Here is a 121896-nt window from a genome sequence, read left to right on the forward strand (position 1 = left end):
ATGAAGGGATCTCTAGTCTTCCCCATTCTGTTGTTTTCCTCTAATTCTTTGCCTTGATCACTGAGGAAGGCTTTCTTATCTCTCCTTGCTATTCTTTGGAACTCTGCATTCAGATGCTTATATCTTTCCTTTTCTCCTTTGCTTTTCACTTCCCTTCTTTTCACAGCTATTTGTAATGCCTCCTCAGACAGCCATTTTACTTTTTTGCATTTCTTTTCGATGAGGATGATCTTGATCCCTGTCTCCTGTACAATGTCACGAACCTCATTCCATAGTTCATCAGGCACTCTATCTATCAGAGCTAGTCCCTTAAATCTATTTCTCACTTCCACTGTGTAATCATAAGGGATTTGATTTAGGTCATACCTGAATGGTCTAGTGGTTTTCCCTACTTTCTTCAATTTAAGTCTGAATTTGGTAATAAGGAGTTCATGATCTGAGCCACAGTCAGCTCCCGGTCTTGTTTTTGCTATCTGCATAGAGCTTCTCCATCTTTGGCTGCAGAGAATATAATCAATCTGATTTCAGTGTTGACCATCTGGTGATGTCCATGTGTAGAGTCTTCTCTTGTGTTGTTGGAAGATGGTGTTTGCTATGACCAGTGCATTCTCTTGGCAAAACTCTATTAGCCTTTGCCCTGCTTCATTCCGTACTCCAAAGCCAAATTTGCCTGTTACTCCAGGTGTTTCTTGACTTCCTACTTTTGCATTCCAGTCCCTTATAATGAAAAGGACATCTTTTTTGGGTGTTAGTTCTAAAAGGTCTTGTAGGTCTTCATAGAACCATTCAACATCAGCTTCTTCAGTTTTACCAGTTGGGGCATGGTCTTGGATTACTGTGATATTGAATGGTTTTCCTTGGAAACGAAGAGATCATTCTGTCGTTTTTGAGATTACATCCAAGTACTGCATTTCAGACTCTTTTGTTGACCATGATGGCTACTCCATTTCTTCTAAGGGATTCCTGACCACAGTAGTAGATATAACGGTCATCTGAGTTAAATTCACCCATTCCAGTCCATTTTAGTTCACTAATTCCTAGAATGTCGACGTTCACTCTCGCCATCTCCTGTTTGACCACTTTCAATTTGCCTTGATTCATGGACCTAACATCTCAGGTTTCTATGCAATATTGCTCTTTACAGCATCGGACCTTGCTTCTATCACCAGTCACATCCACAACTGGGTATGGTTTTTGCTTTGGCTCCATCCCTTCATTCTTTCTGGAGTTATTTCTCCACTGATCTCCAGTAGCATATTGGGCACTTACCGACCTGGGGAGTTCCTCTTTCAGTATCCTATCATTTTGCCTTTTCATACTGTTCATGGGGTTCTCAAGGCAAGAATATTGAAGTGGCTTGCCATTCCCTTCTCCAGTGGACCACATTCTGTCAGACCTCTCAACCATGACCTGTCTGTCTTGGGTGGCCCCACAAGGCATGGCTTAGTTTCATTGAGTTAGACAAGGCTGTGGTCTCTGTGATCAGATTGGCTACTTTTCTGTGATTATGGTTTCAGTGTGTCTGCCCTCTGATGCCCTCTCGCAGCACCTACCATCTGACTTGCGTTTCCCTTACCTTGGACGTGGGGTATCTCTTCACAGCTGCTCCATCAAAGTGCAGCCGCTGCTTCTTACCTTGGACGAGGGCTATCTCTTCACTGCCACCCCTCCTGACCTTGAACGTGGATTAGATCCTCTCAGCCCTCCTGCGCCCGTGCAGCCGCCGCTCCTTGCACGTGGGGTTGCTCCTCTTAGCCGCCGCCCCTGACCTCTGGCGTGGGGTAGCTCCTCTCCGCCATGTTTCTGCGCCGTCCGTTGCAGCCGGCGCGCTTCTGTGCGGTTTTTATAGCTCAACTCAAATGACGGTTCTCTAATGAAGCCTTTCTTGATAACCCTGAGGGTGGGCTTTCTCCCTTATGGTGTTCCCTTGGACTTTTTACTTCTCTCAAAGCACTTAGACATCTTGCTTTGTGTCACGATTGCATGTCGGTAGACTGCAAATTCCTTAGATCTACCCCAGTAACCAGGGTAAATTCTTCCACGAATAGTTTCAGTCTTAGGAAAACAGTGCAACAATCAAGATAGACTAGGCCCTGCCAGAATTTAGAAAACAACATTGCAGTGTTTCGCTCAACACAAGTTTATCAGAACATCACACTAGGGTTTCCTTGGTAGCTCAGTTAAAAAAATCTTCCTGCCAATGCAGGGAACATGGGTTTGATCCCTTGCTATGGAAGATTCCACATGCTGTGGAGCAACTAAGACTATGAGCCACAACTATTGAGACTATGCTCTAGAGCCTGGGAACTACAACTACCATACTGAAGCCCACATGCCCTAGGGCCCATGCTCCTTAACAAGAGAAGCCACTACAATGAGAAGCCCTCACACAGCAACTAGAGAGTAGCCCCCAGCTTGGCCACAGCTAGAGAAAATTCTGCCCAGCACCAAAGACCAAGCACAGTCAAAAATACAAAATAAATAAAATTATTTTTTAAAAGAAGAATCTCACGCAAAATGCTCAGTGCAAATTGTAAGTAGGCTTTCATGGTAATTTCTCAGGAATTAAGGAACATGCAGGATCAGTCTCAGATAGATTTACCAGAGCTTCTGTGATGCCTGCAAGGGACGTGAATGTGGAGAGCCAGTCCAGCACTGGCCCTTCAGTTTTTTGCCCAGGGGTAACATGCCCTTTCTTCTCGGATTTCACTGACCATGGCAAGTCACATGGCTATGTTTACTGTTAGGGCAGAATGGAGAAGTGTGACCCTTCCATGTGTCTGGAAGGAAGAGGAAAATTATAATATGGATGAATGTCTTAATAATATCACCACGCATACCACAGTCTCTCACCCTTGACTTTGACCCATCTTGTCTCTTGTAACTGGCACACTGCACCCACCTTGGTTGCCCTTCATCTGAATAGCTTCTTCTCATTCAGATGTTCTCATTTAGAGTTCCTCTAAAGACTTTGTTGGCCCTAACCTTAACTTACAACCATTACCACCTCCAAATCCGGACAGAATGTCCCTGCAATGTGTCCCAGTAACACCCAATAACTCCAAGGGAACACAGTCAGACCGCTGAGTTATATTGCAGGTACTGTAGTTTGGCTTTTATTTGACTCCGTCCCACTAAACCAGAAACTGGCAAACCAGAGTCCAGGAGTAATTCCAGCCTGCTGCTGGTTTTTGTAAATAGAACACCATCGTGCTCATTTATTTACATATTGGCTATGCCTGCTTCTACCCTACAGCAGAGTTGGATATTGATACAGAGCCCATCAGGCCCCAAAGCCTAAAATAGGTGCTTTCTGGCCCTATAAGAAAACGTTGGTCAGTCCCTGCACTAGACCAAAGCCCTATGAGAATGAGGGTTACATTCGAGGACCTCCTATAACCCAGCACCTAACAGAATAATTGACTCATATTCAGCATTTGATAACCATTGTTTGGATAACTGAAGAGTGGGCACACAAATGTTCACTGAATTAAAATCACCTTCAAGAACAAAGGACAGAAAAACCAGGGAACAGAGAGCATCCTAACTTCAATTTTTGGCAAAACAAATTCTTATAGATTCTCTGTTACAGTACATATCCTATCACTTTTCAAAAAGTGAATAAGTACTGGGAACCAACATTAATCCTCTAAGTGTCAAGGCAACTAGAATTTGCCACAGTCTAGTTAAAACAAATTAAGCAACTGTGACACTTACCAAATGCTTTAAAATTACAAAATTACTAAATCCACATTCATTTGCTCTGTAGAATATTTCATTCTCTTTGATTAACACATCTGACTTAAATGAGGTACAGACCTTTCACATAGTATTGTACCGTTTTCAAAAGTACCACAACCGGTATGAATTGCCTCCAAGCTGAGTGTCTGTGAGGTAATGTCAGTAGACTGGCTCAGAGCTTCTAGAAGTAAACACACAGTATCTGGGCCCTGGTGATTTTGCAGTATATGGGGGGAAAAGTCTTAAAATACAGACAAATCTGGAAAGTACAGCATCCCAGCTTGTTTATAACAGCAATTTCAGCTAGTACAGATCCACAATTTATTTGCAAACAGATTAATTAATGTTTCAGCAGCTGTTTGCAGCCAGTCTGTGATCTCACTGAGCACAGATGACACTTTTTTCCTCTTCTATTCCATAGGGGCAATTTCAGCAACACTTAGATTAGGTTTTTACTGTATCAACCCACATGATAAAATGAGTTGAATCCTGAAGCAGCCAAACTGGCTTTACAAGATCCCCAGGCCTCCTGGTCTCCGGTGACTCCCCCATGCCACCTTTCCTGGGCTTCCTTTTTATTATCCCCCTGAATGCCAGTTTGCAAACAGATCTGCCAGATCAAAACCTGACATTTTAAAAAACTGGGTTTTTTTCTTCCTACTTTTGGGTCCCTTAAGGTTGGTGTTCAGCAATGTGTACCACTGGGTGTAATAAAAGCAAATGCTTGAATATTTTTTCAGTAACCTGACAGAGAATAAACAAAGAGAGGAACAAATGCCAAAGAACTTACAAGAAACCCCGTGTAAGCTGGGTAGATGGTTCCCGACAAAGCAGTGCAGCTCTTCTGATGGTATTTCTCTTCTTGGAGGAAAAAGAAACAGGGAAGACGAGACAAAATCCCCAAAGCCTCACTAGGCTAAATTTCCTTCCTCTCCTTTGAACAGACTACACAGATTTTGTTGACTAATTGAGATCAATCCCAGTTGTAAATCGCCTTACTATCCTACAGCTTTAATTAAGCTACCAGAGGGAGCTGTTTATCAATTAACACTTGTTACAAATTATTAGTAATTATATGGACTTTGTGTGTATATACCATAGCCTGCAAGACCAAAACCGCTCCTGGTTGTTAGGGAAACAAATCGAATAGTTAATGGGCTGTTTGGATGAAGGCACCAGTTATCACCATAATTACAGAACTCCTTTTCTGGCAGAAAAATGTAAGGTAATTTCCAGCACTATCAGCACTAGTTAAATAAACACCATTTTAAGTGTTTCTTTCATCAGGGCTTTGCCAGATTGTATTAACTGGTGGGCTTTCTGATATGGATTTTAGGTCTGTATTTACTTTTTTGAGGAACAAAATAATGAAGATGGGAATGTTAGGTAAAAGTTGATAATGTATTCAAGCATTAAAGCTACCTATTGCGGTCTGCACTGCATTCTGTGATAATTTTAATTGGCTTAATTGAGATGCGCAAGCCTGATTAATGTTTAATTCCTTTATATTAAAAAAAAAGAGTCAAGTAGTTCGACATTTCTTCAATTATGTTAGATCTTTCTAGACTTCAAAGGAATGTTACATTAGACAGCTAGATACGGGCGAACTGATTAAAGAATAAAGACTGCTCATTATAATCTAAGAGTACAAAATTGGTTTGTGTAGCCTTTGAAAGTCAAAATTATGAGCTAAAACTTGAGCTACAGTAATTAACCCAATTTATAGTCATTCTTGCTTATCTATTTGCTTATGATTAGTAATTTAAAATGATCCATGAGATTGATTTACAGATCTAACACCCATTCAGGGACCCAAAATGTTTTGTTCATTAATCTTAAAAATGTTGGAGGAATGTATTTAGTAGCATTGGTAAACACCTATCAGTCAGTAAAAAAAAAAGTATAAAAACATTTTATAGTCAACATCATTATTCTAGATGATAAAATACTAAAATATCTGTATGATATAATCTACTTGCAAAATTTTTAAATTTAACTTTCATTTTCTGTGGCTCACTGGAAAAAAAGAAATCAGTATAAAAAGTGTGGATTTCTTAAGGTTCAGTTCAGTTCAGTTCAATTCAGTCGTTCAGTCGTGTCTCACTCATGAATCGCAGCACGCCAGGCCTCCCTGTCCATCACCAACTCCCAGAGTTCACTCAGACTCATGTCCATCGAGTCAGCGATGCCATCCAGCCATCCCATCCTCTGTCGTCCCCTTCTCCGCCTGCCCACAATCCCTCCCAGCATCAGAGTCTTTTCCAATGAGTCAACTCTTCGCATGAGGTGGCCAAAGTACTGGAGTTTCAGCTTTAGCATCATTCCTTCCAAAGCAATCCCAGGGCTGATCTCCTTCAGAATGGACTGGTTGGATCTCCTTACCAACTCTTAATTTCTCTGACAAACATGTTTTTTAAAGGAATATAGATTAAAATGTTCTATGCAGTGGCTTTAGTTTACATGTATCACTAATACTTCTACTAGAGTCACCTCTCTGACACTCATGTATTTTCCAAAATGTTCTAAATTCATTTCAGGAGTTGGGATTACAACAGCTTTTGGTAGAAGTTGGGGCAGGAACCCTTGGGGAATCAGGAGATAGTATGGATGTATCCATGAGAAATAAATATTCAGAGTGATTAGCACATTTGTTCTGGTAGTCCTGGGCTTCCCTGGTGGCTCAGACAGTAAAGCATCTGCCTGCAATGTGGGAGACCTGGGTTCGATCCCTGGGTTGGGAAGATGCCCTGGAGGAAGACATGGCCACCCACTCCAGTTTTCTTGCCTGGAGAATCCCCATGGACAGTGGCGCCTGGCGGGCTACAGTCCGTGAGATCGCGAAGAGTCGGGTATGACTGAGCAAGTAAGCACAGCACAGCAGCACATTTGTGAAAGTCTAAGCATCTCCACTACCTCATCGTTACAGAGACAGGAAAGCCCCAAGCTTTCCATTTGATCAGGGACACATAGAAACCTGGGTCAGAGAGAAGAATGTAACTCACACTTTTTGGGCTTCTTTCCTCTACAGAAAACACACACCACTTCATCAGGACTTCATTCAGGAGAGTTCAGGGGCTCAGAGCAAGTTATGTTTTCTGGGACATTTTTGTATTATGACTCTATGGGAGTGAATGAGTTATGTAACAGCATTTTCCAGAGTGGTTTTCATGGAACACAAATTCATCTAGATGATCCATAAAAAGGGGATTCCACAGAGAAGTAAGTCTGGGAAATTTTGCTCTATATCCTTTTCTTGAAAAGTCATAATACCATATTTGGCAGAAAACAACAAAGTTCTGTAAAGCAATTATCCTTCAATTAAAAAACAAAATTTTTTTTGAAGTTGCAATACCCACCAGCATATTCAATACTCCTGAAATATTTCACCTGAAGCTGAATCTCCAAAAATTTGACTATCTAATGTGAAGGGCCAACTCATTGGAAAAGACCTTGATGCTGGGAAAGATTGCAGGTGAAAGGAGAAGGGAGCAGCGGAGGATGAGATGGTTAGATAACACTGCCAAACCCATGGACATGAATCTGAGCAATCTCTGGGAGACAGTAGAGGACAGAGGAGACTGGGGTGCTACCGTCCATGAGGCCACAAAAAGTCAAAAGTTGGAAATGACTTAGCGACTGAACAACAATAACATATATTTCGCCACAGAGCATTTTTTTCATTGAATACAATTACTATTAACCGACATGTATATTGTAATATGTATCTAAACAAAATACTGTTCCTTGTTTTCTTCAGATCAATATTGATCACGTATGTTGAAATAATCAAACTTTTCCCATCTCACCTGCCTCATCAAGGGAACAAGATCATATATCATGGCATATTCTGATGCCCATAACCTTCTGCAATCAAACCCTGGAGACCAGTGAGACTTGCACTCTCCCATTGTTCCTGGTTACTTACGTTGATCTATATTTGTAACTCTATGTCACACATGTTCTAGAGTTTGCAAATTTAAAATAGATATGTGAAATGTGTCCAGGAACTGAGGAGGAAAAGATGAATATTTGTTAACCCTGATGAAAATATGAATCCTAGAAATTTTTTAAAGTGCTAACCAAACAAAATAGTAATTCCTTTTTCATTGCCCTGTGAGCTAAATAAGCAAAAGGTAAGGTTCTCGAGAAATAGAAATAAGATATATGTCTATGAGAATATGTGTGTGTGTATATATGAGTTCTCTGGTTGTATTTACTGAGAGACTAGAAGAAATGATATTTCAGTATTGATGAATCCATCAGCACCCAGATCTTGGTTTCTAAATGCCATTCTTCACCAAAAGGAGTTAGAGCTAGCTGAAGAAAGAACTAGTTTCAGCGCTGAGAAAGGATATGTACAAGATAAGTCTACAACATTTTGCTGTACTAGAGGGTAACAAAATATTCAAAGACTGATGGAGATATATCAGAAGGATACAGAACCAGCTTTAAAGGGCTCCCTGCAAGCTAAACCTAGGTCAGTTTGAGCATCCAAATAGGTACTTACGATAACGAATGACAACATAGAAGAGAACAGTCTGTGAGACCATAAATATAAATCAATCAATCAGAAGGGAAAACTTTCCTTGAAGTAAAATTCCAATCAATAAATATAGAAGAAATAATGCAATTCAAAATCACTATTGACAACTACCATGGTAATAATAGTCTCAGGCAAGAATCATTAAGGAATGCTAAAAGTACTGGGTTATACCTTCATGAGAAATAAGATGTTTGCATAGTCTCAAAGTATCTCTCCACAAGATACCTACTGATTACCAAAGGAGAAATTGTAACTTTATGGTGGAGAAATCTAACCAAGTGATACCATGCTGACCAAGCGATCGTTAATGAGACATGCTATAGCTGACAGCACATGCAAGCCAACGTGAAGGTGAGACTCACATCACTTCTGTGCTTTTCCCGCCAAAAATTTACAGTCAGAATCTAATCATGAGGAAATACCAAAGTCAAACTGAGGGACTTTCGAAAAAATAAATATCTTGTACTCTTCAAAAATGTCAAAGTCATGACAAAGAAAAACGATTCCAGATTAAAGAAAACTTTTAAAACATGGCAACCAAATGCAAAGAATAATCTGGATTGAATTTTGAATCAGAGTTGTTTTTTTCATAAAGGACGTTAAGAAGATAATTGACAAGATTTGACTTGGGTTCATAGGTTAGACTATAATTAATACTGTATCCATGTTAAGTTCCTGATTTTGATAATTATACTGTAGTTCAGTAAGATACTGTCATTGTTTTTAGAAAATACACACCTAAACACATAGGAGTAAAGTGGCATATTTGTGATGTACTTTCAAATGATTCAAAAAAAGATCATGTGTGTGTGTTCAGTTTGTGTGCCTAGAAAGAGAGAATGGTAAAGCATATATGGTAAAAATAATCATGTTTGGAGAACTGTGAATATAAAAATGTGCTATTTTTACAATTTTTTCCATAAATCTAAAATTATTTTAAAATTAAAATGAAATAAAACATTTAAAAAGCAGTGCTATAGTCTTTTAGGAAGGAAAGAATGTGCTGGGGAAGAAGGCCTGAGAGTTGTATCCTTCACCAGCTGTATGCAAGGGTTTTAGGTAGATTCTCCATGGATGTGTCACCTGCTACTTGAAGGTGGTCCCAGTTGCTCGGCCTCTAAAAACACGTCTCTCTGCTTTCCACCCTCACCCTTTCCAAAGCCCAGGTCCTAATGACTGCCTGCAAGACCTCAACCCTAAAATTCATTCTGCACCTTCTTCAAATGGTTCTTACTTATAGGCATGTGTACCCAGGGCACATGGCGAACCCCAGTGTCAGCTCTCTCCCTTTCAAAACCCCATTATGTTTTATAATGTGCCCTATCACAGCAACAACAAGCTAGGGAAGGGAAAAAAATAACCAAACAAACACAAAAGCAAAAAAAAAAAAAGCCTTGCAATGAATGAAACAAGATGGTAATTGCATGCTGTGTGAGTTGCTCAGTCTTGTCTGACTCACTGCAACCCTACGGACTGTAGCCCTCCAGGCTCCTCTGTCCATGAAATTCTCCAGGCAAGAACTGGAGTAGGTTGCCATTCCCTCCTCCAGGGGATAGCTAAAAAGTAGACAACAAGAAACGGAAAACTTTTTCCACTGGGTCCCTGAGTGTTCAGCAAAACAAACTACCAATATCAGGAAATTAATGACAAAGATACCTACCAAGAAGAAATTAAGAGAGAGCACAGACTTCTGGACTAGAACAAACTTTAGCTCCTGCCCTCTCCCTCTTGTGTCTTCATAGACTGAATCCATAAAAAATATATACTCACTGAGGGTGAAAAATTTGAATACAGATTTTTTTGAGGCATCAAGCTTTTATAAGTATTCTGCAGATTTAAGGATTATTCTATAACTTCCTTTAGTGAAATCTCTCTAAATAAGGGATGTTACTTAGGATGGAAAGCAGATGTCTCCAGAATTGCAAAGAGGGAGTAAGCGTATGATTTCTAGGACTTGTGCAAAGAACTTAAGGAAAAGCACAGCTGGAATTAGAATAACATATCTATGTTAGGAGACTAAAGTATGAATCAGAATCAAATTGTATTTAATCAGGGGATATTTGGGACTGTAGAGAAGCTAGAAAAAAATTTCCTTAAAAATGGGTTCTCATTATGATTTTGCTACTAAACCACTGAAAGCTTTGAATAAGTTATTCAAACATTCTGGGCTTCCACCTCTCTGGCCACTGAATAGAAAACTGTGTGACAAGAAGGTATGGGGGAGATCAATTAGGAGTCTGTTTCTCTAATCCAAGTGAGGACTGATGGTAGCTAGGGCCAGAATGGTAACCACGTAGGTGTCAAGTGAGGGAGCTGAACCAGAGTCAGTAACTCTGCAAGCCTGTGAAAGTATCTTTAGGACCTTCTTCCGACTAAAGGCCAGGGTGAAAACCAAGGCTATGCCTTTAGGTTCCCTAGGCTATTTATATCAACTGATTCATTCACTCAACAGCAGGCAATAGTTTATTGTACTAGGGACCAAGACCTGTGTTAGCTAACAGGACCTGTAGAATGTTAAGTAAGATAGATATCATCTCTGCACCCCAGGAGTTAACACCTACCTGCATTCATGACAAGAAAATCAGCAATTACAGAGCAGTGGAACAAAGATGTGGTGGGAAAGTTCAGGAGCTGGAATCACACGTGAGGTCCAAGCAACTCAATTTTGGGAGAATCAGAGAAGACTTGCTAAAAGAGTTGACATCTAGGCTGAGACCAAAAGAATGAAAAGGTATTACCTGTTAAAGAAAAGTAGGTAGAATGAAGGGAAGATATCTGGGCAGACAGAAGAGCAGGTGTTAAGGCGCAGAGAAGAGAAAGATGGCAGACTGGAGGAGCCACAGGCAGTTCAGGATGGAGCAGAGTGTGTAAGGAAAGGGATGAGCCTTGAAGCGTGTGTAAGAAAGCTGATCTGTATCCTGAAGGCAGTGGGGAGGGTCTGAAGGGTTTAAGCAGGAGAGTAACAGTTATTTGTTCATTTAACAAATGGTTAGTGGCCATCTACCATGTGTCAAAAACTGTTCCAGGGACTTCCCTGTAGAAGTGTGGCTAAGACTCCACACTCCCAATCAGGGGGCCTGGGTTTGATCCCTGGTCAGGGAACTAGATTCCACATGCCACAGATAAAGATCCAGCATGCTACAATAAAGACCCAGCACAGCCAAATAAATATTTTTTAAAAGCCGGTTCTAAATGCTGGGGAAACAGCAACTAAATACAATCAGATTTGTGTCGAGAGCAATTATTCTGGCTACCAAATGGAGAACTGTGTATGGAATGGCAAGTAGAGAGAGAGGGAGACCAGTTAGGAGTTTGTTGCTGTTGTTTAAACATGGATTAGGCTTGGGCCAGGGAGGTGATGGTGTAGGTGGAAAAAACTTATAGGCTTCAAGATGCATTGGCTCCTCAGACAAGAGTTTTTACTGCTGTGCCTAATAATAAGATAAGAAAATTCTGTGATGAATAGTATTTAGTATGCTACACACTTCATCATTGAGGAGAACAGACTCTTCAAGCCTCCTAGTGAAGCATTAAATTATTGCTTTGACACCCAGCATTTCATCAAGAACTTTACTCAATTCTTCTGTACTCACCCAGACAAACCATTATTAAAGTACCTGAAATCAGAAAGAACATCAGCCTGCCAGCATACCCGGCCTCCCTCCATGAACAAAAGTAAATACAACTCAGAAATTGTCTGCTAAACATAACCTCTTTCCAAGTCACCAGAAATATTGTTGGCAGCTGTTGGTGACAACTTATTTCATTACATTCTAATGATGTAAACTGCTCCCTCAGGATGATTCAGCTCACTGCAGACAAAATGCTTATTGCTTCTTTACTCGGGTAGAACACAAATGATTGCTGAGAAACTCAAACCCAATATTGAGGATTTTAAGCTCACCTAACAAGCCAGCAGCATTCTGTGGAGAATAAAGACAATTTCACAGGAATACCTTTCCCAGCCCACATTGCATTCTACGCCTGCAGGATATTAATCCAGGTTTCATTTTGAAGCCCAAGATTTGAGAAACCAAGGGAATTCTTCAGCACAGTTCCAATTCTTTCCTAGTCAGATCTAGGTAATCAATAGATTCTTTACCAACAGCTGTGGGAAGAAATGCCTGCATGAAAACCCCACAATGCCTCCAGTGGGTGGGTGACTTCAAGTTGGTTGCTCAGTCATGTCTGACTCTTTCTGACCCCTTGGACTGTAGCCCGCCATGCTCCTCTGACCATGGGATTCTCCAGGCAAGTATACTGGAGTGGGTAGCCATTCCCTTCTCCAGGGGATCTTCCCGACCCAGGAATCAAACCTGGGTCTCCTGCACTGCAGGCAGATTCTTTACTATCTGAGCCACCAGGGAAGCAGGCTTCAAGGTGGAGGTTTCTAAATACCTTCCAGAAGACCAGGTGCTTCAGAATTTTCTGAGTTGATGGTTAAAAACATTTGGACATACCTGAGACCGCCTAAGATCCTCTGGGATTAGGACCTGGAAATTTGTACCATTAACCAGCCCCCAGGGAATGTGATGTGCAGCCAGCTTGGTCAGCTGCTCTCAGGGACCACCTGAGTAGGGCTGGGTACTTAATGCTCATCAGCATAACCCACAGAAACCAAAGCATCCGGTTCAGAGGTGTTCCTCAGAACAGCACGTTCTAGCACGCCTCCTTACTCTGGTTCTGACTTGCCCTGCATGATAAAGGCGCTCTCCTGCTGGTACCATATGTGAGACTATGGGCAAGTTACTTAGCCTTTCTGGGCCTCTGGTTCCTAAATACAAAAGCAGGGATAATGTCATAATCAGCAGGGTTGTTCTAAGAATTAAATACTACACATTAAGTACCTGATACATACTAAGCAATCAGTATTTATTAGCTACTTTCATGTTTTTCTGGCTTTATGCAGGTCACATCTCTCCTTTATTACTGGTCAACTCTATATTTGGTTTCTCCTTGAAACCCAGTACACCTTTATCCACCCCTTCTCCAAATCTGCACATCTTCAGATTCTGAACTAAGACATGCCTACAGTCTCCAGTCCTACTAAGTCTGGCCCCCTTAAAGCCACAAAAATACTATCCAGTGCCCTGAAGGCAGGATTCTCCCTGAGTATTCCAGGTACAAGGGAGCCTGTGTGGCCTGGAACTCAAGACCAGTTTGTATATTAACTGACAATAGGAACTGCCAAGATGATATTCTTTATTCACTATAGAAAACAAGGGCCTCTGAGCCTGCTGTATAGACTGCACAGCAGAGTACTGATAACACAAGGGTGATAGTCATGGTAATAATAATAACTACCACTGCTTAATTATCACATCTGGGCCAGGCTCTAAGTTAAGGACTACATTCAAAAGCACCCATGAGATTGATAGTACTGTTCTCAATTTACCTTTGAGAAAACTGAGGCTTACAGAGGTTTTGAAACTCACCCAAGCTCACAAGATGTAATGGCCAGGATTCTAATGTATGTAGCCTGAATCCAGCATTTTTTTTTCTAAACTTACACTAAGAATCTCCTCCAGAGAGCTTGGAATAATAGTTCTGGCCCATACAGAACCAGTATGACTAAAATCAGGAAGCATCTGGCATTCTATACAGAAACCTTGCTGTCTCACACCATTATTAGCCCAAGTCAAATCTCCTTACCCATGACAGAAAATGTGCTGTGAAATAAATACCAGAAAAGTGACAGTCCCACTCTGCTACTTATAGGTGGGTGCTCTTTGGTAAAGGCATGTAAACTCATGGAGCCCCATTTTCCTTCATCAATGAAACAGAGAAAGTAATACTTACCTCTCATGATTGTATGAAAGTGAAAGTGAAAGTCACATAGTCGTGTCCGGCTCTTTGTGACCCCATGGACTATACAGTCCATGGAATTCTCCAGGCCAGAATACTGGAGTGGGTAGCCGTTCTCTTCTCCAGGGGATCTTTCCAACCCAGGGACTGAACCCAGGTCTCCCACATAGCAGGTGGAGTCTTCACCAGCTGAGCCACCAGGGAAGCCTCATGATTGTGTATACTTCTCATGATTGTATATGAAGATTAATTTAGAAAGTAAATGTAGAAATGTCTTAACGTGGTATACAAATACTAGCTGTTATTCACTCATTCCACTAATATTTATTCAACACTCACCATCTTCCAAGCTCTGGGGATGTAACTGTGAAATAGACACAGCCCCTGCCTATCAACATAGAGCTTAGAGTTTCTTAAAAAGGCAAATACAATTTAAAGTAATAACTGCTAAAATAGAGGTTGTAAATGATACAGTGAGGTCATATAGGAAGAAAATATACTCTTGACTTGCAGGGGCTAGGAGGGCTTCTTGAAGAAGGCAAAATCTAAATCAAGATTCACCAGAGTAAGAATCACTAGGAGAGGAAAGAAATGCCATTGTTTATCCATAAAAAGAAGTGTGCATTTTAATTTTTGTCTCTATGGAGATTTCTTTCAATGATAAAGCATCTTCTTTTTTTCTAAAAAAAAAAATATTTTCAACAGCTTTATATACTGAATCATAAACAATATTTTTCTCCTCAAATAATATTTCTTCATCACTTTTTCTCACAACAGCAACATGCCAAGGGTTTGATTACCGTGGAAATCAGATCTTCAGATAGCTCCTTCCTTGATATAGAATCATTATTTCAGTCCATGAATGATGTATTAGTTGCCTACCATATGCCAGGCAGTCCTGTAACAGGGCTCCAGGGACAGGATGATGAACAAGACAATTATTTCTCTTAAAGATCTATATAGACAGGTGAGGAAGCACTATGATGGCCCATCAATGACCGTATCAGCCAAGATATATTGCAGTAACCAGCAACCCCCAAAACTCAGTGGCTAGAAAGCCACAAAGGTATATATCTGACACAGTGTCTATTGTGTGTCTGTTGTGTCTTGACAACTCTCCATGGCAGCCGCCCTCCATGTGATGACTCACCACTGCATCTCCATTATCAGCATAGGTCTGTGGAATTGCCATGGCAGAAAAGAGAGAAGGATGTGGGCACAGAGCATTTGGCTCACAAATTATCAGCCAAGTCAAACCATATGGCTTCACTGAACTTCCAGAAGTTGAGAAGGTGCAAACCTCTCATATGCTTGGAAATAAAGAAACAGATACTATTAGAGAGCAAGAATGCCTCCTGCAATGACAGTGCGCGAGACAGGGTGTGGCAGGGGACTGGAGCTCTGTAAGGGCACATGGCGGGAGGGGGCTGTCAAGATTTGAGTCAAAGAAAGCTTGCTGGGAGACATAGCGTTGAAGCTGAGACCCAAAAGATGAACAGAATTTATTAAGTTAAATAAATGGGGAAAGGTGAGAGTCCTAGGCAGGAACCATTCATACAAAGAAACCCTGCTAGTGCCACAGAAGTTGCATATACAACACAGATGTCAACAGTGAGATAAAAGAGCTAGAGCTGGAGAAAACAATAAAAAGCCAGCACACACACAACACACACACTTTTATTAATCACAGTCAGTTACGAAAAATAGAGAGGTGAAGATGGGTTTCTCTGACATTTCAATGGTAGTGCCTGCCCCCATCACCCTCTAGAGAAAGATAAGAACACGGACATGCTAAAGAATTCCACAGTTTCAGGACCAACATGCCTGGAGTGCACTGACAGGGACAAAGCTACTTCCCTAGCAACTGGGTCCAAAATAGAGAATTAAGTTCATTCTGTATCCCAACCTATTTCCCCTAAGAAACCCTCACCCTCAAAGCACCCTCTCTACTATTATACCCAACCTCATATGGTTACTAAGAGTATCAAGCAGCTAAAAATTAATAGTTGCTTGTCACATAGCTTCAGCTATTACTGTGTGATCCACACTGAATGAGGCAGTCTTCTTCAGCTGCTTCTTCTGCTAATGCTTCTGCTAAGTCGCTTCAGTCGTGTCCGACTCTGTACAACTCCATAGACGGCAGCCCACCAGGCTCCTCTGTCCCTGGGATTCTCCAGGCAAGAATACTGGAGTGGGTTGCCATTTTCTTCAGCTACATACCTTCAAACCTCCCCAGCAATAAGAACTATGAATTCCATTTTGCAGATGAGAAAACTATGAATGATGGCATAATACTCCCAAGGATGCACAGCCAATAGTGATAAAAGTAGATTAAAACTAGGATAGTCTTAATTAACCTTGGCTAAATTTGTGTTTAACTAAAGTACTATCAACAGAAGGAGAACTGGCAAGTTCATTTGGAATAAGTATGATACTATATTTGACTGAAATTTTCTTCATACAGGTACATACATATTAAGTACAAACCATGAACCAATCATAAAGCTTAATCAACACTGTTAATGATGGTGACCCTCTGGCATAGACATCAAAGAGACATGGCTTAAGTCTTCTGGTTTAATTTTAAAGTGTTCTCAGACTTTTAAGACCCCTTCAAATTTTCTTAGCTGGCTGGAAGCAACTTAACTCTCAGAATCACATATCTCTTTCACTCATCTGAACACACTTGTTAGTGCAGATTAGAACTTGTTAAAGATTCATTCTTAAAGCATCCTCAAGCTTCCTTTTCCAACAAAGGAAACATCAATTATAGGCTCACACATAAACTTTGCCCCTTTCTTGAATACTTGCTGCCCTTTATAAATCTTAGATTTCTTCCCCTTGAGTATTCGTTCAAAGGAGAGATTTTATTGCCTCCAGGGGTTGTTAAACTGATTGCAATACTGCCTATTTAGAGCAGTTCAGTGGGAATTACGCTGGTTCAATGCTGTCAGACCTAGAATATAGCTGTCAAATAGCATTACAAGTAAAACACCCTTGATAAGAAATAATGACCAAATGTCAATCTGTTTTTCACTACCCTTACTACAGGCTTCTCCTGACACACAAAAAAGCAATGTTTTACACATTATAGTAATAGCACATTTGTGATATTTCAGTTAAAATTCTAGTAGTGTTTTCAAGGACAAAAAAAAAAATGTTCTGGATGTAATCTGGGCTCGAAAATTGATGGAAGCACATTCTTTCCTTTTTAATGAAGTATTTGGCAATCTGTTTCAAAATGAACAAATTTGTTAGTGTGTAAATGGAAGATTGTCTTAAAACCATTTTTAAGATTAATATTCATTCTTTCCACTAATATCATTGACCTCTGTGAGTTTGGCATTATGCTAGACATTAAGGTACAAACATATGGTCCCTTGTGAGCCACTCAAAGTAGTCTGTGTTTAATCCTGCAGACAACTGAAGGAAAGATTTTAGATATGATCAGATTTGATCTTTAGAAAGAATAATTTGGCTCCAGCACCTTTTCTCTCTAACCTTGCTGTTCTTTTTCTTTATAGCACTGATTACAATTTATAACCATAGATAGGTTTATACCCAACTTCCCATTAAATTACACATCCATGAAATCAGATATAGTGTCTACTTTGTTTGTTATAATAGACTCAGAGCCTAATACACTGCCTGGTTATTATTTGCAGGATTAAATGAATGAACAGATAAATTTATTGAAGGGAGTGACACTGTATTTTAAAAGATAAAGAAGATCACTGAGGTTTATAGACAGCTCATGGGAACCTAAATCAAGGCAGTGATGTTGGCAAAATAGGACTTGGTTGTCTATTTAATGTAAATGTCATAGGAAAGTGTCTAGAATAACTCAGAAGTTTCTAAGTAGGCTAAGTGAATGTTGATACCCTCAAATAGAAAAGGAGGTTTGTGTGTGTGTTCAGTCATGTCTGACTCTTTGCTACTCCATGGACTGTAGCCTTCTAGGTACCTATGGAGTCTTCCAGGGAAGAATACTTGAGTAGATTGCCATTCCTTTCTCCAGGGAATCTTCCTGACATGGGGATCAAACCCGTATCTCTTGCATCTCCTGCAGAGGCAGGTGGATTCTTTACTACTGCACCACCTGAGATTTAAGAGTAAATGACCACTCATCAGCTATCCCTTGATGAAATATATTTCTAAATTTTTAGCATTATAGAAGGTGCAGAGGAGACAAATAGGATATATTATGTGACCCCATAAGAGGTGCTTATTATATCATCATTTTAAAAGAATTTTTTAAAAAATAAATGATAATGATTTCAGTGATTTGACTCATTTAATTAATTAATGATCTAGTATCACAGTGATTATCAACAACTAATCTTTGCCCTCTCCCACTACCATGCTTTCCATCAAGGAAAATTATTTTTTAGAGGATAGAAGAATAGAGTATCAGTCCACCAATAATGTCAAATCATTTCTTTTTTCTGAAAAGGTTATTATATCAGTACAACTGAAGAAAATCACAAAGTCCTAGATCTCATCCTACTGCTCAAAAACCTTTAATGGATCCCCTATTGAATTTAAAATTACATTCAAGCAGCTTTGCAATGCCAGCCTCTGTAATTTAAATCCTACCTGCCTTTCTAATTTAGCTCACATGCATGACTGATGTCACCCTCAGAAGCATTTCTGGAGGTGTTTTTTTTTTTTTCTTTCCATCATGAGAAAATTCATCTCATTACACTGTGGCCATGCTTTCTGTCTTTGACCACAATAGTCTGTTTGCTATTTCACCAGACCCGTTTCTTAAGGAACTTTGCTATTTCTCAATTAAACTTACCTCCCCCAAAAGGAAGATTTTTCCCTTACTGAAAACTTCATTTTGATGATTAATTTTATGTGTCAACTTGACTAATATAATTACCAACAACAATGAAATGTGCAACAGCATTCAGAGGAAATTCTGAAAGACATGTTCTGTAAATAATGTAAGGATAACATCATTAGAAAATGTGTCTGCATTTCCAAGGTGACCATTTTGAAGGGACTCATATGCAGTGAAGGTTTCCAATTGGGTTTTTAAAGTCTTCATTTTCTTTTTTACAAAGCTTACATTAATTAACAGGTTTCCCCGGTGGCACTAGTGGTAAAGAATTCACGCCAGTGTAGGAGACATGAGATGTGAGCTTGATCCCTGGGTCAGGAAGATTCCCCTGGAGAAGGACATGGCAACCCACTCTAGCATTCTTGCCTGGAGAATCCCATGGATGGAAGAGCCTGGCAGGCTACAGTCCATATGGTCACAAAGAGTTGGACACAACTTAAGTGACTTACATGCATGCACGTTAATTAATACAGATGGTTGGCTCCAGTTTGATGAATTCTTCCTTTCCCCATTTGAATCAGTTTTTACATTTTTAAGGTGCTTTTCAAATAGTTATACTACAAATAACAAAATTAATATATTAAGTAAAAGATTTTAATGTGTTCAATATTCTCTGTAAGCAAGCATATAGAACAGAACAAAAAAGCTTTATTATGATTCTTACAGATTTTTTTTCATCAGAATGTTAACCAAGAAATTTGTTTTAACTCTTTGATGTTATTGCTAAATTTATTTTCCAAAATCAAAACTAAAATTGCTAAATATTACTAAGTTTTTATATTTTATTACATTTAGTCCAAAGATAAGAGCATTTCCAAATAACAATAGTAATTTTAACTGTAAAATAAGGTATAAAATATAGACTACTTTGCTGTGTGTTAAGGTTAATGCTGTTGCCTTAAAGAAAAAACAATGTCAGGTTTCAGTCATGTTTCCTAGTCCATGTCCACGTTTCCTAGTCCAGACAGTCGAAATTTCCTGCTCATTTCAATCAGAAGGGCAACAGATATAAAGTCCTGACGATTTTTAAAAATAAAAGCTTTTAAACATGATTTTGGACTGCCAGGGTCCTCAGTCCAGGGAATTTTCTAGGCAAGAATACTAAAGTGGGTTGCCATGCCCTCCTCCAGGGGATCTTCCCAACTTAGGGATCCAGCCTGTGTCTCTTGCATCTCCTGCATTGGTGGTCGGATTCTTACTGCTGTGCCACCTGGGAAGCCCCAGATAAAATAATGTTATGAATGATTAAAGCCTAATATTTCCATTTTCACAGGAAAAAAGTTTCCAGATCAGTGTGTTTTTAATGGCCCTCCTGAGTTCCCCCTCAGGTTTCCCTGATAGCTCAGTTGGTAAAGAATCTGCCTGTAATCCAGGAGACCCCAGTTTGATTCCTGGGTCAGGAATATCCAATGGAGAAGGAATAGGCTACCCACTTCAGTACTTGGGGGCTTCCCTTGTGGCTCAGCTGGTAAAGAATCTCTCTGCAATGTGGGAGACCTGGGTTCAATCCCTGGGTTGGGAAGATCCTCTGGAGAAGGGACAGGCTGCCCACTCCAGTATAATCCATGGGGTTGCAAAGAGTCCAACACAACTGAGGGACTTTCACTTGAGTTCCCCTCACAACTGCTTTAAGTTGTAGGTCTGTCTTCTCAGTTTGGTTGTGTTGACTCCACTACATCTCAACGGGTGCAGACCACTAGAGCCCCAGGATCTGCTCTGCAATATTTTTCTGACCTCTAGTCAACAACCTCCCCTTCTCCATACCTTTGTACTCTTAAGCACAAAGCTTGTAAATGATCCCTTCCCCTAAAGTTTTTGGATGTCAGATATTGGAAGTCCTTGTTTCTTCTCTCTCCTAATGTATATACGTGTGAGCCTGTCCTTTCCATCCACTCTGCGGCTAACTCACCCCACCATGCTCCCCCTTTCATTCCATCCTACTCTGTCTGAGACCTCACAACCTCAGTCACGCTCCCTCTTGTCTCCTCTCAGTCTTGACCTTTCCAACAGATCCTTCATGGCAACTTACGGGCACTCATGCTTTTCTTCATGGTTTTCTTCTTGATCCTGTTAATCCCTTTATCTATCACTTCTTTCCCTTGACTGCCCAAAATCAGTCTTCTTAGCTATTTTCATGTCCTCAGTTGGAGTCACTTCACAATTCATTGCAATCTGGCTTCTGCCTCCACCCATAGATTATTCTTCCTTTCTCAGAATTTCTGAATCTTATTATTGGATGATAGAGCCTTTTGGCAGTCTGATGAAGTTTATGGACTTCTCAGAATATTTTTCTTAAAACATAAAATAAAATATTTGGAATTGCAAAGGAAATCAATTTATTGAAATACAGTTATAAAAATATTTTTCCATTTGTGACATAGTAATATGTGTACTGCTTTATTAAGGCACTAAATGAAAAGTTGTCAAAGGATCTAATAACTACTATAATTTCAAAGTAATGATGAGAAATATGCAACAACTTTATGTGGCAGAAAAAATATCTATAATTTCCATTAATGAAGTTCACAGGCTTTAAGTACTCTTGTGGTTTGTTATCAATAATCATAATAAGTTCTATTTGATTTCTAGTCCTACATTTCACATTTAGGTCTTTAATCCATGTTGAGTTCAATTTTGTCCATGATGTGAAATGGAGCTCCTACTGTATTACAGACACAGTTGGTAGTGTTGAAATGTTGCAAACACACTGTAGTAAACAATCTATCATCTCCTATCCAATTTATGATGCTACTATATATCCATGGATCTGTCTACACTGGGCTTTTGGTTGTTGTTGTTCCCGTTTTTTCCCTTTGTCTCTTCTTATGTTTATACCACATGCTTTACTTTAAAAGCTTACACTGCACATAAAATACTATCTTACATCACACACAAATACTAACTCAAAGTCAATTAAAAACTTGAACATAAGATCTGGAACCATAAAATTCCTAGACGAAAATGCAAGTGGCAAGTTCCTTGACATCAGTCTTAGTGATGATATTTTTGGATTTGACACCAAAAGCAAAAGTGACAAAAGCAAAATCAAACAAGTGGAGCTAAATCAAAGCAAACAGCTCTGTAAAGCAGAGAAAACCATGAACAAAAAGGCAATCTACTGAACAGAGGAAAATATTTTTAAATCATATATCTGATAAGGGGCTAGTATTGAAAATATGTTAACATAAAGAATCCACACAACTGGACAGCAAGAAAGAGAACTCTGATTAAAAACGGAGAAAGAATTTGAACAGATCTTTTTCTAAAGAATACACGCAGATGAACAACGGGTACATGGAAAAAATGCTCAACATCATTAACCACCATGAACTGCAAATCAAAATCACAATGCAATCTCACTTCACACCAATTAGAATGTCTATTATCAAAAAGACAAGAAATAACAAGTACTGGTGAGGATATGGAGAAAAGAGAACCTCTGTGTGTGTGGTAATGGAGGAAATAGTCACCATGGAAAATAATGTGGAGATTCCTCAAAAATTTAAAAATAGAAATGCCATATGATCTAGGACCCAACAATTCTATTTGTGGGTATTTATCCAAAGGAAACAAAAACACTAACTCAAAAAGATATCTGCACTCCTATGTTCATTGCAGCATTATTTACAATAGCCAAGAAATGGAAACAATTTTTGTGTCCATCCATTGATGCAACCCACTCCAGTATTCTTGCCTGGAAAATCTCAAGGACAGAGGGGCCTGGAGGGCTGCAATCCATGGGGTTTCAGAGTCGGGCATGACTGAGCGACTAACACTAACTATTGATGAATGGAAGAAGAAAATGTGGTGTGTATATATACATACACACAGTGGAATATTAAAAGTCATAAAAATAATGAAATCTTGCCATTTGTGACAACATGGATGGTTTTCAAGAACATTATACTGAGTGAGATGAGTCAGAGAAAGATAAGTACCATATAATCTGTCTTAAATGTGGAATCTAAGAGATGGGTGTATATATGTGTGGGTGTGTGTGTTTAAAAAATAACAGATTAGTGGATCCAAGGTAGGGGACAAGAAATGGGTGAACTGCTTTTGTTTGTTCTTTTTAGCAAATACAGTGAATTTTTTTATCTTAAAAAAAAAAAAAAGAATGACCTCAGAGAGACAGACGTGGAACAAATCCCTCAGAAGCCTTAGACCCTCCCAGGCAGCTATGGCTCTGTGTTTGTTTCCTATTGCCCTTGAGAGGGACATATGTTTGTGCATTCCTCCAGGTTCACCCTTCCTGGAAGAATAATTCCATCATATCCATTAGGAAGATGATTTATTGAGGATAGTTCCTTTATAGGACTGGACAGGAAAATTAGCCTTGCAACCTGATGGTGTTTATTTCCTCCATAAAGCCTTCAAAGATGAGCCTGTGGCAATTACACTGGATTTAAACTGAACGACAGGTCCTCCTCTAATTCCTTCTGCACCCTTATCTCGTAACACACAAAGGTAATCACAGTGTCCTGGTTTGGGGTGGATGAGAGGCAGGGGCCGGAGCTCCCAGATTTCTCACAGAAAAGCTTCTAGCCAGGTCACAGATATGCCCTGAGGGCAGGTGGGAGAAGCCAAATTATGAGCAAGGTCACAATTGCACATGCCCCTCTAACGGTAAATATGACTGCAGCTGGAAAATAATTTTCTAGGAAGGCATTTGGCAAAACATTTTGCTTCCAACTATTGCTATCTCTGGGCTTCCCCAATAGTTCACCTGGTAAATAATCCTCCTGCAATGCAGGAGATGCAGGAGACGCAGGTTGGATCCATCAGTAGGAAGATCCCCTGGAGGAGGAAATGGCAACCCACTCCAGTATTCTTGCCCAAAAAATCTCACGGACAGAGGAGCCTGGTGGGCTACAGTCCAAAGGGTCACAAAGAGTCACTGAGCACACACACATCGTTTTATTGCACCCTTTATTTCTTGTGAACCTCAGGGAACACTTAGTGGTTTGGTTCCCCATGAATGACAGTCAGAGGACAGCGCCTCCACACTCAAGCAGAGGGCAGTTTCCTCAAGCCCCCGGAGGTCGGTACAGAGACCGGAGATATGGTTGTTCACACCTCGTCCTGGAGAGAAGAAAACCTGTGGTCAGGGGTCTGGTTACACAGCAGCTTGGGTGGTGTTAAACTGGTCATTCATGCAGACGCCTCCTTTAAAGAACAAGTGGGTGCAGTAGTGGTTGAGAGGAATGAGCAGCACAGAGAGGATGAGGAGGCTGAGGTTCTGGTCTTGAACCTGTCACTAAATAGCCATGTGATGTTAAGTAAGCCATTTTTGCTCAACTAAATCCCACGGATGGAGGAGCCTTGTAGGCTGCAGTCCATGGGGTTGCCAAGAGTCGGGCACGACTGAGCGACTTCACTTTCACTTCTCACTTTCATGCATTGGAGAAGGAAATGGCAACCCACTCCAGTGTCCTTGGCCTGGAGAATCCCAGGGACGGGGGAGCCTGGTGGGCTGCCGTCTATGGGGTTGCACAGAGTCAGACACGACTGAAGTGACTTAGCAGCAGCAGCAGCATACATCTGCAGTGAGGGGTTTTGGACAGTATGACCTCAAGTAGTCATACTGAGGTTCTAGTAGTAGGTTCTTCAGATTATATCTCCTTAGCCCTAATAAAAATATATTTCAAGGCTGAAGGTTTGAAGTTAAAGAAATAATGATCTCTTCATAGGTCTGTTCTTTATGTTTGTGTTTCCACTGCTGCTTTGCAAATAGTTTCATCAGTACCATCTTTCTAGGTTCCACATACGTGCATTAATATATGATATTTGTCTTTCTCTTTCTGACTTACTTCGCTCTGCATAATAGGCTCTAGGTTCGTCCACCTCATTAGAATTGACTCAAATGTGTTTTTATAGCTGAGTAATATTCCATTGTGTATATGTACCACAACATCTTTATCCATTCATCTGTTGATGGACATCTAGGTTGCTTCCATGTCCTAGGTACAGTAAGTAGTGCTGTGATGAACACTGCAGAGGTGAGAGGGAGGTTCAAGCAGGAGGGGACATATGTATACCTATGACTGATTCATGTTGATATATGGCAGAAAACAGCATAATATTGTAAAGCAACTATCCTCCATTTGAAAATAAATAAATTTTAAAAAAGAAATAGTGATCTCTCTTTAAGTAACAAAATCAAATTGTTTGATTCACAGTGGGAACTCTGTAGGTTGTAACCACTCTATTGTAGTTAAACAAAAAGTTGTACCTATTTGGCAGGGTTGTCAAGAGAAAAGTATGAGTTAATAAATGTAAAGTGCTATTGGAAGAAAAGTTATGACCAACCTAGACAGCATATTCAAAAGCAGAGACATTACTTTGCCGACTAAGGTCCGTCTAGTCAAGGCTATGGTTTTTCCAGTAGTCATGTATGGATGTGAGAGTTGGACTGTGAAGAAGGCTGAGCACCGAAGAATTGATGCTTTTGAACTACGGTGTTGGAGAAGACTCTTGAGAGTCTCTTGGACTGCAAGGAGATCCAACCAGTCCATTCTGAAGGAGATCAACCCTGGGATTTCTTTGGAAGGAATGATATTAAAGCTGAAACTCCAGTACTTTAGCCACCTCATGCGAAGAGTTGACTCATTGGAAAAGACTTTGATGCTGGGAGGGATTGGGGGCAGGAGGAAAAGGGGACAACTGAGGATGAGATGGCTGGATGGCATCACTGACTCGATGGACGCGAGTCTGAGTGAACTCCGGGAGTTGGTGATGGACAGGGAGGCCTGGCGTGCTGCGATTCATGGGGTCGCAAAGAGTCGGACACGACTGAGGGACTGAACTGAACTGAACTGAACTGAGACTATAGTAAGTAAATGCTGGATATTATTAACACATTTTCAAATGTAATCTTTTAGAGCAGCAAAACAGCCTCAGGACAGATCTCTGAAGACCTGGGTTCTAGATCCAGGTCTGAAATTAACTCACTATATGACCTTCCACAAATCGCTTCATCTCTCTTTGGGTTAATTTCCTCACGCATAAAATGAGACGGTTGGACTATAGTTTCTCTAGGTCCTTTCTAATTGTATGATTCTAATTGTATCATGTTCTTAATTCTATATGAAACAAAAGTTAAAACTGATATGTATTAAATGGAAATCAAGTCTCTTGTTCCATAAGCATTTACCACGGCAGTGTTCAAAGATAAATAAAGGACACACACACACAAAATAAAGGACATATTTCACTCTGGGGGAATTCACAAGACACTGAAAGACTAAGTGTTGTGAGTTGGTCTGGACATAGGTTTTGCCACAAAAGAGTAAAAGTTGGAAGCATAGTTTGTGGCCTAGAAAAGCTATACCATAGATTCTGCTTCTAAAAATACATTAATTACAATATACACTGTACAATTCTCTGTGAAAGAGGCAAATCCAGCCTTGGGCATCAGCCACAATGTACACTGGTCAATAGCTTCAAGTCTCTTTCACAATTTTACCTACAGTTGAGTCTTAACTGTCTTGTTGTTCAGTTGCTCAGTCATGTCCAACTCTTTGCAACCCCATGGACTGTAGCACACCAGGCTTCCCTGTCCTTCACCATCTCCCAGAGCTTGCTCAAACTCATGTCCATTGAATCAGTGATGCCACCCTCCATCACGTCCTCTGTCATCCCCTTCTCCTACTACCTTCAATCTTTCCCAGCAGCAGGGTCTTTTCTAATCATTCAGCTCTTCGCATCAGGTGGCCAAAGTATTGGAGCTTCAGTTCAGCATCAGTCCTTCTAATGAATATTCAGGATTGATTTCCTTTGTGATTGACAGGTTTGATCTCCATGCAGTCCAAGAGATTCTCAAGAGTCTTCTCCAACACCACAGTTCAAAAGCATTAATTCTTTCATGCTCAGCTTTCTTTATGGTCCAACTTTCACATCCATACTTGACTACTGGAAAAACCACAGCTTGGACTATATGGACCTTTGTTGGCAAAGTAATGTCTCTGTTTTTTAATATGCTGTCCAGGTTTGTCATAGCTTTTCTTCCAAGGAGCAAGCGTCTTCTAATTCCATTGCTGCAGTCACCATCTGCAGTGATTTTGAAGACCAAAAAAATAAAGTCAAGCACTGTTTCCCCATCTATTTACCATGAAGTGATGGGACCAGATACCATGATCTTCATTTTCTGAATGTTGAGCTTTAAGCCAACTTTTTCACTCTCCTCTTTCACTTTCATCAAGAGGCTCTTTAGTTCTTCACTTTCTGCCTAAAGGGTGGTGTCATCTGCATATCTGGGGTTATTGATATTTCTCCCAGCAATCTTGATTCCAGCTTGTGCTTCATCCAGCCCAGTGTTTCTCATGATGTACTCTGCATAGAAGTTAAATAAGCCAGATGACAATATACAGCCTTGACATACTCATTTTCCTATTTGGAACCAGTCTGTTGTTCCATGTTCAGTTCTAACTGTTGCTTCCTGACCTGCATACAGGTTTTTCAAGACACAGGTAAGGTGGTCTGGTATTCCCATCTCCTTCAGAATTTTCCACAGTTTATTGTGATCCACACAATAAAAGGCTTTGGCATAGTCAAGAGAGCAGAAATAGATGTTTTCCTGAAACTCTCTTGCTTTTTTGATGATCCAGCGGATGTTGGCAATTTGATCTCTGGTTCCTCTGCCTTTTCTAAAACCAGCTTGAACATCAGGAAGTTCATGGATCACATGCTGTTGAAGCCTGGCTTGGAGAATTTTGAGCATTGCTTTACTAGCATGTGAGATGAGTGTAGTTGTGTGGTAGTTGAGCATTCTTTGACATTGTCTTTCTTTGGGATTGGAATGAAAACTGACCTTTTCCAGTCCTGTGGCCACTGCTGAGTTTTCCAAATTTGCTGACATATTGAGTGCAGCACTTTCACAGCATCCTCCTTCAGAATTTGAAACAGCTCAACTGGAATTCCATCACCTCCACTAACTTTGTTCGTAGTGATGCTTTCTAAAGCCCATTTGACTTCACATTCCAGGATGTCCAGCTCTAGGTGAGTGTGAGTGATCACACCATCATGATTATCTTGGTCATGAAGATCTTTTTTGGTGCAGTTCTTCTGTGTATTCTTGCCACCTCTTCTTAATATCTTCTGCTTCTGTTAGGTCCATCTCATTCCTGTCCTTTATCAAGCCCATCTTTGCATGAAATGTTCCCTTGGTATCTCTAATTTTCTTGAAGAGATCTCTAGTCTTTCCCATTCTGTTCTTTGCCTCTATTTGTTTGCATTGATCACTGAGGAAGGCTTTCTTATCTCTCCTTGCTATTCTTTGGAACTCTGCATTCAGATGCTTATATCTTTCCTTTTCTCCTTTGCTTTTTGCTTCCCTTCTTTTCACAGCTATTTGTAAGGCCTCCTCAGACAGCCATTTACTTTTTTGCATTTCTTTTTCTTGGGGATGTCTTGATCTCTGTCTCCTGTACAGTGTCATGAACCTCCATCCATAGTTCATCAGGCACTCTGTCTATCAGGGCTAGTCCCTTAAATCTATTTCTCACTTCCACTTCCACTGTATAGTCATAAGGGATTTGATTTAGGTCATACCTGAATGGTCTAGTGGTTTTCCCTACTTTCTTCAATTTAAGTCTGAATTTAGCAATAAGGAGTTCATGATCTGAGCCACAGTCCCCTCCCAGTCTTATTTTTGCTGACTGTATAGAGCTTCTCCATCTTTGGCTGCAAAGAATATAATCAATCTGATTTTGGTGTTGACCATCTGGTGATGTCCATGTCTAGAGTCTTCTCTTGTGTTGTTGGAAGACAGTGTTTGCTATGACCAGTGCATTCTCTTGGCAAAACTCTATTAGCCTTTGCCCTGCTTCATTCCGTACTCCAAGGCCAAATTTGCCTGTTACTTCAGGTGATTCTTGACTTCCTACTTTTGCATTCCAGTCCCAGCCTTGGATTACTGTAATATTAAATGGTTTGCCACAGAAACAAACAGAGATCATTCTGTCGTTTTTGCGATTGCACCCAAGTACTGCATTTTGGACTCTTTTGTTGACTATGAGGGCTACTCCATTTCTTTTAAGGGATTCTTGCCCAGAGTAATAGATTCAATGGTCATCTGAATTGAATTTGCCTATTCCAGTCCATTTTAGTTCACTGATTCCTAAAATGTCAGTGTTCACACTTGCCATCTCCTGTTTGACCACTTCCAATTTGCCTTGATTCATAGACCTAACATTCCCTGTTCCTGTGCAATATTGTTCTTTATAGCATCAGACTTTACTTTCACCACCAGATACATCCACAGCTGGGTGTTGGTTCTGCTTTAGTTCAGCCTCTTCATTAGCATAGTGGGCACCTACCAACCTGGGACTTCCCTTGTAGCTCAGTCAGTAAAGAATCTGCCTGCAATGTAGGAGACCCAGGTTTGATCCCTGGGTTGGGAAGATCCCCTGGAGAAGGAAATGGCAACCAACTCCAGTATCCTTGCCTGGAAAATCTCATGGACAGAGGAGCCTGGTGGACTGCAGTCCATTGGGTCACAAAGAGTTAGGTACGACTGAGTGACTAACTAACTAACCAATCTGGGGAGTTCATCTTTCAGTGTTATATCTTTTTGCCTTTTCATACTGTTCATGGGGTCTCAAGGCACTAATGCTAGAGTGGTTTGCCACTCCCTTCTTCAGTGGACCACATTTTGTCAGAACTCTCCACCATGACCTGTCCATCTTGGGTGGCCCTACACGGCATGGCTCCTGGTTTCATTGAGTTAGACAAGGTTGTGATCCATGTGATCAGTTTGGTTAGTTTTCTGTAGCTGTAGTTTTCATTCTATCTGCCCTCTGATGGATGAGGATCAGAGGCTCACGGAAGCTTCCTAGTGGGAGGGACTGTGGTGGTGGTTTAGTCACTCAGTTGTGTCTGACTCTTTGCCATCCCACGAACTGTAGGCCACCAGGCTCCTCTGTCCATGGGATTCTCCGGGCAAGAATACTGGAGTGGGTTGCCATTTCCTTCTCCAGGGGGATCTTCCCAACCCAGGGACTGAACCTGGGTCTCCTGCATTGCAGGCAGATTCTTTACCAACTGAGGTACATGGAAGGGACCTGCTGTGGGCAAAACTGGGTCTTGCTCCGGTGGACAGGGCCATGTTCAGTAAATCTTCAATCCAATTTTCTGCTGATGGGTGGGGCTGTATTCGCTCCCTGTAGTTTGGCCTAAGGCCAAATTATGTAGAGGTAATGAGTGGTAATGTCAACCTCCTTCAAAAGGACTTAACTGTCTACTGTTACCAAACTTCCTCTGCTAATTCAGAAATCCAATACAATACAAAACTCAAATAAGTCAATGTCATTAGAGTATTGAGCCACAGGCTATGGCAAGTACAGTTATTATGTGCTAAATGCTAGGGACTGTTAAGTGCTTTATAGTTATTATCTTCTTTGGTCCTCAGCACAAAATATGATTTGGGTATTTTTATTCCATTCTACACATGGGAAAACTGTGACATGGATAGGTTAAGTAACAGAACAGCTGTAAAGAGGTATAGTCACAATTCAAACAGGAATTTGAATTGATTCTAATATCTAAGTTCCTCCATACTATGTTTTGCTTAATTTTGTATACATGTTACTATGAAATATTACCAACAACATATATGTGCCTATTGTTCACACTTGAGACTTTGTGGGACACTGAAAGTCAGGCCCTGTGCTCTGCATGGGGAAAGTGGACATGAATGAAGCCTTGTTCCTGGGTAAATGTGAAGCTAGTAAAGAATGAAGCCTAATCAGATCACCTGGGTTCAAATCCTAACTCTACTTCTAAATGGTGTGCAAACCTTGGGAAAGTCAGCTAATGTCATGCAACCTCAATTTTCCTGCATTTTAAATACAATAAGAGTTCCTACCACAGAGGGTTGTCAGGTGGAATCATGGGACAGATATATAGTGCCCAGAGACAGTTAGCAGAGTGCCCAGAAAATGATGAACACACAATAACATTAGCTAATCTGATTATTATCACTGACACTATGAGCAAGCAGGGCTCCTGGGAGGTAATCACAAAGCCTGACTTCACTATTCCTTTAAAATTCTTGCAGAGGTGAAAGGACTGCCAATGGTCCTGGGTAAAGTCTCAGACATTATCACATTTCTGAAGATCCCGAAGTAATAAAAAGAGTATTCAGATTGTTCTAACTCATTAATGTGGCTGTGGCTCCAATGCTCTGCTGCTGCTGCTGCTGCTAAGTCACTTCAGTCGTGTCCGACTCTGTGCGACCCCAGAGACGGCAGCCTACCAGGCTCCCCTGTCCCTGGGATTCTCCAGGCAAAAACACTGGATTGGGTTGCCATTTCCTTCTCCAATGGGTGAAAGTGAAAAGTGAAAGTGAAGTCACTCAGTCGTGTCCGACTCTTCGCAACCCCATGGACTGCAGGCTACCAGGCTCCTCCATCCATGGGGTTCTCCAGGCAAGAGCACTGGAGTGGGGTGCCATCGCCTTCTCCAGGCTCCAATGCTCGGTTGTCTCACAATCCTTGTGAGCCCATGGACTATAGCCTGCCAGGCTTCCCTGTCCATGAGATTCTCCAGGCAAGAATACTTGAGTGGGTTGCCATGCCCTCCTCCAGGGAATCTTCTGAACCCAGGGATTGAACCAGCATCTCCTGCATCTCCTGCATTGGCAGGCAGAGTCTTACCACTAGTGCCATGCGGGAGTCCCAAATGAAATCATTAATAACTATCTTAATTCAGAAATCAGAATGTCCAGTCCCATGTAAGAAGTACAGCCTCTCAAAAACCACCACAATATTGTAAAGTAATTAGCCTCCAATTAAAATAATTAAATAAATTATTTTTTAAAGTACAGCCTCTAACCTGGTTTAATGTGAGAATGTTTCTGGGAGCGCTCTGCTGAAGGCTGACTGCATTTAGGGAGAAAGACAGGCCTCACCCTTGCCCTCTTCTCCACGGTGCCCTCTCCCATTTTCAGCATTTCTACTTCTCCCCAGGTTGTCACTAGGTTTTCCACCCTGTCAGAGGCAAAAAAAAAAAAAAAAATGTGAGAAGGAGGAGAGGCAGAGGGCAGAAAGTTTTTATTTTTGACTGATTCTCTTTAGGGACAGTTTCTCACCTTTGGGGACAAACTTGCTTTTGGGTGTTTAAAGATGACCTTTTCTCTCTTAACAATTTCACAGATTCTTCAATATTCTTAGGAATATTAGACTGCTCTTCCTCTGACAAGGGTAAGGTAAATTTTGGCCTCTGACTGGCCACTTCCTTTCTTCATGGCTCTCTTGCAGGGGAGCCTTCAGGCAGCAATCTTGGGAAGGATTTAAAGTAATGACTTCAGGGACATCCATGGCTGTCCAGTGGTTAAGACTCTGCTTCCAATGCAGGAGATGTGGGTTCAATCACTGCTGAGAGAACTAATATTGCACATGCTGTGTGGCTAAGGCAAAAAAATGAAAAATTTTAAACAAAATAAAATGATGACTCCAGACACAGCTCACATTTGCTCCAAGGGAACTCTTGACTCTCCCCAGCAATCTCTAGGAGTGGCTCCTTGCTCCTGACACCAGAGCATCTGGCCAGCCAGCTTTTTGTTGTTGTTGTTGTTCAGTCACTCAGTCATGTCCAACTCTTTGCAACCCCATGGACAGCAGTACACCAGGCTTCCATGTCCTTCTCTATCTCCCAGAGTTTGCTCAAACTCATGTCCATTGAGTCAATGACACCATCCAACCATCTCATCTTCTGTCACCCTCTTCTCCTCCTGCCCTCAATCTTTCCCAGCATCAGGGTCTTTTCCAGTGTGTCAGTTCTTCACATCAGGTGGCCAAACTATTAGAGTTTTAGCTTTAGCATCAGTCCTGATGCTGATTTCCTTTAGGAAGGTTGATTTCCTTTAGGACTGACTGATATGATCTCCTTGCTGTTCAAGGGACACTCAAGAGTCTTCTTCAGTGCAACAGTTCGAAAGCATCAAATTCTTTGTTCTTTTATAATTTCCAGGCAAGACTCAACGAGCCACTCTGTCTCCCTAACAGCCAGGGACACATCTCCATTAGTCCTTTTGAAACCCTTCTTCTGAAGGAAGCATTCTCCATGCTCCTCCTGGTAGGGAGGGAAGACTCAGAGCACAGCTCTTGCAAAAGAAATCCCCTTCAAAAACCTCTTCACAATGTTACTCTCTTGATCCTTCAATATCATAGTGTGGGTGGGGTTTTGTTTTTTTTTTTTTTTAGTCAACTCATGGAAACTTGCATGAGAAACTCATGGAAATTTGCCTCTTTTGATGTTATCTCACTTTGAAATTTCATGCTTATTGCATTCTTGTGCCTCAAACAAAACTCTCGATTTCATATTGTTACATTTTAATTTATCATTTTTAGTGAAATATAAAGCAACTATCATATACTGCGGTAAGTGGTATAATACAAGTATAATCTTTATGGTAATATAGAAGACAGATAAATTTTATCCAGAGTTGGGAGTAGATGTCAGACATGGAAGTCTTCACGAGGGAATGACTTTTGAATTGAGCCTTTAAGGATCTATTTACTCATCTAGCAAATATTTATTGAGTTTGTATATGTTCCAAGCAGTATTCTAGTTGCTTGGGATTTATCAGTGAACAAAACAAAGATCCCCACACTCATGGAGCTTACATTCTAGTAAAAGAATGGGAGAATGGACAACAGACATAATAGATAAACTATATAACTTGATTTAAAAAGTGATAAATGCTATGAGGGAAAAAGAAAAAGTAGGACTAGAAAAGCCCATGAAACAGAAAAGAAAAAGGACCTTCTAAGGGGAAAAACAGTATGAACAAAAGACCTGGACGTATAAGAGGAATGGCATAAGGAAATAATTGAAGACAGTGTGGAGTCTAGAACAACATCAGAGATACTCAGGGCAGATCCTTCCGCCAGCTCATCTCAATGTGACCATTAACACTGAGCACCAGTTATCTGCACACTGCCCCCTCCTTCCTCCTGGAACCCAGGAGAGTTTTTCCTTTGTACTTATCCCCATGGACCCATATCTAATGCCTAAAAAGAGAGGAAGTACAAGTAGAAGAACTGGGGGGAAACTGTTTTAATTTATTTAAGATTCTATAAGATAGTGGGCTGAAGAGGCTTTGGTGCCTCTCCAGCAACAAGAAAAAAAAAGATCAAGCACATGTTCCATAGCAAGCATAGTGGGGGTGTTATAGATACGGTAACATGCAAGGCAGAGATGCTCCTTGTCTGTGTAACAAAGCAAAATGCAGAGGGAGAAGCAAGCCCCACCACTCTGCATGGGGTCAGCATGACTGGCACACAGAAGGGCGGCTAAGACCCACTGCTCAGGCGCCCAGTGGTGACACCACCTGGTGACAGACAGCGCAGCTCAGCACTAGAAACAAATGAGAGATCTCTGTGCCACCTGCTTCTCAGGCAAGCTAGACAGTAGACAGAGACTGAAAGGTAAAAAAAAAAAAAAGTTTTTAATGGAGAGGACTACAAGAACTGCAGTAGTGAGTCAGGTTACAAACCAAAGAAATATAAGTTCTATACAAGTTCTATTTCCCACACTTACCCCAGATCAATCGGACTAAAGAAAACCAGCCAACAGTAGCAACAAGGACTGTGGACTCTGCTTTTATAGACTGAAGCCATTACAGCAACTGCATCTTGAAAATGCTGCTGTTGTAGACCTTTCTTTTTTTTTTTTTTTTCTTTAGATACAAATCATTGTCTTCAGAATAGAGTTAGCTCTCAGGCTAAAACTCCCCCTTAAATATCTAACCCGAAGCCTTCTACTGACATAGCACAGGACCTTCACCAGTAAATGGTTTCCCTGTTGGCTCACACGGTAATCTGCCTGCAATGCAGCGACCCAGGTTCGATCCCTGGGTTGGGAAGATCCCCTGGAGAAGGGGATGACAACCCACTCCAGTATTCTTACCTAGAGAATCCCACAGACTGAGGAGCCTGGTGGGCTACAGTCCATAGGGTCAGAAGGAGTCAGACACGACTGAGCGACTAACACTTCACCAGTATATAAGTTCTTGACTCCCTTCCTTAAAAAAGTTGACAATCACCTTGGAGACAGGCTCCCCCAATGTAAAGGTTCAGATTCATTTGCTACTCAAAGACAGCAACTTAAGAAACAAGCTATGTTCTCCGACTTGAAAGGAGGATGTGGTTTCATTAACAAAAAAGATTCAAGGAAAAATCAAACAAAAAACCTTTCTTCTCAAGTTAGAGCCTGAGTTGCTTTTGAAAAGTGGGGCTCTGCTGCCCCCTGCCTTCCACTAAAAAAACTGCTGAGGATAGAACTGGAAATCACTAAAGGCCACTAAATCACTAAAGGAGCCTGATGGGCTGCCGTCTATGGGGTCGCACAGAGTCGCGATGGCACCCCACTCCAGTACTCTTGCCTGGAAAATCCTATGGACGGAGGAGCCTGGTAGGCTGCAGTCCATGGGGTCATTGAGAGTCGGACACGACTGAGCGACTTCCCTTTCACTTTTCACTTTCATGCATTGGAGAAGGAAATGGCAACCCACTCAGTGTTCTTGTCTGGGGAATCCCAGGGACGGGGAAGCCTGGTGGGCTGCCATCTATGGGGTTGCACAAAGTCAGACACGACTGAAGCGACTTAGCAGTAGCAGCAGCAAAGGACACTTTTTTCTCTTTTTTTAATTAATTTTTTTATTGGCGTATAATTGCTTTACAATGTCGTGTTAGTTTCTGTTGTTCAGTTGTTCAGTTGTGTCCAACTCTTTGTGACCACATGGACTGCAGCACGCCAGGCCCCCCTGTCCATCACCATCACCCAGAGCTTGCTCAAACTCATGTCCATTGAGTCAGGGATGCTATCCGACCGACTTGTCCTCCACCGTCCCCTTCTCCTCCTGCCTTTAATCTTTCCCAGCTTCAGGGTCTCTTCTAATGAGTTGGCTTTTCACATCAGTTGGCCAAAGTGTAGGAGTTACTGTACAGCAAAATGAATCAGCTAAATCCCCTCTTTTTTTGGATTTCCTTCCCATTTAGGTCATCAGAGAGCACTGAGTAGGGTTCCCTGTGATACTTTCTCTCACATGTATATGCATGCATGTACATGTATATGCATGCTAAGTCGCTTCAGTTGTGTTTGACTCTTTGCAACCCCATGGACTGTAGTCCACCAGGCTCCACTGTCCATGAAATCCTCCAGGCAAGAATACTGGAGTGGGTAGCCATTCCCTTCTCCAGGGGATCTTCTCCACCCAGGGATCGAACCCGAATCTCTTTCATTTGCTGTGTTGGCAGGTGTCCCAGGACCACTAGTGCCCCCAGGAAGCCCAACATGTGCACATACCCCAGAACTTAGGGGTTCTGAAAACATCCTCCATCCTCTTAGCACCACTGTTACCTGAACAGAGGCTACCTGCTTGCGGTGATAAGCAGTATGAGGCCCCAGGTAGTGGCAGCTGGCTGAATAGACCTGACTCCCAGCACCTTCCCCTCTGTGCTCTTCCTGCCACAATCCTCTGACTTGAGCTCTTGCTTCAGGATGACTCAGAATCTCCTACCTTCACCAGCCATGCTTCACTCATACCTGGATATCCAACACCTTCAAACCCCAAATGACTAAAACTAGCTACATTTTCTCCTCACAAGTCAACCAACAGGAAGTTGTTTTATTTTTTTTTTTCAATGAGCTCAATTGTTTTAACAGCACTACTGCTATTGTCACTGAAGTAAAAAAATCGCGCACAGTCTTTGACTTTCTTCCTCTCCCTAGGCCCCAGCATCACATGATCTGCAAGCTTGTTCATACCTACTGCTTCTCCATTGTTAGCCTGGTGAGGCTTCACTGGGCCCTTTACTCTGCATCTGGAATGTCCCACTAGCCCTCCATCTAGTCTTCACCTCCTGCCAGCTTTTCTTTACTCCAGTGCACCTTAAAACTGCAGAAGGGTTTATCTTTCTGAAGCGCAGCTTTGCCCATGTCACCCCACTCTTTCCCTCTGGCCTGAGAATAAACTGCAAACACTTCATTCTGCATCGAGGCCTTCCAGGATCTGCCACCATCCGATGCCACTGCCGTGGGCAAGTCCTGCACTGCAGCCACGTGGAGGATAATGCTGGTCCCCAGGCAGTCCAAAATTTCCTCTGGGCCTCACTCTGGATGATACCTCTTCCTTCACTGGTTTTCTTCCACCACTTCCATTTCCCCAGTTCTTCACATCCAAGTCATTTGCATCTTTCAAGTTCTAGTTCAGATGCCACTTCTTCCACACAGCCTTCTCTAATTTCTTCAGCTAGAACAAAAGCTTTGTCTGAAGTCCAATCACATTCTATCTATTCCTTTCTTCTGTTCAAGTGAGCAAATATTTATTGAGCTCTTACAGTGTAAGGGAATATACAGGCTCTGGGAATATTGAGAGAAACACAAACAGACATGCTCACCATCTTTGTGTATCTTACAGTCTAATATTTATACTTTCCAACTTATATTCTCTTCCTGTCTATATATTTCCCTTCTAGCCTGAAAAATTCATAAATGAGTATCAATGCTTCAATCTCCCAGACACTTTTTAAGCCTTTCTCACACATAGCACCAAGCAGAGTGTATTACATGTGTTTATTATTCAGTAAGTATTTGAATAAACCAATAAATGTATTAAGGGTACCTAGACAGCTGAATGTTAGGGTCATTATTCCCAAATTTAAGGAACTGAGTAACTCTAAGCTCAGTTCAGCTCAGTCGCTTTCTCATGTCTGACTCTTTTCCATCCCATGGACTGCAGCACACCAGGCTTCCCTGTCCATTACCAACTCCTGCAGCTTGCTCAAACTCATGTCCATCGAGTTGGTGATGCCATCCAACCATCTCATCCTCTGTCGTCCCCTTCTCCTCCTGCCTTCAATCTTTCCCAGCATCAGGGTGTTTTCCAATGAGTCAGTTCTTTGCATCAGGTGGCCAAAGTATTGGAGTTTCAGCTTCAGCATCAGTCCTTCCAGTGAACATTCACAACTGATTTCCTTTGGGATTGTCTGGTTTGATCTCCTTGCAGTCCAAGTGACTCTCAAGAGTCTTCTCCGACACCACGTTCAAAATCATCAGTTCCTCGGTGCTTATCTTTCTTTATAGTCCAACTCTAACATCCGTACATGACTACTGGAAAAACCATAGCTTTGACTACATGGACCTTTGTTGGCAGACTAATGTCTCGGCTTTTTAACATGCTGTCTAGGTTGGTCATAGCTTTTCTTCCAAGGAGTAAGCGTCTTTTAATTTCATGGCTACAGTCACCACCTGCAGTGATTTTGGAGCCAAAAAAAATAGTCTCTGACTGTTTCCATTGTTTCCCCATCTATTTGACATGAAGCAATGAGACCGGATGCCATGATCTTAGTTTTCTGAATGTTGAGTTTAAAGCCAACCTTTTCACTCTCCTCTTTCACTTTCATCAAGATGCTCTTTAGTTCCTCTTTGCTTTCTGCAATAAGGGTGATGTCATCTGTGTATCTGAGGTTATTGATATTTCTCCCAGCAATCTTGATTTCAGCTTGTGCATTATCCAGTCCAGCGTTTCTCGTGATGTACTCTGCACATAAGTTAAATAAGCAGGGTGACAATGTACAGCCTTGACATACTCCTTTCCCGATTTGGAACCAGTCTGTTGTTCCATGTCCAGTTGTAACTGTTGCTTCCTGACCTGCATACGGATTTCTCAGGAGGCTGGTATGGTGGTCTGGTCTTCCTATCTCTTGAAGAATTTTCCGCAGTCTGTTGTGATTCACACAGTCAGAGGCTTTGGCATAGTCAATAAAGCAGAAGTAGATGTTTTTCAAGAATCCTCTTGCTTTTTCTATGATCGAACAGATGTTGTTAATTTGATCTCTGGTTTCTCTGCCTTTTCTAAATCCAGCTTGACTATCTTGGAGGTTCACAGTTCACATACTGTTGAAGCCTGGCTTGGAAATTTTTGAGCATTACTTTGCTAGCGTGTGAGATGAGAACAATTGTGTGGTAGTCTGAGCATTCTTTGGCATTGCCCTTCTTTGGGATTGGAACGAAAATGGACATTTTATTTTTTTTTAGTTTAAATTTATTTAATTGGAGGCTAATTACTTTACAATATTGTATTGGTTTTGCCACACGTCAACATGAATCTGCCACGGGTGCACACGTGTTCCCAATCCTGAACCCCCTCCCACCTCCCTCCCCATACCATCTCTCTGGGTTATCCCAGTGCACCAGCCCCAAGCATCCTGTATCCTGCATCAAACCTAGACTGGTGATTCATTTCTTATATGATATTATACATGTTTCAATGTCATTCTCCCAAATCATCCCACCCTCTTCCTCTCCCACAGAGTCCAAAAGACTGTTCTATACATCTGTGTCTCTTTTGCTGTCTCGCATACAGGGTTATCATTACCATTTTTCTAAATTCCATATATATGCATTAGTATACTGTATTGGTGTTTTTCTTTCTGGCTTATTTCACTCTGTATAATCAGCTCCAGCTTCATCCACCTCATCAAAACCGATTCAAATGTATTCTTCTTAATGGCTGAGTAATACTCCATTGTGTATATGTACCACAGCTTTCTTATCCATTCATCTGCTGATGGACATCTGAAAATGGACCTTTTCCAGTCTTATCCACATTTACTGGCATATTGAGTGCAGCACTTTCACAGCATCAACTTTTAGGATTTGAAATAGCTCAACTGGAATTGCATCAACTCCACTAAGTGGAACAGTGCAAAAAATCTATGAATTCTTGATATTAAAATTATTCACCTATTAAACTGTACTCATAACAAAGCTGTGGGCACAAACTTCAGAATCAGATAGAATTGGCATGAATTACAGCTTTTCTATTTACCAGCTGTGTGTACTACACTATGATGGATCTGGGGGAATTACTTAACCACTCTGAGCCTCAGTTTTCCTAAGCCAAGTTTGGATGAGGATTAAATAACAATAAATGCAAGGGAACTAACACAGTCCCTAACATGTCCATGTTTGACCAAGTGAGGCTATTACTATAGCTATTTGTTTATTGCTATTGCTTTCCTCTGAATCATAGCATATCAAAACCATTCCCCAAGGCTTGTTGGGAAACTGACTCAATTGTCTTTGCCAGTCATCTTCTTTCTTGCCATCTTCCACTCAGCAGAGCTAGAGATGGCCAGTGATCAGTTCTGGCCAAAGAGACATAAGCAGATGTCTGCCAGAGAATTTCCAGAAAGATATTTGCCTTCCCACTAACAGAGATGGATATGACTGGGAACTGCCTTCCTGCCGTCTCTCCTTCCTGCCTTAAATGTAGGTAACACATTGCTTGGAGCTGCAGAAGTGTCTTGAGTTGATGAGGGAAAGGCCAGAAGAATCGACAGGCTGACTCAGACAACACTGAGCAGCTGAGGCAACATCAGTAGTTGTCTGACTCCAGATTCCTCATGTGAGAAAAGTAAACCTTTTTTGTTTAAGCCAATGTAAGTCAGCTTTTATCATCTGCAATAAAACACAATCACAATGGATTCAACCTCCCAAAGTACTTTATGATATGTGTAAGAGAACATTATTAAAAGGCAAATTAGAGCTTCCCCAGTGGTCCAGTGGTTGAAAGTCTGCCTTGCAATGCAGAGCACATGAATTCGATCCCTAGTCCCAGAAGACCCCACATCCTGTGGAGCAAATAAGCCCGTGTGCCACAACTATTGAGCCTGTGCTTTAGAGACCAGAAACGGTAACTGCAGACGCCCTCACACCTTAGCGCCTGTGCAACAAAAGAAGCCAGCGCAATGAGAAGTCAAGCAGTGCAACTACAGAGTAGCTCCCGCTCACCACAACTAGAGGAAGCCCACGCAGCAATGAAGACCCAGCACAGCCAAGAATGATTAAGTAAATAAATCTCTCTCTTTTTAAAGCAAATTAATAATAGCTCTGTTCTTAGTCTACTGTTCTATGTCTAAATAGAGAACTGTGAGTGAAACTGAAAGGTCTGTGTGAACCTTTCGGTTTCCATTCAGCAAATACTCAATCCCCTTCCCCTTCCCACTGCAGGTGTATTTGCCTGCCCTTTGACTTTGGTCTTAGCCATGTGCCTTGTTTTTTCAATTATATTTTTGAGAATGTGACAAAAGCAGAAGCTTGAAATATAGTAGCATGATTGGATTTCCCTTTTTGCACATCTTTTCATCATGAATGGACTCAGCTGGCCACTGATCCAAAGAGAAGGAGAGATAATCATCAGCTTGAAGTCAAACCTTGTCCAGCCCAGCCAATATTATATCAAACCAAGGAAAACTGCAGACGTGAGAAAAACAAAATGGAAAACAAAACATGTATATTGCTGTACACCATTGAGTTTAGGGTACATTACTGAACGTTATCATAAAAATAACTGTAAAAAACTATGTCTCCAACAACTCTGTAAGATACAGATGTTCAAGGTTCCTGGCTTTGGATCGCTTTAATAAAGTGGTTTTCAACCAGGAGCAATTTTGCCCCCAGACAGAGAAGCCTGGCGGGCTGCAGTCCATGGGATCACAATGTAAGAGTCAGACATTACAGAGCCACTAAGCGCAGCACAGAGACATTTTTTGGGCTTCCCTGATGGCTCAGATAGTAAAGAATCCATCTGCAATTCAGGAAACCTGGGTCGGGAAGATCCTCTGGAGGAGAAACTGGCAACCCACTCCAATATTCTTGCCTAGAGAATCCCATGTAGAGAGGAGCCTGGCCGACTATAGTCCATGGAGTTGCAAAGAGTCGGACATGACTGAAGTGACTTAGCAAGTAGCCAGAGACATTTTAGCTTGTAGTAAATTGGGATGGGTAGCATCCAGGGTGGATCCCAGGGACACTGCTAAACATCCTACAATGCAAAGGACAGGCTCCCCAACAAGGAATTATCCTGCCAGACTGTCAGTAGTTTTGAACTTGAGAAACCTTGTCCTAATAAAGTAAAATGCTAATAAGGATGACATATTCTTTCCCATTTTGCCACACACCTCTACTCAGCCAAAAGAACACCTAGGGGTGTGTATGTGTGTGGCAACATTGACTGATTAACTAGTTACATGAATAAATACTTAGTGAATGCCTGTCACCATTCCAGATGCCAAGGAACCAGGGTTGAATTAAAAGAAGCAATTTTTATTTCCATGGACCTTACGTTCTCCTGAAGCAGACAGGTGATAAATAAGTGAAACAATTTTAGATCTCGTGCTGACATGCACGCATGCTCAGTTGTGTCTGACTCTTTTGTGACCCCATGAACTGTAGCTGGCCAGGCTCCACTCTCCATGGGATTTCCCAGTTAAGAATACTGGAAAGTGGTTGCCATTTCCTTCTCCAGAGGATCTTCCTGATTCAGGATCAAACCTGCGTCTCCTGTGTCTCCTGATCAGAAGGCAGATTCTTGACCACTGAGCCACCTGGGAAGCCGTGGTTTTAGATCTAATGAGTAGTAAAAGGGTAATGGGATAGAGGATGATTACATGGGAAGACCTCTCTGAGTTTAACGTCATGATGAGGAAAGAGACCCAGTCATGCCATGGTTTGGGCAAAGAGCATTCTGGGCAGAGAAAACACTAAACACAATGGCCATGAGACAGAAGCAAGTGTGATATCAGTGGAGCAGAAAGAAGGCCAGTGTACCTGCGGCATACTGGGTAAGGTAGAAGATGAGCTCAGAAAGACCTCTGCAGGATCCCATATTGCTGGCAAGATACCAAACGCAGATTCAAATGAAGCTCTCAGAGATGTCATGCCATGGAGAGCTTGGTGTCTGGCAGTGACCACAATCAGTGTGAGCAAATATTCATGAACACATGGGTAGAATGTTTCCCTGGTATATGTGGAAAGCTGGAGTCGGGGTGAAGACTTTACACTGAACTAAAGAGAATAAGTTAATAAGCAGGTAAGCGTGAGAGCAGGAGAATTTGAATTATTTTTGTTACCGTATCCCACAGACAGCCAATTGATCCTAATGAAACTTAGGGAGGCATCCGAAACTAGAGGAGAAAGAAAACTATTCTGCACTTTCTTCTCTCACACAACATCTCGTGCTACCTTGGACTGTGCCTCTACATTCCTGGCAGGCACTGTGTTCCGAAGACCAGAGCACTGCCTCCTGACTACTTCCCAAAGATAACCCCACGGCTGTTGGCTCCAGATTTCCTCCTCTGGTGATCTGGAGCATGGGAAAAGCTAAAAGAAATCATTTAGGATCTCTTAAGCAGAAGGGAAACCCTGAAAGTCTAGAGGCCAAGTTTATAACGTGCCATGTATCCAGAGGTGGTTTCTAGGCACACACAATTTTTTTTTTATGGAAACCAATACTGTCAAATAGACCTAAGTGAGCAGATCACTTCTGAATTGAAATTGCCACACTTTCAGCCTCGGTAAGACTTCCAAGGACAAGGATTATGTCCGTTTATTTTTAACTGTATCCTCAGCTCCTAGTACTAGTGTCTGATATCTAATAAGCACTCAGGGTATGTGAGGTGAACAAATAATGCTTCATGGACTTCCCTAGTGGTGCAGTGGATAGGAATCTGTCTGCTGGTACAGGGGACATGGGTTTGATCCCTGGTCCAGAAGATTCCACATGCTGAGGAGCAAAACAAGCCTGTGTACCACAACTGCTGAGCCCACGATTTAAAGCCCCCCAGCTGCAACTACCGAGTCTGTGTGCTGCAACTAAACCCACATGCCTAGAGCCTGTGCTCCACAAGAGAAGTCACAGCAATGAGAAGGTCATGCACCACCATGAAGAATAGCCCCACCTCCCCACAACTAGAGAAGGCCCATGCAAAGCAAACAAGATTCAGCGGAGCCAAAAATTAATAAAATTATTTTTTTTAATGCTTCATGAAAATAGTCTCCAACTTATAAAAGTTAGATAACGCAAAACACAATAAAATAGCCGGATACATCTATTCTCAAAAGGTCTGTATATTTACAGATATATACTTCCAAGAGAAAATCATACAACCAGTTCATTGTTTTGAGCACCTACCATGTACAATGCATTGTACTAGAAGCTGGAGACAGGAAAAAAAATTAAAAAAAGAGTAAGGCACAGATGCTTCTGGGATGCAGAGGCCTACAACACAGAGTGGAGAAAGAAATACCTGCACTATGGTTTATTAGTGAGTAGAGCGGGAGAATGTCAAAAAAGCCTACACGTGCTCCTTAGAACCGAATCTAGGGCTGCCTTTTTTTTTAATCCTAATATATTTAAGCAAAACATTTAGAGTTCAAATTCCATACCCAGCTGTTTTTAATATATCTAGATCAGTGGTTCTCAACTAGGGAAGATTTTGCCTCCAAAAGGACATTTGCCAATGTCTAGAAACATCTTCAATTGTCACGACTGGCAGTATCCTACTGGAATATATGAAACAGAGGTCAAGCATGTTGCTAAATATTTTATAATGCACAGGACATTATGTTGTGGACAGCCTTCCACAACAAAGAATTATTCTGTCCAAAATGTCAACAGTGCCAAGATTAAGAATCCATGATCTCGAATGAGAGAAGAATTAGGAAGTACCATGGAGATGATGGAATTCCAGCTGAGCTATTTCAAATCCTAAAAGATGATGCTGTGAAAGTTTTGCACTCAATATGCCAGCAAATTTGGATAACTCAACAGTGGCCTCAGGACTGGAAAAGGTGTTTTCATTCCAATCCCCCCAAAAACGGCAATGCCAAAGAATGCTCAAACTACCACAGTTGCACGCATTTCACACACTAGCAAAGTAATGTTCCAAGTAATTCTCCAAGCTAGGCTTCAACAGTACATGAACTGAGAACTCCCAAATGTCAAGATGGATTTAGAAAAGGCAAAGAAACCAGAGATCAAATTGCCAACATCTGTTGGATCATAGAAAAAGCTAGAGAATTCCAGAAAAAATATCTACTTCTGCTTCATTGACTACACCAAAGCCTTTGACTGTGTGGATCACAACAAACTGTGGTAAATTCCTCAAGAGACAGGAATACCAGATCACCTTACCTGCCTTCTGATAAACCTGTATGCAGGTCAAGAAGCAACAGTTAGAACTTAACATGGGACGACCGGTTCCAAATTGGGAAAGGAAACGTCTAGGCTGTTTATTGTCACCCTTCTTATTTAACTTACATGCAGAGTACATCATGTGAAATGCCAGGCTGGATAAAGCACAAGCTGGAATCAAGATTGCCAGGAGAAATATCAATAACCTCAGATATGTAGATAATACCACTCTTATCACAGAAAGTGAAGAGGAACTAAAAAGTCTCTTGATGAAAGAGCAGAGTGAAAAAACTGGCAAAAGCTCAACATTCAGAAAACTAAGATCATGGCATCCAGTCCCATCACTCCTTGGTAAATAGACAGGGAAATAATGGAGACAGTGACAGACTTTATTTTCTTGGGCTCTAAAATCACTGCAGATGGTGAGTGCAGTCATGAAATTAAAAGATGCTTGCTCCTTGGAAGAAAAGCTATGACAAAACTAGACAGCATATTAAAAAGCAAAGACATTACTTTGCCAACCTAGGCCCATGTAGTCAAAGCTATGGTTTTTCCAGTAGTCATGTACGGATGTGAAAGTTAGACCATAAAGCAAGCTGAGAGCTGAAGCATTGACGCTTTTGAACCGTCGTGTTGGAGAAGACTCTTGAGAGTCCCTTGGACTGCAGGGAGATCAAATCAGTCAATCCTAAAGGAAATCAGTCCGAAATATTCGTTGGAAGAACTGATGCTGAAGCTAAAGCTCCAATACTTTGGCCACTTGATGCAAATAACTGACTCATTGGAAAAGACCCTGATGCTGGGGAAGACTGAAGGCAGGAGGAGGAGATGACAGAGGATTAGATGGTTGGATGGCATCACCAACTCAATGGACATGAGTTTGAGCAAGCTCTGGGAGATGGTGAAGGACAGGGAAGTTTGGTGTGCGGCAGTCCACAGGTGGCAAAAAGTCAGACATAACTGAGGGACTGAACAACAATGACAACAACAATGGAAATAAATATACAAGTAAATCATTTAATCAAAATTTCTCTAATATAATTAATGTGATAATAGGATCATTTAATAGCCAACTCAAATGTAAGTCAATAAAACACAAGTAATGAAACAATCTATTTTTTTGTAATAACTATGAATAAAGTCTCAAGATATGTACAGTTCAAATATTTATATTAATCAGCCATGTTCCTAGCACTGCATATCAAACACAAGGTCTTAGGAAAACACTGCTTGATTAGAATTTCAAAGTGAAGAATGTCACACAAACAGAAATCGTGGGTTCTTTTATAGCTTTCAGCTTATAGGATGTAAAAGGCTTAGCACATTCCTTTTGAGTTTAAAATTACATTACATAGTCGTATGTTCAGCATCCTTTAGCTGGATACGTTTGTTCCCTGTAGGAAGTTTATAACTTGTAAAAGGAGTTTTATGCAGAATACAAATTGGGAGTATTACATGACTACCTCTTGAGGACACTGAGTTGTGCAAACAACATCGTTTTATGTGACGTAGTGGCTCTGGATTGGTCTGTCTGTTCACCCCAGGGCTGTCTGGAATTATAGATCAGGGACATCACTGTCATACCCCAGCTGCTGCAGAAAGCTACTGAAAGAGAAGGAGATTTATGAGTATTTTGGTTATACTGAACCAAGGATACAGGAGCTATACAACAGGGAGCCTGGTGGCTCTAAATTGTAGGCATTATGCAAAAAGAAACTGCAGAGTTGGGTGTCAAGGGAGCCCTCCAGGAGCAATAGGACATCTTTGTAAAATCTCTAAAGAATAAATTTAACAGTTATTAAAGAATACCACCCTGTTGTTCCAGGCACTGAACTTTATATCCCGTGAAGAGATACAAGGGATTTACAGGCAAACATCTGTCATTTAACAGTGAGATTGACCTCGGCTCTGACAAGCAATTCAAACCCCAGGTGAAGAGAGCTGTTTAACTCTTTGCGGTGGCTGAGTTTGGAGCTCCAATATTAGCAGGTTAATAATATCCTTGACAGCGGAGGACCTCTGATACTGAAGGAAAAAAATTATGAGGAACAACTATGATTGGTCCTATGAGCCATTTATCATTTCTCTTTATATCAAATTATCAGGTCATAATTAATTTTGCCCAAAGGCCTATGCAAATATTATGGAGAAACAAGTGGATGTGATATAATCTCCAAAACATATGATGAAAAATCAGGACTTGTTTAAAATAAATGTGAAAAAAACCCCAAATTTTTGTATTAATTTTACATAAAGATTTACCAAGCCTATACTTCCTTTTCTCTCTTTTTTTAAATTAGCAATTTTTTTATTATTTATTTTTTTAATCTTTTGGTCATACCACAGGGCATGTGGGAACTTAGTTCCCTGACCAGGGATCAAACCCAGGTCCCCTGCATTAGTAGCATGAAGTCTTAACCACTGGACCGCCAGGGAAATCCCTTCTTTTTCTCTTTTATCTCTAAGTAAAAATAAATAAATAAACTCTGACATTTAGGTAACAGTAAGAAAAGTAAAATGTAAATGCTGAAAGCCAGATAAGTACCCCAGACAATACTAGGTGTTAACTTATACTCATTTAATCTTTGCTCCAGTCATACAAGGAAGATAGTAGTGTCTTTATCTTATGTATGAGAAAACTGAAGCTTTTTTTAATTTAAATGTTTTTCTCAAGATAGGCAAAACTAGAACATGGTACCACTGCCATAGGGGTGGGGAACAAAGACGAAAAAAGATCTGCTTCATTCCAAGGCTAAGAAGCTGTGTTTCACTATGCTGCCACAAGAAATTATATTTTTATTTTTGTCAGACACATGAATATTAAACTCATCACTTGAAAGAGAAAACATTAACACTATAAGTTGATTATAAGCTCCCCATAGCTCCACGCTCATGTATCCAGCTGCTTACTTGATATCACCATTTCAGTATCCCACAGGGAATACCAACCTATCATGCCCCCAAATTCATTTATCATCCACCTCACCTAAACTTGTTCTTTTTGCATCTCCTACCTCAAGGAACAGTATTAACATGGTTATATCCTTGTTTAGAAAACAAACAAACAAAAAACCAAATAGGTAGAGTTAAAAACAAAAACTTACTGCTTTCCCAATGGAACTTCCCACTTTACAGTTAACACTATTCTTTCAGACTTTTTTCTGTGTAAACACATTTATGCATTTCTATACAAATATGTGCTTCCCTGGTGGCTCAGTGGTAAAGAATCCACTAGCCAATGCAGGAGACATGGGTTCGATTGTTTGATTGAGAAGATCCCCTGGAGAAGGAAATGGCAACCCACTCCGGTATTCTTGCCTGGAAAATCTCACGGACAGAGGAGCCTGGCAGGTTACCGTTCGTGGGGTTGCAGAGTCAGACATGACTTAACAACTAAACACCAACAACATACAAATATATAGTTTGGAGTTTATACACACACACACACACACACACACACACATGCAGTTTTCCCAAGTACAATTCTAATATATCATTATGCTGTAACTTGCTTGTCTTTGGATAGCATTCCATGTCAGAATGTACAGGTCTCTCCCATTCTTTCTAAGGACCATCTAGTATTCAACTGTCATGATTGTACTATAATTTAATTACTCCCCTTATTAAATTATTTAGGTTGTTTCCAATTTCTCATTATTACAAATAATATTGCAAAGACCATTTCTTTAGATATATTTTGCTTCAGTAATTTCTAGACACATTTCCCCCCTCCCCTATAGTTTATCATCTCTGGAACTGGAATGCATTTTACAATTGATGACTTTCAGATGATTGCTGTCAACCAAGTGGCATGTTTTTGACACCTTCTCATAAAAAAGCATCAACCTCAATACATTTTAGATTAGATGTAACAAGTTATCTTTGCATTCATGTGCATTTCAGATTTCAGGAAAATGAATAGCTATTTATGAAGAGGGCTGGATCAAATAATCTGTGCTTTTTAAATTTTGCAAGTTACTTTCAAACTGCCCTCCTAGATAACGTGAAACAATTTATTCAGTCATCCACCATCTGAAAGAGGGCCCACTTTCCTCATCCAAAGTGGCTATGATATTTGAATATTTATCAACGTAATGGTTGGTAAATTGGCGCTCTTTGACTTAGTCTTTGATCGCTTATACATATTGCAAATATTTTCTCCGCTTCTGTCGCTCCTTTCAATGTCGTTCAGGGTGTCTTTCACTCTGCAATAGTTTCTTTCATGTCCCAAATTTCATGTCAGCATTTTTCTTAATGTCTTCTGGGGTTTATATCTTGCTTAGATAGACCTCCATCCCCAAATTATGATTTTCCTACATTTTAGCTATGTCTGTTTTATCCATCTGAAATTTATGTATAAAGTGACATAGGTATTTACCTTCCTCCAGTGTGACTGTTCTGTACTGTCTGTCTCCAAGTCATTCAGTGTACTTTATCGTTTATCCTTGGTTCAAATTGGTATCTTCACTGTATACTATGTATCTACATATTATGTCTATTTCTTTAATCCATTTCATTGATCTACTGATCTATTTATCTTTAATGTATTACTGTAGTTTGGTTGTTCATCTCTAGTAAGAAACATAAGCCAAATTCTCCTCATTGTTGTATTTTCAAGTTTGTTTTTCTTGGTTATTTACTTTGTATATGAATTTTAAAATCAGTTTAAATGGCACATACTGCTAATAGTACGCCAACCTCCATTTTCACCTTCCCTATAAAATCTGAATAAAAGGTCCCTGCTTTTTACCAGAAACATAACAATATAAAATATATACAATTCCCCACCTTTTTAACAGGTGTGTTCATGTGGGTGTTTCAAGCAATGGGATTAATGGAAGTAATATTCACATACTGAGGTGTGGGGAAGTCACTCTAGCTGATACATAATTTAACTTGAACTTTAGGGTAATCAAAACAGCCAGTTTGTAGTCTATTAAACATGCATTGTACGCCTGTTTCAACCATTTAAGAAAAGAATGCATTTAAAAATCAAAATGGAGTAACTATGGTTCAAGCATTCAAAATGGAGCTGGGTGGCCATTGTGGAAAACCCACTGGGGTGGTAAATTCATTAATTCACTTGAAAATAACTGACATCTGGACAATACTGAGCTTTTACCAATAAAAACATTAAATGCTTATATTTTAGCTGTTTTACATCCTTCATTAAAGTGCAGTTTTCCTCATATGGATCTTATACTTTCCAATTGTTTATTTGTAAATAGTATATATAGTACAGATTTTTACTGCAAATAGGATTTTTAAAATTACATTTCAAATTGGCCCTTACCAACCCATAGAAAGCTACAGGCTTTTGTATGTTCAACTATTAAACAAAGCTACCTTTCATAATTTCTAGTAGCTTTTCACTTGAATCTCTTGGAGGTACTGTCTCCACAATCACATTACCTGAAATGACATTGTTGTCTCTCCCTGATATTTCTATCTCTTGTGGTTAAATGATTGTTGTGTAACCAACAGGCTTGATCCTGACTTGAATGTGGACATTTGCTGAAGGTTTTTGGTAGATGTCCTTAGCCAATTAAAAATTTTTTTTTAATCTATCCCTAGCCTGACAAGACTTAAATCTGCAGGGAGTGTTAAACTTCAGAAAATATTTTTCCAGCATCTGTTGAGATTATCATATGATTTTTTTCCCATTTAATCTGCCTTTTAAAAAAGTCATAGTATTGCATTACATTAACAGATTATTTAGTATTCTTTGGATAAATCCTACTTTCCCATGACCAAGTCTTTCAGACTTAAGTTGTTAATGTTTTTTTCAATGATTACATTTGTTCCTGAGATTGCTTTATAGTTATCTTTGACAGACAACATTCTGGAATAAAAGTAATGCTAGTCTCAGAGACCAAACTCAGAAAGTGTTTCAGATTTCTGTATAATCTGGAATAGCTTAAATAAAATGGAAATTCTTGACATTTTATTTTTATTTTAAAGCAAGCATCACAAGGAAAGTTTTCTGATTTGATTTTTATTGATTGTTATCCACCTGTTAATTTCTACTTTATTATATTGTGGTAATAGAATGGAACCTATATGACTTCTTTGTGGCCTGCTTTATGATTAGTTTTCATAGTATTTGAAAATAAATATAACTATTAAAGTTTTAGAATTTTATGATACAAAACCTGTGTCCTCAACTTTGAACTCTTCATCTAATAATTTTTGAAAGAGCTATGTTCAAATACTTAGCTATGGTAACAAATTTATTTCTGTCAATGGTTTTTTATCACATAATTAACTTGATTTCATGTTATTGAGACATCACTTTGTCTACAAAGGTCCATATAGTCAAAGCTATGATTTTTCCAGTAGTCATGTATGGATGGAAGAGTTGGACCATGAAGGATGAGTGTTGAAGAACTGATGCTTTCTAATTGTGGTGCTGTGGAAAACTCTTGAGAGTCCCTTGGACTTCAAGGAGATCAAACCAATCAATCCTAAAGGGAACCAACCCTGAATATTCACTGAAAAGACTGATGCTGAAGCCGAAGCTCCAATACTTTGGCCACCTGAATTGATGAGCTGACTCACTGGAAAAGACCCTGAAGCTGGGAAAGATAGAAGACAGGAGGAGGAGGGGGCAAAGAGGATGAGATGGTTGGATGGCATCACTGGTTCAGTGGACATGAGTTTGAGCAAACTCTGGGAGATAGTGAAGGACAGGGAAGCCTGGCATGCTGCAGTCCATGGGGTTGCAAAGAGTTGGATACGACTGCACAACTCAACAACATGTTATTGAGTACATAGTATGACAGTTAATTTCCAAATCTTTCCATGTTCTAGAATTTCTAAAATGCATTCATTGTGTACTCTCTCAAAGTAAAAGTTTAACTTGATAGAATTCTAAATTCAAAACAATGTCTTCATACCTTTAAAAGTAACAGTATCTTTTAGTATCTCGATGTACAGATAACAAGTCTGAGACTAGTGTTATTCTTTTCCCCTTATAAGTTTTCTTCAGATACTTTGAGATTGTCTTTTTATCCTGGAATTACATAAACTTTGTCAGGATTTATTTTTCAAATGTCTCCTTTTCCATTATTTTTCCTCAGTACTTTTTAATAGGCTTTTTAATATGAGATCAATCTCTCATTAGAACTTTTTTTTACCTGAAAGAAAATTGTTTTACAATGCTGTTAGTTTTGGTCATACACCAATGCAGATCAGTCATAATTATGCATATATATCCCTTTCATCTTAAGCAATTAAAATTTTTTTCCAATTTTTTTTTTCTGTTCACACCTTCTGGAACTCATACCCATATACATGCATGAATCATTCATTCAAAAATATTTATCACTTACCAAACACCTGGCACTATGATGTATGCATAGGGAATTCTCTCTATATATGGCTCCTAAGCTTCCCAGGCGGCCCAATGATAAAGAATTCAACTGTCAATGCAGGAGACTCAGATGTGGGTTCAACCCCTGGGTCAGCCCATGGACAGAGGAGCCTGGCAGGGTACTGTCCATGGGGTCTCAAAGAGTCAGACAAGACAGCAACTGAGCACACACGGCCTCTAAAGTCATTAAGCTTTATTTTAAATGGATGGTATTTACCTGGATCTTCTATGTCTCTTTACTTTTCTATTTTTCACCTATTTGATTTTATCAGATTCTGTAATTATTTCTTAGGTCAAAATTCTAGGTCAGTAGTTTGATTTTCAGTCATGTTTATTCAACTACTTGGCCTAGAAGAGAAATTTTTATTTTAGCAACTATTTTTTATTTTCAAGTTATTTCCTTTTCATAGCAGTTTGCATTTTTAAAATTAGATCTCGCAAATCTCTTTGAAGATTAAAATACATAACACTGTCCAAGGATTATATATAAAGTTCATTATTATAATTACTAATTATTATTTCATATAATACTAATTATACTTACTCTGAAGTTCTTTTTCCCTCCTGTTTTATTTTCCTAGAAATTATTTTTGCTTGTTAACATCAGTTCAGTTCAGTCGCTCAGTCGTGTCCGACTCTTTGCGACCCTGTGAACTGAAGCCCACCAGGCTCCTCTGTCCTTGGGATTCTCCAGGCAAGAATACTGGAGTGGGTTGCCATTTCCTTCTCCAGGGGATCTTCCCGACCCAGGGATCAAACCCAGGTCTGCCACACTGCAGGCAGACGCTTTAACCTCTGAGCCACCTACTGCCTATCTTTCACATTGCTCTTTCCCTTCAATTTTTATTGCTTCTAGGTTGTTGTTTAATATGAAAACCTAGGAATCAGCAAAATTTTTGTAAAGGGCCAGTTAGCAAAGTATTTTAGGCTTTGAGGGGTACCTGTCATGTAGTCCGTTTTTGCTTCCTAAAGCCCTTTAAAAATGCAAAATTCATATGAAAACAGGCAGTGGGAGTCTTACAGATGGTAGTCTGCCAACTACTAGATTTTTCACTATTGTTACCTGGTTTATTTTTATTTCGAGGAAGCTAGCATTCTATATTTGTTGAGAAAGGAGGGAGGAAGTCAGAAGGAAAAATGGGAAAAGGACAGCCCCAGGTTTTTGTTTGCTGGTTTTCTAAGTATGAGGAATCAAAGCTCCTTGTGGTATCCACAGAACACATAAGGTGTTTCCACACTTCGATGGCCCTTAGATACAACCTCTAGGAGTCTCCTACATCAGAAGTTTCACTCCATTTAGCAAAAGCAAGCTGTAGCAATGGCTTTCACTTGAAGGATTCTATGAACCAAAGAGCTCTGAGCTTCCCTGTTCTTCACCATCTCCCAGAGCTTGCTCAAACTCATGTCCATTGAGTCAGTGATGCCATCCAACTATCTCATCCTCTGTCAAACCCTTCTCCTCCTGTCTTCAATCTTTCCAAGCATCAGGGTCTTTTCTATTGAGCCAGCTCTTCTCATCAGGTGGCCAATGTATTGGAGTTCAGGTCAACGTATTGGACTGAGCTTCAGCATCAGTCCTTCCAATGAATATTCAGGACTGATTTCCTTTAGGATTGACTGGTTTCATCTCCTTGCAGTCCAACAGACTCTCAAGAGTCTTCTCCAACACCACAGTTCAAAAGCATTAATTCTTCAGCGCTCAGCTTTCTTTATGGTCCAACTCACACACCCATACACGACTACTGGAAAAATCATAGCTTTGACTAGATGGACCTTTATCAACAAAGTAATGGCTCTGCTTTTTAATATGCTGTCCAGGTTGGTCATAGCTTTTCTTCCAAGGAGCAAGTGTCCTCTAATTTCATGGCTGCACTAACCATCTGCAGTGATTCTGAAGTCCAAGAAAATAAACTTTCTCACTGTTTCCATTGTTTCTCAATCTATTTGCCATGAAGTGATGGGACCTAATGCCATGATCTTCACTTTGTGAATGTTGAGTTTTAAGCCAGCTTTTTCACAATCCTCTTTCACTTTCATTGACAGGCTCTTTAGTTCCTCTTCACTTTCTGCGATAAGGGTGGTGTCATCTGTGTATCTGAAGTTATTGGTATTTCTCCCAGCTGTCTTTGTTCCAGCTTGTGCTTCATCCAGCCTGGCATTTCTCATGATATACTCTGCATATAAGCTAAATAAGCAGGGTGACAACATAGAGACTTGACATCTCCTTTCCCAATTTGGAACCAGTCCGTTGTTCCACGTCCAGTTCTAACTGTTGCCTCTTGATCTGTATAGATTTCTTAGAAGGCAGGTAAGGTGATCTGGTATTCCCATCTCTTGAAGAATTTTCCACAGTTTGTTGTGATCCACACAGTCAAAGTCTTTGCCATAGTCAATGAAACAGATGTTTTTCAGGAATTCTCTTGTTCTATGACCCAACAAATGTTGGCAATTTGATCTCTGGTTCCTCTGCCTTTTCTAAATTCAGTTTGAATATCTGGGAGTTCTCAGTTCACATACTGTTGAAGCCTAGCTTGGAGAATTTTTAGCATTACATTGCTAGTGTGCAAAATGAGTGCAATTATGTGGTAGTATGAACATTCTTTGGCACTGCCTTTCTTTGGGATTGGAATGAAAACTGACCTTTTTCAGTCCTATGGCCACTTTTGAGCTTTCAGAATTTGCTGGCATATTGAGTGCAGCACTTTCACAGCATCCTTTTTCAGGATTGGAAATAGCTCAGCTGGAATTCCATCACCTCCACTAGCTTTGTTCATAGTGATGATTCCGAAGGCCCACTTGACTTTGCACTCCAGGATGTCTGGCTCTAGGTGAGTGATCACACCATCATGATTATCTGGGACATGACTATCTTTTTTGTATGGTTCTTTTGTGTATTCTTGCCACCTCTTAATATCTTCTGCTTCTGTTAGGGCCATACGATTTCTGTCCTTTATTGTGCCCATCTTTGCATGAAATGTTGCTTTGGTATCTCTAATTTTCTTGACGAGATCTCTAGACTTTCCCATTCAATTGTCTTCCTCTATTTCTTTGCATTGATCACTTAGGAAGGCTTTCTTATCTCTCCTTGCTATTCTTTGGAACTCTGCTTCAGATGGGCAAATCTTTCCTTTTCTCATTTTTACCTCAACCTCATTCTTGAGAGAGGACTATGTTACATGATTATATACTACTATAAAATATGACATAAATATGTTCTACAATAGTGTGATATTGTAAAACACACATAGAATATCCAGATGTTATGATATAGCCAGGTTATAGTCAAATCTTGGCTACTCTAAAATCCACTCCTGTCTTCTGAAGTAGGATCATAAATTCAAATGTTTACGGGGAGAAGCAGTTAATAAAAATGTTAAGATTGATATATAAGGCTGAAGAAACAGAAGAGGAACAAAACACAGAGCCACAGGTGCCACCCTAGAAAGATTTGGATATTAATTACACTGGCTGGTATTGAAAGCCAATGAAGGATTTTTAAGTAGGGGAATAACATAAGAGAAACCTCGTTATATGGAGAAACTACTCCTCCTATTATTATGACTTTATAAAATGCTTCTAAGAAATAATCCAGTAAGAGGAGAAAGAACAAAAACATTTGTAACAGGTCATTCCAATGCTTTCATAAAATATCATGGAGACTCTCTTAAACTTGTAACAGCTTATTAAAGGACAAATGCCCCTGCTTTGATATGAGAGTTTCAGTAAATTCACTAAAATTTCTGTAAAAGCACTACAAATATTCTCAAATGCAATCAATGATGACTACCCACAGAATCACCTGGGATACCTCTTAAAAACACACCAATGCCCAAGAATATGACCTAGGACATCTGGGGCACAGGTGCCCCTAAATTCTCACTTTAACAAAAATTAAGAACTACTATCCTTATCTTTCCTCAGAGCAACCTCTTCTAAAATTTAAGGTACCCTAAGGATGAAGCATCTACTAATGAAAGCTGACAGGTACAGGTTCCAGAAAATGCCAAGTTCTGAAGATAGACAAGTTTCATTAAAAAACTAAAAAAAGGCCATCAGAACCGGTGGCAAGAATGATATAAAGTCGGAGATCTAAACAAGGCCTGACTGCCATGATAAGGAGTTTGGATTGTACAGGTACCAGAAAAGCCCCCAGACAACTAACATTATCTGAATTACATTTTTAAAAGATTATACTTTTGTGTGGAAAACTGAATCCTAACAAGGTAAGAGTGGAAGCAAGATTAGTTAATAAGCTATTTCAATAGTTCAGGAAGGAGATGATGGTGACTTGAACTGGAGTTGGTAGCAGCTGAGGTGAAGAATGAGCAGATAAATTCAGAAGTAGAAAACATAGACCTCCTGATAGACTGGAGGCGGTGGTTATTGTTTAGTCACTAAGTCATGCTTGACTCTTTTGCAACCCCATGGACTGTAGCCCACCAGGCTCCTCTGTCCATGGGATTTCCCAGGTAAGGATACTGGACTGGGTTGTCATTTCCTTCAATTCCCTGGATCAGGAAGATCTTCCTGATTCTGATCTGAACCTGCATCTCCTGCTTTGGCAGGCAGATTCTTTACCACTGAGCCACCAGGGAAGCCCAAATGCAGAGTGCATCACACAAAATGCTGGGCTAGGTGAATCGCAAGTTGAAATCAAGACTGCCAGGAAAAGTATCAACTTCAGATATGCATATGACACCACTCTAACGGCAGAAAGTGAAGAGGAACTAAAGAGCCTCTTAATGAGGGTGAAAGAGGAAAGTGAAAAAGCTGGTTTGAAACTCAACATTCAAAAAAGTAAGATCATGGCATCCAGTCCCATCACTTCATGGCAAATAGAAGAGGGAAAACTGGAAGTAGTAACTGACTTTTTTATTTTCTTGGGCTCCAAAACCACTGCAGACGGTGACTGCAGCCACGAAATTAAAAGATCCTCTTTGGAAGGAAAGCTATGACAAACCTAGACAGCATATTAAAAAACAAAGACAGCACTTTGCCAGCAAAGGTCCATATAGTGAAAGCTATAGTTTTTCCAGTAGTCACGTACTGATGCGAGAGTGGCCCATGAAGAATGCTAGGAGATGAAGAACTGATGCTTTCAAATTACAGTACTGGAGAAGACACTTGAGAGTCCCTTGGACTGCAAGGATTCAAACCAGTCAGTCCTAAAGGAAAACAACACTGAATATTCATTGGAAGGACACTGGAAGTAGACAGTGGTAAAAAGAGACTACTACAGGATAGTCCCTAGGCATCTCGTTTAAACAACTGTGTATGTTGTATATAAATTTCTTTGGTTACAGAACTGTATGTTTAGCCTTTTGATAAAGAAAAAAAATAATACTTGGATAACAGAAGTTAAAAGTGTATTAAAGTGTTACATTTATGTAATATCACAAAAATATTGAAAATATAAACACTAAGGATCACAAAAATTAATCTGCCTGCAAACTAAACTGCCTCTCTACAAATCATCTGAAAAGATATACAAAATTTAAATCTCTGAATTGAACACACACAATATATTTTATTAATACTTTGCAAATAATCTGAATAAATGTTTTTACATGTTTCTGAACAAAATTACTACTTAGATGTTCTTTATCTCTCTTCTAAAATGTTTAGAAGTTGTTACAGAAACTCTTGTTAAACAGAAATCTTTTCAAAAGTTTCACATATCAAATTACCTGGGACCCTTTTTTTTAAAAAAAGTACTCTACTGGTACACCAAAAGAATCCAATACAGTCATCCCTCAGTATCTGCAGGGGTTGGTTCTAGGACCCCCAGAGATACCAAAATCCACAGATGCTCAAGTCCCTTATACAGAATGGACATTTTGTTGTTGTTTAGTTGCTAAGTCAAGTCCTGCTCCTTTGAGACACCATGGACTGCAGCCCACCACACTCCTTTGTCCATGGGATTATCCAGGCAAGAATATTAGAGTGGGTGGCCATTTCCTTCTCCAGTGGATCTTCCTGACCCAAGGATGGAACCCACATCTCCTGCACTGGCAGGTGGGTTCTTTGCTACTGAACCACTTGAGAAGCCATAAAATGGACACAGTATTTGCATATAACTTATGTACATTTTTCCCTACACTTTAAATCATCTTTGGGTTACTTATAATACCTAATAAATGTGTTATATAAAATGTAAATGCCACATAATTGTTGCCAGTGCTTGGCAAATTCAAGTTTTACTTTTTGGAAATTTCTCAATTTTTTTTTCCCGAATATTTTTGATCTGCAGTGGGTTGAATCTGGAGATACAGAACCTGTGGATACAGAGGACCAGCTGCAATTCTAATCTAAAGAGATCTGGTCTCCTTTTCTCTTAATCTTTCCCCAAAATTTTAAAATAAATGAGAAATAGGAAGATCTATCAAATCCTATAACTTTTGAGCACAAAGGCTCTCTGATGTCTCTTTAAGTAAATACAGACTCCTAGATAGGATCTAAATTTCTCTAATCTTCAACTAACCTTCTCTTATTTGACAGCCAATCCCAGCTTAAAGGAGATCAGTCCTGGGTGTTCATTGGAAGGACTGATGCTGAAGCTGAAACTCCAATACTTTGGCCACCTCATGTGAAGAGCTGACTCATTGGAAAAGACCCTGATGCTGGGAGGGACTGGGGGCAGGAGGAGAAAGGGACGACAGAGGATGAGATGGCTAGATGGCATCACTGACTCAATGGACATGAGTTTGGGTGAACTCCGGGAGTTGGTGATAGACAGGGAGCCTGGCGTGCTGCGATTCATGGGGTGGCAAAGAGTTGGACACAACTGAGCGACTGAACTGAACTGAATCTAGTCCACTACAATAAACCCAAATTGACCTTTAAAAAATCTATTTTTAGAAGTCTGTTGTACACAAAAAGAGAGATTATCTGCGAAATTCTACAAATACCCATACATTCACCCACTTATTGCCTTAAAATTACATACCCATATATTCATCTAACCAATGCCTCAAATTTTTCAGAAGCTAATTTCACTGGAAGAATCCCCCTCCCAATAGATTCCTTACCAGAGTTAAGATTCAAATAAGAGCAATACTTTTTTCAGTGATACAGTCATCTGAAGATAAGACAATCTATCACTCTATCTTCCCCAATGGCTCAGCGGTAAAGAATATGCCTGCAATGCAGCAGACCCGGGTTTGATCCCCCGGTCTGGAAGACACCCTGGAGGAGGGCAAGGCAAACACTCCAGTATTCTTGCCCAGAGACTCCCATGCACTAAGGAGGTTGGTGGGCTACAGTCCATGGGGTCACAAAAAGTCAGACATGACTGAAGCGACTGAAGTGACTGAGTACGCAGTCTATCAGTCTCATCTTCTCTTTTGAGTATGAAGCATATGAGCTATAGAAAGGAGAGAAATATTCAAGAGAGAAATAATTCTTTTTTAAAAAAGTGATTGTTTGCTTCTTGGTTCTTCAGCCAAAAGCAGCCATGACAAAAGAATTAACATCACTATGAAAAATTATTTGTATTCAAATGTATTTCCAAGAAGATTTCAAGATCTGACACAGGCACAGAGAAAATGAGTGAATTAAAACAAGTATAAACAGGTCAGTTACAGGTTGATCTCTAGTTGAATTAGGTTTAAAAATATTTTAATCATACTTTTAAAAAAGTGAAAATTTTTTTTCTTTAATTCAGGTCAATTTAATTATCTTAAAACACTCATATACCAAGATGAACTCATATATTAAGGCAAATTCCAATTTTATATACTCATTTGATTAATTCTGTTTCATTTTAAATTGCTAGTCCAGGGAGAGAAATTTTGTAAAAAACATTTTATTGCTACAAAGGGAAACATGGTCACAAAAAGCCTTTAAGCGTATCTTAACGCAAATTACTATATTCAATGTCCAATGCAGTAAAAAAATACACAGAGCACAAAATACTTGCCCAACTTATCTCTTCTAGGGTAAGTATTCAAAACATTAATGCACACTTGAATATATACTCCCAAGAGCAGCATTTAAGTTCAAATGATTAGAACAGACATACTAACAATACACATCTGTTATCCTTAATACCAATAAAGTAATAAAAATTAAGCTTAAAAATTATACAAACAATTTCTTGAAACTAAGTTAGGTAGCTATAAAAACTAAACTAAAATAGTCTTACCTTCATTTTATTAAACAAATGCCAAACATTTAGAAATTATATAAAACAAATTGTAATGTGTGGAATGCATGCAACATGGGTGTTAACTCTCATATTTTAAACTACTGAAATTCTTACCCTTTTCCACATTGGGACAAAAATTTAAAGCTTCTTTTAAAACTGACTAATACCTTATATTTAATTTTCTTCTGCTTGGTCAACAGAAAAGCCGACAGGCTCTTCCTTTGCTTCTTCTTCCTCTACTTCCTCTACCCCCTCCCCCTCCCCCTCTCGTTCCCCTACTGCCCCCACTTCCCCCTCTCCTCCTAGGTCCCCTCCTTCCTCTGTGTCCCCCACTCCTTCCACTCCTCCGCCTTCCCCTCCTTCCTCTACTTCCTCCACTTCCCCCACTTCCTCCTCTTCTTCCTCCTCTTCCTCCTCTTCTTCCACAGGTTCGTCAATCTTTTCCTCTTCTTCCTCATCTCCTTCTATTTGTTGATCTTGAGAATGATCTTGAATTTCAAAGGGATTCTCACCCTAAAAACAGGAAAAAAAAAACCTTTTAAAACAGCACATTTATTTTTTAATCAGTGAAATTTTTATTTGCTATATCATTAAAAATAAATACTATTTGAAACTTAATTTCAACTTATATTAAATCTACTTAATATTTTTTGAGTATTTTAAATCTACTTAATATTTTTTGAGTATCTATTTCATACCAACGTGGGTATATATATTCCTGAAGTCAGTACTTTATACTCCATAAAACAAAGCAGATGAAGATTTATGTTCTACTTCATTGTATCAGTATCACTGCACTACTGTTGCAAGTTCTCTTTAAAAAATTCAAATGAAAATCGGTACGTTTGAAAACTCAAATGAAAATCAGAAACAAATTAGGTATCATACTTTACTTTTACTTTAAAAAAGATAAATCTGCAATTCACTAAACATTCACAGCTTTAGTATTTTAATTTACTTAAATAATTATGTATCTGGATTATGTCTCATAGAGCATATCAGAAGGCCATATTAATAATATAAGAAATGAAGAGGCAATGAAGGTTATTAAAACAGGGAAGTATAAGACTAGTGCTACACTTTAAGATACAGTAGGTAGGAAGATACAGGTTGAGTGGCTGTAGCAAAAAAAAAACTATTAGCATTGGGCTACTCTAATAGCCCAGGAAATGAAAGGGTAAAAGTGACACCATTGACAGAATGGGTAAATTAAGATGGGGAAAAGAAGCAGGTATATACTATATATAATTTGAATTTAAGATGTCTAAATGTTTAAAGGGCAACTATAAATTTGCAGCTCAGAAGAGGAAAGACTTCAAAGTCAGATATTTAGATTTGTGAATTGCTTGCACAGTAAATAGTGAAGCCAGGTCTTAAAAAGGATAGCCTAGGGCAGAGCTGAGGGAATAATGAAAAAAAAAAAAATGGCTGAGAATAAAGCCTACTGAAAAAGCTTGTACATGGGGACAGAAGTTAGAAAAGGAATATTTAATGCAGAAACCTAGGATTATAAAATATCATCTAGCAAAACAAAGTTTCAAGAATGAATTAATAGATCAACAGTTATATGATGCAAATAGGTAACAGTAGAAAACAACTGAAAAAGTTCACCAAAGCTGGTAATAACTAAAGCTAAGGAAAAGTACCTGAGGGATTTATTGTACTATCCCCTTAACTTCTGTATGTTTAAACTAACAAACAATAAAATGTTACAAATTTTTATTCGAAAATTAAATTAAGTCACTGGTAACCTTAGAAAGAACAGTTTCAAAAGTATAATGTAAATGGAAGTTGGATAGCAATGACTGCCCATGAATGAATCTTCATAATTCCCTTTTAAGATGAAACTGCAGTACTTTGGCCGCCTCATGAGAAGAGTTGACTCACTGGAAAAGACTCTGATGCTGGGAGGGACTGGGGGCAGGAGGAGAAGGGGACGACCGAGGATGAGATGGCTGGATGGCATCACTGACTCGATGGATGTGAGTCTGAGTGAACTCCGGGAGATGGGGATGAACAGGGAGGCCTGGGGTGCTGCGATTCATGGGGTCGCAAAGAGTCGGACACGACTGAGCGACTGAACTGAACTGAACTGAAGCTCTCAAAACACACTGGCCCAGAGTCCATTACTCTGAGATACTGATTTAATCAAGTACTGAAGCGCTTGCTAAAAGCACAAAATGAAATAATTTCAGACCTAAACCTCTTGAATCAAGTGTCCAGGAAAGAAGTTTGGTAATCTGCATATTTAAGAAGCATTTCAGTTCAGTTCAGTTGCTCAGTCGTGTCTGACTCTTTGCAATCCCATGAATCGCAGCACGCCAGGCCTCCCTGTCCATCACCAACTTCTGGAGTTCACTCAGATTCACGTCCATCGAGTCAGTGATGCCATCCAGCCATCTCATCCTCAGTCGTCCCCTTCTCCTCCTGCCCCCAATCCCTTCCAGCATCAGAGCCTTTTCCAATGAGTCAACTCTTCGCATGAGGTGGCCAAAGTACTGGAGTTTCAGCTTTAGCATCATTCCTTCTAAAGAAATCCCAGGGTTGATCTCCTTCAGAATGGACTGGTTGGATCTCCTTGCAGTCCAAGGGACTCTCAAGAGTCTTCTCAAACACCACAGTTCAAAAGCATCAATTCTTCGGCGCTCAGCCTTCCTCACAGTCCAACTCTCACATCCATACATGACCACAGGAAAAACCATAGCCTTGACTAGACGGACCTTAGTCAGCAAAGTAATATGTCTGCTTTTGAATATACTATCTAGGTTGGTCATAACTTTTCTTCCAAGGAGTAAGCGTCTTTTAATTTCATGGCTGCAGTCACCATCTGCAATGATTTTGGAGCCCCCCAAAATAAAGTCTGACACTGTTTCTACTGTTTCCCCATCAATTTCCCATGAAGTGATGGGACCAGATGCCATGATCTTCATTATCTGAATGTTGAGCTTTAAGCCAACTTTTTCGCTCTTCTCTTTCACTTTCATCAAGAGGCTTTTTAGTTCCTCTTCACCTTCTGTCACAAGGGTGGTATCATCTGCATATCTGAGGTTATTGATATTTCTCCCTGCAATCTTGATTCCAGCTTGTGTTTCTTCCAGTCCAGCGTTTCTCATGATGTACTCTGTATATAATAAGCAGGGTGACAATATACAGCCTTGACGTACACCTTTTCCTATTTGGAACCAGTCTGTTGTTCCATGTCCAGTTGTAACTATTGCTTCCTGGCCTGCATACAGATTTCTCAAGAGGCAGGTTAAGTGGTCTGGTATTCCCATCTCTTTCAGAATTTTCCAGTTTATTGTGATCCACACAGTCAAAGGCTTTGGCATAGTCAATATTTAGAGATATCTTTATCAGAAAAGTTTAAGAAGCCCTAATTCAGAAGGTCTTATAAGGGGCCTGGGTAGCTTTTAATTGATTTTAACTTCACAGGGGATTCTAATCATACACCTCCTACTGGGAAATACTAGATTAAAGAGTGAATAATATATAGGAAGTAAAGAGCACAAGGCAGGGTAAACCACCTCTTCAAGTATGATGATAAGAGAAGAGATAAGAAGGGCTGAAGTCTAGGAAAAGTTCAGTCATTTTTAGTTGAAGAAACTCATAAACATGTCTCTTTGGGATAAAGTAGTAAGATAATAAATGGGGGGGAATCAGATGAAAATAAGGAGATAACTGATGAAACAAGAACACAGATAAAGCACAAAGAAGAATATTTTCCTTCACATATAACAATGAGAAAAAAAATAAACAATTCTAAAGTAGAAAGCGGAAAAGTTAGAGTTCACATCCAGTGGTCTTCAATCTCCCTAGAGCGAGAGAAGAGATAATAATATGGTAAGTGGAGGAAGTATATAAAATATGGATATGTGAAGAGTGAAAAGTTTGAAACAGTCACTGCAGGAAGCACATTACATTGATTGATAGCAAGTAAAATTATTGTGAACTGCAGTGAAATCTGGCAAACATAGTACTAGCACAATTCCATGATATTTTTAGCAGGAAAGAGAGTTAGTAAAGCTAACCATAAATGGCAGAGTTGAGAACTAGTAAGCAGTAGAAAAATTAAGAAAAGTGTTTTAGAATGGCAGCACTGCACTGTTATAAGGGCTGACCATGAGTGTCCAGGCCAGAGTGAAGGCAGAACATATATAAGTGGAGAACTGGGAGAAACTGATGAACTGATTATTTCACAGGACAAAGATTTTAAAAGGTATTTTGTCATTCTAAGCACTTAAAGGTCGAAGTGTTTTCAAGCCATGACCAGAGCTGATTATGAGCAGAAGTTTTCTGTGGCCTCTAGAACAGCAAGAAACGGAGAAGACAGGACTGCTGGACAAAAAATGCCAGACAAAGAGCATCTCCGAGTAATGAGACACCAGTGCTTCTTGAATTTTAACATGCATATAAATCAACTACGATCTTTTTTAAAATGAAGATTCTTATTCAATAGGCCTGGATATGAATTGATACTCTACATGTCTAAAGAGCCTCCAGGGTGATGTCCAATGCTGCTGATCCTTGGATCGCACAGAGTAACAAGGTTCTAGAAGATTCTCAGTTAAGTTACTTTCTCCACAGTATGCGTGAGAGGCAAGATATTCCAACATCTCCCATTCCATGAAGTGACTCTAAAGTGTAGCTTGAAAACTTTACACAGAAATTCTACTTTGTATTCTTTTCTCATTACAAATTACCTTCATACATCATTAGAAACAATTAACCTCTCAAGTTTGTGATATAGCAAGGATAATAAAAATCTAATCTTTCCTAATTTAGCTATGATGCTTTAATCTTTTTGACACCATATCTCCAACAAAATATGATTTCAAACTAGGGCAGTATTTACCTTTTAAAAATGGTGTCAAGAGTGCAGTCAACAGTGCCAAATAGAATAATCAGAAAATAGGGCCTTCTGGAACAAGCGTAAAGAACTGAGATTTATTCAGCTTGGAAATCATCTGGTTGAAGAATAATATGTAAAGAAGGATCACTGGAATAATATATGGCAAAAATCCTGAGAAGCAGTAGGCCAGGTATACCCACCTAATTGTTCACCTCTGAGTTTCCTAACTGAAGCAAACCTCCTTCCTTCTGGTCTTGTGATGCTATGAGCAGGAGCTTTGTTTCTGAAGCAAAGTATCTGAACTTCCTGCTTCCCATCCAAGTGTTATCTAGGAATGACTTATCCAACTGGCATGCTTAGAAGAAGAAATACCAATTGGATAGCTCATTCCTCTTAGGAATTTCCCTTCACTAGGAACACCCAAAAGAGGGGACAGAAGGGATTCACTTGGGCATCAAGACCCTCTTTTGTGTCTTCTAAGCAACGGAAAGGGTGCATTCTAGTCTGCTCTGTAATGTGGTTGACTAAGCGAATCCTACTGCTGTTCAGCTGAAGCAGTCACAGAAGTTGGGGGGAGGTAAGTCTATCTAGGAGTGAAACATGAGAAAGTCCACAATAACTATCTAAGACATATCATCCAAGTCACCCTTTAAAAAAAAAAAAATCAAGGATAAAGCTGACATTTGAGTCTTCTATCAAGATTCTTATGTATCTCTCAAATGAACCAGAGCTAGAAAGGGAATAAGAAAGGAATGGTGTCTTGCTCCCACCCCCAACAAATCCCAACAATTAGGAAAAAAGACATTTTACCTGTATGTATGACATCAAGTAAAATTCTCCTAATTGTGTGCTATATTAAATATCACAGTTATCATGCTATATTTAACTGTTACAACGTTACAATATAACCCAGTTTTTGCTCTCAAGCCTTACCTTAATAAAACGTTCATATCGTGCCTTCACTATTGGATTATTTAAAATGCTTGTAGCAGTCAAGACACTCTCTCTTTTTATTTGTTCCTTATAAGCCTATGAAAAACAGAACACACTGAGACACTTGAAAATGATGCCATGAAAAATATTTCCTTAATTAAAATGACTGCATGCTCAAACTCTTAGAATTAAATGACTTTAATTTCTGGCAAATAAAGCTATAGAACAACAAAAGCTATTATAACTACACTCTAAATGATCTGTAAATTAAAACAATGAAGATTCAAAAAGCCAGTGAACTTTAACAAAAAACACCTAGTCACTAAATACTCTTTAAGTCCAGGTCTACTAAACTCTTGCTTTCTCTCCTATCTATTCTGGAGCTACCTTCTCCAGCCCCAGCTACTCCAACTATTAATTTTCATGCTATCAAACGTAAGCCTTTAATACTTGAATTTTTAATTTGCTTTTCAAAAAAATTTCTCACAAAATAAATGTTTTTATTTGAAATAAATTTGACTAAATAAAACTAACCAACATAGGAACAAAATAATACTAACTAACATAGGAACAAAATAATACTAATCAAGAAGAAAATAGTAAAAGTTTCCTAGAATTTCTGAATAAATTCTACTAAAAATGTAAGAATAGAAAGTAACTGGCTTTTTATTTTTCCTAATCATCAAAAAACAAGTCTTTCTTTTTTGTTCTAAAATACACAAACACACACTCATAAAACAATTTTGCACCACCTTTAAAAAATGTTAACAATAAAAAAAGCAGTTCAGTAACAGCTATGATTTCGTGAATACATACTATGTGCCAGGTACTACTTTAGATGCCTTTTACATTTTAATTAAACTAATCCTTAATCAATCACAGAAGATTTATCCATCCTCATTTTATAGATAAGGAAACTTAGACAAAGAAAAGTTTATTACTTGCTTAACATATGTATGTACTGAACCAGGATTCACAGAGTCTTGCTCTGGAGCCCACAATACTACACTTAACCACTATACTACACTGCCTCTCTAAGTATCTTTACAGTAAGTCACTCATGAGATTAATTGGATTGTACACAAGTAGGCAGGTGTGAAACAATAGCCTTTAAAGGGCAATAAGAGATCAAATAAATAATTCATTGACTTTATTAAGGTAGATTAAAACTGACCTGCTTTCCTTTGATATGATCAGGAGATTTTAAGTGCTGCTGAACTGAGCTGTGTAAAGCAGGGATATACACACTGCAAGCACTGCAGTGAACAGTCTCTACTTTCATCATGTGATCATCTGCAGTAACACCTACAAAAGAAATGCAGCTATTAATAAGAACAGCAATGATTCACATGCTTCTGACATATCAAGCTTTCACTGTTTCATTTCCATTATGATTTATACTCCTTCTTCCAAAAAAAATGATCAGAGTATAGAGTTATTCTACCGTATCTCATAAATCTGCATAGATTAAAAATGAAAGGATAATTATGTTTGCATACTTTATTCAAGATTCCACATGGTATTCAGTTGCACTGAGCAGCTTCAGAATGCATGTAACAAAACCTGATAAATTCTCTCTTCATTTTTGTTACAAATAGTTTCCTTGTTATGGCTGCTTAGATACACATATCAATTAAAAGTGGACATTTAATTTCTAAATACATGAGGTTTTTAAAGTATCTTTGATATTAATCTCTCATTACGATATTAATTTCTCATTTAAATTCTTTCTTCTCTGCCGGGGTCCAGCCTCAGCAGGGTCCAGGGATACCCTCAGGATGGATGGCATTGGCGAAAAGAGAGAGAGAGGCACAGGAATACCAAGCTTCAGTGAGTGAGGCCTATAACTTTATTTTCAAAAGGGGCTTTTATACCCTGACTTACACACAGAGGAAAATGAAAGATGCAAGGTCATGCAGAGTCAGCTCAAACACTGCAGCAGTTTTGCCCTTATCAAAACCAGGATTTTTTTCTGTATGCCTTTCCATAAACAAGGGTCTTATGTTATGTACATTATCTTCGGGCCTGGAGGCCTGTTGACATTTTATGACCCTTTTTTGATAAAGGTTGATCAACCAGAAAACTTGTTTTCCCTTGAAGTGTTTTTTTTTCTTTATATTTCTAATCTGTGTCAGCCTCAGAAAGTACGAAACAGAGTTACATTCTCATGGAGTAAAGGTGCAGTGGGTCACAACAAAGAAACAACTTATTAGCTCAAAGGTCTGATGTGGTTAATACCAAGGCTACTACTTGTTTTTCTTACATTCCAACTACATTAATGCACTCCCGGGCACACAATGGATAAGGGATATGGGAACTTGGCAGCAAGCATTGGCTCAACAATGAAACCCTTCACCAGTATTATTTTAATAAAACTTTTTCACCCCTCGAAGGGCTCTATATTTTTAGAATGCTTAGGCTTCCCGTGTCATGGTTGGGATGTTGTGAACAAGCATATGTGTAGTTGCAAGAGTCTGGATAAACCTGCCAAGCAAGCTAGAATGCTAACAGCGGGGTTTGAATTGAAATGCTCCTTTCATGCCCAGGAGACTTATCAACTAGAGCCCTAAGTTGATTTTCTCCAGAGAAAGGTGGTCAGGGATAGCCCCCTGTTAATGTCAGAAGAGTTGGTGAAAGGCATAATATAGTAAACAGTAGACAGATTTTGGTTTGGGGTAGATGCTCGAGCAGGTCCAGGGAGTCCCTCGAGTCCTGATCCGCCTTGCTTGTCAGGTCTCCTCCGCAAACCTTGTCACGGGTGGGATCTCCCATGCTGGCTCCCAGCACTTCTCTACAATCATCACCTGTATTTTTTCAGCTTGTGAACTTCATCAAGGCTTTCAATAGCTAAGTTAAAGATCTCTCTTGGTAAATGTCACATTGCACTTTAAAATATGTGGGTTATTTTAAAGTATCTTTTGATACTGATTTCTAACATAACATACTGATTTCTAACAGTGACAGAACAGACTAGGATTTCAATACACGACATTTTTACACCTTGTTTTATGTTCTTGGCTTCGTTTCAGTGTCTCCCGGTTTACAGTCTACGGGCCGTTAAAAAACTATATGGATAAAAGATTAAAATTATAAACTATAATTACATTGTATTTCCTACTCATCTTTTACAATGATTTTCTGAGGCCTGTAAGTTCAACCCCCAAAAATATAATATAAAAATGTTGCTTCTGTAGTAAAAAAAGAATTTTCATGCTTATGAATGTGGGTGGGTAGAGACGGGAAAAAGTCAAAATTGGATTCATAAAAGACAAAAATGTATGTTAGATCTTAAAAACGGTGATTGAGAGTTATTACAAGTGAAGGCTACTTTATATGTTTTTAAAACCTATTTTATTTGTTGATTTCTACACATCTCAATAGAAAGAAAATAACAGCTTTGGCTCCCAGGCTTATCACTGTATCTCTGGTTCCTTGGAACAGTGCCAGCCACATAATAGGACTTTAGTAAATATGTTAAATTAGTAAGTTATATGGCGAAGGCAATGACAACCCACTCCAGTACCCTTGCCTGGAAAATCCCATGGATGGAGGAGCCTGGTAGGCTGCAGTCCACGGGGTCGTGAAGAGTCAGACAAGACTGAGCGACTTCACTTTCACTTTTCACTTTCCTGCATTGGAGGAAATGCCAACCCACTCCAGTGTTCTTGCCTGGAGAATTCCAGGGACGGAGGAGCCTGGTAGGCTGCCGTCTATGGGGTCACAAAGAGTCGGACACGACTGAAGCAACTTAGCACCAGCAGCAGTAAGTTGTACGTACGTTCACAGGAATTTTCTTTAAATGCTGCATATGAAAAACTGTTAGGAACACACCAGTTTCCTTAGAATTATATCATTTTTAAAGAATCATGTATTTTTCTATGTTGAGAAAAACTGATTTGGCTCTTCCTTGGGCAACTGAATTTATCATGACATTTGATTAAGAAAACAATAGATAACATGCAGCTTCAACTAAATAAAAAGATCTGCATGATCTTTCACATTTCATTCTTGAAGTAATACTGTAAGGTATTATATGGTGACCATTTGTATCTGCTGGTTCCAACTCTGCAGATTCAACCAACCATGGACAGAAAATATTAAAAAAAAAAAAAAAAAAAACTTCTAAAAAGTTCCAAAAAATCAAAACTCCACACCGACAATTATTTACATTAAGTATCGTAGGTAATCTAGAGAGGATATAAGAAATATGGAAGAAACAACACAATATTGTAATTATTCTCCAATCAAAAATAGATAAATTTAAAATAAAATTGAAGAAAATGTCCAAAAAATAAAAGTATATAAGAAGACATACATGGTTTATATGCAAATACTACACCCATTTTGTATAAGGGATTTGAGCATGACAGATTTTGGTATCTGCAGGAAGGTCCTAGAACCAACCTCCGTCAGACCCAGAGAGGCAGCTGTCTATGCAAAAGAAAGATCTAAGAGAAAATGGAACTTTCTGGGAACTGCAAGTAATTCATTATTGCTGGGGCACAGACTAAAGAAGGAACAAAAGGGAAAAAGAGCAGGGCCAAGATCATGAAGAACTTTGTATGCCATGCCTAGGAATTTGAACTTTATTCTGTGGAGGATGCAGAAGCCACTTTATTACTTAAATTCTTCAAGTAATAAAATCATGTAGTAGAATAAGAGATAAGACTGAAAGGAAGGAAACTAATTAGAAAAATAGAACACATAAAGATTTTAACAAATTCAGTATTTTAAAAAGACATAAAGAAAACAGACTTGGTACGTATTCAAAAGACAGAATCGAGACTCGACTGAACAAAAATACTACAGACACAGTAAAGCAAGTGTAAGTACTAAGATTAACTGCACAGTTCTGGCATTGATGGGGCCACTTCCCAAGATAAATGAAGGAGATACCTGTTAAGTTTTGTCTTGTTTCCTTCATGGGGTGGGGGATACTCAAGGGAAGGATAAATTTTTTTAGTATGTTCAATTTGTGAGACTGCTAAAGAGAGATGTCAGTAGGCAGCTAGATGTAGGAGACTGGAGTTCAGAAGAGGTATCTGTGCTGGAGATATAGATCTGTAAGTAATCAACACATAGAAGTTGATTTAAATTCTGTATATAAATTAATTCATCAGGAAGAAATATAAAGAGAAATGTTAACAGGACTGACAGAATACTGAAAAATATCAACTTCTAAAACCTTAGTAGAGAAAGAAAACCACAAAGAGTAAAAATGACAAGGGAGTAAAGAGAGGCAGTGAGTACCACAGAAACCAAGAGAGGAAACAGATTTATAAATAAGTTATCAGTGGAAAATGTTGCCGAATAAAACTGAAGTTGGTGTTGGTGTCCTCCGTCATAGCAGTTTCAGTACACTAATGATAGCAGAAACTTGTCCACTGTGGGTAAAGTAGTAAGTGAGAATGAAGAAACAGAGACAGTGAGGACTATGCTTAAAGAAGGGTGGTTGTTTATAGAGAAAGACAAGTTTTACAGGAATTAGTGTCTATGTTTTTCTATTTTCTTTAGGTCTTTTTTAATTTGTTTGTTTAAGTAAGTGTATAGGCTTCAGAGACAGAATCAAAAGACAAGGAAAGACTGAAACACAGAAGAAAAGAATTCAGGATTTGAGCAGAAGTCTTTAAGGAGATGAGAAGGAATAAGAGAGATAGATGACATATACAAGTACAGGCAGCCCTCTGTATCCATGGCTTCTGCATCTACAAATACTGGAAAACCAACTATGGGCCTTGGGTATCTGCATATTCTGATACCTCAAGCAGGTCCTGAAACCCCTCTCTCTCAAATACCTAGGGATGACTGTATCTTCCAGTAGAGGCAAAGCTGATACTTTCTCTATGAAGGAAAGGAAGTGAAAGACCTAAGAGAAGGTAGTGATAAACTTGTAAGCCTGAGAACAGGAATCAAAGGAGTTCATTTCTGATAACACACTCAGACCTACCATATATGACTATGTACTATATCACTCTAATGGGCATCATTTACAATGAAATAGGTTATGGTATATAAAATATATATGTAAATTTCTAAATCAGTTTGTTAACTTACCTTCCATAACATCCTTTTCTATTATTTTGACTGCCTCTGTTTGATTATTTGTCTGTTGCTTACGAATAGATGTTTTCTTAAATTTATTTACCATACATTCCTAGAAAACAAAATACAAAGAATCCAAGAAGTTTTTAGTGAGTATGTAGTATAGGCCCAGCACCATGCTTGGCCTATGAAAAGTAATAGTACCTGTTATATAAAACTGGTGAATGTTTTCAAGGAGCTTACAATCTAATTGAAAGGACTATAATGAAATACCAGGAAACTGCAAAAAGTATTTACTTTTCAAGATGTATTAATATTTTAGGCATATAGAGAGAGAGAGATCAAAGACAGCTGGAATAGGCAAGAGATCTCAGAGCAAGTGAATACTTAAGTCCTAAATGACAGGAATCAGTTGAACAAAATTACAGAAAGAAATTTAATTAAGGTAACACAATTCTCCAAGGATCACTGTACTTCTAACCTTCTAACAATTCCATCTCTTTTGCCCAAATTAATTTCAAGTACAGTTAGCAGTCCAGCTTCAGCCCTGATCCAAACTACCCTACCCTTCTCCAAGTCACTTCTACTTACACTATCACTCAGGGCTCTTCTACTTAATAGTGTCATCTGTGTGTGTGCGTCTAATTTCCAATTTCTGTTAGTTCACTAAAGGGAATGTCTGTGTCTTCAGTGTCTTCAGGTGCTGTGCCTGCATAGCACCTACTCTTAAGTATTCAAGAGAAACTGTTGACTGATGACCACACTCTGATAAAGGACGCCAAACAAACAGGCGCTCTGGCTCTGAATTCAATTCAGACTTCCATTTATTGAAAGTCACTAAACTGCTCTCAGCAAAATCTTTTAGGATAAAGACAAATCGGTATATTGAAGTGAAATATGAAGAAAAATACCCAGCACAACACCAGGTGCATAGAAGACTGTTAATAGATGACAGCTGATTTGGTATCAATAAATAGCTGTTAAAGGAATTTTCCTGACACCTCTGTCAGAAACTTCTGTAAAAAATGTAAAATGTACTCTCAAATCACAAATCTACAATCTATGAAAGAGGAATTCACATGTACTTCTAAACTAATTTTAACACAACCTTTTTTAAGTGAACAGTAAATTGAATTCTTAGAAACATAAAACAGGAGAACTATGGGTAATGATGAAAATTTAAGAAATTCAAATGTCAGATCAAGTGCCTCTCACTTCAAAAATAACTACTTACATGCAAAAACTCCATAACCACTTTATCAAATTTGGTTTGTTTTTGAATATGATCTAATGTTTCCTGATGTGAAGGACTTTCCAGATGGAGTTCAATATCTTTTTCTTCAAATGTTCGAAATTTACAAAATGAACATGTGAATGCCATTCTGTAAAGGGAAAAAAAGTGTTTGTTTAAATATTACCTTATTTACTTAGAAAGCATTCATAAGACTATCCCAATGAAATCAATTTTACCAGCATAAATGATTTCCTCTCTTCTAAGTAATGGTTGATTTAAATCAAGCTCAAGTCAGAAAAAAAAATAGCATTTAAGTACTTGTCTGGACAACACTGTCATCATACTAATTGGCATTTCTGGACCACACTGGAGTTACTGGGTATGAAAAACAGAATCAGTGGATCTATTTCATCTAACCCTAACTATCCACTTCAAGTCTAGATCAGAAAGCCAAAGCAAACTTCAAGCAGTATCAAGTTCCAAAGTTCCACTAACGTTACACTCTTGTATCTTCAACCTTCCAAATCACTGAAGTAGAAACAAACGTAGGTAGGACACCAGAAAACCATAACTCACTCTATTAGAGCTCTTAGATGATCAAAAATCAATTCAGGATGACTAACAGGCCTGGACTGGACATATGCACTCATTGAAAAGCTCAAGAGTCACTCCAGAATGAATTTTCCCTTTTCTCCCATTTAATTATTCTTACCTCATATATCCCTGTTACTTCCTTTTCTTCAAATTATGACAATAGTCTCTTAATGGGTTTCTTTATCTTGAGTCTCCATTTTCCACCTAATTCCTTAGAGTACTATTATATTTATTTTCCTGAGTAAGAGTATAGAATCTGAAATCTACTGCTGGGTTTATTTCTTAGCATCTTTATGTGACTTTAGGCAACTTAAATTCCCTGGGCCTTAGTTTTCTAATCTTAACGAGGTGAGAACCCTCACAGAGCATCCTCACATTTTGGTCTTCCACGGGGTTGGGGATATGGAGGCTGTGTAGAAAAGGTGGTGATTTTAGAACCAATTCACTATGCATATCAAGGGATGACTGTAAATATCAAAAAATCAAAAATCATTCCTATATATCTTTAATCAATCCTTTTCATTTGACTCTCAGGAATTTTTTCACATCACAGTTAATTTATCTGCCTTTTCTAAGAAACATGTTTAGGTGTTTTTTTTGTTTTATTTGATGCTTAAACATAGTATTTTATTGATTCTAAGACATATTTTTCCTGATCGCATTTCTGAAATCAGTCTGTATCATAAAATTAATGAAATATCACAATCTCTTTTGGCCAGATAGATTATTGCTTGTGCACATAGAAAAACCAGGAATTCTAGCTGTAAAATCTATATAGAGTGATTGTCAGTGGCTTGAAAGTCTCAAGGACAGTGATAAAGCATTCTTTTAGACCTTGAGGAGCAAATCGTTAAGGAGGAGGTGGACAGTAGCAAACTAAACATATCTGTCAATATCCTTGAGACAGGTATCAAACACAGGCTAACTCTACATAACTGTAGAGTAACTGTAATACCAGGTTAAAACACCAACAATAATAAATTTTTTTAAAATACAGTCTTTTTAAAAATTTGATTTTTAAAATCTTTTATAAAATATAACATTGTGTAAGTTTAAGATGTACAACATAATTATTTGATATATGTATATATTATGAAATGATGAACACTATGAGTTTAGTTACTGTCCAGCACCTCACTAGTTGTAATTTTTTTCTTATGATGAGAACCTTGAAGATCTACTCTCTTAGCAATTTCAAATATATAACACAGTATTGTTAACAACAGTCATCATCTGTACAATATATCCCCAGAACTTATTTATCATTTAATGGAAGTTTGTACCTTTTGGCCACCTTTACTCAATTTTCCCACCCTCAAATCCTAGAAACAGTTTTTTAATGAGTCCAATTTTCTGACTCTACTGAGCACAAACCTGTATCCATCTCCGTATTTCTCACTGTTTTTTTCTCTTCTGCGTCTTTGTTTCTCTCGCCGAGCTTCAATTCGCCGCTTTTCTTCTTCTTCATTTTTAGGATCAGTTTTTGCTAGGGAATCAGACAAAAAAGTTAAAACTAAAAATCACGTCTCCATTCTCCTTTTCCAGTCCCCAATTCATAAACTACAGACAGATGACTTATTTGGTGGTCATTATCTAAACTGAACTCACCAGAAAAATCAGAGTTTGAGATTACTCAATATTTCTGAAACTTCATTCACATGAGTACCTTCATCATAAATTTTGTCTATTTACTTCTCACCTATGTTTATTATTTGCTACATTATTTTTCTCTAGATCCACTCATTTTTTAATCTTCATTTTAAGTAATAATATCCACATTACCTAAAATAATTTTGAATTATCACACCTTGGAAAACATTTGACAAATAACCCGACCTTGCATGGAAGTGGAAAAACAATGACCACTAGAGAGAGCACCTTGGATGCAAAAACTCAATATTATAGCAGCTTTCTTAAAATTTCTTAAAATGAATAAAAGCAGGTTCTTCCTCTTTTTCTCAAAATATGTCTTAATGTGAATACACAAAATGTACTATTTTAGCCATTTCAAAGTGTACAATTTAGTGACATTAAGTTTATCACAAGGTCATGCAACCATCACCACTATTTAGTTCCAGAACTTTTTAATCAGTCCAAAGAGAAGTCACTAAAGCACCTGGTAAAACTACTAATCTGCTTTCTGTCTCTACAGATTTTCCTATCCTGGATATTGCATATAAAAGGAAGGATACAATATGTGGCCTTTTTTGTCTGGTTTCTTTTATTTAGCATAATGTCTTCAAGGCTCTTCCATGTGTTGTACCATGTATCAGTACAGCCTTCCTTTTTAAAGCTCAATAATATTTCATTGTGCAAATACATCACATTGCCTTTTCATTCATTCATCTGCTGATGAACATGTGGATTGTTTCAACCTTTTGACAACTGTGAATAATGCTGCTATGAACATTTGTACACAAGTTTTTTGGTTGAATACTTCTTTTCAGTTCTTTTAAGTACATATCTAGAAATGGAACTGAACCACCAAACTGTTCCCCACAACAGCCACACCATTTTATATTTTCATAGTAATGTATAAGGGTTCTAATTTCCCCACATTATCATCACTTGTTATTTTCTCTCTTTTTTTTTTAAGACCATCAACTTCATATGTGATAGGAAGTGATATCTCATATTAAAGGAAAAAAAGGTTCTTTCTTATAATATAGTTAATTTTAGACTTTAAAAAAATACTCATCTGCCCTCCAACTTTTCCTTTTAGTTATTGTTTATCCATTTGGATTACCTTTGGAAAAATATCTAATACAAAATCATGAACACCTGGGGATTCATGAACTTAACAATAAACAAATATTAAGTATCTGCTATGCATACAGCAGGATGTCTCAAAACCATATAAACTCAATACCTTAAAATTCAGTATCTAGATTATTTTTCATCATTTTATAAGAGGTTAAACATACGTTCCTATTTTACTAATCATTTTCAATATCCTCTTTCAGTTTCCCTCAAACCCTCACTCTATGGAAAAAATTGGTTGTATATGACCTTAAACTAGAAGCAATTTCATTTTCCTTTCACATGCTAAAGCTGATACACACTGTACCTCTATCCAAACGACTGAATATGATTCCTTTCCTACTGCATTTCAACAAATCATACAGTCTATATATTACAGCAAAGCAAGACTTCTTATTCCTGAACACTCAGCAGTTACCATTCAGAATGCCCACCTCACGCCTGACAGTGAAAACCTGATTTGACTACAGAATTTTGGTTTCATTCTTTAGTTATATACTACACTACTCTCAAGTTTTGTTTAAAAGAAAAAAAGAAGTTAAGTCACATATATCTGCTTTAGTGACAAATAAGTATCTATATCAAACTTTGTAATATTTATTTAACTATACCTGCAAAATATACCTTTGAAATCTATCCGAAGATCAACTGAATTGCCTATTCTAGTAATATTTAGAGTACACAATTCAGTAAATAACAATCCATCAAGTAACAGTATAAAACTTATTCCTACTAACACACACTCTAATCAGGTTTCCAGAATTCCAGAATATTGTTATTTTTTATTAAATAATATAGATGTCCAATGCAAAGCATGGCAGGAAAGTAGATTTTAAAATAGTATTTAAAATGTTACTGAGTTTTGGACTATAATTCATAATTTTGAGGAAAAAATCCAATATTTACAATTTCAAATATCATATTTTTGATATGATACATTAAAATGTCTGCAATATTCTAATTATTTTAAAAAAGTTGTTTTAAATAAGGATAATATAATACAAAGTAATTTTCCATTACAATCACATGGATCTTTACCTGAAGGGTCTCTAGAGTAAGACTTGCCCTGAATAAACCCTGGCTTTGCCAGTTGTTTGATCCAGGCGGCAAATTTATCTGTTCTGTTCCTGTTTTTTTCAGCTGTAGAGGGTTTGGTACACTACCTACACCTGAGCAGGCTGATGTGAGAATTACATAAGCAATGTCTGTTATGCCCTTACCACACTGCTGCCTCGTATGCAGTAAGCATTCAGTTAAGTGCTAGTTTACTAACAATTACACACACAATCTTTCTGTCAAACTGGATACATGTATTAATCCTGAAGTGATTTAAATAGAAATGAAATTCAAAGAACAAAATAAATATACTGCCAGTATCCAAAAATATACAAAAAACATGTTTTAAAGTAGGACTTATCTAGGCCTCCTTGCTTCTTCCCTTCCATTCTTTTTTAAATAATTATTTGAAGGCTATCATGACTTGTTTAGCACCTCCAACATCAAAGGAAGTAATAAATTCATCTTAACAATTAATGTATCTTATTTTTTAAACTGGACGCAAGGCTGTTTTAAAAATTAGATCACAAAAATTTGAAATATTCATTCATTACAATGATCTTCACCTTGCCCAGTCCCAATAACAGGTAATCAAATATTAAATCTAAAGAGGAGAGAAATTTTTAATCCCTTGTAATGTCACCTAATTTGGAAAGATAAAATACTTTTCAATCATCAAGGGAAAAATAAAATAAATATAAAAAACAAAACATAATTCAATGTACAGTCAAAAATGGTAAAGTATCTATTGTACAGTATTTGCTATTATGTTTTCACAACGAATGCTGAAAAAGACCCTTACCTTTTATTTATGTATATTCTTGACAATCTATTTTGATCAAATGCACTTGATTTCATTTAGAGATATATTACAAAGTTAAATAAAATACAGTAACAGAAAGTAACAATAATCCAGCTCAAATGTTTAAGATTTATTAAGACATAATTCATACCATATGATTCACCCTTTTGAAGTATGTAATCAATGTTTTTCAGAACATTCACAGATATGCACAAACATCACCTTGATCAACTCTAGAACATTTTCATCACCTCACGAAGAAATCTGGAATCTTGTTATTTATTTCTCCTTATACACCCCACAGCCCAAAGCAACCACTAATCTACTTTCTAACCCTATAGATTTCTGTATTCTAGACTTCCAAATGAAAAGAATCATATATGTGGACTTTTGTGACTAGTTTCTTTCATTTTATTAACCTTTTCAAGGTTCATTTAAGTTCCAGCATATATCAGTAGTTCATCTTAAGGCTGGAAAATATTCTACTGTATGGACGAATCACATTTTGTTTAACCATTCATCCACTGATGAGCATCTGGGTTGTTTACACCTCTGGCTACTCTGAATAATGATGTTATGTGTATCTGTACATACATTTTTGTGTAGACATATGTTTTCATATTTCTTGATACATACCTAACAGTGGAACTACTGAACCATATGGTAATTTGTTTAATCATTTGAGGAACTGTTTTCCAAAGTGCCTGGACCATTTTACATTCCCACCAATGGTATATGAAGATTTCTCCACATCCTTGCTAAGGCCTGTTATTATCTTTTCGATTCTAGTCATTCAGGTAAGTAAAAGTGGTCAATCTCACATGGTCTTGATTTTAGAATCCCAGAGATGGGGGAGCCTGGTGGGCTGCCGTCTATGGGGTCGCTCAGTCAGACACGACTGAAGCGACTTAGAAGCAGCAGCAGCAACTAACTGTTGAGCACTTTTTCATGGGCTTATTGGCTATCTGTATATCTTTTGGGGGAGAAAATGTCTGTTCAGATGCTTTTTTCAAATGGGCTATTTGTCTTTTTATTGAATTTAAAAATTCTATATATTCTAGATACAAGTCTCTTAGAGGTATAATTTGCAAATGTTTTCTCCTTCTCTGTGAGCTATCTTTTCACTTTCTTAATGTGTCCTCTGAAGCACAAAAGTTTTTAATTTTGATAAAATCCAGTTTCACTGTTGTTTGGTCAATAAGTTGTGTCCAACTCTTTTGTGACTGTGGACTATTGCCCACCAGGCTCTTTTGTTCACGGAATTTCCCAGGCAAGAATATTGGAGTGGGTTGCCATTTTTCTTCTCCAGGGGAGCTTCCTGACCTAGGGATCAAACCTGCGTCTCCTGCACTGGCAGGCAGATCCTTTACTGCTAAGCCACCAGTGAAGCCTAAAGTCCAATTTGCCTGTTTATCATTTGGTTGCTCTTTTAGTGTCAGATGAATTTCTTGCCAAATCCAAAGTCATGAAGACTTACTCTTGTTTTCTTTTGAGAGTTTTATAGTTCTAGCCCTTGCATTTAGGTGTTGTATGTTAGTTCGTGCATGTGGCTATCCAGTTGTTCCAGCAGCGTGGAAAAGACTATTCTCTCCTCACTAAATAATTTTGACATCTTGGCTAAAAAAAACCATTTTACCATAGATTTATGAGTTTATCTCTGGACTCTCGATTCTATTCCGTTGATCTATATGTCTGTCCTTGTGCCAGTACCAGTCTGTCTTAATTACTATGGCTTTGCAGTTAAGCTTTGAAATCATGAAGCAGTGCTCTTTCTGTTCTTCTTTTCTTAGGATTGTTTGGCTATTGTAGGTTCCTTGCAATTCCCTATGAATTTTTGAATCAACTTGTGAATTTTTGCAAATAAATCAGGTGACATTCTGACAGGAATTGGGCTGAACCAGTAGATCAGTCTGGGGAGTATTACCATCTTAACATTAAGTCTTCTGGTCTGTGAACATTTATTTAGTATCCCATTTATTTAGATCTTCTTTAATTTCTTTTAACAATGTTTTATAGTTTTCAAAGTATAAGTTTTGTACTTCTTTTGTTAAATTTATTCCTGAGTATTTACTTCTTGATGCTACCATGAATTGTTTTCTTAATTTCACTTTCAGACTGGCTCTTAATTTTTAACAATGTAAAAATGGAAGCATGATTATCTCTAGGAATAATGCCCAGAAGACAAAAGGCAAATTAATTTTCTAGAACATATAGCTTTTCCTGGCACCAAGGATGATGAAAAATTTCTTGCCTTTGACCTCATGAAAGAGACTCTATGTAACGTAATATACTACTTCCTCAATAATTATCCAACAATAAATATAACACCCAAGAAAGGAATCCAAATCAAAATCATGTGTAAGATCTTTTTAAAAATATAGATGTTCTGGTTCCACCCTAAGTCAAGATTTAGGGAAAAGGGGTGAATCAGGGCATGTGAATTTATAAGTATCTTTTGGTAATTTTGATATCCATGACTACAGATCTAATTTCTACAACTGTAATTATTGTATAATTTGTCTACATAAACATGAAAAAATTATTTAAATGCACTGAGTTAAAAAAAATAATGAAAACTGCCTTGAACCACAGCAATTATGTTTTCCAACTTACTGGGTGATTTGCTGAGGCTCATCTTCTCCACGGGTTTTGCTAGCTTGGGTTTCTTGATAAAGGTTCCACCAGGCTTATTAAATGGTTGCATCATTTTTCTCTTTATTCCTCTTGCAGCAGCAACTGTCACATTGGTGGGTTTGTTTTGATAGTCAACAACAATTCCAGGTCTATGAATGCTTCCAAAATCACTCATATGCTGCAAATTTGTGAAATCAAGAAATATTAGCACAATATCCAAAGAAAAAGTATGAATTCATATATAAATTACATTTTATCTATCTAGAATTTTTCAAATGAAAATTCCTCAGAATGTAACTAAATTTTACAAGTCCACTCTAAATACACTGAAAAATTCTGTAAATTATTACAGGAACTCAAATCCAGTGAATCAGTATTTTTATTTCCACAAGAACAAATATGGATATTTCCTATTGTTTGATTCTTATGATTCAAAATTACTTGAGATCATAAACAACATTATGTGCCTGTCAGAATATTACCACTTGTACAACTCTCTGACAACTCCTCTTCAGAGTTCCTAATCGATGTTTTCCCATGAAAAGACCTTAAAAGAAATCTTTACTAAAACCTGGCTTAAAACTAAGATACACAAAGAAGACCATATCTGAAGTTTGAAGTTAAAAAAGATCCAGAAATGATTTAGGATTTCTCCCTGTTGAAAAAGGGATGAGAAGGCGAGATGGAACATTAGTATGAAATAGGAGAGTTAAAGCATAACCATGCATCAACTTCCAAGACACACTTCAGATAAAGAATTGCATCTGGCGTTCCATTCACATCCTTACCTAGAGAAACATATTCTCACCCAGAAGCCCAAGAAGCAAAAGTTTACAGACGAAGAGTCATGCAACCAAACGACTCTTTGTGTCCTTTCTTCTCGTCGTTAACAAAACCCACTATACCAAGAAGCCACATGTTCATACAAATTTATTCTACTAACCTTACTTTTAGAAGATAAAGATTGAGGAGTAATCTGAAGAGAAGGATCCAATGGGAATTGTACAAGTGAAGATTAAAAAGGAAAAACCTATTGGTTCATCTATTTCATTAACAGGAAGAAAGAAAGAAAAGTCGACTTCGACTAGAATGGTGAAAACAAAGTACAGGAATACCTGTTTTTCTATCATGAAAACAAAATTGGCATTTCAAGTGTCTTTGAGGAAAAAATCGTTTGCCTAAAGTAATATACAGCATGGAAAACATTAAGAGTTTTCCAAATTTTCAAACTGGAGTAGATTTTCAATTTCAAAATCCAAAGCCTATTATCCCAACTATTTTCAATTAATCTACAACCATAAAGCATGGCAGAACAGCAACATACTAGTTGCTTACATCTGTATATTATGCTTAGGAATACCTATCTAACCTTGAATAAATTAAGTGTTTCCAGGTGATTTAAATAGTTACATCAGAAAAATCTTTATTAATTATCCATTAAAGGTGCAATGCATTTTACATAAGTAACGAGTAACTGTTAAAAATGCAAAATTTCTACACAAGTATGACAAACTATGCTGATGTACCAAAGATTAGTGAGCAGTCAAAAATATGTGCCCTACTACGTTTTCTTAATAGAAGCACTTTCCTCTGCAAAGAGAATATTAAGAGCAACTGACTTCCAAAAAAAAAAAAAACAATTCTTACATGATGGCAAAAATACAATATTCTTTATAAATCAAACTACATAATAACTCCACAATCTATGTACACTTCCTAGGTAAAATTTCTTGTCAGTCAAGTTACCTAAGAATGTAAAGGCATAACCTTTATACTACATATCCTGAAATTAAATATTTGAAGACTAGCATATTTATTCATTTAAGCAGTAATTTATAAAATATTACTTCCTGGGAAGAAGCCATAGACATGTTTCTATAGGGAGGAAATTATTTCTCAACAGTAAAACTAGTGACAGAGGTAAGACAGAACACCCAGCAAATAGAACATACTGTAAGAGAGTGAGTTAGCAAAATTATACTGACCACAACTCATCTACAATCTACTATACATATCAACTTCCTCACCACGTAAACCTGGCTAAAGTACCCTCAGCTATCACCAACTGTTAGTCTCTCTTGTGTTTAATGTGAAATATGAAGCTTTGAAGAATTTCTATGTGCCGGAGTTTAGCAGCAAAGTATATACGTGTTATCATACATTGCACCTTTAACCTACTCAGAAACTCCAAAAGGGTTCATTACCTTTAAAATAATCCAAGAACTGTCCCACTAGCAAAACTGCTAGTGTTTACAAGGAAAAATGCAACTCCTTTTAACCCCTTTTAGACCAAACCTAATATCCTCACCTTTTTAATAAAGGGAGATTTAGCAAAACTATATGAACAGTCATCTCACACTGCCATGTATTTTCTAAGGTACTGGGAAAACTTTTACAGGCAACCTAAAAATTATGCTTATGACTCAGCTTTTGCTTCAAAATACACTGGGATGAACAGTGTTTATTCTAGTTGAAAACCATGGTCTTGAAAGGGTTTAAAAGAGTGACTAGTGAAAAGAATCTGAAAAGATTCTGTTGTACTTACTCCTCGGCCTCGGCCTCTGCCTGTTGATGGTCCTCCAAAAGCATCATAGTTTCTGCTTCCAAACGTACTTTCAGGATAAGCAGGCGTTCCTCTCCCCCGAGAGCCTACAGGTGCAGGCTTCATATGGGGTGAAGAAAAACTGCTGTAGGAAGAGTAATTCTCTCTTCCTCTGTCCTCCATAAACCCAGGCCTCAATTTTGAACGGGAGTAAGGTGCTTCCCAGCTAGACCCGCCCTGGTTTCTACCTCCGAAAGAGTCAAGGCTATTCCGGTAGGAGCTCTCAAATCGACCACCATAACTACCTCCGAAGCGGCTTTGTTCGGGTTCATTAAAACCATAGCCAGATCTGTACAGATCTCGCCCACCCAGAGAAGACCTGGAGTCGTAAGACTCATAAGGTCCAAACCTGGAAGAGTTGCACAGTGAGGGAAAAAACAAAAGTAAGCTTACTAATGTTAGACAATTCAAAAGACAAATTATCAGATGACATTTATCAACTAAAATTCATTTATACCATACTGGTTTGCAGTTCTACTTTTATTCACACTTGATTAGGGCTGGGCAGTTCAACATGAGACCAGATAGAAAGCTATCTGAGTCAGTGTTTAAATATGAATTGAGTTAAGTAACCTTAGCTTAAATATCTGCTTTTTGGCAGCTATTTTATTAGAAAAGATTTGTCTGTCATTATTTAAGCCCAGCCCTAGTCTTGGAAAAAGTCATTTGTTAAAGTTCACAGACGACTCAAACTTTCTTTGAACCCATCTCTAATACTGTAAAATACAAAATATTTACAACATTTTGGCTTTCAATAGGGACACAAATTGAAGACTACAAAGATGCAGGCTACTTGTGACACAGAAGAGATCCTTTTGCACCCACAATAATCTATATGACAAAACTGCTTCAGTATGTCTACAGCAGTCAAAATTGGGAGAATTATCTGGTTATACAATTTAACAACCTGCTAAACTTTGGTTAACGTTAATAATCAATTCTTAGTCACTTTCACTTGTATACTAATAAATCTACAAATCTAGAAGAATAAGCACATAAAACAGAACATAAAAGACCACCAATATATACCCTTTGCATATGAATCTTCAAGGCAGATTAGAAAGAATACATTTTATAATGTCTTCAATTATTTGAAAAATTATTCCCTATCTTCAATTATTTGGAAATTATTCCCTATTATCACATGAAATTATCACATAAAGCTACTCTAAAAAAGGGAGCACACAGTCTCCTTAAGGTTTTAATAGAGTCAACAGAAGAAACAAATCATACTTCTCACCAAAGCATGGATTACAAAAGTTGCTTATCTTACAACATAGTTTTATAAAGGCCCACAATTACATGAGATAAATTATAACATCTACATAGTTCACACATATTACATTTACAGTGTAACAGGGCAGCAACTGATAAAGTAAAATATTTAAATGTGTTACATTACTTCAATTATTTATCACTAAATAGAAGGCACTTTACTTCTGAATCCTAGTAACCATATAAAAATCATTCCTCCTTTCAACTACATTTTTCAAAATATCTATCACATAAGCAAAATTGTTGTATCTATTTTCCTGATTTTTCTCTACTATAAACCATAATGGCACACTTAAGCAGGAAAAAGGAAAGTAAGCATCATTCAATCCATCCTTAAGGAAACCAGATCCTTCAATTTATGAAGAAGGACAATACTTTCAAAAAGTTTCCTAACTAGTTTTACTTATATCAATATTCAGTAGGAATCTCTGCATCTCCTTGGCCTAAAATGTGGTCAACCCTAAAGCCTAAAGCAGTTCAGCTAGGTTTAAGCTTTACACAGCATCAACAATGAAACATAAGTACAATCAAAACTGTACTGCATTAAAATAAACAAAGATATTGTATTCATTCATGGCTTTAATATAAAGCTCCTAGTCTAGACCACAAGCGTTTCTGGCATAAGTAGAACCTGCCAATAAATAACCTAAACATGATTTAAAGAATATTTTTATTATTACAATATGCTCTTGTAACTCACATTAAAACTAAAATTAAAAGAATAACTATCTTAAATGTTTCTTACAAACTGAGTGTTGCTAAACAGGTTGGGTTAATTTCATTTTAGTCAAAGACTGTTTTGCTACTCTATAAAGCACTCCACATTAGTAAATACATTTTTGAAAAATCATAAGAAAAAGCTTCACAAATAATATTTCCAATAATATTTTTATATCATTTGTTTAGGGCATTTTGACTGACAAGGAGTTAAAAAAAATCACTGCTAAAGACAGAAAATCTTACTCTAGTATAATGAAATAATGGTTTTCCTAAAGTAATGTCTGCCAATGATGTTGAGACAGTTTTTATAACCATTAACACCTTTAAACATTTAAGGTGATTATTCAGTTCTAAATATAGTTTAAGTATCATAACATTCCTAAAGAATACTTAAATCATCTAGAATCTTATAGTCATCTACTTATTTGGCTAAGTGATGAAGCAATTTACCTGCTACCCCCACCACCACCACTGTGATTGTCCATGCCATATGACTGGTTTAGGTAGGAGTCCATGGATCTTTGACCCCCATAGGATCCATGGCCATAGTCACGATCCATCCCTATAAAGAGTTTAAAAAGAAAAAAAATTAAATGATGCTCACCTTTACTGGCACTCAAAAGAAGAATTTTTAGATAAACATCCTTGAATGCCAGACCTCCGTAAGATCCAGGGCCATAATCACGATCCATTCCTAAAAGATAGTTAATAACAAAAAGTCAGTAAAATACCATTCTCTTCAGGAATCTTTGTATAAAACACAAGATATTCATATCAGTCACCTGAAATGATAATTCATTGTTAACATTAGCTAAATTCACACTAGAAACTGAGGGAAAAACCATACAGATTATAATCTAATGAAAAACCGATCTGCTAATGAAATCTAATTTTTTTAAAAAAGCTATCAACTAAAAAGTTCAACATTAAAATTACCTTCAATTCAGCCAATATTTACACGACAAGGGTACTACCATAGGGCCCTATGTCATATAATCTACTGAAAAATCAGATTTGCCAATAAGACCTGATTAAAAAAAACCTATCAACTAAAAAGTTCTATATTAAAATTATCTTCAATTTAGCCAATATTTACGTGACTTAGGATACTACCATAGGGTCCTATGTCAGGTGCTACAATAGTACATAGTTAATAATTCCTATTCTCAAGAAAATAAGGTATTTAATAATGTTAAAAGGAAAAAAAAATTTGTAGTATCGTTTTCTGCATCTGCTGCTGTTGCTAAGTCACTTCAGTCGTGTCCGACTCTGTGCGACCCCATAAACGGCAGCCCACCAGACTCCCCCATCCCTGGGATCCTCCAGGCCCCAGGCAAAAATACTGGAATGGGTTGCCATTTCCTTCTCCAACGCATGAAAGTGAAAAGTGAAAGTGAAGTCGCTCAGTCGTGTCGGACTGTTCGCGACCCCGTGGACTGCAGCCCACCAGGCTCCATGGAATTTTCCAGGCAAGAGTACTGGAGTGGGTTGTCATTGCCTTCTCCTTTCTGCATCTAACTCCTCTCAAAACATCTAAAAATCCGAGGCAGCCTCATTTTAAATATGCCCAATTGAAATAGTTCATACAGTAATTGAAATAGATATTTTTAAAAAGTAAAATCAGAGTGGGGCCATTATGTGATACTCTGCATATAAATAATGACTCAAATATTTAAATCCTCAAATAGTTTGAATAAAGGGAATGAATGTGAATTCTAGCAATGTAAACACTAAAAAAATTATAATCAAAGCACTAAGTGTATTTAATTACAATTCCTATAATTCCACCTACATCTCCACCTCTGACATAAAAAACAAATACAACAAAAAAGGTAATAAAATGAATTTACTATGATCATAAAATTGAAAAAAATTTAAAAACCGGTTACCTTGTATTTCCTATAAAGTCCTTTAAAAGTCTTCATTTATCACCCTCTCCAAGTTTTATGTACTAAGAGTATACACAAAGCAAGTACATTTATTTTTAATTTTTTAAAAACACTAAATTTTAATTATAATTACATAAATATTCTGGTCCTAACAACAAAATCTTGCAGCTTTAAACCTGAAAGCAACCTAAATGATCATATTTAACCTTTTCATTTGATAGATTATGGAATCAAAAAGATGAAATGATTTTCCCAAAGTCTATAAATATCCACCACTTTAGCTTCACACTGTTGCTTCTACATGAAACACTCTCTCTATTGCCCAAATAATAGCTTATTGAAATTCTTTAATTTTTTAAAGTCCATTTCAAATACTAACCCTTTTAAGAACACCTTGCTGATGTTGTCTCAATTGATTATTGTCTCTTTCTTTTGAATATCTGCAAAAGTCTGTAGTTTTTACATGGTGTTTATGATACTCTGCCTTATACAGTATTCTGCTATCTGTGGCCTCATTTAATCTTTTTTTTTCCTTGACTGCACCATGTGGCATGCGGGGTGTTAGTTCCACAACCAGGGATCAAATCCACGCACCCTGCAGTAGATGTGTGTAGTCTTAAGCCACTGGACCTCCAGGAAAATCCTGTGACCTCACGTTAAATGTACACTAGTCTTGTGGTTAAGGTCTCTTTTTTACTAGTTTTTTATGTACCCCAGGCCTGTAGGTTTCAATAGCCCGTTGCCAGGACCCTTTCAGGGGATCCACAAGATCAAACTATTTTTATAAACATTATTGATACTAAAACATTATTTGCCTTTTTCACAGTGATGAAAATTTTTTTGCATTGAAGATGCAAAACCACTGGTGGGTAAAACAGTTTTTGCTATAGCACAAATCAAGGCAGTGACACCAGACCACACTAGTATTGATAGCTGTATTGCACACTTGCAGTAAAAAAAATAAAATACCAAAGATAATAAAAATAATAACATAATCTTCACTTAAAGAATGTCCTTGATGAAGAAGTGAAAATTGGCAATTTTATTAAATCATGACCTTTGTGTATACTTTACAATATTCTGGATAGTAAAATGGAAAGTATACATAAAACAATTTTGCTGCATATCACTGCATAAAGTTTCATTAAGTGCCATCGTTCTCTTTAGGAAAAGCCACTGAATTAGCCATTTTTTTACAAGGAATACTGTTTTTACTAAAAGGAAAGACTGACATTCAAAAACTATGGCTTTCAGACTTGAGCATCTGGCAAACACTTTCTCAAAAATGAAGTAGAACTGTCACTTCAAAGAACAATTGATAGTATTTGTTGCCAAAGATAAAATTCAAGCACTCATGTGAAAATTAAAATTTAAAACTTGAGTTTGACAGTTTCCCAATACTTAAAAGGCTTTTCTGATGAAACTGACACTGGTATTACTGAATACAACTTTTTAATTTCTACAATAAAATCTGCCAATATTTGAAAAATCTGAATAAACCAGTATTTTTCAAATAACTAATACCTGATATTACAGGATTACACATCATTAAAAGATCCATTCAAAGTACAAGGCATACCAATGGATTTTAATGACAAAAAGTTTGTCATACCAATATACAAAAAGTATTAATGAGCTATTCTAAATGTTTTTTGTCTATACTAAGACTTCAAATCAAGTTCATATTAAGACAGCACACCTCAATTCAGACTATCCACACTGGAAGTACTCAACAGTCATACATGGTTAGTGTCTATTAGTGTCTACCACATCAGATAACACAGTTCCAGATTAATAAAAGTCATTTGTCTTTAGAGTTGATAAGTATACAATATAAGTCGCTCATATCTCTCAAACAGAGGACAATTTTGACATTAAGATGAAGACTTCAAAATAAAAAGCTTTCCTCTAAAAAGTATTAAAAAGCAATTTTAGAGTTAGGTTCAGTTAGGTACACAAAACAAAAAAACTTAAATTGCTACTTCTGCTAATTTCTATTTTCAGTCAGCAGAGGCTGCCTTTGGATACTAAATCCTTCAGTTTTTTGATTCTGTATATTTTTACTTCACTACAAAGTCACAAATTACTAACATTTATTGAACACTCACCTTTTCCCAGGCACTAGAGAGCACACAAAGATTAACAGAGCTATCTTTACACAGCAGTGTCTTCTGGTTTATTGCTCATAGTAAGTACTGTCACTAATCAGTTAGAAACGAGAAGCGTAAAAGTCTCAATAGGTACTGCATATAATCAGTGTTGATTATAGGGACAGAGTCTATACGAGGACCATGACCATTTACATATCTTCCAGGTTACTGAATGAACTTAAAAATCACTTTAAAAATAAAGTTATTAAGACTATAACATATCTTTACTGTTAACAGTAAATGACAACAAGGATATACTGTACAACATAAGGAATACTGCAGTATTTTATAATAACTATATTATATATAACCTTCAAAAATTGTGAGACACTGTTATACATCTGACATATTTAGCATTCCATCAATTATCCCTGAATAAAATATATATTAAATAAGAAAACTATTCACTCAAAATTAATCTGACATATTTTAAATCAAATCTATTCTACTGATTTGATTACACCCTTCTGGCTCAGCTGGTAAAGAATCGCAATGCGATAGACCTGGAATCAATCCCTGGGTTGGGAAGATTCCCTGGAGAAGGGAAAGGCTACCCACTCCAGTATTCTGGCCTGGAGAATTCCATGCACTACAGTCCATGGGGTTGCAAAGAGTCAGACATGACTGAGTAACTTTCACTTTTCATAAATGATATGCTCAACAAATGTTACGTTCACTTATAATTAAACCACAAGAGGTGTGGAGTAGCATGAAAAAACAACTGACATGATCAAAATAACTAACAAGTTGTGTAACACTAAGTCGTGAATGAGACCACTTTTTATCACCTCCACACTACTATCAGCCCGGTACAGGCCACCAGCATATCTCACCTACATTACTGCAACAGCCCCCCAGCTGATTTTCGTGTTTTCATTTCTGCAACCTTTCTGTTCATTCTCAAGAAAATAGCTAGAAGAATTCTGTTAAAGTGTAAGTTAAATTATATTCAATGCCCAGTACCTTCCAGTGGCTTCCCAACTTACTCCAAGTAAACAAGCCTTTAGATGATCTATAAGACCCTATATCAGTGGTTCTTAACCATGGGCAATTTTGACCCCCAGAGGGGGTCAAACAATGAAAACATTGTTGGCTGTGTCACCAAAATGAGTAATGGGTGCTGCCTGCATCAAATCACAAGAGACCAAGAATGCTCCTAAAACATTCTACAGTGCATAGGACACTCCCCCACAACAAAGAATTACCTAGTCCAAAATGTCAACAGAGACAAAGTGGAGAAATCTTTCCCATTACCTCTTAACTTGATCTATTTCCACTTAATTTCATCATCTGTGATCCCGCCTTACTCACCCCACTCTAGCTATACTAGGTCCCTTGCCGTTCCTAGAGGACAACAGGTATACACCCATTTTTGCATCTACTATTCCCTCTGCCTGGAATGTTCTTCCTCTGTGTCTGTGCTGCTCACACCCTCAATTCTTTAAGGTCTTCACTTTCTATTACTTCTTGTGTGTTAAGCAAATTGTCTTTGACTTTCACTGACTTCTGGCTACATACACCTCCCTATTCTAACCTTGTTTTAAGATCACTCAGCAAAAATCATCTGCTGTAGTCAAGCCCATCTTCCTAAGTCACTCTGAAGCACAATGCACTCAGCCCTACCTGTGTTCCTGCTTTCCCTCTATCAGAAATGCTTTCCCTTTTTTTGTCTATTTATGTAAGAAGAAGGAAATACGGAGACAATGGCATGGCTTGCATCTTCATCTCCCTCAACTCTATGCTCAAGTTACCCTGTTAGCGATTCCTACCCTTGCTAATCTCTTTAAAATTTTAACACACACACACATACACAGCTGTCCTGTGTTATTATTCTCCCAAGCAATTGCTGCAATACAATAAATATTACTTCTTGTTTACTATTTCACCCTAGACTGTACACTTCAAAGGCAGGAATATTTGTCCGTTTCGTTCACTACTGTATTGCCAGCTCCAATAACACTATCTAATACAAAACATTCAGTAAGTATCTGTTGAATGAAGTCAAATTACATCCCTGAAATTAAGTTCCTCATTTATAAAATGTAGATAACTCAGGCCTCAGTGTTGTCAAGCAGTGTTCTTTAACCAGAGGTGCATTCTAAAATGATTCAAAGTATCAATAGTTCTTAAAGCTGACACAGTTGGGACCATTTACCCTAAAAAGTAAGATTCAAGAGGACTAGAGTATGACCTAAATAGATACATTTTGAAAAAGCTCCACAGGGGAGTCTAACAATCACCCTTAAACGAAAACCACTAATGGAACTAAAATTAAGAGAAAAAAAAGTCTAACATTTAACTGCTAGAAAAAAAATCTAACTTGAAAAGATACATGCACCCCGATTTTCACAGCAGCATTATTTACAATAGCCAAGATACAGAATAATCTAAGTGTTCATCTATAGATGAACTGATAAAGTTGATGCAATGTGATATATATGTATGCATATACATGGAATACTACTTTTGCCATGAGAAAGAATGGAATCGTGCCATAAGCAACAACATGGACAGGCCTTGAGGGCATATGCTAAGTGAAATAAGTGAAGTAAGAATGATAAAAACTGTATGACTTCATTTACATGGAGAATTTAAAAAAAAATCAAAACAAAACAAAGCAAAAAAATCCAAGCTTGTAGACATAATGAACAGATTGGTGATCGCCAGAGAAGGGGGTAGGAGTCGTTGAAATGGGTGAAGGGAGTTGAAAGGTAACAACTTCCAGTTATAAATAAATCAGGGGGATGTAATATACAGCATAGTGACTATAGTTAATAATAGTGTATTGCATGTTTGAAAGTTGCTAAGAAAAGTAAATCTTAAAAGTTCTCATTGCAGGAAAACTATATGTGGTGATCAAGGGTTACCAGACTCACTGTTGTGATCATTTCACAGCATATAAAAATACGGGATCATTATGCTGTATACCTGAAACTAGTATGTTAGATGTCTACTACACCTCAATGTGCTTGTTTTCAAAAGAAGGTCCTAACGTCAGTGACAGAAATATTTTAAGCTTTTTCTTTTTTTTTCCCCGCAATCCTGTATGTTAAGAAAATAAACTTCTGACCCTCTATGATTCTGTATTTCAAAGTCCTATATTTAGGCATCAACTCTCTGGAAATCATGGAAATACTGGAAATCATGGCCTTCTATCATTCCAAATCTCTTTGGTAAAAGTACTAGTCCTGTTCACTCCAGTTCCCAATCCTGGATTCATTGTTATGCATCCCTCTCAATTTTCTACTCACTACTAGGCAGCCTGAAAGTTCTGCTAACTTTCTCAAGAAATGGCTTAATATTTTAAAAATTACTGTCATTACCTCCCAAGGTGTAAAATTCCTACACCTGAATTTATGAAACTTGATAATCTTCCTTCTTGATAATTTTCCAGTTTTCAAAATAACCTACACGTGGATGAAAATTAAACTTCTTTTGGTAACTTTATTATATCACTCTCCTGCTCAAAAATACGTTTTTCAGCACTCAATATATATTGACTTTTCCTATATGTTTAACCTTTTTAGCTGACATCAAATTTGAAGTTTCTCTAAATTCCTAGAGATGATAAGTAGCAATTAACTGTATGGTAATTATTCTCATGAAATGACACAGTCTTCTTTGTTTAGTAGTACATTTGCTTCAGTTTTATTTTGTGACTAGATTACATTCTGTACAACAGTTGAAAGTTGCATTTTTCTGGCAATCAGGGAATTTAATTCCACTCTCTGGGGTCCTTCATATAATGCTTTTATAACCTCTTGAACTGTTCCATGCTCTTCTTTATGTTCTTAGCCGGTCTGGCAAAGCCTTAACTCTAATCTAAACTATCAAAACTCTACCCCAATTGTATTCTGCATATGTCATGATTTTATCTAGCTCTTTAGTCACTCTGATGTCATACTTATATTGATAAGGCTTCTTTATATGCTCTAGACAGTTCTTAATATACTAACAGATTTGGACACATTAAAGCAAATGACCTCAAAAACAGGTCAAAATGAATTATGAAAGCAGCAATATAAAACCAAGCCAATAATCCACTTAATCTACATTACTCAATACCAAAGCCTCTAACTCAACAAAAATAACTCAGCTAGTTTCTTATAAGTCATCACTCAATACAGTCAGGGCCTTTTGGAATAAAGAACTCAGAATTCAAATAAAGAGTCAAACTACTCTGAATAGCCCTAAGGTTTTCTGATTCCAAATTTCCTAACTCAAATACTATACATAGTATGACAACATTAACACTAACACATCCAAAGACTAAACAATGACTGAGACAAGGCAGAATTTCCTTCTTACATTGGTACTTTAGATGGGTGACAAAAAAACTGAGATGCATTCCCTTAATGTATTTTAGATCAAATGAAAGAGGATACTCACCATTAAAGCTCTGATAAGTATTTCTGCAAGCAGAGTGTGTATAATCTATGAAGACACATTTAACAGAAAGGAATTAGTGCAATATTAGCAGAAATCTTGAATGATATACCCACTTACTAAAAACAAACACAATTTTTAAACTGCCATTAACTCAACTATCTGCAAAAACAGGGTGTTAATAATTATATATACTTCATATAGGAAAATATATATCCCTTTCTTTTCACTATCTCCCCAAATGGCAGGTTTAGCATCCAAATCATGGTAATGTAAAATTAGTTAATAAAACCTGATATATAATTAAGGCCAAAAAAGGAGATCTAGTACTGATTTATACAGCATAACAAAAGGGAAGGCTGATAAATTATATATCCAACAATGCAAAAAACAGGGACATGTGAGAATTGATTCTATATATATTTTTTTCCCAATGTACTATTTCTCTTAGCGCTTAATTTGCTCTCTATAAAGATTTCAAGATCTTATTTGAGAAATGCACATTCATATGTGTATACCTGTGTGTGTTATTTCTATTCAGGATGTGGCATCATTATCAAAGATCATAATTTCTTTGTCAAAACTAATTTGGCAATTGTTAAATCCTTTAGTTAATTCTACTAACAAATAGGAATTTAATAGAGCAGTCCTTTGGATACAATAGACTCCAACTACACTATACAGGATTAGAGTTCAACATATTGTCAGGCAAATTCCATCCCCCAAATAAAGCAGTAGGGGAAGGGAGGGAGCAGGAGGGAGGGAACATTTTATCAGTGACATTGTTTAGAATTTTATGCTTCACACTGTTTAGAACTGTGGGCAGATGGTGATAATAAAAAGTAAACATACTAAGACAATGGGTTCCTTCATGGGGGGAGGGGACCATTCCCATCACTCCCTCCTCCCACACTGGTAGTTTCTGCTGCACCTTGGGTGTTGGTACTGTCACCAAAGTTTGGTGTGAACACACAGCAACATATTTTTTAAATTCATTCCCAACTCTGGCATTTCAAATATTCAGTTTAAAGGTAACGATATCAAAATGAGTCAAAGTTCAACTAAAACACACACTAGAGTGTGCTACTGTTGATATCTGAACTTCCTATTTCAAAGTAACTTAAAAGTATCCACAAAAGGTTATTCCAGTCCCTTTTCATATACTTAGCTTCCCTGGTAGCTCAGACGGTAAAGCGTCTGCCTACAATGCGGGAGACCCAGGTTCGATCCCTGGGTCGCGAAGATCTCCTGGAGAAGGAAATGGCTACCCACTCAGGTAGAGCCTGGAAAATCCCATGGACTGAGGATCCTGGTAGGCTACAGTCCATGGCGTCGCAAAGAGTCGGACACGACTGAGTGACTTCACTTTCATACACTTAGACTTGGCAGCTTTAATTCTTTGTGGCATGAAATCAAATCAAAGATCAAAAGATCATTTAATCAGGCTCAGCATATTCAAAGTTGGTTGGGTTAGAGGCTCACGACTAATTAGTAAAGCCATTTTATTCAGAAACGCCCGGTAACTCAGGAGTAAATTCAGTATATTCACATCCCGTTTCATGTCTCCCTAATGGTGTCATTACGTACTCATCTTACCCTGACACCAATCACTATAAAAGTTGAGCAAGATTTGAAGACAATATGAAGACCAAATTAATTTTATTTCGTGAGCGTATGAAACGGTTTAAAGAACTGGTGTTTAAGAGACGACCGAAAGGTACTGCTCATTTAATTAAACAGCAGTCCATCCCAGGCGGCTGTGTGTAGGTCTGAATTTGAAGGGCACGTGATGCTGTGCCAAAATTTTGACTAACTTAACACAGTGTCCAGAGAAAACGCTTTGGTTCACAGAAGCATTTTAAATTTGGGGATTAACGCCCGGACACTCTTTGTTGGCGGATAAACATCCCACTTTGCTAACCAGAAATACCTTAACGTTCCATTCTGGATGGCGATCTACTATACTTGATCACTTACAGACGCCCTTTAAACTCATCTTAAAAACTAAGACAACCAAGGAACACGATCATGAACAAGCCTCAGAAAATCCTATCTGGCGAGTAGTAACCTGGAGTTGGGGATTTACTAAAAGGACGATCTGGGTCGCTGCCCGCCGGGCGAGCGCGAGCCGCGGCGCGGGAGGCCCGCTCGCCCTCTTGCCCAGAACGGGAAGTTGGAGGCTTCCTGGCAATCTGCTCGCAGCGGGGCGGGGGCCGATCTGGGGACTCCGGAGGCCGCGGCGCTCTGGGAGCCTCCTTCCCCGCGCCGAGGCCGGAGCGGAATTCAGGGTCGCGGGCCGCAGCGGGCGCCGGGCGGGGCGATCCGGGCGCGCGGGTCCCCACCGAGGCCGACTCCAGGCACTGGGCCCGAGGCGGGCAGGCGGGCCGACGGCCTCTAGGCCCGCAGAACAAAGCCCACACGGCCATCTTGAGACGGTAAACAGACCCCGGGGGCAGGCCACCCCGCCTGCCGCCCGCCGCGGTGACCAGCCAGAGGCCGCGCTTACCGTCCTCGAAGTCCATGGCGGAGGCTCGGGGCCGACGGCGTCGGCGGCGCTTGGCTAATCTGTGGCCGGAGAAGAGCACCCGTGACCCGCGGTTCCACACTACGAGTCAGCGCGACCGAGAGCGGCGCTACCGGCCCGGGAGCCGCAGGCCACAGCGAGGCTGGGGGGCGGGCCCGGCCAGCGCTGCCAGCCGCCGCAGCGCAGCCCGCGACTGGCTGGCGCGGGCTGGTGGGCGGGCCCTCGAATGGGGGCGGGAAGCAGGTCCGCTGTCGCGCTCCCAGGTGCTGACCCTCTCGGAGCCGCCGAGGGGCAAGGAAGGTTAAAAAGGAGCCCGAAAGATTGGCGGGGCTCAAGGGAAAGAAAGCCGGGTTTTCCGGAAGGTCGGGCTGAAGCCCGCCATGTTTGATTCTGGCAAGAGCGAAAGGATCTGCTTGGAATACCTTCCCTCTTCCCGAACTAATATACCACGTGCCGACCTTTCCCTTTTTATTGGCTGATAATGACTGATCGGAAAATGTAAAAAAAAAAAAAGAAAAAAAAAACCTTATGGAGTTTCTGCCGTGGAGATTCAGAAGGCCAGGATATTTTTAGACCTCTGTGAGCAGAGGCCAGGGAGGCCTGGCGTGCTGCAATTCCTGGGGTCGCAAGGAGTCGGACACTACTTAGCGACTGAACTGACTGACTGAGCAGAGAACAGATTGCTAAATAGGGCACAGTTACGAGTATGATCCAAGACAGACCACGGTCGAGTTCTGAATTTCAAGGTGCAAAGTGAAAGTGTTGTAAAAGTTAACAGAGGGAAGATTTTTGGAAGGAGTCATCCAGAACTTGAAGAACAACCACGGGCAAACACATATCAACATATTTTGGTACATATTAACACTGTATTTGGAGAAGGAAATGGCAACCCACTCCAGTATTCTTGCCTGGAGAATTCCGTGGACAGAGGAGCCTGGCAGGCTACAGTACATGTGGTCACAAAGACTCGGACACGACTGAGCAAGTTATCACTCAGCATTGTATTATTGTCACTTTGGAAATAGTGTTGAGGACAGTGGGCAAAGTCACTCGCCAATAAGACAATGTGGGAAAAGACAACTGTGTGGTCATTCTAATCCTGGAGCAGCTTGAACTCCAGGTTAGATAATATTTTTTCATAGAGCAAATCGTGTCAATGATGAGTTGATCACAGGATAGGAAATCATGAATAAAGCCGTTTGTCCTTCTTTGAAGTCCATTGAGTTTCCAGAACCAAGTTCCAAGAAACAGTCTCTGGAAACACAACTAAAGGAAAAATTCACAGGTATACTAAGGAAGGTGTATGACTGTAGCCCCAGTGGCGCAGAGGTAAATAATCCACCAGTCAATGCAGGAATCACAAGCAATGTGGGTTTGATCCCTGGGTTGGGAAGATCCCCTGGAGTAGGAAATGGCAATGCACTGCAGTATTCTTGTCTGGAAAGTTCCATGGACAGAGGAGCCTGGCAGGCTACAGTTCCTGGACACGACTGAGCACAGCCCCAGATCTGGGTAGGGTACTGTTCCTTCCTCCTCGCTTTCCTTCTCCACCCTCATTGATTCACCCAGTTCTCCACCCTTACAGTGTTTTCTTCTTTTTTTCCCTCCTATGCATGTTTTCTATTCACCAGAGCAGAACATGTTGAAAACTGCACTCATAATTTCCTTCCTCAAACCTGTTCATCTTCTTTTATTCTTTCATCTGTGAATAATGCTGTGTGAGTGGCATCATGAGCAACCACCCACTACTGATGCAGTCAAGACTCAGCCCTCTCCCATTCTCTCATCCTCAATCCATACTGAAGTCGTTCATCTGCTTATTACCTCCTAAAATGTCTTAATAAGTTTGCCCGTGATCTCCAATTCACTGCACTACCTGAGTTAGACTCTCCTTATCTTTCTCCTAAACTGTTGAGATGGCTTCCTGAGTTATTTCTCTGCCTTTCCACCTTGACCTTCTCAGGCTCCTCAGGGCCTCAGTGATATAAAGGCAAATCTGAACGCATCATGCATCTCTATCACCGTTTCAGTTCGGTTCAGTTCAGTCGCTCAGTTGTGTCCGACTCTTTGCGACCCCATGAATCACAGCACGCCAGGCCTCCCTGTCCATCACCAACTCCCGGAGTTCACTCAGACTCACGTCCATCGAGTCAGTGATGCCATCCAGCTGTCTCATCCTCTGTCGTCCCCTTCTCCTCCTGCCCCTGATCCCTTCCAGTATCAGAGTCTTTTCCAATGAGTCAACTCTTTGCATGAGGTGGCCAAAGTACTGGAGTTTCAGCTTTAGCATCATTCCTTCCAAAGAAATCCCAGGGCTGATCTCCTTTAGGATGGACTGGTTGGATCTCCTTGCAGTCCAAGGGACTCTCAAGAGTCTTCTCAAACACCACAGTTCAAAAGCATCAATTCTTCGGCACTCAGCCTTCTTCACAGTCCAACTCTCACATCCATACATGACCACTGGAAAAACCATAGCCTTGACTAGACGGACCTTAGTCAGCAAAGTAATGTCTCTGCTTTTGAATATGCTATCTACGTTGGTCATAACTTTCCTTCCAAGGAGTAAGCGTCTTTTAATTTCATGGCTGCAATCACCATCTGCAGTGATTTTGGAGCCCCCCCAAAAATAAAGTCTGACACTGTTTCCACTGTTTCCCCATCTATTTCCCATGAAGTGATGGGACCAGATGCCATGATCTTCATTTTCTGAATGTTGAGCTTTAAGCCAACTTTTTCACTCTCCTCTTTCACTTTCATCAAGAGGCTTTTTAGTTCCTCTTCCCTTTCTGCCATAAGGGTGGTGTCATCTGCATATCTGAGGTTATTGATATTTCTCCCGGCAATCTTGATTCCAGCTTGTGCTTCTTCCAGCCCAGCGTTTCTCATGATGTACTCTGCATAGAAGTTAAATAAGCAGGGTGACAATATATAGCCTTGATGTACCCCTTTTCCTATTTGAAACCAGTCTGTTATTCCATGTCCAGTTCTAACTGTTGCTTCCTGACCTGCATATAGGTTTCTCACGAGGCAGGTCAGGTGGTCTGGTATTCCCATCTCTTTCAGAATTTTCCACAGTTTATTGTGATCCACACAGTCAAAGGCTTTGGCATAGTCAATAAAGCAGAAATAGATGTTTTTCTGGCACTCTCTTGCTTTTTCCATGATCCAGCATATGTTGGCAATTTGATCTCTGGTTCTTCTGCCTTTTCTAAAACCAGCTTGAACATCAGGAAGTTCATGGTTCATGTATTGCTGAAGCCTGGCTTGGAGAATTTTAAGCATTACTTTACTAGCATGTGAGATGAGTGCAATTGTGTGGTAGTTTGAGCATTCTTTGGCATTGCCTTTCTTTGGGATTGGAATGAAAACTGACTTTTTCCAAGTCCTGTGGCCACTGCTGAGTTTTCCAAATGTGCTGGCATATTGAGTGCAGCACTTTCACAGCATCCTCTTTCAGGATTTGAAATAGCTCCTCTGGAATTCCATCATCTCCACTAGCTTTGTTCATAGTGATGCTTTCTAAAGCCCACTTGACTTTACATTCCAGGATGTCTGGCTCTAGATGAGTGATCACACCATCATGATTATCTTGGTGGCGAAGATCTTTTTTGTACCGTTTTTCTGTGTATTCTTGCCACCTCTTCTTAATATCTTCTGCTTCTTTTAGATCCATACCATTTCTTTCCTTTATCGAGCCCATCTTTGCATGAAATGTTCCCTTGGTATCTCTAATTTTCTTGAAGAGATCTCTAGTCTTTCCCATTCTGTTCTTTCCCTCTATTTCTTTGCATTGATCGCTGAAGAAGGCTTTCTTATCTCTTCTTGCTATTCTTTGGAACTCTGCATTCAGATGCTTTAGGTGAAGGCAAAACTTCTAACATAAAGCACAACCAGCAGGGTCTGGCCTCTGCCTACCCTGCCACCTTCCTGCATTTCTCCATTCTCCTCTCTCCCCTACTCTTTCCCTATTGATTGGCAATTTTAAGCTACATACAGTTCCCAAAACACCCCAATAGTTTTTCATGACTCTGAACTTTTGCTTACAGTTTTCTTTCTGCCACTCAGTCATTTCTGACTCTTTGTGATCCCATGGACTATAGCCTGCCACCTCCTCTGTCCATTGGCTTTCCCAGGCAAGAATACTGGAGTGGGTTGCCTGCCATCTCCTCCAGGGGATCTTCCTGACCCAGGGATCAAACCTGCGTCTCCTGCTTTGACTGGCAGATTCTTTACCACTGAGCCACCTGGGAAGCCCCCTGGTTAACCCTACTCACGCTCAAAACAGTTCAAAACTTATTTCCTCTAAGAACACCCTCACATCCCACCCTTGCCCCTAGACCAGTGCTTCTCAAATATTAATGTGCATATGATTCACATTCAGTCAGTCTGGGTTGAAGCTGGTGTGTGTGCATTTCTCACAGTTTTCCAGGAGATGCTGCTGCTGGCAATCAGACTATACTTGGAATAAGAAGCAAGGCCCTGGGCTCTATTAAAAGCCCCTCCTCTAAGTTTCCTGGGACAGGCTCTGCTCTAGCACCTTCTCCTTTGCATCAAATACTATATCTCTCCATGTTAAAAGCCCTTTGAGATTAGATCCAAGTCTTGTTGGTATCCTAAGTGCCAAGCACATAAGTTTTACGATTAGAACTGAGCTCTCTCTGAGACTTTTACATTTTTTTCTTGTTATCAGAGTAAAGAAGTGATTTTATCATTCAAGGTATTCAGGTCTTGGCATGAGTGGAAGAAAATAAATATTGGGTCACTTTGTGAATCGTGCACATATGTGTGCGTGCACACACACACACACACACACACACACACACCCCTTATTTCCCTGAAAGAGAAAACTGCCAGGTCAGAAACTCATAACTCCAGGAAATACCAGAAGACATGGATCTTTTCCCTCCTTCCTTCTTCCTTCCCTAATACAAAGTGTTCTTGCAGAGGCAGGTAACAATACCTGAGGTACTCCATAATACTCAGGAGACTATCAAGTCATTCCCTAATTCATTTATTTGGGCTTCCCTAGCAATTAGGTGGTAAACAATCGCCTGCCAATGCAGGAGACACAGTTCCATCCCTGGATTGTGAGGAGCCCTAGAGAAGGAAATAGCAACCCACCCCAATACTCATGCCTGGGAAATCCCATGGACAGAGGGGTCTGCATGTTACAATCCATGGTAGCACAAAGAGCTGGACACAACTTAGCAATTAAATGACAACATCACCAATTATTTGTTGTACAAATCTTGGTTAAGCAGCAACTATGTGCCAAACATAGTTTTCCCCATTTATCTCTTTCCTGCTCCCCAGAGTCTAGCTAGGCTACCTGGTCTTTTCCAGCTTTGCTAGGCTCAGGTTTTTACCCTGAGGGACCAATGTTTTATGCAAAGTCTTACATCGTTTCATCTTCCATCTATTTTGCAAGAGATACAAGGTTAATAAAGACCAGACCAGCAGAGTCCCTTGGGAAAAAAAAAAAGAGAGAGAATAGGGGTTTTTAAATGCAGAGGTTAAAGGATGTGTAGGCTGAGACTAAGGAAAGACTTCAGGGAGAAGGAGGAAATGAGGGGCCGCACCTAAGACTTGATCCTGAGGGAGCTGTCAGAGAAGCCCCACCATCCCACACTCCCCAGAACCTGAGAAGAGCCAGGTGAGTGAACTTCCTGAGAACCCAGGGACCTTTGTTCTTCATCTCCTAACCCTCCACCTACATACCTTCTGCTCCAACAACATAGGATCATCTGCTGTCCCTCATGAGAGTCATGTATTTTCACATTTCTATGCCTTTGCTTATCTTGTTTTCTCCGCATCTATTATGTTTCCTCTCCTCCCCCATTCTAAAGGTTCAGTATTCATGTTATCTCTTTTTAAATCCCTCCTTAGTACAAATCCCCTTCCCTCTATGTTACCTTAAGAGCAGTTAGTAACATTGAATTTTAGTTGGAATTCGTTAGTTACTTCTTTGTCTAGCTGCTTTTTCATACTCTTAGATGTCAGTTTAGTTCAGTCACTCAGCCATGTCTGACTCTGCAACCCCATGGACTGCAGCATGCCAGGCTTCCCTGTCCATCACCAATGCAAAGAGTTTGTTCAGACTCATGTCCATAGAGTTGGTGATGCAATCAAAGCATCTCATCCGCTGTCGTCCCCTTCTCCTCCCACCTTCAGTATTTCCCAGAATTAGGGTCTTTTCCAATGAGTCAGTTCTTCCCATCAGGTGGCCAAAGTATTGGAGTTTCAGCTTCAGCATCAGTCCTTCCAATGAATATTCATGACTGATTTCCTTTAGAATTGACTGGTTTGATCTCCTTGCAGTCCAAGGGACTCTCAAGAGTCTTCTCCTATACCACAGTTCAAAAGCATCGATTTTTCGGCACTCAGCTTTATTTCTAGTCCAGCTCTCACATCCATACATGATTACTGGAAAAACCATAACTTTGACTAGAAAGACCTTTGTTGGCAAAGTAATGTCTCTGCTTTTTAATATACTATCTAGGTTGGTTATAACTTTTCTTCTAAGGAGCAAGCGTCTTTTAATTTCATGGCTGCAATCACCATCTGCAGTGATTTTGGAGCCCCCCAAAATAAAGTCTGACACTGTTTCCATTGTTTCCCCATCTATTTGACATGAAGTGATGGGACTGGATGCCATGATCTTAGTTTTGTGAATGTTGAGCTTTAAACCTACTCTTTCACTCTCCTCTTTCATTTTCATCAAGAGGCTATTTAGTTCCTCTTCACTTTCCACCATAAGGGCAGTGTCATCTGCATATCTGAGGTTATTGATATTTCTCCCGGCAATTTTGATTCTAGCTTGTGTTTCGTCCGGCCTGGCATTTCACATGATGTACTCTGCATATAAGTTAAATAAGCAAGGTGACAATATACAGCCTTGATAAACTCCTTGGTTTGGAACCAAGCTGTTGTTCCACGTCCAGTTCTAACTCTTGTTTCTTGACCTGCATACAGAGATCTCAGGAGGCAGCTAGGGTGGTCTGGTAATCCCATCTCTCGAAAAATTTTCCACAGTTTGTTGTGATCCACAGAGTCAAAGTCTTTGGCGTAGTCAATTAAGCAGAAGTAGATGTTTTTCTGGAGAAGGCAATGGCAACCCACTCCAGTACTCTTGCCTGGAAAACCCCATGGACGGAGGAGCCTGGTAGGCTGCAGTCCATGGGGTCGCTAAGTCTGACACGACTGAGCAACTTCACTTTCACTTTTCACTTTCATGCATTGGAGAAGGAAATGGCAACCCACTCCAGTGTTCTTGCCTGGAGAATCCCAGGGACAGGGGAGCCTGGTAGGCTGCCGTCTATGGGGTCGCAGAGAATCGGACAGGACTGAAGCGACTTAGCAGTAGCAGCAGTAGCAGATGTTTTTCTGGAACCCTCTTGCTTTTTTGATGATCCAACATATGTTGGCAATTTGATCTCTGGTTCCTCTGCCTTGTTTAAATCCAGCTTGAATATCTGGAAGTTCATGGTTCACTTACTGTTGAAGCCTGGCTTGGAGAATTTTAAGCATTAATTACCTTGCTAGCCTGTGAGATGAGTGCAGTTGTGCAGTAGTTTGAGCATTCTTTGGCATTGCCTTTCTTTGGGATTGGAATGAAAAATGACGTTTTCCAGTCCTATGGCCACTGCTGAGTTTTCCAAATTTGCTGACATATTGAGTGCAGCACTTTCACAGCATCATCTTTCAGGATTTGAAACAGGTGAACTGGAATTCCATCACCTCCACTACCTTTGTTTGTGGTGATGTTTCCTAAGGCCCACTTGACTTTGCACTCCAGGATGTCTGGCACTTTATATTATATATACATATACATTATATAATATATGTAATATGTGTACGTAATACATATATATATAATATAAACTTGTTTAATATTCATCATAAATATTTTATAGGCGTGCTTGTGTCCATTGGTTTATGGAGTCAACTTTGTAGGCCCAATGTCATCATCCGGGTTCTCAGGTTAAAAAGAGAGGAGAGGAGTTTGCTAATGTATCATCTGCATCATTGTACATAGTGTGGTCAAAGAAACTACAAATCAAAACAGGTGATCATGAGTATTTTAGAAATTCCTCACTTTGTTCTATGCTTTTGGCTTTCCTCAGATTAGAAAAACTCCATTCTTTTCATAGGCATTTCCTTCTCCCCAAATGGAGGTAAAATTTTAAATGCAAAAGTGCTTTCAAAATGTAATAATTACCTCCCTTCGCTTGGGTACATACTACATGAAGTTTACATTTCTAGAAAATGAGGTTTATACCCTTACAGGGGCTCAATTAAGCCTCTGAATTATTACTACTCACTTTATCTATTAATGGTCCATCATAAATTTTAATTCCCTAAGTAAGTCAAGAACAAGCTGTCTGTGACATCTGTTTATCTGGCAATCAGTTGCCAGAATCGACTTGGTAGATCTGCCTTTTTGGAAAGGTTTCCTCTTTCTTCCTGGTTGTGCCACACCTGTCTCTCCCAAAACTGTGCATGCCATTTAAGAGGCTGATTTTCGACAGAGCAGGGACAAGGGTCCTTAAGGAGGCAGCTTCTTCTGCTGGAATAGCCAAAGCATGTTAGATCGTGATCCTGCCTAGGATAGACAATGAGCCACTTGAAGGAGGAGATTTCAGCTCGTCTCCAGACCACTAGTACAATAGCCCTGGTAGACTCGAAAATGTTTGTGGAATAAATAAAAATGAAACAGACCCACAGTCAAATCCAGAATTTAGATAGCTTCAATTCTACACTAAGGCAACACATATTAATAAAAATACAGACATGCAAAAATCAAACACGCACACATACAATTTAACACCCTTCTTTAGAGTCGTTGAAAAAGTAGTAAAAGTGGTAGTTGCTCAGCTGTGTCTGATTCTTTGTGACCCCATGGACTATAGCCTGCCAGGCTCCTCTGTCCACGGAGTTCTCTAGCCAAGAATACTGGAGTGGGTAGCCATTCCCTCCTGCAGAGGATTTTTCCAACCCAACGATCATACCCAGGTCTCCTGTATTACAGGCAGATTCTTTACCATCTGAGGCACCTAGGACCCAAACACAAAGTTTACGAATAGAAAAAAAAAGGGACAACCCTGAAAGAGCCAGTAGAGGGCACCACACACCAAATATAGTCAAAATTCAGCTGCAGAAAGTCAGCACATGTTCTTCAGTGCTGGTCTGAGTGTTCTAAATAGACATAGAGACTGTTCCTCTGGGCCTGTGCTCTACAGGTACCTGAATTTCTATTTTGGTTTAATTGTGGATATAAATTTCCCTGTTTGCCTCATTCACTACATTTCAGTTTTAGAGATGATTTTTGAAGCATGAATCAAGAAAAAGCTTATATTGGTATATTTCAAAACCAAGATACAAAATTGTAGGTGGAATTACAAGAGAAACATCAATATTTCTTAAAAAGACAAAACATGAAAATAAAATGGGAAGAAAAATCCCAAAACAAACAATGATTCTTTTTGTGATGACTTTTCATATGCACATAGACAAAGATATTTACTCTTCTATTCTATCCAAATTTCTTAAGCACTTCTATCATGTAAAACATAAATTTTATACAAGAGGAAATATGTATTAATAATTAGTGTTTTTAATAAATTTTCTCCCTAGCCAAATATTGTATTTGATTCTCATTGTAGATTTAGTTACTGTTGGGGGTAGGAAAAGAAGCACCTCTTTTCCACTGAAGTCAGTAGTCCTCAAGCCTGGCTTTACTCTAGAATAATCTGGGTACTTTTAATAAATTCCATAATCCAGGCCTCACTTTGAAGATTCTGATTTAATGATGAATCTAAAACTGTTATCAATGTTTATTTTCAAGACACTTATAAAAGATGATATCAGAATCAGTTTTCTGTTTCAGTAACTTGTATTTCTCAAGGAGATGCTGAGTCTAGGAAAAAAATTTTATAGATTGAATAGCCACACATTAACTGATCGATCCCTGTGTGTGAAACTGTATAACAAGTACACCCTGAATCAGGGCTGGTACAGACACATACACATCTTTCAGCTCTAAAATCTGGCTTGGTTCCAGTATTCCCTCTAACTACCCTGCAGCCCTTGGGAGGTAATTAGCTAATGACTGTACAGAGCTTTTAAACTGAAACATGTTGTATAATGCTAAACACAGGAAGCACACAAAGGATTCCACTGTCTGCCAATACTTTTCAACCAGAAACAGTTGATGTATCTTTCAGAAAGTTTCTCTTGCAACTGAAACCTTCCTAATCTGTTTCTAAACAACAGGAGTTCTTTTTTCAAAAGTGCCTTTCCTACAAATCAAAGACCTAAGAAAATTACCCCTTTGCTCTCTCAGAAGTAAGGTTCCTGCCTCAACAAAACATGATACAACAGTATGGTTTGTGTGAATGATGTTTAGGCAGTTGATAGGTTTGCTTGGATCATTGAAGGCAAAAGGAATCATACCAGGTAATCTGGTATTAGTCCTGACACCACCCTACACACGGTCTTTGGCTTTAAAGCAAATAATTTGTGCACATGGTAATCAGGTAGTATAAAAAAAATTCCAGTGAAAAACTATAACCTTTTCTTTTCTTGCTTCAGCTCAGTTCAGTTCAGTTGCTCAGTCATGTCCGACTCTTTGCGACCCCATGAATCGCAGCATGCCAGGCCTCCCTATCCATCACCAACTCCCGGAGTTCACTCGGACTCACGTCCATCGAGTCGGTGATGCCACCCAGCCATCTCACCCTCTGTCGTCCCCTTCTCCTCCTACCTCCAGTCCCTCCCAGCATCAGAGTCTTTTCCAATGAGTCAAATCTTCGCATGAGGTGGCCGAAGTACTGGAGCTTCAGCTTCAGCATCATTCCCTCCAAAGAACACCCAGGACCAATCTCCTTCAGAATGGATTGGTTCGATCTCCTTGCAGTCCAAGGGACTCTCAGGAGTCCTCCAACACCACAGTTTAAAAGCATCAATTCTTCGGTGCTCAGCTTTCTTCACAGTCCAACTCTCGCATCCATACATGACCACTGGAAAAACCATAGCCTTGACTAGATGGACCTTTGTTGGCAAAGTAATATCTCTGCTTTTCAATATGCTATCTAGGTTGGTCATAACTTTTCTTCCAAGGAGCAAGCATCTTTTAATTTCATGGCTGCAGTCACCATCTGCAGTGATTTTGTTAGTTTCAATTCTCTCTACAGAGGAAAACTGGTTTTACCTGGAGTTAAATCACTCAGTCTTTACTTTCGCTGCATTCTTTCTCTCTCTTCTTGGATTACCAACTTTGTGTGTGTGTGTGTCCAACTCTTTGCGACCCTGTGGACTGTAGCCTGCCAGGCTCCTCTGTCCTTGGGATTCTCCAGGCCAGAGTACTGGAGTGGGTTGCCATGCCCTTCTTCTGGGGATCATCCCAACCCAGGGATCAAATCCATGTCTCCTGTGTATCCTGCACTGACAGGTGGATTCTTTACTTCTGAACAACGGGGAAGGCCACCAACTTTGGTCAATATCAATCAATTTCACAGTATGAAAATCAGCATGTATCTTATACTACTCTTCTCTTCACAATGTTTAACAACAGTGATAGTGTTTTATATCCTCTACTGGAACTAAATGTTTACATTTTTAAACAAAGACTCAAATTTCTATTTTTTATAATGTATCTATGGATTTCCTCTGGTACTATCACTTCATGGCAAATAGATGGAGAAACAATGGAGACAGTGACAGACTTTATTTTCTTGGGCCCCAAAATCACTGCAGATGGTGAGTGCAGCCATGAAATTAAAAGATGCTTGTTCCTTGGAAGAAAAACTATGACAAACCTAGACAGCATATTAAAAAGCAGAACCATCATTTTGCTGACAAAGTTCCGTATGGTCAAAGCTATAGCTTTTCCAGTAGTCATGTACAGATGTGAGAACTGGACCATAAGGAAGCCTGAGCGCCAAAGAACTGGTGCTTTCAAACTGTGGTGTGATTCTTGAGAGTCTCTTGGACTGCAAGAAAATCAAACCAATCAATCCTAAAGGAAATCAACCCTGAATATTCATTGGAAGGACTTATCCTGTAGCTGAAGCTCCAGTACTCTGGCCACCTGATTGAAGAGTCAAATTATTGGAAAAGACTGAATCTGGGAAAGACTGAGGGCAAGAGAAGAAGCAGGCAACAGAGGATGAGATGGTTGGATGACATCACTGACTCAATGAACATGAGTTTGAGCAAACTCTGGGAGACAGTGAAGGACAGAGAAGCCTGGCATGCTGCAGTCCTTGAGGTTGCAAACAGATGACCATGACTGAGCGACTGAACAACAATAACGAAGTGGATTTCCTCTATAAAAATGGAGGTACTAGACTTCCCTGGTGGTCCAGTGGTTAACAATCCACTTGCCAGTGCAGGGGACATGGGTTCAATCCCTGATCCAGGAGGATTCTACATGCCATGGGGCAACTAAGCCCACGCAATGCACTACTGAAGCCTGTGCTCCGCAGCAAGAGAAGCCACCACAATGAGAAGCTTGTGCACCACAAGGAAGAACAGCCCCTGCTTGCTGCAACTAGAGAAAGCCTGTGCACAGCAACAAAGATCCAGGGCAGCCGTAAGTAATATTTCTTCATGCAGGTATTGATCCTCCATCCCGTTCCTCCATTTTTCTTCTCCCTTTTATTTTTGTCAGCAACACTTTACCAACAAAACTGTTAATATTTATAGTCTTTACTTCAACCACAAAAAATTCTTTCCTACTTTATCTATAGGTTGACTTTAGAAGTTAATAGTCTATATTCTTCCTTTCCAAGGGGACGGCATGAAACAGTGGGGGCAAGGGGAAATTTTACATTGGAGAAACCTGGCCAACATTACCTCAAACACGTTATCAAGGTCAGTAATAGTGATGTCATGTTGATAGTATATACCGTTGATGTGATGTGACAGAAATGGCAGTTGGCCTTTGTGGTCTTCACTACAAAGCCCATAACCCCAGTCTAATCATAAGAACACCACATAAATCCTAAATGAGGGACATTGTACAAAATACCTGTCCAGTATTTTTCAGACTTGTCAAGGTCATCGAGAATAAGGAAAGTCTGAGAAACTATTACAGCCACAAAGAGCCTAAGGAGACTTGATGACTAAATGTAATGTGGCATCCTAGATTGGATCTTGGAACAGAAGAAGATGGTAGATCAAAACTAAAGAAATCTGCACAAGATATGGATTTTAGTTAATGATAATGTATCAATACTCATTAATTGTTAACAAATTGATGGTATATAAGATATTTGATAATAGGGGAACTCTGAAGTGTCTTTACAATTTTTCTGTAAATCTAAAACTGTTCTGAAACATAAATTTTATTAAAATATAATAAACAATGGAAGCAAGCCAATATACTGCATATATTTTATTGTAATCAATATAAACATTGTTCAATGTTAATATGCTAGGATGATATTTTCCATGGACCCATTGTTATAACCCTTGGGTCTCTCAAATGAAGCTTATTTCCAGCATCAAGGGCAAATAGATAGCTTTTTCTTACAGTCTATCAACTGCTTAGATTCATGCCTAGTTGCAGTTTACTTCATATGTGGTCTTGACTTTGTTGTTCTGAATTTCCTTACCTCTCAAGTTTCTAATTGTCATTTTATCTTATATATTCTAGACTGGGATTTTCAGCAAATTCAACCATTAATCTTCCCCCTTTCTCTTTTTATCTTTTAGAAGTTTGTTGAAATCTCCAGTCCATGAGTTTCTACTGATTTTAAACACCTACTTTGGGGTAGTACTTTTTACTTTTATTTCAGGAGAGTAATGGTGGGAAGTAGGTACATATAGGCTTACTCTCCTGTCTTTAGAAAGAAACTTACATTTCATACAGTTTCATCAGTCCTTACTAAGAGCCCTTACTAGCTAAGCTCTGGCTCAAAGAAATGAAAAGCATATGGAATGGTACTCTGGCCAATATGCAGTCCTTTAGAAGAAATAAGTAACCTTCCCTTCACAAGATATTTCTAGAAGAATATTGCTATGATCAATCCAGTCCTCTTATATTTGTTTTTAAAGAAACACATGACTGTAGGAAAATGAGTTCTTTTAAAAAAGGGTGCCAGGGTCTTTTTTAAGAAGACCCCTAGAAAAAGCACATGCAGCTTTGCATTGTCTTAAATGGGGCAAGTATTACTAAAAGAATTACAGAAGAGACTCACAGTGGTCAAATCTTGAAAGGCATTGGAGATCATCTAGCTCCAATCCAAACCCCTGATTTTTCAGATGAGAACAAGGAGGCCTAATGAAGTTCAGGTACTTATCCAAGGTCACTCAGCTAATAAATAGAAGCAACAAGACTAGAAAATGAGTAAGTCTAATCCAAGGAGCTTTCTGACACACCCCTTACCCTGAGTCTTGAATAGCTGTTTTCCGATTGTTTCTCTGCAATCTCCCCACCTCCAACCACATCCTTTCAGGAACTCTAAAAAGAGGTACAGGGAGAAGGGCAGGATGGAGTGGGAGGAGAAGAGGATTACAGCTGGGAAGGGGATCTGTTCCTACTTTTTTCCCAGAAATCTACTTGCCCTGGCTGGGATCAGTGAACAAAACTCTGGGCATATGTTCTTTCCTTACCCCAGAACTGCCTGGGAGAGAGAAAGTACAGATGGCATGATCTGGCTCTAACTGTTTTAACAAAATATGTGCTCTAGGCCTGAGAATGAATGATCACTCTCACAGAGGTAATGGGTGTTCTATTTACATAGTACACCATTCTCCCCAAAGTTTTCTTATTGTCTATGTTCCTGCCGATATGAATGACTAAGGGAAGAAAGGTCACAATGTTATGACATTTAGTTTGGTAATTAATATGAGGTAAAAGGAATTTTTTTCATACCCTTTCATTTCTTTGATGTTTTTTGATTCAGGAAACTGGAGAGGAGAAAAAAATGTTCATAGTACATTCGAGTGTTTACTTAGCTTTTAAAGCACAAAGTGCTGAGAAAGAGGTCCTACAGCTGTCTGCTGTAACTCTACTCAGACACTTTCCCCCAGGGCAACTCTTAGAGAAGCTCAGGAGGATGGAACTGGAGAGCCTAACAGCAAAGCCATATTGGGCCATCAAAACCCATGACACTGATGTACTATCACCACCCCTCTGAATTCCACAGTGAAAATGCATTGCTCCTCAGTCGGAGCCAGCTCTGTGGGGCACTGAGACCTCACCTCCACATGCCTCCACTGATTCTCATTAACTTATCTGAAAATGAAGAACAACAGCTGTGACTCAGCAAACTCTCTTATTTATGAGGTACGGCCCTCGTCTCCCATAGCAACTTCTCTTTCCTCCCAGATTCTTGTCTTTTGAGCTGTACCTTGCCAGAGACATAGAACGGTCAATACTATTATCTTCTAATTTTTTACTCAAGAATATTGGCAAATGTGACTTCAAAAATTAAGTTTCTACATTGAAAAAATTATTTTTGAGGTTGAAATGAAATATTTGAAAATCTCAAAAGTTTACCCTCAAAACTAATGAATACCAAAATAAGGATGATGACACAGGTCATTGTCATATACAAAAGCTTTTATATGACATTATATAAAAGCTATTTAAAAATAAAGACTGTATGTTTGAGATGCAATAGCTGGTTATTATAAACCCATAAATAGCATGGAACATTAATGTTCTATGTGTTAAATATCGGCATTAAAAATATTGGGTGACGTATTAGGAAACCAGAGCATAGATTGGGTAGTGAATAACATTAGGGTGCAACAGTTTAGACACATGGTAAAATTAGTGTTATTGATGGTGTCAATACATCTCTTAATGTGCAGAAGGAAACACAGAGAATGAATGAAATGTGGGCAGTAGTCAAGGTATACAGGCACATATCATCTGGGATTTGGATCTGTAGTAAGTTGAACTTGAATTGTTTCTTCATCTATAAAGAGGGAATAAAAATTATGACCAATTCATAGGGTCGTGGTTGTATTAAATGAAATAAGCCATTTAGCACAGTGACTGACATAGTAAGTACTCATTATATGTTTTCATTATTGCTCTTGACATACTTTTGTAGGTTACTCACTGAGGGGAAAAAATAATTCTGATATAAATGTTCATCAGATATCTGATATATTCCTTTTTCCTTGCATTTCTCAAATAAGTCCCTTTTTTCAAAAAAGAATTTAAGATGGCATTTAAATTTCAGAGTCACTACATGAGGGCACCTAAATACAGCAAATTCTGTTACCCAAAGCAATAAGAAAAAGGGATGTTTTGATTAATACAATACTCTAATTAACATAGTTAGCCATTTCCAAGGAATTGAAATATTGTATGCATTCAGTACCAAAAACAACACTAACCACTATTTAATTTCTCTCACTCTCTGTCTCTGATGTTAAAAAAATAATTTGTAATTTGTGAACTTTATGTAAAGTTAAAAACTTTTGCTCTTGGACAACACCATTAAGAAAATTTAAAAAGGCAAGCCACAGGCTGGGAGTAAAAAAATTTCTGAAGCACACATCTAACAAAGGACATGTATTTAGAATATATAAGTAACTTACAATGAAGTAAGAAGATAACCTAGTTATTTTAAATGGGCAACATATTTCAAGAGTTGTAACATAAAATAAGACCTATAAATGATTAATGCTTGTGAAAAGATACTCAAAACCATTAGAAACCAGAGAAATGCAAATCACAACCATAATGATATACTATGACACTTCCAGTAGAATGGCTAAAATTAGAAAAAAAATAACAAGTCAAATATAGGCAAAAATATAGGTAGCTGAAACTCTACCACACTGCTGGTAAGAATCTAAAATGGTACAACCACTTTGAAAAAATTTGCAGTTTTTTTTAATAAAGCTCGTACCCTAAAAAAATGAAAACAAATGTCTACACTAGGACTTTTACATAGTTCATACAACTTTATTTATAATATCCAAACATTGGAAGCAATTTGTTCATCAGCAAATGAATGGATAAGCAGATTGTGGTATATTCATATAATGAAATAATACTCAGCAATATAAAGAAAATAACTCATGATGCAGGCAAATACATGAATGAAACTCAAAAATATTATGCTAAGTGAAAGAAGCCAGATTCAAAAAAATACATAGTACACAAGCCCATCTATATAAAACTCTAGAAAATACAAGCTAATCTATAGCAACAGAAGGCAGAGCAACAATTGCCCAGAGCCAGGGGTAGAGGTGGAATGTGAGGAAGTTTTTTGAGGTGATAGAAGTGCTCCATAGTTTGATTGTAGTTTTGGTTACATAGGTGGATTCTTTCATAAAAATTCATGGAATTGTCCACTTTTAATGAGTTTATTGTATACAAATTGTATTTCAATAAAGTTAATTTGGAAAGAAATGTTAATATAGTTTATCTCTAAAAAATAATCAGAGAACCACTAAGATGTCATTGCAGACTTTATAATCACAAAGAAAAGGAAGAAACTAAACATTAATCAACAGATATTTAGTAAAATCAAATGAAACTATAGTATAGGAACTGTGCAAGCATTAAAATATTGAGATAGTGCTGTATTTTTGATATGGACATTTATGACTAGATGTGAAAAGGTAGGCTACTCAACGGTATGCAGAGTATGATCTAATTTCATTTCAATTCAGTCGCTCAGTCGTGTCCGACTCTTCGTGACCCCATGAATCGCAGCACGCCAGGCCTCCCTGTCCAGCACCAACTCCCGGAGTTCACTCAGACTCACGTCCATCAAGGCAGTGATGCCATCCAGCCATCTCATCCTCTGTCGTCTCCTTTTCCTCCTGCCCCATCCCTCCCAAAATCAGAGTCTTTTCCAATGAGTCAACTCTTCACATGAGGTGGCCGAAGTACTGGCGTTTCAGCTTTAGTATCATTCCTTCCAAAGAAATCCCAGGGGGTGATCTCCTTCAGAATTACATAAATATATTCTATATACACACGTGTATTTGTATGTACGAAAATTTCCTAGGGAGTTACACTATTGAGTGTTTTACTAGGAGGTTAACTATGGGATGAGACATTTACAAAGGGGTTTTCCACTTTCCCATTTTTCAATGTTGAATCTTTATAGTAAGCTAGTTTTACATGCATAATCAGCAGAAACAATAGTGATACTTCCATTGGGAAAAGCAAAAGGCATTTGGGGATGGCCTGGAACTTTCAGGGCATCATTATGAACACCAATCATATTGTCTCCTCCAAGTAAGGAAATGCTGGCTAAAGGGGGATTTCTAGTTAACCGGATACCAATAAGCATGGATTTTACTATATGATTAGGAAGCAAAATATTCTGCTCTGTTCTTCCACCAATAAGCCAAATAAAACATGTCATTGAAATTGTGGAAGGGAAAATATGATGCCCAAACCTGGCAAAGTAAAATGTTTCCATCCTAATCACTTTCCTATTGCTCCAAAGGAATCAATCAGCTATGAGAGCCTCTGCCTCTACCACCCCTCATGATGACTCGCCCTGACAGCAAAACTGAAAAAGAGCTGAACACTGAGGCACAACTTTCTCTGCCGATCCTTGGACTCCTCTTGAGAAAACGAACATTTTAACAACTCTAAATGCTCAGACAAAACATCCAAGATTCCCCTTACATAACAGACAATGTCACGGCAATCCCGAAAAACACAGCTCAGCATAGCAGCGTTCTCAGAACAGGATTTCAAAACGCTACTGTCTTCATGTATCTTCTCAGCTCTGCAATTAAATATATTCTTGCTGCTCCCCATAGTTCCCCAAGTCTAGACACTATAATTATCATGACAATTTCTCCAATGTCCTAATTAACGGAGAACGAAAAACCCTGGAAGAAGAAAGCCAGGACCCCAGGACTTCGATTCAGCAGTCATATCCCCAATGCCAGTGAGGGAATTAGTCGAGTAGAGAACAGAATGATTCGTCTGTTTCTTCTCTTCCATATCTCCCCTTGATTATCCTCCCTGTATTCTTCTCGAAAGAGCATGTCAAAACTTTGCTTCTGCTTTTGCTGCCCCCCTGTATAATCTTCCTACTCCCCGTGGCTTTGCACATACTACAGAATTCCACTGGACCAAAACATTCCCCTTTGAGGTATGTTTTGGAAAACTATCTTTATGACTATCTTATGTGTTTTTTTCAGTATGCTTCAGGACATTTCTTTCTTAACAACCTAAATGTGAGCAACCTGAGCCTACTCAAATAGGGCCCCCAGTGTCCAGTCTAGGACAGAAGGCCCAGGAAAAGAGGCCTCTGTGCAGCCACTCTTCCCCTCTCCTCCTGTGCTCCAGTGGGGCACCTGGTGAGCTCAGCAGCAGATGGCTGTCCTTGGCCCAGCGCCCCGCCCCTCATTCAGCTGCCTCCGCAGTGAGTCAGGGAGTTCCAGGAGTGCCCTCATGAGGCTCTGCCAAGGTCAGGGCCATGTTTCACACAAAGAGCCTGATATTTGCCCACAGCCACAGGATGTTTAGTTAGGAGCCGATATTCCCAGCAGTTCAGTTTTGTTGCCTGAACTGTCCAGCCCTTCTAGGCAACTCACACCCAATATCTCATTACTTCTGCTTACTCACTGCCACCTTTCTCTTTTCAACTCTTTTTTTAAAAATTTTGTTTATTTTTACTTATCATTGTATTATGTTTTGGGCTTCCCCGGTGGCTCAGTGGTAAAGAATCCGCCTGTAATGCAGGAGACGCTGGTTCAATCCATGGATCAGGAAGATCCCCTGAGGGAGGGCATGGCAACCCACTCCAGTATTCTTGACTGGAAAATCCCATGGACAGAGGAGCCTGGAGGGCTATAGTCCATGGGGTCACAAAGAGTTAGACAGGACAGAAGTGACTGAGCACTCACACATGCGTGTTATGTTTTGTCTTTTTTTAACTTTTTATATTGTACTGGGATATAGCTGATTACCAATGTTACGATAGTTCCAGGTGAACAGCAAAGTGACTCAGCCATAAGTAAACACGTATCCGTTTTTCCCCAAACTCCCCTCCCATACAGGCTGATGCAGAACATTGAGCAGATTAACATTTTTTCTAAAAAAAGGTTCCTGTCTACTTTTCTCTTTGTCTTTAAAGAAAGGTAAAGAGGTTAGTGGCAAAAGGGGGCCATCAGTAGAGGGGAGGAGAGATTCTGAACATGTAGAAGAGGGTTCCTGTGCTCTCATTTACTCGTTTTACACGTATGCACGCACGTGCACACACACACACAAACACACCCATGAGGCACCCAGAGCCTTATGTTTACAAAGCCCTTTCACGTACACATTATCCTGGATAAGCCTCCCCACAACCCTGTGAAATAGGTTTAAGTATTATCCTGTTTACAGGTAAGGAAACCTGAGTACTGCTGGTCCGGCTAAGTATTCACATGATGAGACTGGACTCAGTCTAAATGCAAGTCCCAGAGTCTATGTTACTAACACATGATTCTGGTATAAACTACCCTGTCCATAGCCCCCCTGGATCAGACAGATTGTATTAGGCTGGTGTCTGTGCATCAGTAGCCACTGAGTGGACTGAGGTGGGCACCTGGCCTGAGGCAGCCTGTCCATTAGCTGCCCAATGGCTTGTGACGATGCCTTTGGCAAAGAACTCTACCCAAAGGGGCGATGTCAATGAGCAAAGTCATTTGGACTGCTCTTTCTGGCATTTGGATTGAGGAATTGGCCTGTTAATAAAGAGAGAAAAATAGAGCAGACATATCTTGAAAGAAAGGCAGAGAAATCATGAGAGATGGATGGGACAAATCATGAGAGAGACAAAAAGAACAGCCAGTTCCTGTAGCTGACTCGACCCTTGATCAGCTTTCTGGTTCCAGTTTTACATACGTGATAAATTCTCTCTTTCCAAGTTGGCCTCCATGTTTCTCTGCTCCTTGAAACCAAGGGAGCTTTTCCACTTTGCACCCTGCACTGATTTTTGCTGTCTTATCCCAAAGCAGTGACCCCTGTCAGGTACCCAAAAGGAGGAGAAGAGGGGAAATTGGGTCCTTCAAATCCCCGTATTAAAGGTGCTGTCCTTATTTCCAGACTGTCTGCCGTTCGCAAGTCCAGGATCTGGCCAATCAAATAAACTCAGTTCACTGCAGTCTCTCCGGTCCAGCTGGTGAGGCAGGCAACACACAGGACAGATACTGAATCCAGGCTAGTCTGGTTCTTTGAAGATCACCTTCACAGAGATCGACATTTCTGAATCAGAGAAAGTAATCTATGATAAAGTCGATATGTAGCTTTGATGTACAAACTCTGGGATTGTATTCCAGCTGGCAAATAAAAGGGCAGATTTTTTCCAGGAAGAAAATCCTTTTGAAATTGTACTGCAGAGGAATGTGAGTGCCTTAAAAAATCTGCTTTGTAAGTAGCTCCCTGTTTAAAAAAAAAAAAAAAAAAGCTCCCTGTAATTAAAAGACGTAATATTTGGACAAAGGGAAATATCTGGAGGAGTTTTCTATCTTAAAGAAAGAATTCCCTCAGAAGGATACGATTCCCACCTATGGAGATCTTACAAAAAGAAGTATAATCTGACACAATACCTAAAACTTGTTTTTGCACTCTCACCTTTGTGTCCTCACTTTTTTTTTCCTACTTTTCCTTCAGCTATTATTTTTTAAAGTTAATCTGCATCATCTTTATTGTGTTCAGACTTCGGGGTGGAGCCACCACTCCCTGAATACTTTTTACCTGTTTTAACCTGAAGCCCTGGAATTCCAGAGCCCTAGGTGCTTAAATTGACATTTCAAAAGGCAGCTGGCTCTGCAATCCCAAGTACCATAGTCTAAACTGTGATTCAGCTTGAATCACAGCTTAAACACATTGGAGGGATGTGGTTAGTAGCACAATAAAAAGGAGAAATACCTGAAACACCTTAGTCTGAGAGAGTCCCTAGCTTCTCAGAACAGTTAAGTCAGGGCACCGGCAGGGCCAATATAACAGCCTGACATGAGCCATGAGAGTAAACAGGCCCTTGCTTTACAATTCTGCATCCCTAGCAAGTGACTGGGATTTCCCGGGTGGCTCAGATGGTAAAGAATTCGCCTGCGATGCAGGAGACCTCTGTTCAATCCCTGGATTGGGAAGTTTCCTTTCAGAAAGGAATAGCAACTCACTCCAGTGTTCTTGCCTGTAGAATTCCAAGAACAGAGGAGCCTGGCAGGCTACAGTCCATGGAGTTGCAAAGAGCTGGACACAACTAAGTGACTAACACAAGTACAAGGAAGTGACTGGGGGTTTCCAGGTGGCACTAGTGGGAAAAAACCCACCTGCCAATGTAGGACACAGGAGAGGAAGGTTCAGTCCCTGGCTTGGGAAGATTCCCTGGAGAAGGGCATGGCAACTCACTCCAGTATTCCTGCCTGAAGAATCCCATGGACCAAAGAACCTGGCTGGCTATAGTCTGACAAAGAGTCAGACGCAATTGAAGTGACTTAGCAGGCACACATGAAACAGATGACTTTCCTCCCTATACTCACAAGATTGCTGCTGTGCTTCCAGTTCATTCATTTTGATTCAAGGCAAGAAAGAAGAGGACGTGGGGAAAGGGGGAAAAAAAAAACAATCTGTCTCTTTTAAAATGTTCTTCGGGAAAGCCCACCCAGTGATGTCTGCTTATTGGCCAGAACTGGACCATGTGACCAACCGTTCCTGCAAAGGAGTCTGGGTAAAAACATATTGTGATTTTTATGGCGTTAGTAGTAGAAGGCAATAAGGAAAGAGGCTTTGAATAAGCCAACCTGCAGTGTCTGCCACAGAGTAGCAGGGAAGAGGAAGTGCCCTAAATGACCCACTGAGATAGGAAATTTTCAGGCTTATCCTCTCAAACGTACAAGTCCCATTCTAGATGAGAAAGTGTCGAAACGACTCTCCAGTTAGTGCTCAGAGTTCTAGCAAACAATTTGTTTATGACCGGACAGAGAAAATATGCCTTTAGAGAAAGAATCTACAAGGAAGAAGGCATTATCTGAACTGGAGATGGCCTGACTGAAGAGAGCTTTGCATACCTCTGCTCAGATGACTGCTACCTGATTCTTCAAGTCTCGGTAAGTATAGCAGTTTCTCCAGAGGCCTACCCTAATTTCTTATACGAAATCATATCATTTAGATTTTTCTAAATGCTCCCAGGTAACCTTGAAGTTATCTCTCATAGTATCTTTCTCTCTCATTTGCAAGGCTTGTTTGAGACCTTTTCCCACTAGACATGGAAGTTTTAAGAGGGTAAAGTCCATATCTCTCTTGTTTGCCAATATTTCCTAAGCACTGAGCACAATGTCTAGCATGCAACAAGTGCTCAAGAAAATTGTATTAAATGAAATTAAACTGATCTGGCTCTCCTACAAATATTATGCTCCTTCATAAGTTATCACATTTATGAGTATATAGTTATTTGTGTGGTTATCTGTTTAAAGTTTGTTTTCCTCACTAAACTATTAGCCCCATGGGAGCAGTGAATGAGTCAGTTTGGTTCACTGATTTGTTGCCAACATCTTTTATACTGCCTGTTATATAGGTGTGGTTTTGGATGTTTAATAAATTGTTGAATGAACAATTAGTTTTGTTAAGAAAGGTAACCTCTCTGACCCTCAGTTTCTTAATCTGTAATGATAACCCCTGTAAATTACCATGATGATTAATGGTATCTACAGATGCCTGGTATCTGTAGAACTCAAAAGTAATCATTCCTTTCCTCCCCATTTTGAATCCATAGACTGAATCTCTGGGGTTTGCCAGAGGGATGAAAAAGTAGAACAGGGAATTCAAGGAACTTAACTGGGATTTGGGCCCAGTGACTTTAATCTGCAAAAGGTCAGTGAAAGAAATAAGGAGGTGTATTAGTTTGCTAGGACTGCCGACCATAGACGGGGTGACTTAAATGCAGGAATTTATTTTCTCACAGTTCGAGAGGTTAGAATTCCAAGATCAAGGTGTCAGCAGCATTTGTTTCTTTTGAAGCTTCTCTCCTCAGCTTCTTTCTCTGTCTTCACATAGTTTTCTCTCTGTGCGTGTCTCTGACCTAACCTCCTCTTCTCACAGGACACCAGTTATATTCAACTAGGGCTCCACTCTAGTACTTTTGCCTAGTAAATCCCGTGGAGAGAGGAGCCTGGTAGGCTGCGGTCCATGGGATCGCTGAGTCAGAGACGAGTGAGTGACTTCCCTTTCACTTTTCGCTTTCATGCATTGGAGAAGGAAATGGCAACCCACTCCAGTGTTCTTGCCTGGAGAATCCCAGGGACGGGGGAGCCTGGTGGGCTGCCATCTATGGGGTTGCACAGAGTCGGACACGACTGAAGCAACTTAGCAGCAGCAGCAGCAGCAGGGCTTACCTCAATGACTTCATTTAACTTTAATTATCAGTTCTAAGACCCTATATGCAAGCGCATTCACATTCTGAGGTACCAAGGCTTTGGGCTTTAACATATGTATTTTGGGAGGACACAATTAGTCCATAACAGGGGACACTGGAAAATCTGCTACCACTCTTCTCTCAGTTCAAAAAATATCTTAGGCACAACCCTCTGGTGGAGGTTGGTGGTGGTGGTTTAGTCGCTAAGTTGTACCCAACTCTTGGGACCCTGTGGACTCTAGCCTGCCAGGCTCCTCTGTCCATGGGATTTTCTAGGTAAGAATATGTAATGGGTTGCCATTTCCTTCTCCGGAGGATCCTCCTGACCCAGGGATTGAATCCAGGTCTCCTGCATTAGCAGGCGGATTCTTTACCTCTGAGCCACCAGGGAAGCGCTCTGGTGAAGGATAATAAGCTTTAAAATGCAGGCAGCCTGCTAAAAGAGTGGTCTACTGATCATTCACACCTTAATATGAATTCCTTCATTAAGTGGAATGGTTCCCTACTAACAATAAGAAATCAACGACACAGGTGAGAGAGGAGGTGCCAGTAATTTTGATTCATGCATCTCTGCTAGGAAGGGCAGAACTGGGTGGGAAGCGCAGAGCTGGGGAGTCCTAGGAATAGTGATAAATAAAATTTATTAGACATATACTATGTGTCGTGCTAAG

The 121896-nt window shown here is 39.1% G+C and overlaps 1 protein-coding gene across 3 annotated transcripts; it reads right to left on the minus strand.

Annotated features, from left to right (window-relative positions):
* Positions 1-60441: 60441 nt before the first annotated feature.
* On the minus strand, positions 60442-96994 carry ZNF326 (zinc finger protein 326). 3 transcript variants are annotated; one of them, XM_052637521.1, is made up of 12 exons: positions 96867-96994; positions 94364-94408; positions 86594-86629; positions 86386-86497; positions 83884-84289; positions 81318-81516; positions 75461-75572; positions 73493-73640; positions 72271-72370; positions 67391-67521; positions 66217-66312; positions 60442-60947 (listed from the first exon to the last, which is right to left on the minus strand). In XM_052637521.1, exons 1-12 carry the CDS (start codon positions 96880-96882, stop codon positions 60609-60611), a joined length of 1740 nt encoding a protein of 579 aa, XP_052493481.1. In that variant the 5' UTR covers positions 96883-96994; the 3' UTR covers positions 60442-60608. The 3 variants fall into 3 exon arrangements, with proteins under 3 accessions (XP_052493481.1, XP_052493483.1, XP_052493484.1); XM_052637523.1 differs by lacking the exon at positions 86594-86629; XM_052637524.1 differs by lacking the exon at positions 94364-94408 and having other exon boundaries at positions 96867-96971.
* Between the last annotated feature and the right edge of the window lie 24902 nt (positions 96995-121896).

The sequence above is a fragment of the Budorcas taxicolor genome, chromosome 3, assembly GCF_023091745.1.
Source record: "Budorcas taxicolor isolate Tak-1 chromosome 3, Takin1.1, whole genome shotgun sequence".
Lineage (NCBI taxonomy): Eukaryota > Metazoa > Chordata > Mammalia > Artiodactyla > Bovidae > Budorcas > Budorcas taxicolor.

Coding starts and splice junctions, on each gene's coding strand:
- ZNF326 (XM_052637521.1), bottom strand. Junction 73,641..75,460: donor AAATACGGAGATGGATACAG/GTTTGTGCTCAG, acceptor TTCCCTTTACAG/AATGGCATTCACATGTTCAT. Junction 67,522..72,270: donor AGAAAAGGATGTTATGGAAG/GTAAGTTAACAA, acceptor TTTCTTTTGTAG/GTGTTACTGCAGATGATCAC.